The following is a 111511-nucleotide window of genomic DNA, read 5'->3' as shown; positions in this document are numbered from 1 at the left end:
ATCCTCCCACCTCAGCCTCCAGTGTAGCTGGGACCACAAGTGCATGCCACTATGCCCAGCTAATTTCTTTTTTTTTTTTTTTTTTTTTTTTTTTTGTAGAGACAAGGTCTCACTATGTTGCCCTGGCTTGTCTTGAACTTCTGGGCTAAAGTGATTCTTCCGCCCCAGCCTCCCCAGGTGCTGGGATTACAGGCTTGAAACCACCACACCTGGCCCCTTGTATAGAATTTTTAAAAGCAGAAACACCTAGAAATTCTTCTTTTTGTGACAAAAGGCCCATATTCTTCCATTACATTTTCCCTATTATAATCATATCCAGCCACAATTCTTGATCCTTCTGATATTGTTTAAAAGATATTATTATTCACCAGAGCATAACCATTTCCCTTAATGAATTATAATTCAGAAGGAGCATAGATCACATTTATTTAAACTTTTAGCTGTATCCTACTGAACATAATTTATTTTTGTGGTTTTATGTCATAAATCATATGGAACTACTTATCATTCCTAAATTAATTTTAATGGAACAACGAGACAAGTGTGTTTTAAGTGTATATTGAAAATCACTTTTATTCTCCTCTGTACCCTTACTGCTTATCAGAATATCTTCCATAGATACCGATTTGTAATAGATTATAAATATTTTACATGTCGTTTAAAATGTCCCCACAGCTAGACAAAGTGAAATTCTGTTTCCTGACCAGCATTCCCCATCTTACTCTCTAAAGGTAACCACTGCTACACTGATTTATTTATTTTAAGATACCAAATTGCAATCACAAAATAACACTGATGTGCTAGTTGTGTTCTTCACATAACAAGGAGCACACTTTAAAAAATCATTTTCGTTAAGCTATTATTTAAAGTAAAATTCACTGTCTTTAATGTACAGTTCTTCAAGTCTTGAAAAGTGCATACAGTTGTGCAAGTATTACCACAATCAAGCTGTACAACAGTTGCATCACTCCAAAAAGGGGCATCTTGTGCCCCTTTGCAGTCAGCCTGTTCTCCACACCCCAACCCTGGCAATGAACTATTTGTTTTCTGACCCTACAATTTTGATAGCTGTAGATTTTCATTTTGCATTTTCATTTTAATTCTGTTCTATGTATTTTTTATTTCCCTTGAGGCTTCCTCTTTGACTCATGAATTAACTAGATATGCGTTTAATTTCCAAGTTCTTGGCAACTTTTCTGTTGTCTTTTGTTATTAATTTCTAGTTTTATTCACTATCGTGAGATAACACATTCTATTCGGTTTCAATTTGTTAAAGTTGGTTTTATGATCTAAGATGTAGTCTGTCTTGCTTAGTGTTTCATGTGCACTTGGAAAGAGTGTGTGTTCTGCTGTTTTGGGGTGGAGTGTTCAGTAAATGTTAATTAGATGCAGTTGGTTGATGGTGTTGTTCAGTTCATCTATAACTTTACTGAGTTTTGGTTTACCAATTCTATCTATTACTGAGAGAAGAGTGTTGAAGACCCCCCATTACAATTTATCTATTTCTCTTTCAGTTCCATCAGTTTTTGCTTCATGTATTTTGAGGCTGTGTGTGTGTGTGTGTGTGTGTGTGTGTGTGTGTGTATGCATATCTATATATATGCACTTAGAATTGTTATATATTCTTGCTTAATTGGCCTTTTTTATCCCTAGTAATTTTGTTTATTTTCAAGTCTACTTTGTTTGATAATATAGATGCACCAGCTTCTTTTTGACCAATGTTTGCATGGTATTTCTTCAATCATTCTATTACTTTTAAACTATCGATATCATTTATATTTGAAGTGAGTTTCTTGTAGACAGTGTATAGTTGGGCTGTTTTTATTTTTGTTGTTTTAAAAAAATCCATTCTGATAACCTCATCTGTGTTTATACCATTAACATTTAATGTAATTATTGATATGTTTCCATTTAGGTCTACTACTTTATATCCCCTCTGATTTTCATTACCTTGTTTCCTCTTTCTTGGATTCCTTTGGTTTATTTGAACACTTTTTAGTACACCATTTCAATTTTTCTCTGGTGATTTTGAATGTAGCTCTTTGCATAACATTTTTGTGGTCACTCTATAAATTAAAATCTACCTACTTAACTTTTTACAGCCTATTTAGAATTATTGTTTTACCACTTCAATTAATATATAGAAACCTCACCTTAAAAGGTCCCCTTACCATCCCTGCTTTATGCTATAGTTTCCTTATATATTATATCTATGTTGAAACATACATAAATATCTATTATATATAAATTATTTAGAACCCCACCAGTCAATATTATATTTTGCTGTGGTTTTCCAACATTTTTCATGCTTTTGGAAACCTATTCAGCTATATATTCATATTTACTTCCTCCTTAGAATTCCTTAGAGTCCCAAATTGGGGCAGAAATTAGCAAGAATGAGAAATTTGCCATTCAGTGTTTAAAAATTGTCAATAATATTATAATTTAAAAGCAATATAAGTCATTAATAGAAATTTAAGCAGTATCCTGGGCAGCATCAAATGCCAGTGCCCACAAAGATTAGATAGAGCATTCAGAGCCCTGGCAATTTCAGGACACAATGGGAAAAGCTTTAGAATAATTCAAGGTTCCACTACTGAGCAGGCATTTAAAGCAGTTTCCCTGAAGTACTTAACCTGCCCTTTCTATACCCTGATCTGAATTATATAATTAAATAGGTAACTTGAATAAGTGTTAAGATTAAATAATATATATATATTTTATAATTTATAAAATTTAGAGTACCACTTATTTACATTACTTTTGTAAACATTAATTTTCTACTATCAAGATCATTTTTCTTAGAGAAAATATCAGTTTTTCTGACTGAGCACTTTCTGTCTACCACCTTAAAAACCAGTCAATTCAAAAAATCACCATATCCTGGTCTCTTAGCTCCAAGGGCAGGATTTCATTTATATTATCATCATCATCACCACCACCACCACCATCAACCCCCAAAAGAGGTTGCTGAATGTGTATCCATGAGGAAGTATAAAATAATCAGTCCCTAAGTTCCTGTAGCCAATGGTCTACATAAAAGGGTGTTACGTATGTGAAGTGTTTGTCAATGTTCTTTCATTATTACTTCCCCCTAACTACAGGAGACTTTTCAAACATTTTTTTCCTAATCACCCCCTCTCAACTTCAGAAGGTGAGATTTTTAATACCACAGATGTAGTGTATATCTGTTTATGTACTGTAGTCCTTTGGAGGGTGAAAGATTATTGTAATATCTATGAAAACCCTACCCCCAAAATCTAATTTTTGGCCCCTTGGGCATAATGCCACATATATTGAGAATGCATGGTATATTGTGATTAGGACAAAATTTGGGACCCTATTCCTCCTCCATCCACCTCTTGGTCCATACTAGAAAATATATCATGACCAGATGCTCAGCCACAATAGACCATCCACAGAGCTGCCTCAAGTGTTGATATGGAGCAGTGCTCAGGTCCCTACTCCTGGAGGAGACTGTAGACCTCTAACCTCATCCCTGTCTGGAAGAAGTTTCCCTTCCTTACTCTCACTGTATCTTCAGAGGTCCTCTCTTCCCTACCAAGTGAAAAACAGCCCAATCATTTCTATAAATTTAAGTTTTCATAAAGGATGGAAGAAACACGAATTTCGAATAGCTTCTGCTTCCATCTCTGCCATAAACTTCCCTTGAGGCAAGGGGAAGGGGCACTCCCTGATGCAAGGAGGATAAACACAAGGAGAATAGAGATTAACCACCTCAACAGTACGTGTCCTGATATATTTGCTAAAGCTATGCAATTAGCCAGTAAAGGGACTCAGGCTGCCAGGTTCTATCTCTGGCTCTGGCAGAGGCCTGATGAGAAACCTCTTTGCCATCTAGCTCTGTGGTTAGGAGCATATGCTTTGGAGTCACAGACATCCATGAAGAGAGGATACTGACACCTCACTAGCAAGGCTGTCATGAGATTAAATCCAGACACTAACGTGAAGAACCTGAAGCTGGATCCTCTAAACACTCTGCTCCATAAATATCTGTCTTTCCTCCCTGGAACAGGGAACTCATGTGGCTCCTGAACTGCCCCCTCAGCCAGGACTCCTTAACTAGATTGCAGGTCAGAATCCCAGTGGTATCCTTTTCTAAACCCTCTGTTGAATGTCACTTGTTGGTGGCAACAGGACTTCTGTATCAAAAGACATTCAAGTTATTAATCCATAATAATATGGGCCTCAGAAAATTGATATGCCCATTTTATACCAACACCGTATGTGATTGTTTCCCCTTCATACCATCAGCACCAGGTATTTTCTTTATTGCCAATGTAATCTGCTCATTTTTTCCAGATCTGCCCCATTGCATGAGTCATCCCAAAGGGTCGTTAAGCTTATAGATTAACAATCTCCTCCCCTAGAGCTGCCAGATTTAACAAATAAGCATACATCCAGGACAGCCAATTATATTTGAATTTCAGACAAACAAAACAATATTGCATCAGACTAAAAATTATTTGTTGTTTATCCAAAATTCAAATTTAACTGGCTTATAATAAATTCAATCTGGCAACCATACACATGGAGGACTCTGTGAAGTAGAACCAAAGGGCTCCAGTCAACAGCCCCCACTGAGCTCCCAGCACACACCTGTGCCAGTTATCATTCATATGAGTTAGCACTCTCAGATATCCCAGCCAAGTGTAGCCTCCATGACCACAGCCCAGGTGACAGACACCACATGGAGCAAAAAACAACCAGCAGAGCTCAGTCAACACACAGAATCCTGAGAGATAAAAAGCAGCTATTGTTTTGGGGTGTTTTGTTAAGCAGAAATGGATATTCAAAACATATCATTTGAGTGTACTCTTTCTATCATTGGATAATATAGGTATTCCCTTATTCTAGAAGCCTTAGTAGGACTTTGTTATAATTTTTAGATATAGTCTGTCTGTGGGTTAATATGTGAGTATAAACTTCTGAACATTCCACCAATTCCTTCTTGAAGGGATTTCCAAGATAAATTTTTCTGATGTATGATTTTCATTCTACTCTTGGAATTTAGAGATTAATTCCAATCCTTTTCCATAAGGTGAGCCTCCACTATAATCATGCTTGTTAAGGGAGTAAGAAAGTGTTGTTATGAATGGCTCTACAGGCCACATGGAAAACCACATCCTCAGAAGTTTGCTTGGTGAGTATACAATCAGAACAGAGAGGTATTTATTCACCTTGAGAAGTGTTCCTCAAAGAAGGTGTCCTGGAATATTTTCTCCTGCTATAGAGATAACCTTTAGCAAGGAAGTCACTTTCCTTGAGCACACAAAGACAGGACTCCTTCAGCAGATAGCAGATGGAATGTGCATTTTAGTTCTTGACGTTTGTGGCTGTCTCAGCGTAGCCCTGCTGGGTGGATAAGTCTGTCCAATTCTGTAGTTCATTAATAGGAAGCCCACATGCCAGCACATCTAAGACACATTCTCCAATCTCACCTTTATAGGGAATAAAGTTGATGTACTATTCTCCTTATGCTTTTGCCATAACTCTTAGTTGGTTTAGAGCTCAAACTTGGAGTGGGAGTTATTTTGGAGGCCACTTAAAGACCCAAGCATTTTGGAGCAAGATCATAGAAACAGTTGGGAAGCCAGTGAGACCCAGAAAATGGAAGAAGAGCTTTGAGCCTATTGGAATACCCACTCCTGAGGACAGAGCAGAACACATTTTCAAAAAGTTAGTACATAATATTGTACATGTTTATGGGGTACATGTGATATTTTGTTACATGCATAGAATGTGTAATTATCAAGTCAGGATATTTAGGGTATCCATCACCTCGAGTATTTATCATTTCTATATGTTGGGAACATTTCAAGTCCTTTCTTCTAGCTATGTTGAAATATATAATACATTATTGTTAACTATAGTCACGCTTCTCTGCTATAGAACATTAGAACTTATTACTTTCGTACCAAGAGTTTTAAAGGGAAAGGGCCTTGGCTGTGCAACCCATGGTTCTCCTTCTCAACTTGCTAATCAGGTAACTGATTCCTGTGACAGAGAAGGAGTGAGTGTGCAGAGAGGATGGAATTGCTTTTGTCATGGATGCCGCACCACATGGATGAAAATATCAGAAATGGAGGGTAAGAATCCCCCAGGATAACTCAATATCGATGGTCCCTAACTTATGATGGTTCAACTTACGATTTTTCCCTTATAATAGGTTTAGTGATGTATTAAATGCATTTTTGAATTATGATATTTTCAATCTAAAGATAGGATTGTCAGGACATAGCCCCATCCTACGTTGAAGAGCATCTGTATATGATTCCATTGAATAAGTTTCTGCTTACTAAGTAAGTATAAGATTCTTGTCCTGATTCCTTGAAATAACTCTGAGATTCCTTAAATGACATATTTTGGTGTCTCTAGGTCATTCAGTTGCATGATTATAGGCAGTCTCTTAGTTTTCTGCCACAGATGACTGCTTAGCATGATATGTGAGTTGTACATGTTCCCCCTCAGAGGGCTGTCTCATCACCAAGAGCTTTAGGATAGCGCCCTGGGTCTCTGTGTACTGATCATACTCCTCTACTGTCACTTTTAAGCAAATAAAATTCCTGACAACAGAGTCATGCTTTGTTTCCACAACCTGCAAAATTCTTCCAATTGCCTGGGTCCCAGCCTAGTTCCTCTAATTATTACTATTAAGTTTTCTCAGGTGGTGGCCTGAAGAGTGAAGGTGTTTCACTTCCAGGGAAAGGTGAAGGCTTGAAGGGGAGGGTCGTGCAGAAGCATTTTCGGTGTGGAGGACAAGCCTGTGCATCGCGGTTACCATAGTAACCTGATGTCATTTTGGCGACTGTGACAACCATGACGACTTTTTAATGGATACTGACTTGGCCTGGTGAGGAGAGCAGGGTTTCGTCTTCAGGTGTTTAGACTCAACTGTGGCTGTGGGTACTCTGCGATGTGGAGAGAGGAAGAGATCCCATATCCAAGTTTCCTTGTTCCCGCTTTAGGACAAGTTGCCCTCGCTGTCTGATGAGGCAGGGAGAAGTAGGACTCTTTTGGCCCCAATGAATGTGGTGTCCTACTCCAGGGGTGTCCCGGAGCTACTTTCCAAGTAAAGGCAAGGTGCCAAAAAATGAGACAGGTAAATACTCTTTCTGAGCCTAGGGTCTTCCTCTGTGAAATGGGGATAAAAATGCTCACCCACAGGATTGCTGGAACCTTCAGTGATACAGGTGCAAGCCGGTAGGTAGCCCTGTGGTTACTGCAGGAGGGTGAATGTCTGTATGAATTCAGGCCTCTTATTCCTTTTCAAATTTGTTGTTGGGAGATAGATGGGAAAAGGAGAAGAAAAAGGCCCTGGTGAGAAACCCATTGTATCTCTGGTTGTTATGATCACTACCCAATTGTATCATTGTCATTGGTCACTGACTCAGTGCCTAGCTTAATGCCTGGCACATAGTTACTCTAAGAAAGCACAGTGATTGCTGGATTCTCTCTGTCCCTGTGCAGCTCTTCATCAGGTGACTGAGCTCATATCAAGTGTCTGAAGAAGGTAGGTTTTGAGGATCTGGGTCATGATGATTGCTGAAGCTTCTATTCCAGATTTGAAGGGCAGCAGTACTAAGGAGACCCCCAACACTTCCTTCCCTGGTGGGATATGACACCTGGCTCAAGTGAGCTCATAGATCTGGGCAGAAGCATGTTGTGGAATAGCCCTGTGAGGTGTATAAAATAGCCTACAAGCAGAGAAACTCCTTTCATCTCATCATTGGAGAAGAGGTTTAGCAGGTGGAATTTCCTTCCATCAGCAGTTATGTGCTTTGTGGTAGCTTTTGAGGCCCATGTTAAAGATGCCTTTCATTGTCACAAAGCAATGAATAGTTCATTTGGGGAAGCAACTTGATGTTTAACATGTATTTGCAATAAATTTACATATATTTTTCTGTCTATATAAATAATCATCAGTGATTCCTATGTATCTCTCAAATGGATATGGAAATATGCAGTCGTTAGGTCTTTCTAGCATTTTGAGATTGTAATATAAATTATATAAATTATTTCCTGGTGACCATGGTATTTTTCCATCCTATAATAATTTTTTAAGCCAGAGATTTTGCAAGTGTTAGTTAAAATGTCAGTTGCTATACCTTAATAGTTTCAGAAATAAGAATTACCCCAGAATTCGCTCTATTATAATGATACTAAGACATGTTCCCTAAAATAAACAGTTACTCTTAAGTATCATCATCATTATTTTCTTAGAATGTAATATTTTTATTTTTGTACTTCAAAAAGAAATGAACATCCACTTTTCCAAAAATATTTAAACATTGCAAGTGATTATTATGGTTATATGTAGTGCAGAACGATTGGATCAGACATAGTAAGGATCCATTAATATGATAAGAGTGTAGTAGTGGGAATCTTTTGGCTCATTAATTTAATTGCATCAAAAACATTATTATACAAATGTATTTCAAATACTTTCTTTGAGCCACATTGACATACAATATACCGTACATGTTTAAAATATATAGTTTAATAAGTTTTAACATATGTATGCTCTGGTGAATCCAATATTATAGTCAAGATAATGAACATATTCATCACCTCAAAAAGCTTCCTTATGCCCCTTTGTAATCCTCTCCATCTATCTGTCTCTAGCTTCCCTCTCCATGCCAACCTGTCCCATTCCCGGACAATCACTGGTCTCCTCTTACCATAGATTAGTTTTTGTTTCTTGCCCTTTTAAGTAAATGGAATCATAGGATGCTTATTCTCTTTTTTCTGACCTAATTCATTTGTTAACCCCCCAAAAAAGAGACTGAGGCAAGTGTCCCAATCACTAGAGGTTTATTGAGCCAAAGTTTGAGGACATGCCTGGGAAAATTGCAAGTCACAGGAGCATCCCTGACTTGTACTTTACAAAGAGGGTTTTGGGAACTCAGTATTTAAGGGCAGAGAGCAAGAGGGAAAAAGGGAGGGAAGGTAGGCAGTGAGGCAAATGGTTACATTCTTCTGAGGTGCTAATTAGCACTCAGTAAATCTGAGTTTTACATAATATAAGATTTGAAAAGAGAGAGGAAAGAGTCAATTATATATTCATTTCAGAGTAGGTGGAAGAGTGATTGATCTTGTCTTTGTTCTGGGAAGGTAAGCTTGTAATTGACACTGTCAGTGTAAGATTTAACAGAACTCAGTTTTAGGAGTTAAACTTTGGTTGCAGACCTAAGGTTACGATTGGCATGTGTTGGTTTTATAGGGGGATATGTATCCTGAAAGATTTAGGGGCTAGCAAGGAATCTCCTTGTGAGCAACATTTGAGGAAGGTCATCTGGGAAGGTATAATGCTTTTTGCTGTTGTGGGAATCTGGTTTATGTATTATGCTATGACACAGGGTTGTGAAATTGCAGCTATCTGGGGACAAAGGTTGGTAATGTTGCACAATTCATTTCCCAGGCTTAACTTTTCCCTTGGCGTGATGAATTTGGGGATCCTGAAGTTTCATGTTATTTTACATATTTGACCTAATTATTTTTAGATTTATCCATATTGTTGTATGTATGAATAGTTCCAAATTTGTTCATTTATGCTTTGGATGTTGCTATTTGTGTCATATCTAAGAAATCTTCACTTAAGCTAAGATCGCAACAATTTTCTGTTATGTTTTCTTCTTGAAAATTTATAGTTCTGGCTTTTAAGTTTAAATCTTTTAAGATCCACTTTGAGTTTTTTTATGATGTGATATATAGATAAAAGTTTATTTTTGTTATCTACCTGTTCCAGCACAAGTTGTTGAAAGGTTGATCTTTTCTGCACTGAATTGTCTGCATTGTTGTCAAAAATCAGTTGTCCTTATATTGGTGGGTCTATTTCTGGACTCTATACTTTGTTCCTTTGATATACATTTCTTCCTTGAAGGCAATAATGCACTGTTTTGGTTAATGTAAGTTTTTAATGAAACATAAATTAGGTAGTGTTTGTCCTCCAACTTTGTTATTTTACAAAGTTGTTTTTCATAGTTTAGGGTCATTTGCATTTCCACATGATTTCTGGAATAAGTTTATTGATTTCTTCTTAAAAATATATGCTAACATTTCTATTGGAGTTGCATAGAATCTATACATCAGTTTGAGGAGAGTAGATATCTTGACAATACTGAGGGTTCTGACTCATGATGATGACATTTCTCTTCATTTATTTAGGTCTTCTTTAACTTCTCTCAGCAATGTTTTGTGGTGTTCAATGTACAGGCCTTGCACACATGTGGACAGATTATCCTCATGTATTTCATACTTTTTGATGCTATTATAAATGGCAGTATTTCTTTCTTTAGGCTAGAGTGCAGTGATATGATCACAACTCACTATAGCTTCGGGCTTCTGGGCTCAAGTGATCCACCCGTCTCAGCCTACCGAGCAGGTGGGACCACAAGTGCGTGCCACCATGCCTGGCTAATTAAAAAATTAAAAAAATTTTTTTAATAGAGGTAGGGTCTTGCTTTGTTGCCCAGGCTGGTCCCAAACTCCTGGTCCCAAACTATCCTCCCACCTTGGCCTCCCAAAGTGCTGAGATTACAGGCATGAACCACCATGCCTGGCCTAATGGCAGTATTTTCAATTGCAATTTCAATGTATTATATTTTTACTGAATCGTCAGAAGCTGAGTGTTTAACAGTAGCTGCTGGGGAACCTTTTTGATTGAAAGCACAGGCTACTCTAGGGTAGAAAAGATGCTTAATACTTAATGTCTGTATTAGTCAAGGTTCTACAGAGAAACAGAACCAATAAGATATCTATATATCCATATATCTTTATATAAATATATAAATATTTTATATATATATATATATATATATATATATATATATATATATATATATATATAGATATTTATTTTAAGGAACTGGCGTCTGTGATTCTGGACGCTAGGTGAGTCCAAAATTTGATGGGGGAGGCCAGCAGGCTTCAGACTCAGGAAAGAGTTGAAGTTAAAGTCCAAAGGCAGTGTACTGATAAACTAGGAAGAGCCAATATTACAGATGAAATCTGAAGAGTGAGCTGGCAGAATTCCCTCTTCTTTGGAGGATATCAGCTTTTTATTCTATTTAGGACTCCGGCTGACTGGATGAGACCCACCCACACTGGGGAGGGCAATCTGCTTTACTTAGTCTGCCAATTTAAATGTAAATTTCATCCAAAAACACCCTCACGGAAACATCCAAAATAACGTTTGACCAAATATCTGGGCACTGTGACCCAGCCAAGTTGACACATAAAATTAGTCATCACAACATACATTTGCCAGTATTTCCACTATCAGCTTTTATAAGTCATTGGTAATGTACTGAAACCAGGGAGAAAAATGTCACTAAGACATTTTTCTAAAGGTCATCTCCAGAGAAATGAATTACTAAAATAAAATAGTTTTGTAGCTCTTGACTCTCTGTGTGTGGGTAGATTTTAATTGTGGAGTTTTCTTTTTATACTTCCAAACAAATCTACCTTGATGAATTCTTGGATTCTTGGGCGATGAGAAAAAGAGGGAGAGAGCATGTATGTATGTGGGTATCTAGGTATGTATGAAGGTGTATATTGCTGAAGCTGCCAGGAATGTTTATTGTGAGAAAAAATTGAGGTTAATTACTGTGCATCATGTCAGTCCTATTCAATTCTTAGCACATGTTAGGAATAAGATCGAGGAGGTGGTTGGTTTTTTGTTTTGTTTTGTTTTTTCCTCCCAGCTTTCCTTGGCTAGCATGGTTACCATGGTGACTCAGTGATTGCTATGGGTTTTGGTGCAGAATGAAAATCTATTTATGATTCTTCCTTGAATCATTTACTACTGTGATAGTTGTCAGGGTTGCTTTTATAATTCTGTCACTTTGTTTAGATTTATTAATTGACATTTGACTGTTGGATAGAGCTATGTGTATATGTGTGTGTGTGTGTGTATATATATGTGTGTGTGTATATATATATGTGTGTGTGTATATATATATATATATATATATTTTTTTTTTTTTTTTTGAGACAGAGTTTCGCTCTTGTCGCCCAGGCTGGAGTGCAATGGCGCGATATTGGCTCACTGCAACCTCCGCCTCCTGGGTTCAAATTATTCTCCTGCCTCAGCCTCCTGAGTAGCTGGGATTACAGGCACCCGCCACCATGCCCAGTGAATTTTTGTATGTTTAGTAGAGATGGAGTTTCCCCATGTTGGCCAGGCTGGTCTCGAACTCCTGACCGCAGGTGATCCACCTGTCTCTGCTTCCCAAAGTGCTGGGATTACAGGTGTGAACCACCGTACCCAGCTATTTATTTATATTACTGTGATTCATAGATTCCTGGTTTGCTCAAAGATATAGCATTTGTTATTATCAATATTTATTTGATGCTCAAATTATTCCAGAATTGGCCAGTGGAAGCCCCTCAAGTTGACCTCAGTCCATTTGACGCCTTCCTAGAATTCCTGGAGCATGCATTTTGCTCTCTGAGCCTATCTCCTCGTAGGTAAAAAGGACGTAAGCTTATCTCCCCATAGGTAAAAAGGATGCCAACCTCAGAGCATTGCTCTGATGATCTGAAGAGTGAAAGTCTACAAATTACAACCTACCACATGTGTAGCATCTAGTAGGCCTTAAACAAATTTTGGCTGTCCATTCCCACTTGCCTTCATTCTGTCATTGTAATGCTACTGACATTAACATAGTAGCACAGTGGCTCATGCCTGTAATCCCAGCACTTTGGGAAGCTGATGTGGGCAGATCACTTGAGGTCACGAGTTCGAGACCAGCCTGGCCAACATGATGAAACTCCATCTCTACTAAAAATACAACAACAACAACAACAACAACAAAACCCAATTAACCAGACATGGTGGTGCACTCCTGTAATCCAAGCTACTTGGAAGGCTGAGGTGGGAAGATTGCTTGAACCTGGGAGGCAGGGCTTACAGTGAGCCAGTATCATGCCACTACACTCCAGCCTAGTTGACAGAGTGAGACTCTGTCTCAAAAACAAAAACAAAAACATAATAGCATGATTACCAGAGAGAATATTTGGAAATGTAACACCAAGCAGTGATAATATTATTAAACTTTAGTTTTTAAAAAATATTTCATTAACAAAGATTCTATATATTTAAGTTGTACAGTGTGATGATTTGACACACCTATACATTATGTAATGATTATCACAATCAAATTATAACATATCTATCACCACTCATGCTTTATTCTAGATTCCCAGAACTTGTTCATCTTAAAACTGAAAATTTATGCCCTTTGATTAACACCTTCCCATTTCCCTGACTTTCTAGCCTCTGCAACCACTGCTCTATTCAGCATCTATGAGTTTGACCTTTTAAGATTTTACATATGAGTGAGATCATGCAATATTTTTCTTTCTGTGTCTGACTTATTTCACTGCTAATGTCTTCTAGGTTCATTCATGTTGTTACAAATGGCAGTATTTCCTTCTTGTTTATGGCTGAATAATAGATATATATTATTATATTATATATTATATATTTGATATATATATATATATACACACACACACCACATTTTTAATATTCATTCATTCACCGATAAACAGTCAGGTTTATTCCATATTTTGGCTATTTTGAGTAATGCTGTAATGAACATGGGAATGCAGATACTCCTTCAAGATACTGATTTCATTTCCTTTGAATATATACCTTGAAATGGGATTGCTGTATTGTATGGTAGTTCAATTTTTAATTTTTTGAAGAATCTCCATACTGTTTTCCATAATGGCTGTACCAAGTTACTTTCCCAGCAACAGTGTACAAAAGTTCCCTTTTCTTTACATACTTGGTAACACTTGTTACCTCTTGTCTTTTTGATAATAGCCATCCCTTCAGCTGTGAGGTGATATCTCATTGTGATTTTGATTTGTATTTCTTTATGATTAGTGATATTGTGCACCTTTTCATACACTATACCTGTTGGCCATTTTTATATCTTCTTTGGAAAATACCAATTCAGGTCCTTTGCTATTTTTTATTGAGTTGTTTGGGTTTTTTTCCTATTGCATGGTGTGAGTTCCTTTCATGTTTTGGGTATTAACTCTTTATCAGTTATGTGGTTTGCAGATATTGTCTCTCATCCCATAGGTTGTCTTTTCATTTTGTTGTCTCCTTTGCCATGCAGAAATTTTTTAGTTTGATGTAATTCTACTTGTTTATTTTTGCTTTAGTTGCCTATGCTTTTAGAGTCATATAAAAAAAAATTGCCAATACCCATGTCAAGGACCCATGTCTGTTTTCCCTATGTCATCTTCTGGGAGGTTCACGGATTCAGAGTTTATGTTTAAGTCTTTAATGCATTTGAATTAATTTTTGAATATGGTGTAAAACAATGGTCCAATTTCATTTTTTTTTTTTTTGCATGTGGATATTCAATTTTCCCAACGCTATTTATTGAAGACACATTCCTTTTGTCATTGTGTATTCTTGGTGCCCTTGTCAAAGATCAGTTGACTCTGTATGTGTGAACTTATTTCTCGGCTCTACTCTGTTCTTTTAGTCTATGTGACTGTTTGTATTATGCCAGTACCATGCTGTTTTGATTACTATATCTTTGTAATATACTTTGCAATCAGGGGAATGTGATGCTTCCTGCTTTGTTCTTCTTTCTCAAGGTTGCTTTGGCTATTCAGGGTCTTTTGTGGTTTCTTATAAATTTTAGGATTATATTTTCTTTTCCTATGAAAAATGTCATGGGATTTTTGATAGGGATTGCATCACCTCCTTGCTTAAATTTATCCAATGTGAAATAGATCTTTCACCTCCTTGGTTAAATTTAATCCTAAGTATTTTATTCTTTCTGATTCTATTGTAAATGGGATTGACCTCTTTTTCACATAGTTTGTTGTTAGAGTGTAGAAACACAACTGATTTTTGTATGTTCATCCACAGTTTTACTAAATTCGTTCATCAATTCCAACAGTTTTTGGTGGAGTCTTTAGGGTTTTATTTGTAGAAGATCATGTCATGTGCAACAGATACTTTAACTTATTCCTTTCTGATTTAGATGCTTTTCATTTCATTCTCTTGCCTAACTTCTGGCTAGGACGTCCAGTGTTAAGTTGAATAGAAGTGGTGAGAGTGGGCATCCTTACCTTGTTACTGATCTTAGAGGAAGCTTTCAGCTTTTCACCATTGAATATAATGTTAGCTCTGGTCTTGTCATATATGGGTTTTGTGTGTCTATGTTGAGGCTCATTTCTTATATACCTAATTTGTTGAGAGTTTTTATCCTGAAAGGATGTTGAATTTTGCTGAATGCCTTTTATTCATCTGTTGGGATGAACATATGGTTTTTGTTGTTCATTCCATTAATGTCATTTATAGATTTGGATACATTGAGCCACCCTTGCATCCCAGGTATGAATCCCTAGTGATCGTGTTGAATGATCTTTTTAATGTGCTATTTAATTTGGTTTGCCAGTATTTTGTTGAGGATATTTGCATCTATGTTCATCAAGAATATTGGCCTGCAATTTTCTTTTCTTGTAGTGTCCTTGTCTGGCTTTGTTACTAGAGTAGTACTGGCCTTGTAAAATGAATTTGGAAGTGTTCCCTCCTCTTTAATTTTTGGGAAGAGTTTGAGAAGAATTGGTATTAGTTCTTTAAAAGTTTGGTAAAAATTAGCAGTGAACCATCAGGTCCTGGGCCGTTCTTTGATGGGATACTTTTATTACTGATTCAATCCCCTTGTTGGTCAGTTCATATTTTCATGTTTTCTACTTTTTCATAGTTTAGTCTTGGTAGGATGTATGCATCTAGGAATTTATCCACTTCTTCTAGGTTACCCAATTTGTTGCCATATAGCTGTTCACTTCTCTTCACACTGTTCTTCTCTTTTGAGGTAGTCTCTTATCAACCTTTGTATTTCTGTGATGTCAGTTGTAATATCTCCTCTTTCATTTCTGATATGTGTATATATATATATATATATATATATTTTTTTTTTTTTTTTTTTTTTTTGAGACAGAGTCTTGCTCTGTACCCAGGCTGAAGTGCAATGGCATGATCTCAGCTCACTGCAATCTCCACCTCCCGGGTTCAAGTGATTCTCATGCCTCAGCCTCTCAAGTAGCCTCTGAAGGGATTACAGGCATGCACCATCACGCCCAGCTAATTTTTATATTTTTTGTGGAAACGGGGTTTCGCCATGTTGACCAGGCTGATCTTGAACTCGTGGCCTCAAGCTATATGCCCGCCTCAGCCTCCCTAAGTTCTGGGTTTACAGGCATGAGCCACCACACCGGGCCTACTTCTGATTTTATTTATCTGAGTCATCTGTCTTTTTTACTTTGTTAGTCTTGTTAAAGTTTTGTTGAATTTTTAAAAATCTTTTCATAAAATCCACTCTACTGTGGATTTTTCTATTGTTTTTCTCATCTCTATTTCAGTTATTTCTGATCTGGTCTTTATTATTTCATTCCCTCTACTAACTTTGGGCTTAGTTTGTTTTTATTTTTCTAGTTCCTTGATGTATAACATTAGGTGGTTTATTTGGAATCTTCTTCTCTTTTGATGTAGACATTAATTACTATAAACTTCTCCCTTAGAACTGATTTTGCCACAACTCATGAGTTTTGGTATGTTTCCATTTTGGTGTATTTCCATTTCTATTTGTCTCAAGGTATTTAAAAATTTCCCTTTTAATTTATTTACTGACTCATTGGTTGTTTAGGACAATGTTGTTTAATTTCCATATTTTTATAAAATTTCTGAAATTCCTTCTACTATTGATTTCTAGTTTTATACTATTGTGGTAAAAAAAAATACACTTGATATTATTTTAATGTTGAATTTGTTAGGACTTCTTTTGTTGCCTAACATATGATCTATCCTCCAGAATATGTGCTTGAGAAGAATGTATATTCTGCTGAGGCACAAAGCACAGATATACATGGAAGGACTATGGCTCTGGTATCTGGTGCAGTAATGTACCTGATATCTGGGGTGCTGGCACCCCTGATGCTGTGTTATGGCAATATGTAAGGTGAAAATGCTCGTAAAGTAGCTAGAGGGCCAAGAATGGGAGCACAGATGCACACAAAGTTAGAGAGACTCTGTCGTTAGGGGAAGGTCTAGTTCTCTGTGGCATCTGAGCTGGCACCTTGAGTTGGGTCATGCATAGTGAGGACTTGGTTCTCGAGCCTGGAGTGTGGACTAGCTCATTATGTCAATGGCTGTGGTGTCTGAGTCATCAGTGGGCCCAGTGTAGCCACAGAGCCTGGGTCTGGAGTGTGATCACTCGCAAAGAGGTTATGGCTCTACATTAAGGAATGCTCAGGGTTGGAAGAGGTGGTGGCTCCTTTCCTGAAGCAGCTCAACGGGGTGGCTACTTCTTGTGGAGAAGGAGAGGTATGCAGCTGTGTCTCCCTCTCTGGATTTCCCTAGTAGGAATGGCTGCGGGTTACCTCAGTGGCAAGGGATACTGGTGTCCTCTGTGGAGCACTCCTCTGGGTACCATGACGGTTCCCTGTGCATGACTGACATGCCACCTTTCTTCTTTGCTCATAGCTGTCTCCTGGTGTCTCAGGTATGCTGTTCTCACCAGAAATCCTTTCTCTGTGGGTAGTCTCCTTTTTTTTCTCCATTGTGCTGCTGCAGAATTTTTATTGGACCATTGAGCCCTTTCTGGTCTATTTTGGTTTGTGAATAGATGTTTGTATTTGTTTTTGTTGGGGGATGAAGGCTGATACCTCCTACTCCACCATCTTGGTCAGTTTTTTTTTTTTAAATTTTTGAGACTTTTCTTTAGAGTTCCTCCTAAAGTAAAATATGATATTCTTTTGTTGCATGATTTTATCTACAGATGCCTACTTCATGGAAAAGAAGGAAAAAATAATTATGAGAACAAATACATGTTCACATCTCATCAGTGGGACCTGCCATATATGCCTACTTGTTATGTGTATCTTCTTTCAGACTTGCTCAAACAGACACACTGTGTTCTGCGGTGGACAGGTCTATGCAAACCTACCCCCAAAGTCCAAGGAAGCTGAGAGGCCAAAGAAAGAGGCTGATAAATCCAGTTTCTTAGAAAGAAACATTTAATAGGGACTAACAAACAGAAGCTATTGGAAAATCCAAATCCAGGGCTTACTTACCATAAGGAAAGGGCATACATGATTCAGAAGAAATCTGTAGGAAAATTGAAGTACAATAACATCAAGATTGTTTTGACCTAAGGGCAAGAATTATGGTAAGTATGTGCTCTTACACAAGGAACAATAGATAAACTGGAAATTTTTTGAGGCTTTCCTGGAACTGAGGTTAATCAGAAGTAAATATGGCAGATTAGCATCCAAGATAGAGTAACTTTAGCCTCCACATACTTATTTTCTCAGTTTATATGCTGTAGGGAGCACTAACAGAACCTTCAGATACTATTTGCTGTCACTTTTTAAATCTAAGGTGTCCAAAGTCTTAGAGTTTCCCAGGTGCCATCTAGCCCCAAGTAATGAACATGAAACAGCTTTCCATTTGTCCATACTTAATTTTCCATGTTTCATTTACATTATTACTCATTACATTGTTATACTTGTACATCTGGAACCTAATCTGGAAAATCTTGGTGCGAAAAGGCAGTGATTTCTGGAATTTAGTTTTCATGTGTCCACACTACTACAAAAATCCCTTGGTTGGTTTAGAGATGCATCCCATTTAGAACCTGACCTGATTTTGTGTTATAAGTGCTGGGCATGTGTATCTTTTCCATTCCTTTTATTATTTTTAATTGCACAAGGAAGGTACTTTAAGAGTGTTTTAATGTGCACATATTGATTGTTCCTGGGCCCTGGGCTGAGTGAGACTCTGACTCAACTTATACCCCGAACCCACTGTGTCAGGATTCTTCCCCTCCAGAGACTGTGGTGCTGAGCCCTGGGTGGTTTCATGCAGTCTCTCCCCCTTTCCATCCCTTGTGGAAGTCACTGCTCGGCCAACTAGGTAGCTAAACAGAGGAGCCTACTTTCAATTTAAGGGGATGCATTTGGGAGAATACAGAGAGAGACATTGTGCTCATGCATTTTGCATTGCTATAAAGGAATAATACCTAAGGTGAGGTAATTCATAATGAAAAGAGGTTTATTTGGCTCAGAGTTCTGCAGACTGTACAAGAAACATGGTGCCAGCATCTGTTTCTGGAAGCTTTTACTCATGGTAGAAGGCAAGGGGAGGTGGCATGTCACACGGCAAGAGACGAAACAATAGAGAAAAGAGGAGGTGCCAGGCTCTTTTTAACAATCAGATCTTATGGTAACGAATGGAGCCAAAACTTACTCATTACCACAAGGATAGCACCAAGCCATTCATGAGGGATCTGCCCACATGACCTAAACACCTCCCGCCAGGCCCCACCCTCAACATTGGAGATCACATTTCAACTTGAGATTTGGAGGAGACAGATATTCAAACTGTATCACGCGTGTTATGAAACTACTTTCATTTCATTTCATTTTCATTTCATGACCTTCACTGAAATCCTAGGAAGAAGAGACATTGCCTGACAGCAGAATGTAAGGTTCATTTGAGAGGCATGCTTGTCCTTTCCCTGGGCATCTGTAATTTCGCTGAAGCCACTCAGTTGGAGCTGTAATTTCCCTGATGCTGCTCAGCTTTTCCTGAAGCTATCATGTGGATAGATTAATATATTAGTTTTGTGACAACCATATTACCTAGTTCCTTTGGCTCAGGGATGTTCCCCATTCTGATGCTAAGCCATTTTCCTGTGGGAAGGACTGGAGATTTTGGTTTTTTTTGGATTATTTTTCTCACTTCCAAACCCAACATGCTTTTGTTGGAAAATGCACAAAAGGAAAAATATCATTAGAAACCCTAAAAATTCTATTATTCATGAATAAGAACTGTTAACTTTTGAATATTGCTATGGTTTGAATGTCCCTTCCAAAACTCATATTAAAATTTTATTGACATTATAACAGTGTTGAGAGGTGGGGCCTTTAAGAGGTGATTAGGTTATGATAGCTCTGCCCTCATGAATGATTTAATGCCGTTATTGTGATAGTAAGCTTCTAATAAAAGAATGACTTCAGCCCGATTTTCTCTGTCTTCTGCACTCACTTCTGCTTCCCACACTTCTGTCATGGGATGACCCTTGCCAGATGCCAGCACTATGCTGTTGGACTTGCCAGCCTTCAGAACAGCGAGAAATAAATTTCTTTTCTTTATAAATTATCCAGTCTCTGGTATTCTGTTATAGCATCAGAAAATGGACTAAGAGAAATAAACATTTTTCCAGAAGTTTTACTATGCAAATGTAACTATACTTAAAACAAAAATCAGATAATATCCTACTTATAGCTTTATAAACTGCCTTTTTATGAAAAACATCATATTTCGAAGGTCAATCTATATCAATCAATATAAATCCACATAATAACAAAAATGGCCATAGAAGCAGTAATGGTCTATTCAGGTATAATAATAATAATAATAGCTAATGTTTATTGTGATTTCCTCAATGCCTGATACTGTTGCAAGTGCTAAACATATACTTAATCATTTAATCCTCACCATATTATATGATGAGGCACTGTTGTTGTCTGACTTTAAACATAAGGGAACTGAGGCATAGTGAGGATAGGGCTAGCAAGTGCTGAGACTTCAATTTGAACACAGGCTGTGTGGCTCCCAAGCCCTTACATCTAATCAGTATATGCCACTGCCTCTCATATGAGAACACCAACCGTATTATTTATCAGAATAAAGCAAAATATATGAAATTAAGATACTACATTTTTCCCCATTTGACTAAGCAGAGATTTAAAATATTGAAAAAAATGAATGTGATTTGGAATTTGGGGAAATGTGTCCTGGAATACTGTGGAAGGGGCTGACCAGCATCTTGTCTCCCTTCCTGTTTCTCAAAGACGTTCCTATTCTGAAGCGAGGGGCTTTGCTGTAGGTGGAGCAGAGAATGGTTATGTTTCCCAGTGATTTTATTCTTTTGCATATTTATAAGACCAATAGGTGTTTATTACAGTTAAAAAAGTGAAAACATAGGACATAAAATAAAATAACCATTCCTCAAACATAACACCTAAAAATAAGACCTGCTAATGTTTTCATCCGCATTATTTTCTTAGAAGTTTTCTCATGTAGGAATTTATACACTTATGCATGTATGGACGCATTTATATATTTATATGAAAAAGACAAGATCTCATTTTAGTTTTTTAACCTGCCTATGTCAATATAGTGGGTTGGATAATATCCTCCAATAATATATGTCCAAGCCTTAGCCCTTAGTACCTGTGAATGTAATATTATTTGGAAATAGAGTCATTGCAAATATAATTTAGGATCTCAAGATGAGATGATTCTGGATTTAGTGTGGGCCCTAAATCTAATGACTGGTGTCCTTGTAACAGAGAGGATGGGGAGATTTGACATACACAGGAAAGAAGGTCATGTGAAGAAGGAGGCAGAGATTGGAGTTATGCTGCCATAAGCCAGGGAAAGCTATGAGTCACCAGAAGCTGGAAGAGGCAAGAAAAAAATTGTCTTCCCAAGCCTTCATGGGGAGTGTGACCCTGTCAAAACCTTGATATCAGGCTTCTGGTCTCCAAAACTGTAAGAAAATAAATTTCTGCTGTTTAAAGACACAAATTTTGTGGTAATTTGTTGTGGTAACCCTAGGAAACTAGTATACTCACTAACAACATATCTAAAATGTCATTAATTGTAAATAAACACCAGTCTATGTCTTATATTGATGTGGCTGTAAGGATAGTAATATCAGTGACACATTAAAGAAATTTTAAATTGACTAAAATTTCTTGTAACAAGTGATTTTTATATGTATTGAGTCATTCACTGCTCATAGCTCTCTTACGAGATAGATATTGTGGCTAATCTCTGTTTTATAGATGAAAAACTGAGGGACAGAGAGAGTGACTTTGCCCAAGACTACACAGTTAGGGAGTGGGTCAGCTTGGATTTGTGCCCAGTACATGTTGCTCCAGAGCCTGGAAGCTGTCACAAATTTGTTAAGTGAAAGCAGTCTGCACAAGTGAGCGTATTTTAGGAGGTCATTAAAAGTAATACTAAGTGTTTTAATACAGTTACACATTTACGCAAACATTGGACCTAGTGACAAAAGGTGGTTTGTGATCTTGGAGAGCCTGTTCATTGCAATCAAGGGACAGAAGCCATAGTAGGGGGATAAGGAGTCAACAAAGTGAACAATGTTAACAGAGACTGTAGAGAACTGTTTTTGGTACTTTGAATTTGAAGGAGGTAGGGAGAGACACAGAGAGAATGAATTAAATATCCTATTGCTGAATGAGTAATAAGGGGTTAAGGAGGGATATTTTAGAATCAATTCCTTTAAACTTAAGTACATTCAAAAGTTAATGTAAAGGAGCTCTCTAATCTCAGATGTAACCTTGAAGTTGTCCATATATTTATTTCCCTACTACCATCTCATTTCTATTATGGAGTTAATGAGACACCTCCATTGGAATACTATGGGCTTTGAGTGAAATACAGATTTAGTTATTAGTGATTAAAAGTGGGAAAACTGTGTGAAAGAAGTGCTCATAACTCTTGGACTTTTACCTCTCAGGGAGGCAGCAGGTGGCTGAAATTCTGGCGTGCTGTGACTGGATAATGCATGATCTGAGGACCCCTATACTGATGACTGTGGATGGGGCCACATTTTTTTCTACAAATATATTCATATACTGAGCAGTCAGGAGCAGCCCTTAGGCAAATACCACACCTTGCTTCTCTGGTGTGATTGATATCTGAGCTCACCAGGTGAGTTCAAAAACATGCCCATGTTCCCAGCATTGGGAACTGGGTCTGCTGAAAGGCCTGATGTTGGCCAGCTTTTATGAGATTATGAAGCACCCAAGAATGTAGAGAACGTTCTGTTTCTAAAACTTTGAACTCAAGGCATATCAGAGAGAGATTTGCCTTCCTTATATGGATGTCTGTGTTCTCATTAGGAGAGAAACAATGAAAAATAACTTTTCACAATGCCTGCCTTAGCCTTGAGGCTCAACCAGCCCCCATTTCTGTGTCTCAGCATTTAAAGGGCTATTGAAGTCCCACTCCATGCTATATATTCTCCACAGGTTTTCTCATTAACTCCTCAGGACAGCTCTGTAAGGATGGTATGGTCAGTCCCATTTCACAGATAATCAGGCTCAGACTCACAGAGTCTAAATCACCTAAAGTGGCAGGATTGGAATGAGGTTCCATCTCTCACCCTCCCTAGAGGACCCTGAGCAGCCTCCCTTTTAGAAGATGGGCTTCCAGGACTTGAGAAATGGTCAGAATCCATTGCCCTGCTATTCTGGACCCATGCATCCTCACTCCACAGCCCCTCTGGGTGATGAAGAAGACAGATGATATCCTGCCCCTTGTGCCGAGAGACCTGGTTGTTGGGCTGCAAGAATTGGCTGATTCCTGAAGTGGTGAGTGGGCTCAGTCAGAAGCTCAGGTGTTGGCTTTGGGACAGGTGAGCTGGACAGAAGGAAAGTAACATGCCCTGAACTACTGAAAGCAAATGCACTCTATATTTCATCTCCTTTAATCTTTTTGTTTTTGTCTGTTTCGGTAGAGACAGTGTCTCGCTATGTTGCCGAGGCTTGCCTTGAATTCCTGACCTCAAGTGATCCTCCCACGTCAGCCTTCCAAAGTGCTGGGATTACAGTCATGTACCACCTCACCTGGCCTCCTTTAATCTTAATTGCTATCCAAGGTACCCAGTATTCAGATGAGGGTGCTGCCGTTAGGGGAGTTTTTTCGAGGAGAAAACTTTATCTCCTGACCAGCCGCTAACTCTGGAATACTCTAAAGTTTTATCATTTTCTCTTGATGCCTCCAGGTCTCTGAATGCTCTAATCTCCCTCCTGGCTGACAGTACGGGCTCCTCAGGTATTTTCCAAAGTTTTTTCTTTTTAAATTATGACATGTATAATTTTTAAGTCTCATTATGGAAATTTAAAATGCTTTCCAAATGAAAAATAAAAACCCAGTAACAATTGTATTAAAACGAGGAAGGAAACACTTTTAAAACTACATCTCAGATATTGGGTTGGTGTCTGTGATTTGTGAAACATAGTTGTTAACAAACTGGCAACAATTTCAACAGATAATTCAAATAAGTATATACGTGAACAATAAATATTAAAAAACAGAGAAACCACAAGAACTAATGAGATGCAAATATTTTAAAATCCTGAGAATTTATAATAAGTGGAAACAACAAGATACAAAAGATGAGGACTGTGATTGCACATTTGGAACAGACAATGTGTGTGTGTGTTGGGGGGAGGGGTGAACGTGTTCATGTGCACCTCACAGGGACACATCTAGAGAGTATGCAGAATCCTGGGGACAGCAGACCCCTTGGAATCAAGGGGTGGGAGTTGGACCAGTGAGAGTGCAGATTAATTTCAATTTATGAATGTATTCATATATTGTTTGAAATTCAGTATTTGGGAATAAAATATTTTGATAAAGATTTGAACACACAAGAAATTTTTGAACTGATTGTCAAAGGTAATATGCACATATTTTCATTAATTTGAAAAAGAATTCATTGTGTTATATGGTGAAAGAAATAAAACATCTAATTGACTGTGTGTGTGTGTCCTCTAGCTCTATCACCCCATATACACACTCACAGATGTAGCATTATCTTTCATTCGGGTGGGCACTGTAACCAATCTGAGTTTTATATATCCTAAAACGTGATGAATACAAGGAGACTGCTATCATTAGGTCAATAATTCAAAAAAACCTCTGGTTGATATAGTGAAGCTAACTTCCAACCTCAATCCCTTTCTCTCCCCTGCTGAGCCTCTGGTCTGACTCTCAATGCTGCGATCCTGTCTTTGGCTACCAGGAGGCATCACAGCTATCTCCATGTCTTTTGTTCTTTTATTTTAGAAAAGGAGTACATTTTGCTAAGAGTAACAAATGTTATGAAGTGATTTGTTTACTATGACACCAGTTCTATTTGGAAAATTCACATATTAAAGCAGGTCCATTTGCTGTTGATTCCAAATCTACATCATGTTCATTCATTTATCTCTTCTCTCCACGATATAGGTTGAGGTGTCCATAAGGTGGATAGGTTCCTCCCAGAGAGCAGGGCATTCACTCTTCATTACTGCACCCCTGTACAGGCTTCCCAGGCCTTCTCCCAACCCCTCTCAGTCATCCTCTCTCCTGGACACTATGAACACAGCTGCCCAGGTCCTATATCAGTGACCCATCCACTCTCAGCCACCTCCTGCCTGCCCTGCACTGACCAATGACGACTGGTGACTGCCAAGATGCACTAGAGCTACCTGGTGTTTCATGGCATGGATTTCCTAGAGGATATGTTTTTACAGTCTTCTTTTTTACCCCTATCATTTTTTTTTTCTTCCCAGTATGGGGAAGTGGATTTGGGTCTGCTCAGAGGCATGACGTTGAACAGCTTTTATGAGATTAGAAAACACCCAAGAATGTAGAGAACATTCTGTCTCTAAAACTTTGAACTCGAGGCATATCAGAGAGAGATTTGCTTTCCTTATATGGATGTCTGTGTTCTCATTAGGAGAGAAACAATGAAAAATGACTTTTCACAATGCCTGCCTTAGCCCTGAGGCTCAGCCAGCCCCCACTTCTGTGTCTCAGCATTTAAAGGGCCATTGAAGTCCCACTCCATGCTATATATTCTCCATAGGTTTTCTCATTAACCCCTCAGGACAGCTCTGTAAGGATGGTATGGTCAGCCCCATTTCACAGAGGCTCACAGAGTCTAAGTCACCTCCCCAGGTAAGTGGCAGGATTGGAATGAGGTTCCATCCTTCACCCTCCCTAGAGGACCCTGGGCAGCTTCCCTTCTAGAAGATGGGCTTCCAGGACTTGACAAATGGCCAAATTCCACTCCCCTGCTATTGTGGCCCCACGGGTCCTCCACTCCACAGCCCCTCTGGGTGATGAAGATGACAGAGGAGGTGACATCTTGTCCTTTGTACCAAGAGACCTGGGTGTAGGGTCACACGAGTTGGCTGAGGTGGAGAGTGGGCTCAGGCAGAAGCTCAGGTGTTGGCCTTGGGACAGGAGAGCTGGAGGGAAGGAAAGTAATATGCACTAAACTACTGTAAGCCAATACACTTTATATTTTATCTCCTTTAATCTTTTTTCTTTCTTCTTTTTTTGGTAGAGACAAGGTCCTGCTATGTTGCCCAGGCTTGTCTTGAATTCCTGGCCTCAAGAGATCCTCCCTCCATGGCATCCCAAAGCACTGGGATTACAGGCATGAACCACCTCACCTGGCCTCCGTTAATCTTAACTGCTATCTGAGGTACCCATTATTATGACCATTATTCAGATCAGGGTGCTGCCTTTAGGGGAGTTTTTGTGAATCCAGGAGAAAACTTTGTTATCTCCTGACCAGCAGCTAACTCTGGAATACTCTAAAGATTTATCATTTTCTCTTGATGCCTCCAGGTCTCTGAATGCTCTAATCTCCCTCCAGGCTGATAGTACGTGCTCCCCAAGTGTTTTGCAATGTTTTTTCTTTTTCAGTTATGACATGTATAATTATTAAGTCCCATTATGGAAATTTAAAACATTTTCCAAATGAAAGATAAAAACCCAGTAACAATTGAATTAAAACAGGGGGGAAAACATTTTCAAACTACATCTCAGATGTTGGGTTGGTGTCTGTGATTTGTGAAATGTACTCATTAACAAAACAATTGGCAATGATTTCAACAGAAAATTCAAATAAGTATATACATGGACAATAAACATATTAAATATGCAAAAACCACAATAACTAATAAGATGCAAATATTTTAAAATCCTGATAAATGATAATAAGTGGAAATCACAAGATGAGGACTGTGATTGCACTTTTGGAGAAGACAATGTGTGTGTGTATGGGGGGGTGAACGTGTTTATGTGCATCTCACAGGGACATGTCTGAAGAATATGTGCCATCCTAGGGACAGCAGACCCTTTGGGGTCAGGGGGCAGGAGTCAGGTCTGTGAGAGATGCAGGATAAAATTCTTATTTTTGAGTGTAATTTTGCATATTTTTAAAAACTTTATATTAAAGAGAAGAGTATTTTGATAAAAACTTGAGCACAAAAAATCTTTATGGAGAGATCAACAAAAGAATTGTATATATGTATTCACTAATTTGTGAAAACAATGTATTTGATTTTATGGTGAAACAAAATAGATAAAAATTGAATTGACTGTATTTCTACGTGTGTGTGTGTGTTTGTGTCTGTTTCTCCTCCAGCTAAATTACTCCAAATACATGCTCACGGGTACAGTTTTACCTTCAATTTAGAGGTTGGTGGTCTAGCACTAATCTTGCTTTTAGATATACAGGAAAATGAAAGACACAGAGAGATTGCTACCATTAGGTGAATAATTCCAGAAAACTTTGGGTGATACTGAAGTCAAGGTCCCAACCTCCATCTGTCCTTCCCAGTTGATGAACCCCCTAGTCTGAAATTCTCAGAGCTGCAATCCTGACTCTGGCCGGAAGTGATATCTAACTCCATTATTATTTTCCTTTTTCTAATGAAAAAGAGTACATTTTTCAAAGAGTGTCAAATGTCTTGGGATGGTTTGTTTACTGTAAGTTTTCTTTGGAAAATTCACATGTATATTAAAAGCAGGTCCATTTGCTGTTGACCCTAAATCCACATGTCATTCATTGATTTATTTCTTCCTTTGTTAGTGCAGGTTGAGGCGTTCATACTGTAGAGGGGTCCCTCCCAGGGTGTAGGGTGTTCACTTTCCATTACCCCACACCTGTACAGGCTTCCCAGACCTCCTCTTAGGCATCCCCTCTCCGGGACGCTATGGACACAGCCGTCCAGACCCCATTCCAGTGCCCCCATTCTCTTCCACTCACCTCCCGCTGCCCTGGTTTGCGCTACACCAGCCTGCTAAGGACTGCCAAGGCTCGCTTGTCATACATGGTGTTTCATTGTATAGATGCCATGGAGTATATGTTTTTGCAGTGTTCTTTTACACCTATCAATTTTTTTCTGGAAGAATTAGAATCATTCTGTCCATAGGTTCACAGACTGGGTTTTAGTGGAGGGTATTTTATTTTTTTGCTCATTGCGTAAACGTTTGTAGAGGTTTGACGATGAAGGTACGTTGGTGCCCCCTCGTGACAGGAGTCTGAACTGCAGCTTTTACATCTGAGCAGGAAGATGGGAAGGAGCGGTTTAGCTCAAGCCCACTCTATGGAGTTTTCTGGAAGTCTGGATGGAAAATGGAGCAATTCCAGGCTAAAGGAATATTGATGGCCTCCAAACAAAGTGCAGCCTCTCACTATGCTGAAGAGAAGGCTTTATGTGGGAGCAAGGAAAAGATTATTTTTATTTGTATGCTTTGAGTCCTCTGAAAAAATAGCTGTAGATGGATATGAGCAAAAATGGATCCTGGCTACTGATGATCTTTGTAACCTGCCTTTGACTTTATTATGACAATTTTCCCATGAAAATACATGTCTACCATAACATTTTAAATTACTTTACAACATAATTTTAGTTTTGATTTTTGCCATCAACTGGATGTTTCATCATATGGATGGTACCACATTTATTTCACTTTGAGATAAAAATGTAGTTCCTTTACCATGTTTTATTATAAACAGTAGCAAACATAACATCCTTGCTCACATATATGCAAATATATTTGTAAGAGTTTCTTTATGAGATTCTCAAAATACTCTTTCATTATGAAATCATACTATAAAGTTATTATATTAACACAATACATGATAACATTATTACTCATATGTATTGACTAATACGGTATGTAAGTGTCTGCTCACACACTGGAAATAATGTTGATTATTGCTAACTGGTTAGGCAAGAAATCATCTCTCATCATTGTTTTCATTATCACTTATTTTTACTGCCTCCTAGAATTCCATCCTATGGATGTGACATAATCAATTTTCACAACCCTGTGTTATTCAGAGTGTCCTGATATTTCCTTTTATCTACACTGGCATGTTTTCAAGGTCTGTGCTCTGCTGGAGGGCACAGTTCCTGTGGCTGTTTGCACTGAGCTGAATACGTCCTCTTGGAACACAGCAAGCTGTCTTAGAAAAATTCTAGTATTGTGATAATAGAACCTGATTAGCACATGAGTGTGGGGGAGTGTGTGTGAATGTGTGCAAGTGTGTGTGTGCTGACAATCACACTTGCCTCTGCTTCCTTCTGCCTCTTTATGGCTTTGCATCCTGTTTGGTCTCCCTTTCTAAATTGAGGTCTAGCAGTGAAGAGAGGGTATTGTTAGGATGGCAGTCCTTATAACCAGACCTTTATCAGCATCCTTCACTACATCCTGAAGTTAAACTTCTAAAAAGGAAATTGTTGGTGCTTAGTGTATGCGCCTATGTAACCCTTTGATAAGTATTGTCGTGCTGACACCCAGAATGTTAGCGCCGTTTAGGCTCCCCAAAGTGCAACAACATGAAAAAGTTTGGAGAGGGGTGAGGAAAGTAATAATGCTGGCATCCTGTCACAGAGGGAAGGCCCGGGACCCTGTTGTGGTCCCACTCTCAAGCCATCACAACATTTGGAAGACATGAAAATGATCAGACCTGAATTAGACTTCAGGTAGCATGTAGGGTGGGGAAAAGGTCATTGGAGGAACACAGGACATAGAGTCAGGGCTGGGATACAGCTACAATTTTATGTACATTCGTGTTTATGTAAGACATGTGCATCAAGGCCTTTTTATGAAAAATTTTGGTCATTCCTGTGGTACAATAGAAGCCTTGGCCAATATTTGTTAAACAAATTTCTTGCAATATTATTTATAGACAATAGAATCCATTCATTTTAAGGTTGGCAATTTTTATTAAATGTATAGAGTTGTACAACCATCACCATAATTGAGTTTTAGAAATTGCAATTGCCCCCAAAACTCCCATTGTGCTTCAATGCAGTTAAACCTGCACCTATCCTCAGCTCTTGGAACCACAGTTATGCTTTGTGTGTCTGTGGATTTGTTCATCCTGGACATTCATATAAATGGAATCATGTAATATTTGATATTTTGCATCTGTCACTTAGCATGATGTTTTTAGGGTTCATGCATATTGTAGCATGTAGCAGAATTCATTCATTTTTTTAAAGGCTGAATAATATTCTATTCTAAGGATATACCACATTTTGTTTATCCATCTCTCTATTGATGGTCATTTAGATGATTTCTGCTTTTTGCCTGTTATGAGTGATGATGTTATATACATTTATGTACAAGTTTTTATGTAGACATAGGTTTTCATTTTTCTTGGCTATGTACCCAGGAGTAGGATTTCTGGGTCATATGGTAACTCTCTGTTTATTCATCTGAGGAACTGCCAGACGACTTTCATAACCCTAACAGTCTTGAGAAGTACAGGCTCAGTCTGTTGCTTCTCTTGTGATTTGACTGTGGTTACAGATTTTTAGAAGGAATACCACTAGTTCCGGTGCCCTTCTTGTCACATCGTATCCGGGAGTATACAATGCCTGCATGATGTCACTGGTGATGTTAATCTTCATCATTTGGTTAAGGATGGTGTTTGTCATGTTTCTCCAGTGTACAGAAACTATTTTTCATGTACCTAGAGAGCATAGGGAGAGAAGAAGGAAAACACACATTTCTAATTTCACTGTGAGTCAGTTCATTTCTATGTGGTGGAATGAGCACCCTGATGGGCCTGGGGGGAAGGGAAGAAAGTGGTTTTACCATCTCCATCCAACTGAGTCATGGACCCCATGAATGGAGTTTGGGGTACAGGGATGAAGTCATCACTCACCCCATTTCTTACTGTTTCATAGTTTTTCCTACCTCCTGTTTCCCCCTACCCTGTTGTGTATGACAGAAATGTGTTTCCTTTGCACTCCAGAGGGGCTTAATGGAAACCTCATACTATGTCTGCTGGACAGGACACCGGAGCAAGGATACTGGAGAGCTCTCTGCATCCTGGCACAAAATCCAAACCAGTAACTCTGGGACGTTCTTGACTCAGGGGTAAGTCACTTCTCCTGCTTGCCTCTCTTGGAGAGTGCATATTTCTGTTATGTAGGAGCTTCATTGCTGTGTGGTAGAGTGATGCTGAGGCACACAGAAGCAGGTAGAGATGGAGCACCTGGTGGGTGAGCCAACACCCAGGGCACGGGCTCCAGGACTTGTGCTGCTTGATCCACCCTTCTCATGGTCTGGGTCTTCCCATCTTTCGGTCCTCTCTCTGAGTAGCTTGGATTCCTGTTACATCTCATACTGTCACAAAGAGCAGGGGACAAATGGGGTGGGGAAGGGAGCAAATACAGAGAGAGGTAGAAGTGATCCCTGGAGGGCCTGCTGTTTTCTGTTCTCTTCCCTGTTCTTTCTTGTTTCACATGTTTCTTTATTTCACCCCACAGTTAATCTCAGAAACCTGGTAATCCATATGACCCCACAGCTATGCCTCATGGCCCAAAGGGTCAGATTTCATCTCCACAGTCGTCTTCCTCAACGTGAAGGGCTGTTGAGTGAGTACCCTTAGGGCACAATACTAGGGAAGTGTAAAATTATCATCTTCCAAATGGGAAGCTGCTGGTTCCATTGTTGGGGGTGGGGGGCAAGAGATGGAACCTCATTGCCATTCTGCCACTTATCTGGAAAGGGTCTTAGTCTCTGTGAGCCAGAGCTTGACCATCTGTGAGATGGGACTCACCATACTTTCTTCACACCACTCTCCTGATGGGTAAATGGAATAAACTATATATTTTTATACCACTATCTTAGTCTGTTTAGTATTGTTATAAAGGAATATCTGAGGCTGCATACCTTATAAAGAAAAAAACAAAACAAAACATAGTAAAATCGTTATGTGGCTAACAATTTTGATGGTTGGAAAGTTCAAGATTGGGCATCTGCTTCTGATGAGGGCCTCAGGAAGCCTCCACTCACAATGGAAGGCCAAGGGGAGCTGGCTTGTGCAGAGATCATATGGCGGGAGAGGGAAAAGAGATGAGAGGTGCTGGGCTCTTTTCAACAACCAGCTCTTGTGGGAACTAATAGAGCAAGCACTCACTCATCACAGCAAGGATTTACCTTTCATGAAGGATCTACCCCCATGACCCAAACACTTCCTGTTAGGCTCCACCTCCAACATTGGGGATCAAATTTCAACATGAGGTTTGGAGGAGACAAACATCCAAACCGCAGCAAACACTTACTGAATTTTTTTCTTCTAAAAATGTTGTTTCTGAGATGTCTCTAATAAGGTGACTTTGGGGCTGTTTTGATATTTTGGCCATGCTGCCATGACCATTCTTGCACACATGCCAGAGACTCTGCAGTGCAGACTTGAGAGGACAGCAGTTGATGGGGCCATGCTTGCTTCTCTCATACATGTTGCCGAGTGTATCTGCAAAGATACTCTGTACCGTTTTGTCCTCCTGCAGCAGTGTATAGGATTTTTATGACTCCACAATTTCAATTTAAACAGGACACAGCATAGATACAAACTCACTTATCAGGTTTTCTTATCAAATTCTAGAATTATTCCAGGACATATTCTGAGGCATAAAGTAGGACTGTTATGTTTGTGTTTAGAAATGCACATGTGAAATATGCCATTTATGTGGATATCGATGGAAAAAAATGAAAAGTATTTTAACATTATAGTGATAGGATATAAAAGTAGCAAATATTAATAAAGTTGGGAAATCCATTATTGCACAAATCTAGAGAAACAGGTGCTCTCATCTTGTAGTTGGTTGGGATATTCATTAGTAAAGAGATTTTAACTTTCAACTAGACAGTATATACTAAAAATAGTCATGCTCTTTGACAAAAAAAAAATCATTTGTGGAAACATATTCTCCAGATACAGCCTGCCAGGCTCATGTGTCCCTATTGCTGAGGGCTGAGCTGACCATTTCCCTAGCTGATTTGTTACCTTCAGCCCCAGTCCCATTCCCAACCCTGAGCGATCTATCCTTCCAACCAAACAGGAGAATCTGTCTCATGGCTGAATGCCCAGCCTTGATGAACCATATACAGAGCTTCTCCAAATTGACATGGAGCAATGCTCAGGTCCCTACTCCCGTCGGGACCTGTAGACCTCTGACCTCATCCCTGTGTTGGAGAAATCTCTCTTCTTCTCCCTTCTCTGTGTCCTCAGGACCCTTCCCCTCCCTGCCAAGTACAAGCAGTCCAATCCTTTCCTTAAGTTTAAGTTTTCACACAGGATGAAGCAAACACTGGCTTCAGACAGCTTCTGCTTCCAGCCCTGCTATAAACCTTCCTTGAGACAGGGGGAAACAGGCCCAAGCCTTTTTTTTTTTTTCTGGAAATGCAGGGAGGGTGATATGGTTTGGCTTTGTGTCCCCATCCAAGTCTCATCTTGAATTGTAATCCCCAGGTGTTGAGGGAGGAATGTGGTAGGAGGTGATTGGATCATGGGGGTGGTTCCCCCCATGGTGTTCTGATGATAGTGAGTGAGTTCTCACGTGATCTGATGGTTTTATAAGTGTTTGGCACTTTCCTCTTCACACACTCTCTTTTCTTGCCGCCTTGTGAAGAAGGTACTTGCTTCTCCTTAACATATCTCCATGATTGTAAGTTTCCTATGGCCCCCCGCACATCCGCCCAGCCATGTGTAACTGTGAGTTTTTTTTTTTTTTTTTTTTGAGACGGAGTCTCGCTCTGTCGCCCAGTCTGGAGTGCAGTGGCCAGATCTCAGCTCACTGCAAGCTCCGCCTCCCGGGTTCACGCCATTCTCCTGCCTCAGCCTCCCGAGTAGCTGGGACCACAGGCGCCGCCACCTCGCCCGGCTAATTTTTTTTGTGTGTTTTTAGTAGAGACGGGGTTTCGCCGTGTTAGCCAGGATGGTCTCGATCTCCTGACCTTGTGATCCGCCCGTCTCGGCCTCCCAAAGTGCTGGGATTACAGGCTTGAGCCACCGCGCCCGGCCAACTGTGAGTTAATTAAACCTTTTTCCTTTAAATTACCTAGTCTTAGGGAAGTTCTTCACAGCAGTGTGAAAACGGACTAATACAGAGGGTAAACACAAGGAGAACAGATATTAAACTCCTTAACAATATATGTCCTGATGCTAAAGATCTGCCACCAGCAACTCAAGGTGCCTAGATTGGCACGTTCTGGCAGTGGACCTGCTGAGCAACCTCTTTTCCATCCAGCTCTGTGGTTAGGAGCATGTGCTTTGTAGTCACAGACATCTGTGAAGAAGAAAGGATACTAGTACCTCACTAGCAGGGCTGTCATGAGATCGAATCCAGACACTAACATAAAGAACCTGGAGCTGGGCCCCTCTAAACACTCTGCTCCATAAGTAGAAGTTATCTTTCCTCTTTGGAGCAGAAATTCATATGTGAATTTCACCTGCCCCTGCGACGGCATGGGCCCCTTAACCAGCATGCACATCAGAGTCGCCTTGATGAGCCTTTTCTAAACCCTCAGTTGAAACCCCCTTGTTGGTAGAAATAGGACTTCTGTACAAAGGCCATTCAAGTCATTCGGCTGTAATAATATGGGCCTCAGAAAATGGATACCTCGATGTGGCACCAATAGTGTATATGAAAGTCTGTTTCTCCTTTATTTCACCAACGTAGGTATTATCAGCTTTTGTCTTTTTAAAAAAAATCTGATCTGCTCATTGTCGCACGACCTGCCCTGACTTATTGGGAAGGTCATCTCAGATGGTCATTAAACTTACATATTCAGAGGCTCTTCTCCTAAGGTTTCCAGATTTAGCAAATAAAAATACAAAATGCCCAGTTGTATTCAAATAAAAATTGTATGTCACATTCACAAAAACAGAACCAATGTAATGTGTATACACACACACACACACACACACACACACACACACGTATATGGTGAGAGAGAGAGACTAATTTTCAAGAATTGGCTCACATGACTATGGAGGATGAAAGTCCAAAATCTGCAGAGCCGGTTGGCAGACTGGAGACTAGAGAATATCCAATGTTGCAGTTCAAGTCTGAAGGCTATCTGCTAGTAGAATTTTTTCTTGCTTAGAAGAGGTAAGATTTTTGCTCTATTCAGGCCTCCATCTGATGGGATGAGGCCCACCCACATCATAGAGGGCAATCTGCTTTTCTCAAAGTCCACCAATTTAAATGTTGATCCCATCCAAAAACACCCTTGCAGGAACATGCAGAATAATGTTGAGATACTTGAACAATGTGGCCCAGCCAAGTTGACACATAAAGTCACCATCACATTTACACTAAAAAATTATTCATTGTTTATCTGGAATTCAAATTTGACTGAGTATATTCTGTTTTTTCTGACAGTCCTACTCATGGAGGACTCTGTGTTGAACCAAGGTGCTTCATGCAACAGCCCCAGCTGAGCTCCCAGCAGATGCCAGCACCATTCGCCATCCATGTGAGTGAGCTCTCTTGGATGTCCCAGGCAAGTGTAGCATGCTGATGACTATAGCCCCAGGTGACAGACACCACATAGAACAGAAAACACCCAGCAAAGCCCAGTCAATTCATAGAATCCTGAGAGATGATAAATAGCTATTGTTTGGGGACATTTTGTTAAGCACAAGTGGTTATCTAAAACCTTATGGTTTTGGTGACCTTTTCTTCATTTTCTGTGATCTGCTCTCAGATCACAGATCGTGAAGGCTCGGGGGGGCTTTGTTATAATTTTGACTATAGTCTGTGTTTTAGTTTATGTGTGGGTATATATTTCTGAACATACCATTAATTCCTTTTTGATGGGATTTTCAAGGGAGGTTTTCATAAAATATGCTTTTCTACCTATTCTTGCAATTTAGAACACAATTCCAATCTCTCTCTCTATAGGATAAGCCTCCGATGCAATCACTTGTGTTAAGAAATTTAGAGAATGTTGATATAAACTGTTCCCTGAGCCATATGGAAAGCTGTATCTTCTGCAGGTTGCTTGGTGAGTATACAAGGAGTACAAGGTGTATTTATTGACTTTGAGAAGTGTTTCTCTAAGAAGGTGTACTGAAAGATTTTCTCCTGCTACAGGGATAGCCCTTAAAAAGGAAGTCACTTTCCTTAGGTACACAGACAGGGCTCCTTCAGCAGACAGCAGATAGATATGCAATGCAGACCTTGTTTTCTGTGATGGTCCCAATGTATCACTGCATAAGTCTGTCCAATTCTGGGGTTTGTTCATAGGAAACCTATGTGCCAGCAAATCTATGTCACATTCTCCAGTATCTCCTTTATAAGGAATAAAGTCAATGTATTGTTCTTCTTATTCTTTTGTCATATTTCTCAGTTGGTGTACAACTCAGACTTGGAGCTGGAGGGCATTTTGGGGGCCCCTTAAAGATCCAAGCATTGCGAAGCAAGACTATAGGAATAGTTGGGGAGCAAGCGAGACACAGGAGAGTAGAGCTGTGGACCTATTGTAAGCCCCACCCCTGAGGGCAGAGCAGAACATATACTTGGTTAAGTGAAGGTTACAACCAAGAGTTTTAAAGGGAGAGGACCTGGGCTGTGCAACCTGTTTCTCCTTCCAAACTCACCAATTAGATGGGACATTCCTGTGATAGAGGAGTGAGTGTATCAAGAGGCCAGAAGTGTTTTGGGTATCGATGTCTCTCCACATAGAAGAAAATATTAAGAATGGTGGACAAGCAGTACCTAAGCTGGAGCGGGGTAGAGGCGGGCCAGCACCCACTTCTGACCTCCAGTGCCGCCAGCCTCAATATCAGACATGGCCCAGAACTTGAAGGACTTGGCAGGACGGCTGTCCGCCGGGCCCCGGGGCATGGGCACAGCACTGAAGCTGTTGCTGGGGACCAGCGCCATGGCCTACAGTGTCCGTGAATCCGTGTTCACTGTGGAAGGTGGGCACAGAGCCATCTTCTTCAATTGGATCAGTGGAGTGCAGCAGGACACTATCCTGGTCGAGGGCCTTCACTTCAGGATCCCCTGGTTCCAGTACCCCATTATCTATGACATTCAGGCCAGATCTCGAAAAATCTCCTTCCCTATAGGCTCCAAAGACCTACAGATGGTGAATATCTCCCTGCAAGTGCTGTCTCGACCCAATGCTCAGGAGCTTCCTAGCATGTACCAGCGCCTAGAGCTGAACTACGAGGAATGAGTGTTGCCGTCCATTGCCAACGAGATGCTCAAGAGTGTGGTGGCCAAGTTCAATGCCTCACAGCTGATCACCCAGCGGGCCCGGCTATCCCTGTTGATCCGCCGGGAGCTGACAGAGAGGGCCAAGGACTTCAGCCTTATCCTGGATGATGTGGCCATCACAGAGCTGAGCTGTAGCAGAGAGTACACAGCTGCTGTAGAAGCCAAACAAGTGGCCCAGCAGGAGGCCCAGCAGGCCCAATTCTTGGTAGAAAAAGCGAAGCAGGAACAGCGGCAGAAAATTGTGCAGGCCGAGGGTGAGGCCGAGGCTGCCAAGATGCTTGGAGAAGCACTGAGCAAGAACCCTGGCTACATCAAACTTCGTAAGATCCGAGCAGCCCAGAACATCTCCAAGACAATCGCCACATCACAGAATCATATTTATCTCACGGCTGACAACCTCGTGCTGAACCTACAGGATGAAAGTTTCACCAGAGGAAGTGATAGCCTCATCAAGGGTAAGAAATGAGCCTTGTCACCAAGAACTCCACCCCCAGAGGAAGTGGATCTGCTTCTCCAGTTTTTGAGGAGCCAGCCAGGGGTCCAGCACAGCCCTACCCCACCCCAGTATCATGCGATGGTCCCCCACACCGGTCCCCTGAACCCCTCTTGGATTAAGGAAGACTGAAGACCAGCCCGTTTTCTGGGGAATTACTTTCCTCCTCCCTGTGTTAACTGGGGCTGTTGGGACAGTGTGTGATTTCTCAGTGATTCCCTACAGTGTTGTTCCCTCCCTCAAGGCTGGGAGGAGATAACCACCAACCCAGGAATTCTCAATAAATTTTTATTACTTAAAAAAAAAAAAAAGAATGGTGGATAAGAATTCCCCAAAATGAGCCAATATATGTTTCAGTTGACTAGATTTCTGCCTACTAAATCATTACATTATTATACGCCTGCCACCTTGAAATAACTGAGATATCTTAAATGGCATTTCTTGGTGTTCCTACATCATTTACACACATGATTATAGACAGTCTCTTAGTCTTCTGCCACAGATAGCTAACTGCTTAGCATGTTGTGTAAGTTTTACACATCATCCTCAGAGGGTTAGCTCATCACCAGGAGCCCTAGGATACCTCCCTGCGTCTCTGTGTAGTGATGGTACTCAACTACTGTCACTTTTAAAGCAGGCAATATTCCTGCCGATGGGGAGATGCTTTGTTTCACCAAGTTGAGCAGAATTCCACAAATCGCCCTTGTCTGAGGCTAGTTCCTCTAATTAGTAAGCTTTCTCAGGAGGTGGCCTGAAGAGTGGAAGAGTGAAGTTTTTTTTTTGTTGTTTTTTGTTTTTTTTTTTGAGGAAGGCAAGGGGACAGAGGGCTGTGCAGAAGCATTTCTGATGTGGAGGACAAGCCTGAGCACCACGGTTGCCACAGAAACCAGAAGTCATTACTGTGACCTTGATGACTTTTTAATAGAAACCCCTGTGGGCTGGAGAGAATAGCAGGGTCCTGCCTTCAGGTGTTTGGAACTCAGTTGAGGGTGTGAGTGTCCCACAGTGGGAGCTGAAGTGCCTTGGGATGTGGGGAGATGAAGGAATCCCAGATCTAAGTCCCCTTACTCCCACTTTGAAACAAGTTGCTCTCACTGTTTTATGAGGGAGAGAGCTGGGACCCTTCTGGCCCCAGTGAGTGGGGTGTCCTGCTCCTGGTGTTCTGGAGCTACTTTCTATGTAAAGGTGGGACGTGGGAGGATGAGACAGGTAAGGACTCTCTGAGCCTAGCATCCCCTCTGTAAAATGGGGATAATTATGCTCACCCACAGTATTGCTGCAAGCTGCAGTGATAACACAGGTGCAAGCCCATAGCCCTGTGGTTACTGCACGATTAGGAATGCCTGTGTGAATTCAGGCCTCTTCTTAGTCCTTTACAGATTTGTTGTTAGGAGATAGATGAGGAAAGGAGAAGAAAAGGCCCTGGTGAGAAACCCATTGTATCTTCTGGTTGTAATGATCACTACCCAATTGTATCAGTGTCCCTGGTCACTGACCCAGTGCCTAGCATGGTTCCTGGCACACTGTTACTCTAAGAAAGCACAGGGATTGCTGGATTCTCTCTGTCCCTGTGCAGATCTTCATCAGGTTATTGAACTCATAACAGGTGTATGAAGGAGATGGGCTTTGAGGATCTGGGTCTTGATGGCTGCTGAAGCTTCTGCTTCAGATTTGAAGGGCAGCAGTCCTAAGGACACCCCGAAGACTTCCATCCCTGGTGGGATATGATGCCTGGCACAAGTGAGTTAATAGATCCTAACAAAAGCATGTTGTGGAATAGCTCTGTGAGGATTATAAAATAGTCTAAAAGTAGAGAAACTCCTTTGATCCCATCTTTGGAGAAGAGGTTTAGCAGGTGGAATTTCCTTCCATCAGCAGCTATGTGCTTTGTAGCTGCCCTTGAGGCCAATGTTAAAAATGCCTTTCGTTGTCACAAAGCAATGAATAATTCATTTGGGGAAGCAACTTGATGTTTAACATGTATTTGAAATAAATTTACATGTTTTCTGCCTGTATAAATAATCATCAGTGATTCCCATGTATCTCTCAGATGGGCGTTGAAATACACAGTAGGTCAGAAGGTCTTCCAAGCAACTGGAGATTGTAATATGCATTTTTCAGTGGTAACCACATTATTATCCATTCTATAATAAATTTTTTAAGAAGGCAGAAATGTACAAAGTATTAATTAAAACTGTCAAAATGTCAGATACAAAAGTTCCATATTTTGAAAAATAATAATTTCCATATAATTTGCTGTATTACAATGATACCCAGCCATGTCCCCTAAAATAACCAGCTAGGCCTAAATATTATTATCATTGTTTCCCAGGACATAAGATTTTCAGTTCTGTACTACTAGGACTCTCTATCCCTCCTATTGCCCTGCCCTCAGACAAACACAATACTTTGTCACTATAGATTAAGTTTTACATCCTAGACATTTATTTAAATGGAATCATAGAAATGATTTTCTGTTTGTGTTTGATTTTTGGTTTGGCTTCTTTCATTCACCAATTTAATTTTAGATGTATCCATTTTGTTGCACATATCAATAGTTCATTCATTTTCCTGCTGAATAGTATTCCAGTATATGGCTATATCGTAATTTTTTGTCCATTCACCTGTTGTTGGATATTTGAATTATTTCCAATTTGGATCTCTTGTAAACAAAGCTGTTATGAATATTTGTGAATAAGTCTTTCCATGGAAATAGGCTTTCTTTCTCATTAATAAACACTTAGGAGTGCAATGGCTGGATCATATGGTAGATGTAAGATTAACATTGTAAGAAACTGCCTGTTTCCAAGTGTTTATACTATTTTTCATTGTAGTTTTCATTTACATTTCCCTTACAGTGAGTGATGTTGAACATCATTTCATGTGCTTACATGACATTTGTATGTCTTCTTTAGTGGGATGTCTATTCAAATCTTTTGCCTGTTTCTTTACTGGTGTGCCTGTTTTCTTCTTACTAATATTTTCAACATATTCTGGATACAAGTCCCTTATTAGATATATAATTTTCAAACATTTTATCCCAGTCAGCAACTTACTTGTCATTTTTTTTCAACCATGTAGTTGGAAAGCTAAAGTTTTTAACTTTGAGAAAGTCCAATTTTTCAATTTCTTTGCTTATAGATTGTAGTTTTGGTGTCTCATCTATGAAATCTTCACCTGACCCATTGTCACAAAGATTTTCTCCTGTTTTTTTTTTTTTCCTGCTAGAAGTTTTATAGCTTCAAGTTTTATATCTAGATCTCAGGTCCATTTTGAATACACTTTTGTATACAGTGTGATATCTGGGTCACAGTTTATATTTGTACATGTCAATATTCACTTGTCCCAGCACCATTTGTTGAAACGACGATCCTTTCTCCACTGAATCACCATTGCATCTTTGTCAAAACTCAGTTGTCCATATACTTGTGGGTCTATATCTGGACTCTTTATTCTGTTCCTTTTACCTACTAATCCATCTTGATGCCAATAACACACTGTCTGGATTACTAAGGAGTGTTGAAATCATGTAGTGTTTGTCTTCTAATTTTGTTCTTTATCACAGTTGTACTTCATAGTTGATACGGTTTGGAACTGTGTCCCCACCCAAATTTCATGTCACATTGTAATCCCCAATGTTGGCTATGAGGCCTGGTGGGAGGCGATTGGGTCGTGGGGGTGGATTTCCCCCTTTGGTGGTGTTCTCATAATAGAATTCTCATAAGATCTGGTTGTTTAAAAGTGTGTAGCACCTTCCCTGCCATGTAAAACATCTGCTCCTGCTTTACCTTTCGCCATGAGTTAAGCTCCCTGAGACCTCTCCAGAAGCAGATGCCACTATGGTTCCTATACAGCCTGCAGAACTATGAGCCACGAAAACCCCTTTTTAAAAAAATAAATGACCCAGTTTCATGTGTTTGTTTTTAGCAATATGGGAACAGACTAATACAGTAGTCTAGGTCTTTTACGTGTCCATATGAATGTTAGAATCAGCCTGTCGGTTTCTTTAAAATATTTTTTTATAGGATTTCTACTTGAATTGCTCTGAATCTATAGATCAGTTTTGGAAGAATTGACATCCTAACAATACTGAATCTTCTCAGTATTGTTTGTGACCCATGAACATGGTATGTCCTCCACTTATTTAGGTCTTCTTTAATTCTCTCAGCAATGATGTGTGGTGTTCAGTGTACAGGCACTGCACATCTGTGGACAGATTATTCATAAATATTTAATACTTTTGATGATGCCATACATGGATTTATTTGTTAAACACAATTGCTAATTACTATATTTTCACAGTACTATCAGCAACCAAGTGTTTAACATCAGTGAGGGATTTTTTTGGTTGAAAGTACAGCTTACTCTAGGATGGAAAATGTATTTGATCCTTAATCTGTGTTTACCTGTATTTCCGTATCTGCTTTTACAAGTCATTGGCGATATATTGAAACTATGGAAGAAAATGTTCCAGAGATAATTCTACAGGTCATCTTCAGAAATCACACCAAAAGAACATAGTTTAGTAGCTTTCAACTTTATATGTGTGGTCAGAAATGATTTTGTTGCAATGTGTGGCTCAGGCTGGAGTGCAGTGGTGCAATCATAGCTCAGTGCAGCCTTGAACTCCCGGGCTCAAGCAATTCTCCCACCTCAGCCTCCTGAGTAACTCACTACAGGTGTGTGCCACCATGCTCAGCTAAACTTAAAAACATTTTTCAGAGGCAACATTTTGCTATGTTGTTCAGACTTCTCTCACACTCCTGACCTCAAGCAATCCTCTTACCTCAGCCATCTGAGTAGCTGGGATTATAGGCACAAGCCACCATGCCTGGCTAGATTTACTTCTTTACCCACCAGTAAATCAACCTCAATAAATTCCTGGGATTTGGAGTGGTGAGAGGGTGAGCAAGCATGTATGTATGTGAGTATGTATACATTTGTATGTCACTGAAGCTGTCAGGAATTTTTATTGTAAGGACTACTTGAGGTTAATTACTGTGCATCATGTCAATCCTATTTAGTTCCTGGTACATATTAGGAACAAGCTCGGGGTAGTGGTGTTTGTTTTTTCTCAGCTTTCCTTGACCAGAATGGTTACCATGGTGACTCAGTGACTGCTGTGTGATTTGGTGCAGACTGAGCATCCATTTAGGATTCTTGCCCAAATCTCTCATACCACATTGCCTGTCCATCAGATATAGTATTTGCTTTTCATCTTATATGTAGTTAATCGCTTTTCATCTTATGTGTAGTTAATCACTTTTCAAGGGCTCAGAAGCAAGTTGCTTCACTTATCTGAGGTTAAGCTACAGATAACATAAAAAGACACTAAGTACCTTGAAATAAAAGGAAATGAGTTGTTGATATTCCTCTCCTGCCCCAATCTCTATTGGGAGGTTAGAAGAGAAATTCTTGGAATCATACAGCATGTGCTCTTTTATGTCTCACTTCTTTCAGTCAACATAATGTATGTGAAATTAATATTTATTGTGGTCTGTATTATAGATTGCTTATTCTCATTGGTGTAAAGTATTATATTATTTGGATATTTCACACTATATTTATCTGTTATGGAGATTTGTGCATTTTCCAGTTTCTGACATGAATAATGGTGTTATGAATGTTCATGTTCATTCTTTTGGATGGACATATATTTTCTTTTTTAAAAAATCTTATTATCAATAATAATTGAACTATTTAATATCTGTCATCTTAAAATTATTATTCATAACACTTTTCACCTTGTAGCTATAGACAAATACATTCCCATTTTAACAGGTTAATGACATTATCTTTATAATATTATAGAAGCATGTGTTTGGAGAATACCAGAAGGAACATCCTGAAAACCAAGAACTCAAAATGCCTTTTTATCCCAAAGACATGTTTTAAAAATATATACCCATTCATCCATTTGTTTTCACAACTGAAGCTACAGAGAACTTTGAATATAATGATGTCCATCAGAGGCTTGTTCCTAACATATTTAAAATTTAGGTCAACCAAACTTCTCTGTGGAAACTGAGTTGAAATCCAAAATCTTACAATCCTAATTTCAAGCCACATTCATTTTAACTTAATTTTAACATGTTTTGCAAAATGTTCCAATATAAACTTAATAGTTCCTATACCATCAAACATGGATCCTGATGATTTTATTTTCTAGATTGGCTGATAGGCTGAATAATCTTCTGTAGGGTAAGAAGTGTCAACTGCATCAACCACATGGAGGTGGACTGGCTACAGAAGAAAGGTTTTCCAAATCAAATTCCAAGTATTTTTTTCTTTTTATATTACCAGTAGGAGAAATACCTAATGTAGATGACAGGTTAATGGGTGCAGCAAACCACCATGGCACGTGTATACCTATGTAACAAACCTGTACATTCTGCACATGTATCCCAGAACTTAAAAGTATAATAAAAAATTGTAAAAAAATTGGTGTTAGATTCAGAGGCTTGATTCAATTTAGATTTGTTTTGGTCAGAAGTACTTCATATGTGGTGGTGTTTATTCCTATAGTGTTACACAAGGGGCTCATTGTGTCTAAGTGTCTCTCCTCTTGTGATGTTAAGATTAATTATTTTAATTACTATGTTCAAGTATCGTTAAGCTGATCCATCCATTATAAAATTTCCCATCCCTTTTTCACCTCGATTTTTCTGCAGCCTCTAAGGATTGTTGCTTGGTTCTGTATCATTAAATGTCATAAAAGGATGATATTCTAATTCTATAATTTTTTCTACTTTATTAGCTGGAATTATTCTATTAACTAAACTTCCTTTCATAAACCATTAGGTTACACTGAGGGGTAGTATGTATAGAAAGTTTTGGATGAGTGCCTAATTCTTTTGCAATATTTCCACTTTTCAAAACAATGAGTTGTTTCCCTAGGGTTCTCCAAAGGCAAGCAATGAGTTGATATTGTTTGTTTTATTTTATTTTTCTTTTAGAGTGTCATCATGAGCTGTAGAAGTTTTTATATTTAATGTGTTTTAATCTATAGTAGTCATTATTTTATTTAATGTTCAAATTGCTTCATCTTTGTCCAGCGAGAGCCCCTTAAGCTTGGCTTCTGAGCCTTTTTGACATACTCTGGTATGATAGTTTGGTCCAGATTCATCTAGTAGAATGGCTACACAGACCTAGACTCAGCCATTTGTCTAAGATAACCTAGTTCCTTTCAGTGTGATGTGTTTTAAGTGGATTCAATACGGGTACTAGAGTTGCTCATTGCTACTGGGTCTATCATGTTTCTCACCTTTCCAGTGCATGGAGCCAGTGTATATATATTATATTTTTAAGAGAAAAGACATTATTGGCTTCCATCCTGGGCCGTTTTTCCTTCTCTTTATAGGTAATGATTTTTTAAATCAATTTTCATTAAAATTTTCCAATTTTTAAAATATAAGCAAATAGAATGTTTCTATTAGTTTTCTCCTATTTCATACATATAAGGTGGCATATTCTACACTGGTGGAGTCCAATAGAATTTCACAAAGGTGAAAATATTCTATGTCTAAACTGTCCAACATAGTAGCCACTAGATACCTGTGACTATTAAACACCTAAAATGTGGTAAGTGTGACTGTGGAAGTGAATTTAAAATTCCATTTAAATTTAGTTAACTTAAATAGCCATGAGTGGCCAGTGGCTATGGTATGGGACAACAGCAGCTCTACACATTTTTCTGCACTTTGCTTTATTCACTTAATGGTATATCCTGGAAATAACTACATAGCAGTAGAGAGAGGGAATCTTCCTTGCTTGTTTATACTGGCATCGAAATCTAGGATGTAGATGCACCTTAGATTATTCAATCAATCTTTTATTGGTGGACGTCTGTCTTATTTCTAGTCTTCTGCTGTTACAGTTTGTTCTGCCAAGAATGACCTTGTGCTTCTGCCTTTTTGTCTTTTCGAATTGTATCTTTGGGGTACATTCTCCAAAGAAAGATTGTTGGTTCCAAGAGAAAATAATTGTGCCCTATGAAATAGAAGATTTGAAACAGAGAGCATTTAGAAATATAGTAGCAATAAATGAATGCTGGTTTTATCTTATCATTCCTTTGATTCCATGTACTTTCTGCTCTCTTATTTTCTTTCTAGTGTGACATGGGTGAAGGAGTTCTTATTGAGCCATGGGAGGAAGAAATAGTACAGAAGAGCAAAGAATAATAATGAGTCAGCTAGACAGAAGACAGGAGTCATCAGATTTGTACCCCAGTTACTTGACCCATCAATTGACTGTGTTTTCTGGGGTGAGTCTCTTCCCTCTGCTGGCCTCTGTTCTAACACAGAAGGACATTCAGTATAGAAACAGTGATTAGTGAGAAGGACTGGGATTTGACCCTGGGAACCATTACTTGCTGGTTGCATGATCTATATCAACCAATTCATCTACTGTGTGCCCTGTAACCATTTATGTCTTTTATTATTATTCCTGTCACGCATACAAAGACTGAATGAAAAAGTGGGGATTACTTTGCCAGGTAGTACAATGTTCTCTGAGCGTATAATTTCATAAGTTTTGGACAGAGTGGTTGACATGCAGGTTAAAGAAGTTTAAAGAAAGCTCTGGAGTAGACCCAGGCATATAACATCATTTAAGATGCTACAAGTATGGCATTTCTAATCAAATGCATTGTTAAGGAATTGGGTCTGGGCCAGCTGTAAAGTGTTCATTAAAAAGCAAAGTTAGATTATATCTTATACCTTGTCATGTACGCAGAATGTTTCATCCACATGTTAGTACTTAAGAAAAAAAGCAAAACTGAAAATAACAACAAAAAACTCAGGATACTGTACTGTAATGTAATTATAATAGCTTTATGATTGCATTTGTAATGCATGTACAGTACATGTGCATATATCCATGTATAAAAAAATCATTAGAAAGATCTAGTACCATGTTAATTTTAATTATGATGGGATTGCTGGCTCTTGATATTTTTAACCTCTGCATTTGGCTCAATATTAAACATTTGCTAAGGTGAGAGTATGGATTGTACATATTCCATACCCCATGCTTGACTTACTATGGGAGTTACATCCTGATAAACTCATTGTAAGTTGAAAATAATTGTAGGTCAAAAATGGGCATTTGTAGACAAGATGGGATGTGAAAACACAAAACAATATTAAAAAATGCTGGCAACACTGTACACTGTAGAGTCTCAGTTGTTTATCCTCATGATTGCATGGCTGACTGGGAGCTGTAGCTCACTGCTGCTCCCTAACCAGCATCACAAGAGAGTATAATACTGCATTTTTCTAGCCCAGGAAAAGATCAAAATTTAAAACTTGAAGTATAGTTTCTATTGAATGTGTACCACTTTCACACTATCATAAAATTGAAAAATTATAAGTCAAAACATCAACAGGGAATATCTGTATTTATGATAAAAACTATATCCCCTAAAACATCTGCTACTTGTGAAATGTTTCAAATAGAAAACAGAGAGAACTATGAAATCAGTCCAGCTTAGGAAAAACTTTACTCCTCCCTAATTGTATCTCCTTCCTTCTCTGCTATAGATAATCAGCATCCAGAAAGCAATGATTATAATTCCCAAATGTGACTTTATCCTTTTATTCCATATGAAAGCTTCCCTAAACAAAACATAGTATTGTTTTGCATGTTTCACCACAAACACACATATACCTGATCCTTACACTCAAGATAGCATTATGACGTGTTCAAGGGGAGATCTTTGTCAAGATGCTGGCACGGTATTTGGTGCGTCATGGACAGTGCCAATGTTCGCTTCCTTCCCATCTCAACTCTTCTGATCTTTAACAGGGATGTTGTTTCATAATCTGGATAGCATCACTATATTTTAGTGAGTACTTGGGAATGTGAGGGAACCACACACACTCATCTATATTATGTAGGAAGTTAGATGCCATCTCTGTGCTATGCAATGTGATGAAGTTGGGATGAGGGAAGAATACTCACTCTTTTCTATTATATGATGCTATGGTAGTGAGTTACACTTAGTGAACCTTACCTTGCTCATCAATAAAACTAGCATATTGATATTTACCTCACAGGAGTGTTATAAGGAGAAATGAGCAAAACTAAAGAAACCATCTGATACATAATACTTCAATAAATATATATTTGGTCTCCCCTTGGTTTTCCCTTCCTCAAAAGACTTAAACATGAACCTCCTACAGAGACCATTTAAATTTGAAACATTGGGAAAGGAAACATACATACTTATATGTTATAGAACACCTTTGGTGACATTTTTTTGTGCATGAGATACCTGAGAATGGTGGAAGTTTGGGATCAAATAATCACTTTGTTACTTTTTATTTGATGTGTTCTTCTCTTCCTTTTTACCTTCCATTGTGACACTGGAATAGGAACCTTTGTTTGAACCCCAGAAAGGAGACAGTACAGAATAAAAAAGCATAAAGATGAGTATTCTGTACAACAGACTGAAATCAGGAGACCTGGGGACTGAATGCCAGATTTGACCTTGTCTAGAAGATACTTTCCCTGAGCTGAACACAGCACTTATTGAGAAAAAGATTGTATATCCCAATGGTTAGGGATGGTGACTTGAGAGTCAGAGCTTAGTTTGAACTTGGAATCATTTAATAACTCAATTCATGCTGTCTGGCAAATCTTGAATGTCTCAATATATTAGACTCACATGCAATGAATGTACATTATGATGCATGCATACAGAGAATAATGGGGTAATATACACATGCAATGAATGTACATTATGATGCATGCATACAGAGAATAATGGGGGTAATATACAAACACAATACCTTTTTTTAAGTTAATGAGTAGTAGGATTACTTGATTAATTATATATTTATTTCTGGACATAACTATATTTTTCACAACCTCTTAATTGATACAAATCATTTTTATAATCAGAACTAGTCATAGAAACATTTATGGTTCTGAAATATTTTAGACATAAAGAAACTTACAAAAAGAATATACTGTATATACTCACATTAAGAAATAAACCAAAAAGACCCCGCATTGCCAAGACAATCCTAAACCAAAAGAACAAAGCTGGAGGCATCACGCTACCTGACTTCAAACTATACTACAAGGCTGCAGTAACCAAAACAGCATGGTACTGGTACCAAAACAGAGATATAGACCAATGGAACAGAACAGAGCCCTCAGAAATAATACCATACATCTACAGCCATCCTATCTTTGACAAACCTGACAAAAACAAGAAATGGGGAAAGGATTTCCTATTTAATACGTGGTGCTGGGAAAATTGGCTAGCCATAAGTAGAAAGCTGAAACTGGATCCTTTCCTTACTCCTTATACGAAAATTAATGCAAGATGGATTAGAGACTTAAATGTTAGACCTAAAACCATAAAAACCCTAGAAGAAAACCTAGGTAATACCATTCAGGACATAGGCATGGGCAAGGACTTCATGTCTAAAACACCAAAAGCAATGGCAATAAAAGCCAAAATTGACAACTGGGATCTAATTGAACTAAAGAGCTTCTGCACAGCAAAAGAAACTACCATCAGAGTGAACAGGCAACCTACAGAATGGGAGAAAGTTTTTACAATCTACTCATCTGACAAAGGGCTAATATCCAGAACCTATAAAGAACTCAATCAAATTTACGAGAAAAAAACAAACAACCCCATCAAAATGTGGGCAAAGGATATGAATAGACACTTTTCAAAAGAAGACATTTGTGCAGCCAACAGACACATGAAAAAATGCTCATCATCACTCACCATCAGAGAAATTCAAATCAAAACCACAATGAGATACCATCTCACACCAGTTAGAATGGCAATCATTAAAAAATCAGGAAACAACAGGTGCTGGAGAGGATGTGGAGAAATAGGAACACTTTTACACTGTTGATGGGACTGTAAACTAGTTCAACCATTGTGGAAAAGAGTGTGGCAATTCCTCAAGGATCTAGAACTAGAAATACCATTTGAGCCAGCCATCCCATTACTGGGGATATACCCAAAGGATTATAAGTCATGCTGCTATAAAGACACATGCACACGTATGTTTATTGCGGCACTATTCACAATAGCAAAGACTTGGAATCAACCGAAATGTCCATCAGTGACAGACTGGATTAAGAAAATGTGGCACATATACACCATAGAATACTATGGAGACATAAGAAAGGATGAGTTCGTGTCCTTTGTAGGGACATGGATGCAGCTGGAAACCATCGTTCTCAGCAAACTATCACAAGAACAGAAAACCAAATACCTCATGTTCTCACTCATAGATGGGAATTGAACAATGAGATCACTTGGACACAGGAAGGGGAGCATCACACACTGGGTCCTATTGTGGGGAGGGGGTAGGGGGGAGGGATAGCATTAAGAGATATACCTAATGTAAATGATGAGTCAATGGGTGCAGCACACCAACATGGCACATGTATATATATGTAACAAACCTGCATGTTGTTCACATGTACCCTAGAACTTAAAGTATAATAATAGAAAAAAAAAGTTTTCAGTTCCAGTCTCTAAGACCAATGTATGGCATTTGAATAGGACATACAGATTTTTTTTTCATTCTTTTAAAGAGAATTAAAGAGAAAACAAGAAGATTGAGAAAAAAAAAAAAAAGAAATAAACCATTATATGTACAATCGAAATTCACTCAAAGTCTGGGCTGGGTGCAGTGGCTCACACCTGTAATCCTTGTACTCTGGGAGGTTGAGACGGGCGGATTGCTTGAGACCAGGAGTTTGAGACCAGCCTGGGCAACATGGTGAAACCACATCTCTATAAAAAAATACAAAAATTAGTTGAGCATGGTGGCGCAGGACTGTAGTCCCAGTTACTTGGGAGGCTGAGATGGGAGGATCACCTGAGCCAGGGAGGTCAAGGCTGTGCTGAGCCATAATTGTACCACTACACTCCAGCCTGGGTGACAGAGTAAGACCCTGTCTTTAAAAAAAAAGAAAAGAAAGAAAATCAAAGTTTCTTCTGCTTGCATTAGCCTCCTTCTTACAAAGGAGTAATCAGTAACAAGCATTTAGACTTTTCATTATTTATTCTTCGTTACATATGTATATATTTCTGCACGAAATATAGTGTGATTTTGTGTTTTATCTGTAGTTGTCTGGCTATCTGACGGAAAGGAGAAAGGAAGAAACATGAGAAGAACAAATACCCATTCATATCTCAACACTGTGACCTGCCATATATGCCTCTTTACATGTGTACTGTCTTTCAGAGCTACTAAACCAGACACACCCACTTTTCCAGTTTACGTGCTATAGAGAGCACTAACAGAATTGGTACATATCACTTTTCAGTGATTTAAAAAAATGTGATGTGTTTAAAGTCTTAAGAGTTTCCCAGGTGACAGCCAGCCCAAAACAATGTTACAGTGTATCTTTGTGGTTTTTTTTTTTGTTTTGTTTTTTTGTTTTTTTTCCTTGAGACAGGATCTCTTCAGCCTCCTTATGTTGTTCAGGCTGGAGTGCAGTGGTTATTAACAGGCACAATCACAGCACACTACAACCTAGAACTCCTGGGCTCAATTGTTCCTCTCACTTCAGCCTCCCAAGTAGCTGGGATTTGCAGTGTATCTTGAATGTGAAATATCTTCCCATTGTCCAGGCATAATTTCCCACTTTTATTCACGTGATTACACATCTATGTCTGTAAATCTGGAACTAATCTGGGCAATCTTGGTGAAAAAAAGTCAGTGATTTCCAGGAGTTGGTTTTTATGTGTCCAATCTACTATCCAAATCCCTTGGTTAGTTTAGGTATGCATCCCATTTAGAACTTGATATGATTTGGTATTACATGTGATTGGCATGTATATATTTTCCTTTCTGCTTAATATTTTTAATTGTATGAGCAAGGTACTTCATACGTGTGTTGATTACTCCTGGGGCCCAGGGCCGAGTGAGACTGTGACTCTACTTTTACCCTGAATCCTGCTGTGTTAGGATTCTCTCCTCTGGAAGCTGTGGTGCTGAGCCCTAGTGGTTTCATGCAGTCCCTCCCCTTTCCCTCCCCTGTGGCAGTCACTGCTTGGCCAACTAGGTGGGTAAAAAGAGGAGTCTGCTGTCAATTCAAGGGACTTTATTTGTGCTACTGCAGAAAGAAGCATGTTATGAAACCACTTTCATCTCATGACCTTCCCTAAAATCTTGAAAAGTAGAAATGTCATCTGGCTGTTGAATGTAAGGTTCATCTGAGAGACGTGCTTGCCCTTCCCCCGGGTGTCTATAATTTCTCTAAACCTGCCCAACTGAGGATGTCATGTAGATAGATTCATACTTTAATTCTAGGACCACCCTAGTACCTAATTGTCTTGGCTTAGACATGTTATCATTCCTAACGTTGAGCAACTTTCCTATGAAAAGGGCAGGGGTATTTTGTTTTTATTGTTTTTCTCGCTTCCAAAACCAAGACACCTTTCTTATAGATAAAAATGGAAAATACCTGAAAGGAATACAATCTTTAAAAAACCTTAAAATTTTATTATGCATGGATAAGCACTGTCAACATTTGAATGTTTTTTCAGAAATTATATTATGCAAATGTAACTATATATTTAAGAATAGAAATAAAATAGTATCCTACTTTTAGCTTTGTAAACTGCTTTTTAATGACATATATTGTGAAGGTCAACCCACACTAACAAAATCCACATTATAATAAAAAATGGCAGTAGAAACAGTACTAGTCAATCCGGGTATGAAATAATGATAGAAATGGTTAATATTTATTGTGATTTTTCTCAATTCCTGACACTGCTGTAATTCTAAACCCATACTTCATTTAATCCTCACCACCATTTATAAAGAGGAGCAGTTGTTTCCAACTTTAAACATCAGAGAACTGGGGTACAACAAGGGCAGGGCTAGCAAGTTGTGAGGCTGAGATTTGAACACAGGCTCTGTGGTTCCTGAGTAAATTTATCTAACCAGCATGTGCTACTCCTGCTTATTAGATCTCCAGCCTTACTGTTGATCAGGGCACAGCAAAACAAAACAAAACAAAACAAAAAAACAAACAAACAAAAGAAAAACTAACCAAAACTAAGGCTTTGTATTAGTTTCCTATGACTGCTGTACATAGTACCAAACACTTGTGGCTTAAAACAACAGAAATTTAGTCTCTCACAGTTCTGGATGCAACACTTTTGAAACACCCAAGAATGTCAATAACCTTCTGTCTACAAAACATGGAACTCAAGGAATATCAGTCTGAAGTCCAGGTGTCGATGGGGCCTTGCTCCTTTTGAGTCTATGAGAAGAATCTTTCCTTTTCTGTTCCTAGTATCTGGTGATGGCCATAGATCCTTGATATTGCTTGCTTGCAGGGACATCACTCCAGTCTCTTCCTCTGTCACTACATGTTGCTCTCCCTGTGTGTCTCTGTCTTTAGTGGCATTTTCATTATCTTATATGACCACAAGTCATATTGGATTAGAGCTCACCCTAATAGTCTTATCTTAACTTGATTACATCTGCAAAGACTCTTTTTTTATATTATTACTATACTTTAAGTTCTTGGGTACATGTACAGAACATGCAGATTTGTTACATATACACATGCCATGGTGGTTTGCTGCACCCATCAACCCATCATCTACATTAGGTATTTCTCCCAATGATATCCCTCCCCTAGCCCCTCCCCCCCCCGCCCCCGATAGGCCCTGGTGTGTGATGTTCCCCTCCCTGTGTCCATGTGTTCTCATTGTTCAGCTCCCACTTATGAATGAGAACATGCAGTGTTTGGTTTTCTGTTCTTGTGTTAGTTTGCTGAGAATGATGGTTTCCAGCTTTATCCATGTCCCTGCAAACGACATGAACTCATCCTTTATTTATTTATTTATTTATTTATTTATTTATTTATTTATTTTTGAGACGGAGTCTCGCTCTGTCACCCAGGCTGGAGTGCAGTGGTGCAATCTCAGCTCACTGCAAGCTCCACCTCCTGGGTTCATGCCATTCTCCTGCCTCAGCCTCCCAAGTAGCTGAGACTACAGGCGCCCACCACCACACCCGGCTAATTTTTTTTTTTGTATTTTTTTTAGTACAGACGGGGTTTCACTGTGTTAGCCAGGATAGTCTCGATCTCCTGACCTTGTGATCCACCCACTCAGCCTCCCAAAGTGCTGGGATTACAGGCATGAGCCACCGTGCCTGGCCAAACTCATCCTTTTTTATGGCTGCATAGTATTCCATAGTGTATATGTGCCACATTTTCTTTATCCAGACTATCACTGATGGGCATTTGGGTTGGTTCCAAGTCTTTGCTATTGTGGATAGTGCCGCAGTAAACATATGTGTGCATGTCAAAGACTCTATTTTTAAAATAAGGTCACATTCACAGGTATCTGGGGTTAGTACATCAATGTATCTTTTGGGGGAACAAAATGCAACCAAACAATAATACCTTGATTTTTCCCAGTGAACTAGGCAAAAATTAAAGTATTGATAATTATCAGTGTGAGTGGGAATTTGGGGAAAATATACCCTGTTATAATGTAGATGAGGTTCCCACAAAATCTTCTCTCCCTTTCTGAGTCTCAGGAACATTCCTCATTCTAAATATCAGTGTCTTTCCTGTGCTTAGGGCTGAGAATGCTTAAGTTTCACCACCATTTTATTATTTTGTAAAATTGTAAAAGCAGTAGCTATTTATTATAGTTAAAAATAGATAGCATAGGAGAGGAAATAAATAATATTAATCCCAAACAGAACACTCAAAGACAAGCCCTGGTAATGAGTTTATCTGTATAAATTCTTTTAGAAGTTTCCTTATTCAGGTATTTATATATTTAAGCAGAACTACATGCATTTATATATTTATTCATGAAAGATAAAGTTTCATTCTACTTACTTTCATCCTATTTACTTTTGCAACCTGCTTGTCTAACAAACAATATACATGAAAGGTTGTGAGTAAATATCAGGCTGCACCATAGGGATAACAGAGATACTAATGGCCCATAAAGATAGAGAAAAAGAAATAAAAATGGCTAAAATATGTTATGATCCGAGTGATTTTTAGGTATTGAGTCATTTGGTGCTTATAGTTCCCTCACAAAGTAGATACTGTGGCTAATCTCCATTTCATAGATGAAAAACTGAGGGACAGAGAGAATAAGGACTTTGCCTGAGACCACACAGTTAGGGAGTGGGACAATTGGATTTATGTCCAGTACATCATGCTCCGGAGTCTGAGAAACAGTGAAATCTCTGTTGTTAGGTGAAAGATGCAACTGCACAAGCAAGGATATTTTAGGAGCTCATTAAAAGGAGTATTTCGGCCAGGCATCCCAGCATTTTGGGAGGTTGAGGTGGGCGGATAAGGAGGTCAGGAGTTTGAGACCAGCCTGACCAACATGGTGAAACCCTGTCTCTGCTAAAAATACAAAAATTAGCCAGGCGTGGTGGCGCATCCCTGTAATCCCAGCTACTCAGGAGGCTGAGGCAGGAGAATCGCTTGAACCCAGGAAGGCAGTGAGCTGAGATTGTGCCACTGCATTCCAGCCTGGGCGACACAGCAAGACTCCATCTAAAAAAAAAAAAGAAAGAAATATTTCGTATGTTAATACATTTATACAAAAAAAACTGCTCATGATGAAAAAAACTGGTCATAATGAAAACAGGTGGAATGTGACCTTGGAGAGCATCTTCATTGCAATTCTGGGGACAGAAACCATAGTGCAATGGGATAAGGAGTCAGTGGGAAGTGAAGAATGTTAACAGAAAATGCGGAAAACTCTTTTTGGTTCTTGACTTTGAAGGGGAAAAGAGAGAAGAAGGGAAGGAAGGAGGGAAGGGAAGGAGGGAGGGAGAGGAAGAGGGGGATGGACAGGGAGAGGGAGAGGGGAGGAGAGGGGAGGGAAGGAAAGGGGAGAGGAGAAAGAATGGAGGGGATAGGGGAGAGGGGAGGGGAAAGAAGAGATAGACAGACAGAGAGAGAGAGAGAGAGAGATCCTGTGACTAATTGGGTGATGAGGGATCCAAAGAGATTTTTTAAAAACTTCAATTCCTTGAAATTTTGAGCAAGTTTAAAAGTTGATGTGAAGAAGCCGTCTCATCTCAGATTTAACCTATGAAGTTGCCCATATATTCATTTCCCTTCTTGCTCTCTTATTTCCAGTTTTGAGTTAATGAGATACCTCCAATGAACTAGTATGTTTTTCAAGCTCAATACATATTTAGTTATTACCTAATAACAGAATGGACAATTGTGTGTTACAGAAATGCTAGTAATTCCTGGATTTTTGTCTCTCAGGAAGGCAGTAAGTCGCTGAAATTTTGATGTGATGTGGCTGAATTATGCATGATCTGAGAACCCTGCACAGGTGACTGCAGGATATGTTCAGAATACTCATATCTATATCTATATATCTACACACACACACACACACACACACACACACACACACACACACACTAAGCAGTGCTGGAGCACTCATTAGACAATCACTGCCCCTTGTGTCCCTGATGAGATCTGTCATGGAGCTCACCAGGTGAGTTCACACACGCCTGTCTTACCACCATGGGGAAGTGGATTTGGGTCTCCTTACAGGCATGATATTGAACAGTATTTATGAATTATGAAACACTAAAGAATGTGGAGAGCATTCTGTTTCTAAAACTTTGAACTGAAGGCATATCCGAGAGATTCGCTTCTTTTATCTGGATGTCTGTGTTCTCGTCTGGAGAAGCAATGAGAAATGATTTTTCATAATGACTACCTAAGCCCTGAGGCTCACCCAGCCCCTACTGCTGTGTTCCAACATTTAAAGGACCATTGAAGTCCCACTTCATGTCATATTCTCTGGGAGGGTTGTCTTATTAACCCCTCATACAGCTCTGTAAGGATGGTATGATCAGTCCCATTTCACAGATGACCAACCTCAGGCTTTCAGAGCCTAAGTCACCTCCCCAGGTAAGTGGCAGGATTGGAATGAGGTTCCATCCTTCACCCTCCCTAGGGGACCCTGAGCACCTCCCTTTTAGAAGATGGGCTTCCAGGGCTTGAGAAATGGTCAGATTCCACTCCCCTGCTATTGTGGCCCCACAGGTCCTTACTCCATAACTCCTCTGGGTGATGAGGAAGACAGAGGAGGTGAAATCCTGCGCTTTGTGCCAAGAGACCTGGGTGTAGACCTAGTGTGTAAAAACCCCACTAAGGGCTGTATTAAAAACAAGGGAGAAAACATTTGTAAACTACATCTCAGATATTGGGTTAGTATCCCTGATTTGTGAAACATACTTGGTAACAAAACAATTGGCAATGATTTCAACAGAAAATTCAAATAAGTATATACATAAACAATAAACATTTAAAAAATACAAAAACCTGTAGACCTGAGTGTGCACTATTCTACGGACAACAGACCCCTTGGGGTCAAGGGGTGGGAGTTGGGCCAGTGAGAGGTGCACTTTAAATTTGATTTTTGGTGAGTGGGCTCAGGCAGAAGCTCAGGTGTTGGCCTTGGGACAGGCAAGCTGGAGAGAAGGAAAGTAACATGCCCTGAACTACTGTAAGCAAATGCACTTTGTATTTCATCTGCTTTTACCCTAACAACATTTAACCAGTCATTCTGATAATTATTCAAATCAGGAAACTAAGCTTAAGGAGAGTTTATGTAATTCAGAGAGAAAACTTTTTAATCTCCTGATCAGCAGCTAACTTTGGAATTACTTAAGGTTTTTTTTTCGGTTGTTATTTTCATTTTGTCTTGATGCCTCCAGAACTCTGAGTGCTCTAATCTCCTTCAACGCTGGCAGTATCTGCTCCACAGGTGGTTTTTAATGTTTTTTTCTTTTAAAATATGACCTCTATAATGTTTAGGTCCCATTAATAAAATTTAAAACACTTTCCAAAGGAAAAAAAAACACTAAAGACTGTATTAAAACAAAGGAGAAAACATTTGTAAACTACATCTCAGATACTGGGTTAGTAGCCATGATTTGTGAAACATACTTGGTAACAAAACAATTGGCAATGATTTCAACAGAAAATTTAAATAAGTATATACATGAATAATAAACATTTAAAAATACAAAAACCTGCAGCCATAAAAGGAATGAGATTATGTCCTTTGCAGGAACATGGATGAAGCTGGAAGCCATCATCCTCAGCAAACTAACACAGGAACAGGAAACCAAACACCACATGTTCTCACTCATAAGTGGGAGCTGAACACTGAGAACACATGGACAGAGAGAGGAACATCACACACCAGGGCTTGTTGGGGGTGGGGGTAAGGGGAGGGAACTTAGAGGACGGGTCAATAGGTGCAGCAAACCACCGTGGCACACGTATATCTATGTAACAAACCTGCACGTTCTGCACATGTACCCCATTTTTTTAGAAGAAATAAAATAAATACAAAAACCACAAGAACTAACAAGACAGAAATGATTTTAAATCCTGAGAATTTATAATGACAAGATGCAAAAAATGAGGACTATGATTGTACTTTTGGAGAAGACTGTGTGTGAAGGTGAATGTGTTGATGTGCACCTCACCTACAGGGGCACTTCTGGAGAATGTGCACTATTCTAGGGACAACAGACCCCTTGGGGTCAAGGGGTGGGAGTTGGGCCAGTGAGAGGTGCAGTTTAAATTGGATTTGTGAATATACTCTTATATAGTTTTTGAAGTTTCATATTTGAGAATAAAAGTATTTTAGTGAATATTTGAATGCACAGTTTTTAAAAATTTAACTGGCAAGTAAAGAATTGGCAATGATCTATTCATTTGTCGTAAAATATGTTGGATTATGTTTTAATTAGATCTGTTTGGATTTAAATTTTATGCCCCAAGGACTTAAAACATATATATATATATTTAAAAAGCATGTCAGTTTTTAAAACCTTTGTTGAAAAGGACAAAGTTCAAACATTTTATTACAAACTAAGATTAAAATATAAAGCTATTATAATTAATAATGAACACTGGAAACTCAGAAGGGGGAGGTGGGAGTAAGGGAGGGAAAGGAGTAAGGGATGAAGAATCACCTACTGGGTACAATGTAAACTATTTTGGGTGAAGGGTACACTGAAAGTCCAGACTTCACCACTGTACAATTGATCCTTATAACCAAAACCACTTGTACTCCTGAAGCTATTCAAAGAAAAACAATTAAAAATTGAGATCTAAAAAAACAAGCTATTATAATTAAGAGAATGTAGAATTGGTGTAAGGATAGAAAAAAAACAGGCCAATGGACTTAATAGAGTCAAGAAATAGACCCAATCCATATGTGGTCATTTTCACTTATGACACAGGTGACAGTGCAGTGAAGGGAGAAGGATGATATTTTAAGTATGCTAGCTGAATTAGATACGTACAAAAATTGATTTCAGGTAGATTGTCAGTCTAAATGCAAAAGTAAAAGAATAACCTATAACAATGTAGGAAAATATTTTTATGTAGTTGGGGTGGCAAATATTTCTTAATCACTAGACAAAAAACTGTTAATCCCAAAGGAAAAAATAATAATAAACTGAGCTACATTATAATTAAAGACTCTGTCTTCCAAAACATACTCTTAAGAAAGAAAATATTGAAATACAGAGTGAAAGATTTTATATATACAGTGATTTGATTTTTCGGAAACAAGGAGAAAAGTAGAAAATGAGCAAAAGAAGTAAACAGGCACTTTACAATATAAGAATCCCATACAACAACTGCATGTATAAAAAGGTGCTTAACGTTTTTAGTTTTTAGGACAATGCAAATTAAACTTGTCATGAGATACTACAGTAACCCCATGAACTGAAAAAAAAAGAATAAGGGGCAAGTAGAACCATTATGTACTATTACTGAAAGTAAATTGGTGAAAATACTTTGGGAAATCATTTGGCAATATCCACTAAAGCTAACTATATGCATACCTATGAGCCAGCAATTCCAATCTTTGACATACTCAACAGAATCGTGTACATATATCCACTAAAGACAGCCACAAATCTGTATGTAGTAGTACTATAATATTAGTCAAACTGTGGGCAGAACCCAAATATCATTCAACAGATAACTTGTAGTATTCATAAAATGAAATACTCTACCACAATTAGAATGCTCATTTTAATGTTGCCATATGCAAAATCATGGATATATCTCACAAGGATAATATTAAGCAAAAGAAAGCAGAAACAAAAAAGTATAATTTCAGGTATATAAAATATGAAAAGTTCATAAACAGGCAAATCTCTAGTGTTAGAAGTTAGTGTAGTTTACTTTTGGGGGAATAATGACTTGTAAGGTCATAAAGGAAGCTCCTGAAGTGAAGATAATGTTCTATTTCTTTCCCTTTTTTACTAATAAATTCTGCTTTTATTATTAAAAGGAGCTCTTGTAAGCATAAGTGTCTCTTCAATGGTATAAAATTTCCCCTTCTTTAAGATTAAATATAAAACATTAATTAAAATATTCAAGGCAATAAAGTTAAATTCTAATGCCTGGCTGGGTGCAGTGGCTCACACCTGGAATCCCAGCACTTTGGGAGGCTGAGGTGGGTGGATCACATGAGGCCAGGAGTTCAAGACCAGCCTGGCCAACATGGTGAAACCCCATCTCTACTAAAAATACAGTAATTAGCCGGGTGTGGTGGCACATGCCTATAATCCCAGGTACTCAGTACGCTGAGGCACGAGAATCGCTTGAACCTGGGAGGTGGAGGTTGCAGTGAGCTGAGATTGCACCACTGCACTCTAGCCTGGACGTCACAGCGAGACTCTGTCCAAAAAAAAAAACAAAAAAAGAAAAAGAAAAAAATTCTGATGCCTTTCTGTAGTCAATGAAATGGACCTGAAAGAAAGAGCCATAGTGAATTTTAAAAATGTACCCAAACTTTGAAAAAATGTTGCTGTTTTCCAAAAAATAAGTTAGTTGAGATGTTTCTTCATTATAGGAGGCAGAATGTTCTTCTCTTTTAAATTTCAGTTTTTGTTTTAGATCCAGGGGGTACACGTGCAGGTTTGTTACATAGGTATATTGTGGGATGCTAAGGTTTGGGATATGAATGATCTCATCACCTAGGTAGTGAGCATAGTACCCAATAGTTTTTCAACCCTTGCCCCACCTCTCCCCCCTCCTCCAGTAGTCCCCAGGGCTTGTTGTTGCTATCTTTATGTCCATGAGTCCCCAATGTTTAGTTTCCACTTATAAGTGAGAACATGTGGTATTTGGTTTTCTGTTCCTGTGTTAATTCACTTAGGACAATGGCCTCCAGATGCATCTATGTTGCTACAAGTGACATGATTTTTGTTTTTATGGCTGTGATAAAATACTTTTGAACAGATTGTCAAAGGTACTGTGTATATGTTTATTAATTTGAAAAAGCATTCATTGTATTCTATTTTATGGTAAAAACGGAAAATAAAAGAATTTAATCGACAGGGTATTTGCGTGTGTGTGTGTGTGTGTGTGTGTGCGCACATTTGTGTGTGTGTCTAGGTCTAGCTGTATCACTTCAAATACACACTCACAGATGCAGTTTTATCTTTAATTCAGACAGGGGCTGGAACCAATCTCAGTTTCATATATGCCAGAACATGACTGATACACGGAGATTGCTATCGTTAGGTGAATAATTCCAGAAAACTCTGGCTGAGATCTTTGTAGCTCACCTCCAACATCCCTCTCCCTTTCCCTGGGCCCCTTGTCTGAGACTTTCAAAGCTGTGATCCAGGTTCTGGCCATCAGGAGGCATCACAGCTATCTCCATTTTTTTTTTTTTTTTAAATGAGGACATATTGCAAAGAGTGACAAACTATGATGCCAGTTCTGTTTGAAAAATATATGTGTATTAAAGCTGGTCCATTGGCTGTGGACTCCAAATCTACATGGCATTCACTGATTTATCTCTTCCCTCCTCAGTATACGTTGTCCCGTGCACACTATAGAGAGGTCCCTCACAGAGAGTGGGGCATTTAGCCTCCATTGCCCCTGTATAGGCTTCCCAGACCTCCACCCATTCCTTTTCAGTCCTCCCTTCTCTAGGATCCTATGGACACAGTTGCCCAGACCCTGCTCCTGTGACCTCTATCCTCTCTGTCACCTTTCTTCAGCCCTGTAAGTGCTACTTGGTGTTTCATGCCCTGGAGCATATGTTTTTATAGTCTTGTTTTACATCTATCATTTTTTTCTTTCTAACATGGGAAGTGGATTTGGGTCTGCTCAGAGGCATGATGTTGAACAGCTTTTATTAGATTATGAAACATCCAAGAATGTAGAGAACATTCTGTCTCTAAAACTTTGAACTCAAGGCATATCAGAGAGAGATTTGCTTTCTTTATATGGATGTCTGTGTTCTCATTAGTAGAAACAGTGAAAAATGACTTTTCACAATGCCTTCTTAGCCCAGAGGCTCAGCCAGCCCCCACTTCTGTGTCTCAGCATTTAAAGGGCCATTGAATCCCACTTCATGCCATATACTCTCAACAGGTTTTCTCATTTGCTCCTTGGGACAGCTCTGTAAGGATGATACAGTCAGTTCTATCTCACAGATAATCAAGCTCAGGCTTTCACAGCCTAAGTCACCTTCCCAGGTAAGTGGCAGGATTGGAATGAGGTTTCATCCCTCACCCTCCCTAAACGACCCCAAGCACCCCCTTTTAGAAGATGGGCTTCCAGGGCTTGAGAAATGGTCAGATTCCACTCCCCTGCTATTGTGGCCCCACGGGTCCCCCACTCCACAACCCCTCTGGGTGATGAGGAAGACAGAGGAGGTGAAATCCTGCACTTTATGCCAAGAGACTGGGTATAGGACCGCATGAGTTGGCTGATCCCTTAAGTAGTGAGTGGGCTCAGGCAGAAGCTTAGGTGTTGGCCTTGTGACGGGTGAGCTGAAGAGAAGGAAAGTAACCTGCACTGAACTACTTTAAGCAAATACATTCTATATTTCATCTCCTTTATCCTAATGGCTGTTCAAGGTACCAATAATTATGATCATTATTCCAATCAGGGTGCTGTCTTTAAGGGAGTTTATATAAATCAGGGAGACAACTTTATTATCTCCTTATTGTCAGCTAACTCTGGAATTAATCTAAAGGCTTTTTTTTCTCTATTTGCCCTGAAGCCCACAGAGAAATAGAAATGTTTTTCTTATCCTTTATTCACATGTTTGTTCTGTATTGATGAGTATTTAGAATGTTTCTCATTTTTTCCTTTTTAAAAAGATTTCAGCAATGCTATTTCAAATAACCACTTACCTGGCTATTTTGGACATGTGAACATTTTTTCCTCCATTACATGTGTAAACATCTATCCCTTGGGGCTTGATTTCAATAATTTAAACTTCCTTATATGTGTCTGAGCATTCTCATTTCTTTAACCATCTTTGTACCTGTTGTTACAATATTTAAATGTATTTATAACTGATAAGTGTCTTTCCATTTCCTTGATGTATTTGGTCCCTCATCCCGCCCCCATACCCAGACACACACAGAACCACTTTTCACCTTTTCGTTTTTCAAATTTTTAAAAAATTCTTTTTCGCTTTTTTTTCTACATTTAAATTTTGTCAGATGATAGGTGATAAAAGGATATTTAGATGGTTTCATTTGCATTCCTTAATGTATTAGTGAGCTAGAATGCTTTTTCTTGTGATTACTGGCCATTTGTGTTTCTTCACCTGTGAACCATTTACATATTTTGTCAGTTTTGTTGTTTTGTTATAGGAGCTGTACATGTGTTAAACCTAAAACCCTTCACTGATGGATGCATGTGTTATTTCAACACATCTTTCTTGGGTGAATATTATTTATGAGACACTCTAGCAAAATCTATGTCCTAGATGTCTCTTCTGAGATCTTGGCTCTTATATTTATGGGAGATGTCCACCTGCAGCAAGAAAAGTATTAGTGCCCATGCAAACATGCGTGGCTTGTCAAGGATCACATGCACAGACAGTTCACACTTACTCCTAAACCCTGCATGGCCACAGAGTAAAAAGGATGTGTGGTGCATTATATGAGGAGAGCCCTGGCTCAGGATTGTGATTTCTGTGATCTCTATAATAATGGCAATATTTTTTTTAATTACATAACATTTCTGAGTTTGCCTTTTCTGATTTGTAAAATGGAAACAATCATAGCTAACAAAGACAGCTATTCTGAAAGCAAAAGAACAAAATATTTTAAGTGTCATACACAGTGTAGGGTACCTACGGTACTCAACACATCTTAGTCCCTTTCCTATCCCATACCCGTCCTTCCTTTAAAGGAGATTCCTTTGACATAATCCAAAAGGCACGGTTCCATAATGATCATATGAAAATTTTAAGGGAAATGTATAGGTTTCCATGATTAATTAACTGCTGTGTCACTACTCTGTGCTGGGTAAGGAAAAGGAAAACAATCACTGAACCAGTTTCCTGGGTTTGTAAAAGAAATCCATCAAAGCCACCACCTCATTTCGCTTTATTTCATAGACTTCCCCATCTCATTTTTTATGTTCTATGTTAATTTCTCAAGAAAAACAGGCCCGGCACCGCCTCTGCGTGCAACCCTGTGGGCCTGGCTCAGGCGGGAGTGCGGGGCCAGCAACATGAGCACCCTGGACAGCCCCGACCAGGCCTATGACTTCCTGCTGAAGTTCCTGCTGGTGGGCGACAGCGACGTAGGCAAGAGTGAGATCCTGGAGAGCCTGCAGGATGGCGCAGCCGAGTCCCCATACAGTCACCTGAGGGGGATCGACTACAAGACGACCACCATCCTGCTGGATGGCCAGCGGGTGAAGCTGAAGCTCTGGGATACGTCGGGGCAGGGAAGATTTTGTACCATATTCCGCTCCTACTCTCGTGGTGCACAAGGAGTGATCCTGGTCTACGACATTGCAAACCGCTGGTCTTTCGAGGGTATGGATCGATGGATTAAGAAGATCGATGAGCATGCCCCTGGTGTCCCTAAAATCCTGGTGGGGAATCGCCTACATTTGGCATTCAAGAGGCAGGTGCCCAGGGAGCAGGCCCAAGCCTACGCTGAGCGCCTGGGCGTGACCTTCTTTGAGGTCAGCCCTCTGTGCAATTTCAACATCATAGAGTCTTTCACGGAGCTGGCCAGGATCGTGCTGCTGCGGCACAGGATGAATTGTTTCGGGAGGCCGAGCAAGGTACTGAGCTTGCAAGACCTCTGCTGCCGCACCATCGTGTCCTGCACACCCGTATACCTGGTGGACAAGCTCCCGCTCCCCAATGCCTTAAGAAGCCACCTCAAGTCCTTCTCCATGGCTAAGGGCCTGAATGCCAGGATGATGCGAGGCCTCTCCTACTCCCTCACCACCAGCTCCACCCACAAAAGGAGCAGCCTCTGCAAAGTGGAGATCGTCTGCCCACCCCAGAGCCCACCCAAAAACTGCACCAGAAACAGCTGCAAAATTTCTTAAGGAAGGCACCAAAAGGAAACAAGCTGGAATCGCTCCAGGAAGAACTCTGGTTACACCTGGAAGACAGAAGTCGGAAGTCGCATTCTAGATTCAAGAAATTAGTTTTCAGTTTCTCAAGGGAATCATGCTGCTTGGGAATAGTGTGATGCCTTCTGTCAATAAAAACACATTACGCAGTTTGACTTTGAATTTCTATGTGGATGTGCATGAAGCTTTCTTTTTAGACGTGTGTTTATAAACGGGAAATTAGTACTCTGCTCAACTCTTGGTAACATGAAATTTTGAATGTTACTTATATCATAATCACACTGCAACTTTTTCCTTAAAATTACTGCCTTTGTAAGAATGGTGATATGGCAGTGATGAGTATAAATTCAAGTAAATTTGAGAATCAATGATAGTGAGATAATTTAGTCATTGATATTACAAGAGGGGGCTTTTTGTAAACCTCCTTTTAAAGTCAAAGCACCAATTTATAAAACACTGCAGATGCATACAGAGATTGTATATAACAGATCTGTCCAGTTTGTGCATGAAATGGATTTGATAAAGTTTTTGCTATGTTATTTTACTACATTTGAGGATTAATTCGTGATTTATATGTATGTTTTTCTATAAATCTACTTTTTTTGTACAAGATGTTCTACAAGATATGAAGCTAAGGGAGGAAAACGCCAAAGATATCTCTAGTTATGTTGAACATAGCCAACATGGTTTCAATGGATCCGTAAGAAAAAACCATTTCAGTAAGGAATGAAGTAAGTACTTATTTGAGAAAATGTTTCTTAACAATAAAAAGGTATATATTTTTCTCTTTTGGTAAAATGAAAAGAAAAAGAAAAATATACATAATGTAACCCCGCAGGATGAGGCTTTGCAGAAAAACATTGCAATAGAACATGGCAGGGCAGGCCCATTATAAGACTTTAGGTGAGTCATTTCCCCTGTACTGGCCAGTTTTGGTTAACAAATCTCAGATCAATATAGAGGTTAATGAGATCACATCTGGGAAAGCACTTGTGAGACCTTAGATGGGAAGGAAGAAGAACTGATTTCCACGTAGTTACTTTCCAATTTACATTGTGAATATTATTATAATCTATATTGGATGAACTGAGTAAATATAAGTCCTTGCACTCTTGTAACTGAATGACCATTTACTTGTGCATTGTCATAGGGTGATTATAACATAAAGTACTGCAGAAGGGCAGTATCTCTGGCCTCAGGAAGCCTTGGGGACTCACCCTTCCTGAACGCTGGCACTTTTCTGTCTCATGAGTTTCCCACAACATTCCTGGGAGGTAGAGGATATAATTTCTACACCATCCTGTAGCTGAAGAAACAGTGATGTTTGCAGGTTAAGCAGCCTGGCTGGGGAGCATCCTGCCACTAAGTGGAAAAGCAGAGACCTGCACCCTATACACCCCCAGGCAGACTGTGATGCTGAGCTGCACATCACACCATAACCAAGTAAATCTTGCTTTCCTGCTGACCCGGGTCACTAATGAAATCTGTATCTTCAGCTCTGAAGCCAGTCTGCCAGTTCTGTCTCTCTTCTGAAAGACAGAGAACCTTGTCAGACCTAAATTTCCTACTCTGTAGACAAGGGAGTGCATCTGGGCCAGTACTTTAGAAACTGGAGTCTCCAGACAGTTCTGATGTCAAGAAGAATATGCACTCTCAGAGGGACAGAGGTCATGCTGAGGGTGAATACTTGAAGGAGCAGGCCCTAAACACATGCAGATCGGGGATGCATACAGTCTTTAATAGAAATTACCAAATCAACCTGGAAAGAGGTTGTACTAAGTGACATCCCCACCACCAATATGAAACAGGGTAGACTTCCCTGCATGCCTACCTTACTAGAATCCTGAATGGTTTCTTTTTATACTTAGATGATATGACAGGTGGAAATTCTTTCATTGTCATTATATTTAATTTGGTGTTCAGATAACTTAAAAAATTCCCTAGTATACAAAATGCTCTGATAATCATCATTGCATTATATTTTTATTGCAAACTGGTCCATTTTCATATATAGCCTAAAAACAATGAGCAACAGGCACATTAGCCTGCAAGTTCTCCTAGAGCTACTGGTGGCATTATGGTTCCAGGGTGTGTTTGTGGCCTCTGGGGGATACTGATGGCAGTGTGTTTGTCTAGAAGATTAAGAACATCTCTCTGTGATATTAGTTGAATTCAGTATTAGAGAAGAGCTGGAGTCTTTTTAAATGACACAAGAGCTGGACCACAACATGCTTCTGAGCAGGCTGTAATACTGTCCCTGTGATGGAAAGCAAGTCTTTCTGTGATCTCACCTGCTCAAGTCAGGGTGGATCCCTCCAGGATGTAAGGTATGGCAGTCGGCCTAAATCTGCTTCTGAACACTGAAGCTGAGTGCTCCTATCTTCCTGACATCAGTTACAGAGACTGGAGAAGCTGTATCTTCTCAGACACCAAAACCATGGGTTCAGTCACCTGTGTGAGGAGCTCGGTGCTAGAAGATAAAATACCAGTACCTGTTTGACACATCGTGCATCTATCCATTCATCTGTCCATCCATTCATCCGTCTGTCCATCCATCCATCCATCCATCCATCCATCCATCCATCCATCCCCATAGTTAACAGGCATTAAGGTCAAATGACACCATCCTTCTGGTTAAGCTTTAGACTTCCCCAGAATAGAAACAAGGAAGTAAGGGGGTTGTGGTGAACTCAGTTTCTAGACCTAAGAAGAGATGGCTCCTTCTCATTAATATTTCCATCCTGAGAGAGCCTCTTACCATTGATAATTTCAAAATATAATTTAAAAACCCTGGACCCCTCTCTACAACCCTAGTTACTGTTCTCTTTACATATATTCTCCCATTGCAACCAAAGTTCTATGAAGAATTCTCAATACTCAACTCATCCCTTTATACCTCCCTCCACCTCAGTCCTCATTCCTCATCTAATGGTGCTTTGTTACCGCACCCCTCCACTGAAATGAACCCCATCAAAACCAACAGCCACGCCTTTGTCCCATTTATAGATCAAGACTGTTGAAATGAACATCTATCTGGAGACAAAGCTTCACCTGCAATGCCAAAATTCAGTTGCTTTTGTATAGACAAAGATTTTATGGCAATGCTATATTTACCTAAAAGCTAGCATTGTAAAATAGCTTCCATAGAGTCAGTCAGATAATGTGAAGGCTGTGCTACAGGAACTGTGCTATCAATTGAAGTACAACATTTCCCCAACATATCCCATAATATTGCTTCAATAAAAGGAATGTTGCAAATAGATTTACTGCATGTTAGCAATATTTTTATGATCACTTAAATTCTGTTTATTGTTTTATTTCTTTCTGAAGGAATTACTAAGTATACAATGTAATCACCTGAAATTAAAATGTTGTTTCAAAATTTGTCATGGTTAAATATATTGCCTAAAAGCATTGTCTGATTGTTTAATATGCCATAATTAGGTAATATAACGGTGGTGAAATATAATGGTAGAGAGAGGGAACTCCTGCAATCTCCTGATTAGGTCAGAATTCTACTGCACCACACAAATCATAATGCTGGAATTCCTTTTGGAATGTTTCCATTTGGTAAACTATCCCAACTATATGATAAGTGTACATAATTCCATACTGATATAAATAAGTGTTTCAATTGAAAAAGAAATGGATCAGAGAAGACAAATTGTCTCAATCAAATAATTCTAAATAATATATATATGGCTACCCCACAGTTCATGAGGTGAAGTTTAATTCTGTCCTCTACCTCCTAAGAACAGGGCTTAGTGACTTACTTCTACAGAGAAGAGTATAGGAATGTGAAATAGTTACCACACACTGGAGAAATTTGGCAAACAGTACCTTAACCAAGTGATGAAGGTTAACATCACCATTGATATCATATGGGTAGCATGTAAACCCATATATGGTGTGATAAAAAGGGCAATTCATCTCTGTGGTATTCCTTCTGAAAACCCACAACCTCAGTCTAATAATGAGAAAAACAAGTTAAGCCTGTACTTATGAAATCAGGCTTATGAAAATACTCTGGCCATACCTCAAATGGTTAACAGGGAATTACCATATGACACAGCAATTCCACCCCTAGGTACATAGCCAAAAGAAATATGTCTACATAAAAACTCGTACCTGAATGTATACAGGATCATCATTCAAAATAGCTAAAGAGTGGAAAGAACCCAAATGCTCATCAATTGATACATGGATAAAATGGGGTATATTCAGCAATAAATATGGATGAGGTATTGATATACGCTGCAACACAGATTCTGAAAACATTATGTAAAGTGAAAGAAGCCAGATGCAAAAGACCCAATTTTTTTTATTTTATTTATGTAAAATGTCAAAAACAGGCAAATCCATGGAGAAACAAAGCATATCTGTGATTGCCTAGGGTTGGGGGTGGGCACAGGGTTAACTGCATTCAAGCAGGATGGGTAATCTTAGGATGATGAAAACATCTGAAACTCAACTATGAAGTCCCAGCTACAGCAATCAGACAAGAGAAAGAAACAAAGGGCATCCAAATTGGAAAAGAAGTCAAATTATCCTTGTTTGCAGATGACATGATCTTATATTTGGAAAAACCTAGACTCCATCAAAAAACGATTAGAACTCATAAACAAATTCAGTATAGTTGCAGGATACAAAATCAACATACAAAAATCAGTAGCGTTTCTATAGGCCAGTCAACAGTGAACAATCTAAAAAATAAATTTAAAAGTAATCCCATTTACAATAGCCATAAATAAAATTAAATACACAGGAATTAACCAAAGAAGTGAAAGACCTCTGTAATGAAAACTATAAAACACTGATGACAGAAATTAAAGATGACACCAAAAAATGGAAAAGTATTTCATGTTCATTGATTGGAAGAATCAATATTGTTAAAATGTCCATTCTACTCAAAGCAATCTACAGATTCAATACAATCCCTATCAAAATACCAATGACATTCTCCACAGAAACAGAAAAAAAAATCCTAAAATTCATATAAAATCACAAAAGACCCAGAATACCCAAAGCTATCTTCAGCAAAACGAACAAAACTGGAGGAATCACAATACCTGACTTCAAATTATGCGACAGAGCTATATCACCAAAACAGCATGGTACTGGCATAAAAACAGACACACAGACCAGTAGAATAGAATAAAGAACCCAGAAACAAATCCACACACCTACAGTGAACCCATTTTCAACAAAGAACCTACACTGAGGAAAAGACAGTCTCTTCAATAAGTGGTGCTGGGAAATCTGGAAATCCATATGCAGAAGAATGAAAATAGACCTTCTACTTCTTGCCATATACAAAAATTAATATTGGTTAAAGGCATAAATCTAAGACCTCAAACTATGTAACTACAAGACTTTGGGGAAACTCTCCAGGACATTGGTCTGGGCAAGGATTTCTAGAGTAATACCCCAATACAGGCAACCAAAGCAAAAATGGACAAATGGGATCACATCAAGTTAAAAAGCTTTTGCACAGCAAAGGAAACAATCAACAAAGTGAAGAGACAACCCACAGAATGGGAGAAAATATTTGCAGACTACCCATTTGACAAGAGATTAATAACCAGAATGTATAAGGAGCTCAAATAACTCTATAGCAAAAAATAACTAAACTGATTAAAAGGTGGGAAAAAGATTTGAATAGACATTTCTCAAAAGAAGACATACAAATGGCAAACAGGCATATGAAAAGGTGCTCAACTTCATTGATCATCAGAGAAATGCCAATCCAAACTACAACAAAATATCATCTCACCCCAGTTAAAATCGCTTATATGCAAAAGACAGGCAATAACAAATGCTGGCAAGGATGTGGAGAAAAGGGAACCCTTGTACACTGTTGGTAGGAATGTAAGTTAGTAAAACCACTATGTAGAACAGTTTGAAAGTTCCTCAAAAAAACTAAAAATTGAACTTCCATATGACCCGCAATCCACTGCTGGGTATATACCCAAAAGAAAGGAAATCAGTATATTGAAGACACATCTGCACTCTCATGTTTGTTGCCGCGCTATTCACTTTAGCTAACATTTGGAAGCAACCTAAGTGTCCATCAAGAGGTGAATGGATAAAGAAAATGTGGTACATATACACAGTGGAGTACTAGTCAGCCATCAAGAAGAAAGTGATTCAGTCATTTGCAAAAATATGGATGGGACTGGAAGCCATTATGTTAAGTAAAATAAGCCAGGCACAGAAAGACAAACATTGCATGTTCTCACTTATTTCTGGGAGATAAAAATGAACGCAATTGAACTCATGGAGATAGAGAATAGAAGGATGGTTACTAGAGGCTGGGAAGGGTGGTGGCAGGCTGGCGGGGAGGTGGGTATGGTTAATGAGTACAAAAAAATTGGAAAGAATGAGTAAGACCTAGTACTTGGTAGCACAACAGGGGGACAATAGTCAATAATAATTTAAGTGTGCGTTTCAAAATAACTAAAAAAGTATAATTGCATTGTTTGTAACACAAAGGATAAATGCTTGAGGGGATGGATACCTAATTTTTAATGATGTGGTTATTACACATTCCCTACCTGTACCAAAATATCTCATGTATCCTCCAAAATATATATGCCTATTATGTACCCACAAAAATCAAAAATAAAAGATTTTTAAACCCTCAATTATGAAGATCATTGCACAACTCTATATACATTTACTAAAAATCACAAAATTCTATCTTCAAATACATGCATTTTATTGTCCATAAACTATACTACAAGAAAGCTGTTTAAAAATATGATATTGCCCTGGTCTTCTGTTGTACCACAGTAGTGACCAAACTTTTTCATACAAAGGCCATGATGCACATGTTTTATATAAACATGAATGCATGTAAAACGGTAGCTGTATCCCAGCCCTGGTGACTGCTTGTCATATGTTCCTCCAAGGATTTTCCCCTCCTAACACCATCCCACATGTTACTTCAGGTTTTACTTGCGTGTAAAATTTGATTTTCATCTGATCACTTCCACATGTTCCAACTGTGGCAGTGCCTTGAGAGTGGATCCACAACAAAGTGTAGGGCATTTACTGTCTAACAGGATGTCATTACTATTACTTTCTTCACTCCCCTGTGTGTTTTCTTGCATGACTTCACTTAGGGAGTCTAAATAGCACTACCTTTATGGGTGTCAGTGTGGCAATATTTATCAAAAACCTACATATGTACACACTGTTTGCACCAACAATTAACCATGTACAAGTTTATCTTCAGAATGTAGGGAAGGATGTGGATAAGGATATGGTAAAAATAACTGCCATTCTGACAATTCCCTTCCTTTACTTCTGGGCCCTGTGAAGCCTGAAAGAACCAGTCCTTCAAGATGAATCCTGGGTGTTTAACCGGGCCTAAATTCAAATTAGAGCCAAGTGGCCATTTGCTGACTAAAGGTCACACATTACTTCGAGTTTCCAGAAAACCTGCAAGTCTGCTTAACTTTGGGACTTTCATAGCTGCCTGTTCCTTTTTATGGTGCTTAAACCAACCAATAAGCTTTCACCTATGTCAACCAATCGGAACTAAGCAAGTTGGAATCCTTCATTTGCATAAGTTGATCTGAGTGGGACCCTGGGTGGGAATTTTCTTCATAAAAGACAAACCTGGCCGGGCACGGTGGCTCACGCCTGTAATCCCAGCACTTTGGGAGGCCAAGGCGGGCGGATCACGAGGTCAGGAGCTCGAGACCATCCTGGCTAACACGGTGAAACCCCGTCTCTACTAAAAATACAAAAAAAATTAGCCAGGCGTTGTGGAGGGCGCCTGTAGTCCCAGCTACTTAGGAGGCTGAGGCAGGAGAATGGCGTGAACCCGGGAGGCAGAGCTTGCAGTGAGCGGAGATCGAGCCACTGCACTCTAGCCTGGGTGAAAGAGTGAGACTCCGTCTCAGAAAAAAAAAAAAAAAAAAAAGACAAACTTTCCCTTTGTTCTCTGGAACACACCTTCATTTTATACTGAAGGCTACATCTCCCCGATTTGCAAACTATTCACTGGAATAAAGTCTCTTTCCTCTAAATTCCTTTTCAGAGAACTTTTGTTCTCAACCTGAATTTAGGAAGGGAGACCAAATGAGATGCAAAGTCATGAAGGAAAAGAAGGAAGCAGAGGAAAATGTGGTTGTCAGCACACACACAATCACGCCAGCACATACACAATCGCGCGCACACACATTTATACATGGACCAGGTTCTTTTTATCACAATACTAGTATTCTTCTATGACAGTTTGGTGGGTTCCAAGAGGACACATTTGGCTCACCAGTCCAAACAGCCACAGGAACTGTGCCTGGAACTGTGCCCTTCAGCGGAGCACAGACTTTGAAAAGATGCCATCGACACAGTGTTGACAATAGGGAGTATCAGAACACTCTGAATAACATGGAGTTCTGAAAATTATGTTACATCCACAGGATGAAATTCTAGGTAGGCAATAAAATGAGTTATAATGAAGACAATGATGAGAGGTAATTTTCTGCCTATCAGATTAGCTACCATGCCCACTATTTCAATGTATGTAGAAACAGGCACTTTCATACTGTGATGTTAGTGTTACTGAGCAATGGGCTTGCTCACCAATGCACACAGAAGCCAATACTACGGCACTAGCACTTGAGGAAAGAAAAAGCTTTATTGCAACACTCAAATCTGTTTCCTCGAGCTGGGGTCTGGAGGCAGAGAGTAACTATGAGGGACATAGGGAAATGCAACGACACATGATCTGATTGGATCATGCAAAGAAGTGGTGCCAAGTCCTTGGCTTTTAAGTTTATACTGGGAAAAAACCAGGGAACCTCTCATTTCTCATTTTGGTCCTCATTTCTCAATCTGAATACTTAGGTTCCACATGTGGTTGACATTTTCTGTTCTGGCCAGCTCCAGGTTCACCAATCAGGCATACGTGGTTCATTTGGGCATGCTCAGGTTATATGACTTGCAACCTGGGTATCCACTGCATCTAAAAAACAACTCATCACTTTGTTACAAAGTCAAAGCATATTGAACGGTTCTGTGGTTACATTAGGAATGTAAATTAGTAGTAGTATTTTGAACCATTATGTTAAAATAAAATGTTCTAATTTCCAGGGTTTTGAAAGGACTCTTCAGGAGCTTATAAAGAAATGCTTTAAAAGATATTTGCATATATAAAGGCTGGTGTTAAGTATACTATTGTCTGTAATAGAAACTATATTAAAAGGAATTAAATTTTCACCACTAGAGTACTGGGAAAATAAAGTTTAGGGCATCATATGATGAAACACCAACTCCATACAAAAAATTGAAATTGAATTTGAAAGATGGTTATAATAAGGGCAAACACAGGTTACAAAAGTCCTAAGTAGTACGGCCGAGTGCAGTGGCTTACGTCTGTAATCCCAGCACTTTGGAAGACAGAAGTGGGCGGTTCCCTTGAGCTCAGGAGTTCGAGACCAGCTTGGGTAACATGGTGAAATACCATCTCTACAAAAAATACAAAAATTAGTCAGGGGTGGTGGCTCACACCTATAGTCCCAGCTACTTGGGAGCCTGTGGCTGGAGGATTGCTTGAGCCTGGGAGGCAGAGGTTGCAGTGAGCTGCGATTGCACCACTGCACTCCAGCCTGGGTGACAGGAGAAAAACCCCACAAAAGTCATAAGTAGTTCTGTATCTATTTTTGCTTGTATAGGTCTATTGCTATATATCTATAGGTCTGAAAGCATAAAAATGAAAATGATTTTTTAAATTCCTCTCAAATATAGCTTTCTCTTTAGCATAGTAAGAGGCTGGACTTTCTGTTTGGCCATCAGTATCCCTGAACACTGGATATACCTCCTTTTCCACCCAGACTTACGGAAAGCTCTGTGGGGTGGGCTTGGGCCACAGCCCCTTCCTCCCACTTTCCTGCTCCCGGATGTTCAAGCTGCAGTTTAGGCTTCTGTCACGAGGGGGCACTAACGTAGCACCATTATCAGACTGCAAAGCAATATATACAATGAGCAAAAAGAAATACGATACCTCCCTTAAAACACAGCTTGTGAAACTATGTTCAGAATTATTCTGTCTGAAAAAACTGACAGTTGCAAAACAAGACTAAATAAATATACTCTGGGGCATCCATACGATGAAACACCAGGTAGCTCTAGCACACATTGGGAGCCACCGGCCGGCATAGGACAGCACAGGGGCAGGCGTAAGGTGACTGAGAAATGATGAGGGAGGTGGAACTGAGTCTGGGTGGCTGTGTCCACAGTGTCCCAGAGAGGGTATGACTAAGAGTGGGTGGGAGAGGGTCTGGGAAGCCTGTACAGGAGTCGGGTAATGGAGGGCGAACTGCCTGCTCTCTGGGAGGGAGGGACCCCTCTATAGTGTGGAAACCTCAACCTACCCTGAGGAAGGAAAAGATAAATCAGTGAATGCGATATAGATTCTTGGGTCACCATAATGCAACTGCTTTAAAATATATATTATATATACACAATATATAATAAATATAAATAAAATAAAAATTCATAAATATATTTTGTATAAATCCATAAATATATTTTATATAAATAAATTAAATAAATAAAAATATATGAATTTTTGCACACAGAATTATGATCATGGTAAACAAACCATTTTAAGTCCTTCGTTACTCTTTACAAAATGTACTCCTTTTTATTAAAAAAAAGATGGATGCCTTCTGGTGGCCAGAAACAGGATTGCATCTCTGTCAGACAAGGGCCTCGGTAAGAGGGAAAGAGGGATGATGGAGTTTGGGAACTTGGCTCCAAGAAGCTGGAGTTTTCCGGAATTATTCAGCTCATGGTAGCTGTCTCTCTGTATCCACTATTTTCTGGGATATCTAAAACTGATACTGGTTCCATCCCCTGTCTGAATTGAAGGTAAATCTGCACCTATGTTTATTTGGGTGATAGAGCAAAAGACACACACACACACACACACACACACATACACACACAGACATTATCAATTCCATTTTTATCTACTTTGTCTAAAACAACGAATGTACTTTCAAATTAATGAAATACATTACAATTACTTTTGCCAATCTATTCAAAAGTATTTATTGAAATGCTTTTTTCCCTAAATACTAAATTTCAAACAATATATAAAAGTATATTTATAAATTGAAATGACTCTGCATCTACCCTCTGACCCAAAGGGTCTGTTGTCAACAGAATGGTGCATACTCTCCAGATGTGTCCCTGTAGGTGAGGTACACACAAACATGTTCACTCACACACAATCTGTTCCAAAAGTGAATCACAGTACTAATTTTTTTTGCAACTTGTTTCTTCCACATAATATTCTTTTGAAGATTTATATTTGCATCTTATTAGTACTTTCAGTTTTGACAAATTTTAACATGTTTATTGTTCATGTATATTTTAATGAGAATGTTCTGTTGAAAATAGTTGCCAGTCATTTTGTTACAGAATGTGGTTCACAAATCATAGATACTAACCCAGTATCTGAGGTGTAGTTTGCAAATGTTTTCTCCCTTATGTTAAAAAATGCTTAGCCTTATTTTTATTGAGAAAGTGTTTTAAATGTCAATAATGTGACAAAAAATATACAGGTCATAATTTAAAAAGAAAAAATGTTGAACAACACCATGAGGAGAAGACGCTATCAGCCTGCAGGGAGATTACAATATTCAGAGCCCTGGAGATATCAAGAGAAAATGATACAACTTTGGAGTATTCCAGAGTTAGCTAATGATCACAGGACAACTAGGTTGTTTCCCTGACTTACATAAACTCCCCTAAAGACAGCACACTGATCTGAATAATGGTCAGAATGATGAGTATTTTAAATGGTTATTAGGATTAAAGGAGATGAGCTGTAAATTGCATTTGCTTACAGTAGTTCAGTGCATGTTACTTTCCTTCTCTCCAGCTTACCTGTCCGAAGGCCAATACCTGAGCTTCTGCCTGAGCCCACTCACCACTTCAAGGATTAGCCAACTCATGTGGCCCTACACACAGATCTCATGGCACAAAGTGCAGGATTTCACCTCTTCTGTCTTCCTTATCACCCAGAGGAGTTGTGGAGTGAGGACCTGTGGGGCCACAATATCAGGGGGGAATCTGACCATTTCTCAAGCCCTGGAAGTCCGTCTTCTAAAATGGAAGTTGCTCAGGGTTCTCTAGGGAGGGTGAGGGATGGAATCTCATTCCAACCTTGCCACTTACCTGGAGAGGTGACCTAGACTCTGTGAGCCTGAACTTAGTCATCTGTGAAATGGGACTGACCATACCATCTTTACAGAGCTGTCCTGAGGGGTAAATGAGAAAACCTCTTGAGAATATATAGCATGGAGTGGGACTTCAATGGCCCTTTAAATGCTGAGACATAGAAGTGGGGGCTGGCTGAGCCTCAGGGCTAAGGCAGGCATTGTAAAAAGTCATTTTTCATTGTTTCTCTCCTAATGAGAACACAGACATCCATATAAGGAAAGCAAATCTCTCTGATATGATTCGAATTCAAAGTTTTAGAAACAGAATGTTCTCTACATTCTTGGGTGTTTCATAAAATCTGGTCAACATCATGCCTCTGAGCAGAACCCAATCCAGTTCCCAATGCTGGGAAGACAGGTGTGTCTTTGAACTTACCTGATGAGCTCTGTGATAGGTCTGGCCAGGAATGCAAGGTTTGGTGTTTGCCTAGTGGCTGCTCCTGGCTTACTTGGTATTTTAGTATATTTATAGAAAAATTCTGTACTCATCCTACAGTCAGCTGTGCAGGAGTCCTCAGATCATGCATGATCCAGCCACATCACACCAGGATTTCAGCCACCTGCTGCCTCCCTTGAAGGACAAAAAGCCAAGAGTTACTAGCATTTCTTTCATACAATGTCCATTCTTTCATTTACTAACAAGTAAATATATATTGAGCTCAAAACCCCTATTAGTTCATTGGAAGGGTCTCGTGTTCTCCAAAGTGGAAATAAGAATGTAAGAAGGGAAATAAATATATGGACAACTTCGAGGGATAAACCTGAGATAAGACAGCTTCTTCACATTAATTTGAAAACTTGCTGAAGTTTCATGGAATTGAAGATTTTTTAAAGTCTCTCATTAAACCCTTCATTCCTATCCAGTCACAGAATCTTTCTCTCTATAAATGTATCTGTCTGTATCTCTAGGTCTCTGTCTTCCCTTTCAAATTCAAAGTACTGAAAGAATTTTCTGCATTCTCTGTTAACATTCTTCACTTCCCATGGTCCTTATCCCATCGCACTGTGATGTCTGTTTCCAGGATTGCAACAAACATGATCTCACCAAGGTTAAAATTCACCTTTTGGTCACTAGGTTCAGTTGTTTTTTGTTTTTTTTTTTTTGTTTTTTTTTTTTTTTTGTGTGTGTGTGTGTGTGTGTGTAAATATATTATCATAATTAGTATTCCTTTTTAAAAGTAATCTCCTAAAACATGCATGCTTGTACAGACTACTTCTTCCACCTATCAACAGAGCTTTCACAGTTTCCCAGGCTCTGGAGCATGATGTACTGGACACAAATATAAGCTGTCTCACTCCCTAACTGTACAGTCTCAGACAGAGTCCATATTCTCTCTGTCATCAGTTTTTCATCTATAAAACAGAGATTAGCCACAGTTTCTACCTTGTAAGGGTGCTGTGAAAATTTGATGACTCAATACATAAATGCATATGGTATATAAGAAATGTAGTCATTTCTCTTTATATATTTTATTGGCATTAGTATCACTGTAGTCATAAAAATAGGATATAAAGTTTATTCACAAGGAATGCCGTTTGTGGTTTGTTAGTGAGTGTATAAATTTTCTAGGACTGCCATATCAAATTACATAAATTTATTATTTCAGAGTTCAAAAGTACAAAACCAAGGTCTAGACAGGGCCAACTCTTTCTGAAGACTCAGGGGAGAATCCTTCCTTTCCTCTTCCATCTTTTGGTGGTTCCTGCTTTATAGTTCCAATCTCTTCCTCCATCTTTACATGGCCTTTCTCCCTGTCTGTGTCAAATATGCCTCTCCTTTCTTTTATAATGATGCTGGCAATTGGATGATCATATCTTTAGGTCTTTAGCTTGATTAGATTTGCAAAGATTCTATTTCCAAATAAGGTATAGTAGGTGTTAGAATTAGGACATATTTTTGAGGAGACACAATTCAACCCATTACAGTGAGGCAAGCAAGTTACAAAACTAAATGTAAGATGAAGTATCTTTTGTATGTAAATATATAAATGCACCCATACTTACATATGTACATATATATTTACCTGCAAAAGAAAACTTCTGGAAGAATATAATGTAGGTGAAATCACTACAAGGGCTTATCTTGGGGTGGCAGGATTTGGGGTATTATTTTTTTCTTTTTTTTTCTTTTTTGAGATGGAGTTTCGCTCTTGTCACCCAGGCTGAAGTGCAGTGGCGTGATCTCGGCTCCCTGCAACGTCACCCTCCCGGGTTCAAGCGATTCTCCTGCCTCAGCCTCCTCAGTAGCTGGGATTATAGGTGCCTGCCACCATACCCAGCTAATTGTTTTGTATTTTTAGTAGAGACGGGGTTTTACCATGTTGGTCAGGCTGGTCTCGAACTCCTGATCTTAGGTGATCTGCCGTCATTGGCCTCCCAAAGTGCTGGGATTACAGGCGTGAGCCACCATGCCCAGCTATTTTTTCTTTTCTATATCTTCTATTTTTACCTATAATAAGCACTATTCCTCTTACAATTACACAAATATTAAAATGTCTGGAAAACATAACCATTCTGTGTTCCCAACCACAAGAAAACTATTTACTTCAGAACAGGAGTATCCCTAAGGCAGGAAGGGAGACAAGGTATTTCCACAGTATTACTGAACATATTTTTTCCAAATTCAACACTACACAGAATACTATCAATATTTAATTGTCGGCTGGGCACGGTGGCTCACGCCTGTAATCCCAGCACTTTGGGAGGCAGAAGTGGGTGGATTACCTGAGGTCAGGAGTTCGAGACCAGCCTGACCAACATGGTGAAACCCCGTGTCCACTAAAAATACAAAATTAGCTGGGCGTGGTGGTGCATGCCTGTAATCCCAGCTACTTGGCAGGCTGAGGCAGGAGAATTGCTTGAATCTAGGAGGCGGAGGTTGCAGTGAGCCAAGATTGCGCCATTGCACTCCAGCCTGGGCAATAAGAGTAAAACTTGGTCTATTAATTAATTAATTAATTAATTAAAGGTCTGCCTACTTAATTGAGAAAAAACAGGAAACCTTAATTTGTTTAGTTGTGCTGCTATGCCCTGATCTTATTGGATGAAAGGCAGCTGCTCATACTGGTTAGATATAGGGGCTTGAGAGCCACACAGCCAATGTTCAAATCTAAGTCTCGACACTTGCTAGCCCTGCCTTCACTGTGCCTCAGTTCCCTTATGTTTAAAGGCAGGCAACAATAGCTCCTCCTTACAGATGATGCTGAGGATTAAATAACTATAGGTTTAGCTCTTACAACAGTGTCAGGAACTGAGGATGTCAATAATAAATATTAACCTTTTAAAAAATCAGTGTTAACGTATTGCCATTTATATTATTATGTGAATTTTTATTGATTGGCATAGATTGCCATTCATATTACGATGTCTGTTAAAAAAAAAAAGCCATTTGCACAGCTGTAAGTAGGATATCATCTCACGGCATTCCTAAATATGCATCGTTATATTTGCATAATAGAATTTATGAAAAAAATATATAGTCACGCACCACATAACAACATTTCAAATGATGAAGGACCACATATTCAACAGCAGTCCAAGATTACAATGGAGCTGAAAAATTCTTGTTGCATGTAAATTCTTGTTGTAACTGTCGTAGTTCAATGCATTCCTCACGTGTTTGTGGTGATGCCCATGTACACAAACCTACTGTGCTGCCAGTTCTATAAAACTATAGCACATACAATTGTGTACAATACATAATACTTGATAATGATAATAAATGACTATGTTGCTGGTTTATGTGTTTATTATACTACACATTTTATCATTATGTTAGAGCATACTCTTCTACATATTAAAAAAGTTAACTGTAAAACAGCCTAGGCAGGTCCTTCAGGAGGTATTCAAGAAGAAGGCATTGCTATCATAGGAGATGACAGCCCCATGCATGTTACTTTGCTCCCAAAGACCTTCTGGTGAGACAAGATGTGGAGATGGAAGACAGTGATATTGATGATCCTGACCCTGTGTAGGCCTAGGTTCATGTGTGTGTTTGTGTCTTAGTTTCTAACAAAAAAAGTTTTAAAAAATTAATAGCAAAAAGCATATAGAATAAAGATATAAAGAAAGCAAATGGCCAGGCATGGTCGCTCATGCCTGTAATCCCAGAACAGGCCGAGGTGGGAGGATCCATTGAGCCCAGGAATTTGAGACCAGCTTGGGCAATATAAGGAGCCCTGGTCTCTACATACATACATACATACATACATACATACATACATAAGTACACAAACAAACAAACAAACTAGCTGAGTGTGGTGGTGCATGCCTGTATTTCCAGATACTGAGGAGGCTGAGGCAGGAGGATCGCTTGAGCCTGGGGGGTAGAGCCTGTTGTGAGCCAAGATCAGGCCACTGCACTTCAGTCTGGGCGACAGAGCAAGAAAGTGTCTCAACAAAAAAAAGGAGGCCGGGCGCCGTGGCTCAAGCCTGTAATCCCAGCACTTTGGGAGGCCGAGGCGGGCGGATCACGAAGTCAGGAGATTGAGACTATCCTGGCTAACACGGTGAAACCCCGTCTCTACTAAAAATACAAAAAAAAAAAAAAAAAAAAAAAAATTAGCTGGGCGTAGTGGCGGGTGCCTGTAGTCCCAGCTACTCGGGAGGCTGAGGCAGGAGAATTGCTTGAATCTGGGAGACGGAGGTTGCAGTGAGCCAAGATCACACCACTGCACTCCAGCCTGGGCAACAGAGCTGGACTCCGTCTCAAAAAAAAAAAAAAAAGGAAAGAAAATATTTTTTATAGCTCTACAATGTGTTTGTGTTTTAAGCAAAGTGTTATTACCAAAGAGCAAAAAGTTAAAAAAAAATTAAAAAATTATAAAGTAAAAAGGTTACTGTAAACGTAGTATTGAATTTATTATTAAATTTAGTGTAGCCTAAGTATACAGTGTTTATAGAGTCTATGGGAGTGTACAGTAACATCCTAGACTTTCACTTTCATTCACTACTCACTCACTCACCCAGAGCAACTTCCAGTCCTGCAAGCCTCATTCACGGTAAGTGCCCTATATAGGTGTGCCATTTTGTATCTTTCTTTTCTTTTCTTTTCTATTTCTATTTATTTATTTTTTTTGGAGACAGGGTCTCACTGTGTCCCCCAGGCTGGAGTGTGGTGACATGATCTGGGCTTACTGCAACCTCCGCCTCCCAAGCTCAAATGACTCTCGTGCCTCAGCCTCCCAAATAGCCAGGATTACAGGCGCCTGCCACCATGCCCAGCTAGTTTTTGTACTTTTAGTGAAGACAGTGTTTCCCCGTGTTGGCCAGGCTGGTCTCGAACTCCTGGCCTCATGTGATCCGCCTGCCTCGGGCTCCCAAAGTGCTGGGACTACAGGTGTCAGCCACTGCACCTGGCCCCATTTTATACCATAATTTTACTGATCATTATTGCTTAGATATGTTTAGATACACAAATACTGACCATTCAGTACAGTAACATGCTGTACAGGTTTGTAGCCTAGGAGCAACAGGCTGTACCATCTAGCCTAAGTATGTAGAAGGCTAGGTTTGTGTAACTGCACTCTATGATATTAGCACATTGAAACCATTTAACGACACATTTCTCAAAATGTATCCCCATCATTAAGTGACACATGACTATATATATATTCAACTGTTAACAGTGCTTCTACATAAGTAGTAGACTTTTATTAGTTTTCAATATTTTTTTTTTTTTGCTTTCCTCACTTTTCCATTTTTATCTACAACAAAAGTGTCTTGGTTTTGGAAGTTAAAATGATAATCAGAAAAAATAAATATAACCAGCCCTACCCCATAAGATGGTTCAGCTTTGGAACAGGAAATACCTCTAAGCCAAGGGAATTAAGTAGTAGGGTGGTCCCAGAACTAATGTATGAATCTACCCACATGATAGCCCCAGTTGGGCAGCTTCAGAAAAATTACAGACACCTAGGAGAAGGGAAAACATGTCTCTCAAATGAAGCTTACATTTAGCAGTCAGATGACATCTCCACTGCCCAGGATTTCAGTGAAGGTCACAAGATGAAAGTAGTTTCACAGCATGCTTCTCTCTGCACTCTCCCAAAGAAAGCCCCTTGAATTGATAGTACGCTCCTCTGTTTACCCACCTAGTTAGCCAAGCAGTGACTGCCACAGGGGTGGGAAAGAGGGAGGGACTGCATGAAACCATCCAGGGTTCAGCACCACAGCTCCAGAGAGGAAGGATCCTAACACAGCTGGGTTTGGAGTAAAAGTTGAGTCACAGTCTCACTCAGCAAAGAACTGCAGGAACAATCAGCACATGTGAATTAAAACTTTTGAAATACCTTCCCTGTGCAATTAAAAATAGTAGAAGAAAAGGAAGGAAAATATACACAGGTCCAACAATTGTAAAACAAAATCAGATCAAGTTCTAAATAAGATTCATCTCCAAGCCAATAAGGGATTTGGGTGGTAGACTGTACTATCTTTTACCAGCATAGCCAAGATTAGGTTCTGGATTAGGCCTTGAAGGGTTACAGTGAGCATGAAAGACAGATAATTTGGCCCAGACAAATGGGAAGTTGTTTCAATATTAGGATACACTGAGACATTGTTTTAGGCCAGTTAGCTCCAGAGAAACTCTAAGACTTTGAATACGCTGGGAAAAAGCATTTGAAAATAGTAGCTACAGCTTGTTTGTGCTCCCTATAGCATATAGTCTGAGAAAATGGGCATGTCTGTTTTAATGTCTGCAAGAGTACCCATGACAAGGAGGCCATGCAGCTCCTACTGTTGAGATGTGATTATGTGTTTGTTCTCCTCACGTTTCTTCCTTTTTTTTTTCCCTTTTTTCCCATGAGGTAGCCAGGCATCTATAGAAAAAACCATGCTACAAAACAATACAATTCTCACTTACAGATACATGCATATGTAATAAAAGTATAGGGCAATGTCTTTAAAATCTATAATGTGAATTCTGTGTTACCTCTGAGAAAGAAGGAGGCTTGCAATCAGAGAAGTCTTCAAAGTGAGTTTCAACTGCATATGTAATATTACGTATGTCAACATGAGAACAGGGACGTCTCTTACATTCTATAATTTTTGTATTTCTGAAATATTTCATAACAACTGTTTCAATGAAGCTTGCTTCTGACTTTAAAAAAGAACCATACTAATTTAGAAATTGTTGAAAACATAGTTAAGAGATAAAGAATTAAGTACCAACCCACCACTCATTAATTTTGAAGAATGTATCCTTTTTTTCTGCAGTTCCTCCCGTTTTATTCTCTATGCAGTCATATTTAATGTATGAGTTTCATTTATCTGGAGACTCAACATTTCCTAAACATCGTAAAACCAGTAATTAAATGTGCCCCAATTTTCTCCTCACTTTACTGATGCCAACGCTCACGTCCTTAACCATTAGGTATACAGTCTTTTTCTGTGTAAGGACAGAGACCAACACAGGGGAAGTGACTCCCCACGGTCCTGTACACAAGGACAGATCTGGTATTGGGGGCCAAGGTCTCCTGATTTCAGCCCATTGCATAGCAGACCCATCTTCACATTCTGTCATTCTGTGCTGTCTCCTTTCTGGCCCTCAATGGGAACTTGCTATTTCAGAATCCAAATAGAAATTTAAAAAGAAGAGAAGAACACAACAAATAAAAAGTAATGAGGCTATAATTTGCTTCCTTATTTCCACCATCCTCAGTATCTCATCCTAGAAAGAAACAGCACCAAAGCTTATACATCATATAAATATGTATGCATTTCTTTTTCTGATGGTTCAAATCCATTGATCTCTTTGAGATGTTGATGTTTAAGTCATCTCTTGTGGGAGGGAGAACATAAGGGAGATTATGCATATATTTGTTGAAGTATTAAGTACCATGTGCTTTATTTAGGTTTGCTCATTCCTCCTCATGGCTCTCTGAAGTAAATGTCATTATGCCCATTTTATAGGTTAGCAAGGTCAGATTCAATAAGGGTAACTCACTGCTAGAGGGTCCTATTCATCTATCAAGAGGCAAGAATGGGGTATTACACAAAATATTCGTTTATATATATTATTTCCCAAAGTTATCAGATTATATGTATGTTTCAGCAATTTTTCTTTCTCACTCAGCATGGTAGCCTAGGATATTAGTTTTCAGTCCTTTAGTTATTGTAATTTGGCATATTTTTGAAAGTTTAATGGGTATACATATTGTTTTTTAGTGTGAATTATCTGTTAATATCATTTAACCATTTCTCTATTCATTAGTAAGACTTCATTCCATATCAAGGATATAGTATAGTTAAGGATTTAATATAAAAGTAACCACTGAAACAAAACAATAACCATGCTAATTACTAAATAAATAGGAAGAAGAAATCAAACACATGACCTAGTGAAAGGCTATATAATTTCCTTATATTTATAAACAATACTACAGAACTGAACTTAAATGACCAAAGACTTTGATCATATTATGGGAAGCCAATTCTCCCTGACAATCACACAGGCAGGCCTGCATGACAGTCACACAGACAGGCCGGCATAGCACCCCAGTTACACAGACAAATTTCCACAGTGCTGCCTTAACATTGAGCAAATAGTTAAACCTAGGGAAACTGTTGCCCAGACATCAAAGCTAGAAATGAAACATACAGTCAGTAGGAGCCTTGTGTGGGCTTCTCCCTTGCTGGAGCAAGCCAAAATAACAGAAACAGTTTTACAATAGGACCCACCTCAGGTCGACAAAATCTGAGAGAAGTCAAGGTAACAGAGGCAGCTGTTTGAACAGATTCATTGGAGAGTCTAAGGCAGCTCTCTGGACCAAGCTGTAAAGGAGATAAGATAGAAATAATCACTCTGGTACAACAGTAGACAGTCCTTGAAGCTACTGGGGCCCTTTTAATCAGACTTAGCAAGCATTTTTTTTGCCTCTGACCTTCTAGTTGAAACAAAATTGGTTACCAGTAGACTTAGGCGAATGCTGTACTGCACGTAGTAGGCACATAACCCCAACCTATATAAGCCCTAAGAAAATTTAACACTTTGAGTTGGTCTGGTGGAATTATCTCTGGCTTTCTCCCTGTATCCAGTTACAGTAGTAAATCCCCTTCTTTCCTAGTTTGTCTGCTTCTTGTTATCGGGCCTCGAGAAAATGTAGCCAGACCTGGCTTGATTCCAGGAACAATAACAATAAAGGTAAATGGACTTAACTCACCTATTAAAGAAAAAGTATTTGCAAATTTCCTATCGAAGCAAAATCCAAGATTATGCTTTTTCATGAGATATACCTTAAACAAATGAATTCAGGTAGGTTAACAGTTTAAAAACAAGTAAATATATACCAAGCAATTGCCCATAACAAGAAAACAGGAGTTATAATCTTGATATTTGAGAGAGTAGAATTGAGACCAAAATGGATTTAAAGAGATAAAAAGGCACAGTTGATAATGCTAAAGGCTACAATTCACAAGGAAAATGTGAGATACTAATACTTATGTACCAAAGCACACAATACTTTCCTGAATTCAAAAATGTTCAAGTGGAGAAAAAAATTAGTAATTATAGAGAAGACCTAAACAACCAACTCCCAAGAGTAGAGCTTATAAATAGACACAGTGAACTCTGAAGCCTGATATTAGGCAATACACATGCTTTTCAAATGAACATAGAACATTCATGAAAACGGACTCTATCTGAGGCTGTTAACAAAATCTTGGGCCCAACGAGAATAGAGGAAAATTGCAGAATTTGATGAGGATAATGATGAAAGCAACATATTAAAATCTAGCTAGAGTAGCTGTCAGAAGATATTATAAAGCATTAAATATCTACATGAATAAAAAAGAAAATTAAATATTCAATTTTAAAATCCTGATTTAAAAACCCACAAAGTAAATAAAAGAATGTAGATGGAAAAAAAATAGTTAAGGGTAAAAGTAGAAATGAATGGGCTAAGAAATAACATCCTTGTTAAAGATGAAAGTGTTGGGATGGGTAAAAAGCAAATACTGGCATTGTGGATGATGCACCAAATACCACACTTGGATCTTGAGGAAGGTCTCCCCATAAACTCCTCATAATGCTCCCTTGAATGTAAGGATTAGGGGTGTGTGTGTGTGTGTGTGTGTGTGTGTGTGTGTGTGCATGAAGGCAGTGAAAACATGCAAAACAATGCTACATTTTGTTTAGGGAGTTCTCATATGGAGGAAAAGAAAAAAGTAGTATAGGGGAATTATAATTATCTCACTGTGGATATGATTATCTCTAGGGAAGAAAGAAAGGGACACAATCAGGGAGGAGTAAACTTAACCTGGACTAATTTTATAGCTCTCTATACATTTCATCTAAAATATTTCATAAGTAGCAGAGGTCGAAGGGATTAGTTTTTAATCATAAATATAATCCATACTCAGCCAATGTTTAATATTGAGCCAAGTGCAGAGGTTAAAAATATCAATACCCAGTAACTCTATCATAACTGAAATTAAGATTGTGTTATGTCATTCTGGTGGTTATTTTTTCATGCGTATATACACATGTACTGTACATTATATATACAATTCATGTAACCACTATAACCATATGTGCAGTTTAGTGTCCTGTGTTTTTTATATTTTTTGCTTTTATCTTAAATACTTACACATTTATGAAGTGTTCTAATTAAATGACAAGGTATAAGATCTAACATCTTACTCTATCCAGTTGACACAGCCCCAATTCTTGAACAATGCATTGGAATTGAAATGCCATACCTGCAGCATATTAAATAATGTTATACGCCTGGGTCTACTCAAGAGCTTTCTATAGACTTCCTTTAATTTGCATGCTATCCAACAGTTATAAAATTATAGGTTTGAGGAACATTGTAATACCAGGCAGTATAATCTCCACTCCTATTATCCAGCCTTTGGATAGGTGATACAAATAGTAATAATAATAAATGATAATATAAGATGAAAACAATTATAGGACATATGGTAGATAAGTTACTGGCTCTAAATTACACAAACAACAGTTAATGGTTCCCAGGGTCAAATCCAAGTTTTTATAATCCCAAAGCCCACACCCCAGTCCACTGTTTCTTCTTAAAAATATTAGTATTAATATTTTATAAGTACATAAACATACATACACATACAGTTTTTACATGAAGAGGTTTTTTTCTGGACAGATACACAATAACTCCAAAATAGTGGTGCCACTAAGAAGGGCAGTTTGGAGTCTGGAGAGAGATAGAGGTTACTTTGTATATAGAAGACTTTATAGGTAAATAATTATCAAATATTTGGAGAAATTTCCTCTGGTAAAGGAAAGCATTGGCTAAAAGAATATCCTTTGACATTAGACGGCCTTGTATTTGTTTGGTTTTGTCACTTACTACATCTTAAGCAATTACTTACACCCTCTAAGCCTCAGTTTCCTTTCAATAAAAAAGATTAAAATGGTAGACACATATGGAGAAAGTATCAATTAAGATAAAACATGTAACGTAACACAGGGCCAGACACAGAGTAATAATTTAATCAATGCCATATATTATTTGTATTTCTAATAGTAGCAATAGCTCAAGATGGTTGGATGTATAGTATTTTTGGCTTCCAATGAGAGCTATTGTCAAGACAGTCTTGCAACGGCTGCCATTCTACATGAGAGCCTCTTATTCATGGTGCCATGACAAGCTAATGTGTCACAATCATTGTGTGTATTATAAGTAACTTGTTACTTGTAATAGTTGACTGAAGCTTGAGGATTGTTTATGTTATAGCTGAATCAGTGTTGTACCTATAAAAACTCTCTCACTCTCTTGAATTATGAAATAATTTTCTGAGTGGGAGAGAAAGGGGTGGAGTTATTCATAGCTATACAGCTGAGAATTGTGGACAACACTGGGTGTTGCAGTGGGAGTGTGCCATGTATGGGAAAACCACATCATCACAATATATAGTCCTTTGCTCTGGAGGGCAACTAATTTAAAGTCAGTAAACATGAAGTTTCAGATGATTTAAGGGTTCCCTATCCACTGTTTCTATATTGAGTGTCTTTCTGTGTTAGGACTTAGACCAAGAAAGGGAAAGGACTCACTGAATGTCCTATGGTCAGTTGTAGGTCTGGCAACAGGGATACAGGTTTGATGACTCCCATCTTCTGTCTATCTGACCGATTTTATTATTTGCTCTTATGTAGTGTTTCTTCTTCCTGGGGCTCCATAAGAAATTCCTTTACCCGTGTCACACTAGAAAGAAAATAAGAGAGCAGAAAGTATGTGGAATAAGAGAAATGATGAGATAGGACCAACATTCACTTCTTGCTGCTACATTTCCAGATGCTCTCTGTTTAAAATCTATTTCACAGGGCACAGGTATTTTCTGTTGGAACCAACAATCTCTCTTCTAAGAATGTAACCCAAAGATTCAATTCAAAAAGACAAAAAGGCAGAAGCACAAGGTTCATTCTTGGCAGAACAAATTGTAACAGCAGAAGACCCAGAATGTGACAGATGTCCACCAATAAGGGACTGATCGAATAACCTCAGATACATCTACCTCCTAGAGTACAATGCAGATATAACAAGCAATGAGAACTCCCACTCTATTATGTAGTGATCTCCAAAATATATACTGTTAAGGGAATAAAAAGCAAAGGAAAAAATATGTAAAGCTGCTGCTGCCCAATATGGTAGGCACTAGCCACTGATGGCTATTTCTTCCTGAGGTACAAAACACATTCATTCCGGCTCAGTAGCCCCTAAAATCTTAATTCATTCTAGCATCAACTCAAAAGTCCAAGGTCCAGAGTCTCATCTAAATCAGTTATGGGTGAGACTCAAAACCCAATTCATCCTAGGGCAAATTCCTTCCAGCTGTGAGCATGTGAATCAAAACAAGCTGTCAACTCCCAAAAACACAACAGTGACACAGGTGTAGGTAAACATTCCCATTCTAAAAGGGAGACACAGGCAAAAAGAAAGGAGTAACAGGCCTCAAGCATAGTCCAAAACCCAACAGGGCCAACAACATTCTTTTTTTTTTTTTTTTTTTTTTTTTTTTTTTTTTTTTTACAGAGTTTCCCATTCTGTCACCCAGGCTGGAGTGCAATAGCATGATCTTGGCTTACTACAACCTCTGCCTCTAGGGTTCAAGCAGTCCTCCTTCCTCAGCCTCCCGAGTAGCTGAGACCACAGACGTGCATCACCATGCTCAGCTAATTTTTGTATGTTTTGTAGAAAACATACAAAATATATACAATATGGTTTCACCATATTGCCCCGGCTAGTCTCAAACTCCTGAGCTCAAGCAGTCCACCCAACTTGGCCTCCCAAAGTGCTGGGATTACAGACGTGAGCCACTGTGCAAGGCCCATTAAGTCTTAAAGCTAGAGAATCATTCTCTTTTGACTCCATGTCCTGAATACTGGGCTCACTGGGATGGGAACTGGGCCCTCAAAGACACAGGCAGTCCTGCCTCTATGGATTTGCTAAACTCACTCTACTCAGCAGCTCTCACAAATTGGAGTCTCATGCCTGCAGCTTTCCAAGGCTGGAGTTGCATGCTGGTAACTCTATAGTTCTGGGGTCTCTGAGATGGCCATACTCGACACCTCACTAGGTATTGCCTTAGTAGGGGCTCCTTGTGGTAACTCTATCCCTGTGCAAGTCTCTGCCTGGATCTCCAGGCGGTCTGAGACATCCTTTCAAATCTAGGAGGAGAAAGCCATGCCCACACAGCTCTTGCACTCTTCAGAATTAGCACCATATGGATACCACTAGTGTTTACAGCTTGTGTCTTCTGAAGCTGCAGATTGAGTCACACCTGCAGCCACTTAAGCCACAGCAACTGGGGTGGCTGAGGAGCACTGTCCTGAAATGTGGGAAGAAGAGACCCAAGTGTCTCTTTGCAGCAAGCCCATGTAAGGCATTCTGGGCTTGTCCCCCTGTAGCTCAGGGTCTGTGATGAGAGGGGCAGCCTCAAAGATCTCTGAAATACTTTGGGGGACTTTTTCTCATTGTCTTGATTAATAGCATCTGTCCGTCTTCCATTCACGTTAGTAACCTCTTTAACAAATAGTTGCTTGGCCACACCCTTAGTATTCTCTCCTGAACACACTTTTCATTCTACATGGCCAGGCTGTAAATTTTTCTAACTTTTTTTTTTGCTCTGCTTCTCTTTTAATTACAAATTCATACTTTGAGTCACTTATTTCTTCTCACATCTCACTGTATGTGGTTAAAAGTAGCTGTGTAACAGCTTGAATGCTTTGATGCTTAGAGATTTCTTCCACCAGATACCCTACTTCATCACTCTTAAGTTCTGCATTCCATAAAGCCCTAGAATATGGACAAAATTCAGCCAAGGTCTTTGCTGCTTTATAACAGGATGGCCTTTACACCAGTTTCCTACATTGTTCCTCACTTCTTTTCTTTCTTTCTTTTTTTTTTTTTTTTTTTTTTTTTTTTTTGAGACGGAGTCTTGCTCTGTCACCCAGGCTGGAGTGCAGTGGCCGGATCTCAGCTCACTGCAAGCTCCGCCTCCCGGGTTTGTGCCATTCTCCTGTCTCAGCCTCCCGAGTAGCTGGGACTACAGGCGCCCACCACCTCACCCGGCTATTTTTTTGTATTTTTTAGTAGAGACGGGGTTTCACTGTGTTAGCCAGGATGGTCTCGATCTCCTGACCTCGTGATCCGCCCGTCTCAGCCTCCCAAAGTGCTGGGATTACAGGCTTGAGCCACCGCGCCCGGCCTCTTTTTTTTTTTTTTTTTTTAAATGGAGTTTGTTGCCCAGGCTGGAGTGCAATGGCGCAATCTTGGCTCACTGCAACATCCACCTCCTGGATTCAAGCAATTCTCCTGCCTCAGCCTTCCAAGTATCTGGGATTACAGATGCCTGCCACTATGCCTGGCTAATTTTTTAAATTTTTAGTAGAGACAGGGTTTCACCATGTTGGCCAGGCTGGTCTCGAACTCCTGACCTCAGGTGATCCAGCCACCTCGGCCTCCCAAAGTGCTGGGATTACAGGCATGAGCCACTGTGCCCGGCCTGTTCCTCATTTCTGTCTGAGACTTTATCACAATGGCCTTTACTATCCGTATTTCTACCAACATTCTGGTCACAACCCCTTGAACTACTTTAAGGCTTAAATACTATCTAAGAAGATTCAGACTTTTCCTACAGCTCTCCTCTTCTGAGCTCTCACCAGAATTGCCATTATAGCTACATTTATGGCAGTCTAGGCTTTTTCTAGCCTGTTCATTCAAATTCTTCCAGCCTCTACCCATCATTACCTAGTTCCAAAGCTCTTTCCACATTTTCAGGTATTTGTTATAGCCATAAACCATGTCTCAGTACCAATTTTCTGTTAGTCCATTTTCTGCTGCTATAACAGAATAGTACAGACTTGGTAATTTATAAAGAAATAAAATATATTTCTTGCAGTTCTGGAGACTGGGAAGTCCAAAAACATGGCTTCAGCATCTGGCAAGGGCCTTCATGCTACAGCATAACTTGGCAGAAGGGCAAGTGAGCACATGAGACAGAAAGAGGAAGTAGGACTGAACTAATTCTTTTATCAGGAGCCCATTCTCATGATAACTAACCCACTCCCACAATAACAGCATTAATCCACTCATAAGGGTGGATCCCTTATGGGCTAATCACTGCTTAAAGTCACCTCTTATTAATACTGTTACAATGGCTATTACATTTCAATTGGAGGGGACATTCAAAGCATAGCACCCAGCAACCTCTTCTGTATATGATGCCCCATCAAGGGTTAGGGACTGGTAATTGTACAATCCCCACGCCTGTTCACTCAACAACCCCTCTTGGTGATGATGATGAGGATGATGATGGTGGAAGTGAAATCCTCTGCCTGGGGCCAAGAGACCTTGGTATGTGGATCATGTGAATTGACTGGCATTTAAGGTGGCAGACAGACAGGCTTATTCAGAATAACAGGTGCTTCCTCTGGGACAAAGATCTAGAGGGTAGGAAACTAATGTTGACAAAACTAATTATAAAGAAGATGTACTCTAAGTTGTATCTCCTTTAATCTTAACATTTATTCAAGTAACCTATTATTAAATACATAGTTTAGATCAAGTTATAGGAAATTAAGAGAGGTTGTATAAACCAGAGATACTGCTTTGGTTATTGTCTCCTCAGGAGTGGAGTCTGGAATTTCACTAAAGCTTTTCATGTGTTCTGAAGCCTCCAGGAATCCAAATGCTCTAATCTCCCTGGACAATAATAATTAATGCTGCCCTGGTCATTGCTTAATTTATTTATATAATGATCTGTATATTAAATCATAATATTGAAAAATTTAAAACACTGTGTATGACAAAATAAATCATTAAAGCTTGTCTCAGTAGGCTAAAGTAAATATGCACAAATTACATAGAGCTAATTCTCATAATATATAAAGCATTCCCAGTAGCCAATATGGAGAGATGGTCTGATGATGTTGTGGTAGGCACCCTCTAAGATTGTCCCCTATGATCCTCATTTTCCTTGTGTATTCACTCCCTGTGTTACCTGTCCCATTGTGTGGGCTAGAGTTAGTGACTTGCTCCTAAAAATTAAAATATGTGAGAAGGGATGAGATGTCACTTCTGAGATCAAGTGACAAAAAGCTGTGTTGTGCTTGCTAGGCACATTCTTATAGATGCACTAAGGAGAGCCAGTTGCCATGATGTGAGCTAACCATGTGACAATCGATGTCTCTGCCCAAGAACCATTGAGGCCCTGAGGGCTGCTAACAGTCATATAAATGAGCTTGGAATTGGATTCTCCCTCCATTGAGCCTTGAGATGGCTGTAGTCCCTACCTAGACCTTGATTGCAGCCTTGTGAGAGACTCTGAGCCAGAACCTAAACTGTGCCGTGATTCCTAACCCATAGAAATGGTGTGTATTAATATGTTTGTTGCTTTAAGCAGCAAAATTTGGAGGTAATTGGTTATGCAAGATAGCTAATAAAGATATAAACAGAATTCATGTAAACAGCAATATACATGTCCAAGAAACATTTAAAAACACATTCGCTAATGAAATGCAAATAAAAACCTGGATAGATGCTGTTTTTCTGAAAAAAAGGCAAGCTGCAGAGCCATATAGGTGATGGGAGCTTACAAATCCCATAGAAGGCCAGGATGCCTGACCTAAGAGAGTAACGGGGACTCACCTTTCTTGAATGCTGGTGCATTTTTATTTCATGTATTTCCACAACATTACCAGGAGGTAGAGGTAATGACCTCTATGTGATTTTATAGCTAGAGAAGCAAAAATGTTTGTAGGTTAAGTAGTCTGGCTGGGGAGTGTTGGGAGAAAGGCTTATAGGGTGCCTGTATAAACTGGCCATAAAAATATGGACAATAAGTTGTGGAAAACCACAAGAGGCCTCTGAGGAGGAAAGCCTTCTTATCGCCATTATGTTCCCATGCTCTGAGCGAGACTTGCTCTCTTATCTATAAACACTGTGTTCAAGGAGAAAGACACTCCTTTGAAGCATTGGAATACGGCCAGATGTGCAGGCTTCTAGTTAAACCCGCTCCCACTCGCTACTCTCCCATAAGTTAAAGATACACTGTTTGAGCCCAAAGAAGATTCATTTGCTATAGATTACGTGCATGATGCATTGCCTCCCTTTCACCGTTTCGCCCTGAACATCTGCTTCTTAGATATAAGTGACTGTACTCAATAAATAGTGTGGAGACCAGAGCTTGGCACCTTTTGCAGCCTCCATTTTGCAATTGGTCTCTTGGTCCCCACTCTTTATGCATTCTTAACCTATCTCTTCTCATTCCTTCGTCGCCGCCAGACTTTGGGTACCCTACGGGTGGTGTTGAGGCTGGTCCCCAACAGGGGAGCATTCTACAGTAAGTAGAAAAGTAGAGACCAGCACCCCGTAAGGCCCCATGCAGACTCTATGATGCTGAGCTGCATATCACACGATAACCAAGTAAATCTTGCTTTCCTGCTGACCTGGGTCACTACTGAAATCTGTATCTTCACCGCTGAAGCCAGGCTGCTAGTTCTGCCTCTCTTTCTGATCAGAGAATCTTGTTGTACATCAATTTCCTGCTCTGTAAAGATAAGGGAATGTGTCTGGGTCAGTGCTTTCAAAAGTAGAGCTCCCAGACAACCTACCTCATGAGGAATATGCATTCTCTAATAGAGGAGCAGGTGTCACACTAAGGATGAATACTTGAAGGGACAGGCTCCAAATACATACAGATTGGGGATGCATAGACTTAAAAGATATTGCCAAATCAACCTGGAAAGAGGTTGTACTAAGTGATATCCCCTCCCCCAATATGAGACAGAGTAGACATACCCACATGCACACCTCACTGAAATCCTCGACAGTTTTTTAAAATACTTTGACAACATGACGGTGGAAATTCTCTCATTGTCATCATATTAAACTGGATACTAAGGTAATTTTTAAATAATTCCCTATTAAACAAATACTCTGTTAATCATCATTATTGCTATTTTTTTAATGCAAAAGGGTCCAGTTACATATGCAGCCTAACAGACAATGAGCAACAAGCACATGAGCCTGCAGGTTCTCCTAGGGCTACTGCTGGCATTAAGGCTCCAGGGTGTATATGTGTGTGTGTGTGTGTGTGTGTGTGTGTGTGTGTGTGTGTGTGTGTGTATTTGTGTGGTCTCTGGTGGCTCCTAATGACACTGCATTTGCCTAGAAGATTAAGAATGTCTCTCTGGGATATTGGTTGAGTTCAAGTTTAGAGAGGAGCTGGATCTACACGTTCTGGAGTCTTTCTGAATGACACAAGAGCTGGACCACAACTTACTTCTGAGTAGGCTGTAATCCTCTCCTCATGATGGAAAACAAGCCTGAGACCTCACCTGCTCAGGTCAGGGGGGATCCCTCCAGCATGTAAGGTGTGGTAGTCAGCCTAAATCTACTTCTGAACACTGTAGCTGGGTGCTCCCATCTTGCTGCCATCAGTTGTAGGGACCTGGGAAGCTGCATCCTCTCAGCCACCTAACTCCATGGGTTCAGTCATCTGCATAAAAGCTCTGTGCTAGGAGATAAAAATTTGTGAATTATCAGCACATGTTTGACACATTGTGCATCCACCCATTCAGTCATTCCTCAGTTAACAGTTACTAGGCATTAAGACCAAACTCTATACCATCCCTTTGGTTAAGTTTTAGGCTTCCCCAGAAGAGAAACAAGAAAGTGAAGTGTGGAAAGGAGGGTGTGGTAAATTCAGATGGCTCTTTCCACTAACAGATTAATCATAGAGACTCATCACTGATGATTGTAAAACATAATTCAGTGCCATGGAGCCATTTCTACATCTTTAGTTGATGTTCTCTTTACATATATTCTCCCATTTGCAATCAATATTCTATGAAGAATTCTCAATACTCAGCTCACTTCCCTCTGCACTTCCCTACACCTCAGTCTTCATTTCTTATCTAATGGGGCTTACCTCCCCCATCCTTCCACTGAACTTGAACTCTCCCAAGTCTACAGCCACCTCTTTGTCACATTTATAGATCAAGAGTGTTGAAATAAATGTTCAAATGGAGATAAATGGGTATCTCCCAAGGAGGAAAAGGTTTCCCTCCCTCAAGACAGAATTCATTTCCTTGTGTCTATAGACAAAGATAGTATGCAATGCTATCAGTTACCTAAAAGCTAGAGTTGTATAACAGCGTTCAAAGTCAGATAACCAGAAGGCTGAGCTGTAGATGACATGCTTTCAAATGAAGCACACATTTTACCTGACATAGCTTATACTTTTGATTCATTGATAGGGAGTTCATAAATAGGTTTACTTTATGTTAGCAGTAATTTTTATGGCTACTTCAATAATCTTGCCTTATCTGTTTTTTATTTCTTTCTCAAGGGGTACCAAGTAGGCAATGAAATAATGTGAAATTATAATGCTGTTCCAAACTTTGCCATGATTAAAAATATTGTCTAAAAGCACTAATATATCACAATTAGAAAATATAGTGATGAAATATAATTGCGGTGATAGGGAGCTCTTTTGCAGTTTCCTGATAGTTAAGTCAAAATTCTTTTAGTGTACCACTGAAATAATGATGCTGGAATTTTTTTGGGATATATCTATTAAGTAAAATATTTCCACTTTAAAATAAGTATGCATAAATCCATACTGATATAAGTAAATGTTTGGTGAATTAATAAAGAAAAGCGTGTGAGAAGACAAACTGTCTTTATGGAATGATTCCAAATAGTATTTGTAGCTATTAACCCTCCAAGAGGTGGAGCTTAATTCTATTTCAACCCCTGAATATAGGTCACACTTAGTGACTCACTTCTCAGGAACAGAGTACATGAATTGAAAAAGTTACCGTACACTGGAAAACTTGGCAAACACTGCTTTAACTACATGATGAAAGTTAACATCACCAGTGAGGTCACATCATCATGTAAACCCAAATATTACGTGATAAGAAGGGCACTTCAACTCTGTAGTATTCTTTCTCAAATTCCATAATGCCGGTCTAATCATGAGAAAAAGACAACAGATTAAGGCTGTACTCCTCAAGACTATCAGGGTCAATAAAATATTCTGAGAGTTCCTCATATTGTCAAGCAGAAAATTGCCATATAACCCAGCAACTTTACTCCCAGGTACATACTCAAGAGAAACGGAAACCTATGTCTACATAAAAACTTGCACAAAAAAATATATGTAGCATCATAATTCATAATGGCCAAGAACTGGAAACAACTCAAGTGTTCACCAATTGACTGGATAAACAAAATGTGGTATATCAATAAAAAGGAATAAAGTGCTGGTACATGCTACAAAATAGATAAACCTTAAAAATATTATGTAAAGTGAAAGAAGTCAGACACGAAAGACAAAATATTACATGATTCCACTTCTATGAGATATCCAGAACAGGTAAATCCACAGAAACAAAAAGCGTATCTGTGATTCCTGGAGCTGGGGGTGAGAGCAGAGATTAACTGCCTTCAAGTGTGATGGGACATTTTAGAGTGATGGAAACCTCCAAAACTCAACTACGGTGATGATTGCACAACTTTTGTTTACTGAAAATCATCGAGTTGTATCCTTAAAAGTGTGAATTTTATTGTCTGTAATTACATTGCAAGAAAGCCTGGGCTTCTGTTGTACCTCAGTAATGACCAAACTTTTTCCTACAAAGGCCTTGATGTCCATGTTTTCTATACCCATGAATGTATATAAAACTGTAGCTGTATCCCAGCCCTGCTGACTGTGTCCTAAGTAACTCTCTATCAATGACAGTCTCTCCCTGCCCCTCCGCCACCGCCCCCCATGCTGACTCGGGCTTCGCTTGTGTGAAAAATTCGATTTGCACCTGATCACTTCCACATCTTCTAACTGTAGCAGAAACTTGAGACTGGGTCCACAACAGTGTCCAGGGCCTCCACTCTAACATGACATCAGCATTATTATTTTTTACTCCTCTTTGGATTTTCTCCTGTGACTCCACCTGAGGAATCAAAATGGCATTACCTCTCTGGGTGTCAGTATGGCAATACTTATCAAAGGGCTACATACGTGCACACTTTTTGTGCCAATAACTTACCTTGTAGAAATTTATCTTCAGGACATTGTGAAGGATGCTGATAAGCATCTGGTTATAAGGACTGTCATTCTGAAAATTCTTTTCCTTTATTTCTGGGCCTGAATTTAGGAAGAAAGACCAACCAGATACACCAAATTATGAAGGGGCAGAAGGTAGCAGAGGGAAATGCTGTGCACACACACAAGCAGTGACAAATACACACACGTACAGCAACCAGGTTCTGTTATTACAATACTAGAATTCCTCCAAGACAGTTGGTAGGGCTCTGAGAAGACCCATCTGGCTCACCAGTGTAAACAGCTACAGGAACTGTGCCCTTCAGCCATGCATAGACTCTGAAAAGATGTCTTCCACACAGTGTAGATAACAGGGAATCTGAATAACACAGGTTTGAGAAAACTGATATCATATCCATAGGATGGAATTCTAGAATTCAGCAAAACAAGTTTTAATGAAGATAACGATGAGAGGTTATTTGTTGCCCATACGATTAGCAGTGATTCACATTATTTCTAATGTGTGAAGACACAAGGTCCTTACATACTGTTATGTAAGGAATATAAGTTAGAAATAGTATTTGGATTTCATTATGTTAACATAAAATTTTACAGTTTCCAGGGTTTTGAAAGACCACTTCCAGGAACTTTTTTTTTGACAGAAATACTTACAAATATATTTGCATATATATGAGGAGGATATTAAGTATACTATTGTTTGTAACAGGAAAAAATGTTAAAGCAACTACATTTTTATGACTAGGACACTAATTAAAAGAATTTTGGGGCACCCACATGATGAACCACCTGGTTGATAAAAAAAGAGACTACAATTATTTTTGGAAAGAAACTTAAAACATTATTATGGAAACACATGTGTATGCAAAGATGACCACAATGAGGGCAAATGTGGGTCACAAAGATCATTTAGTGGCCAAGATGCATTTTTGCTTATATAGGTCTATAGCTACTTATCCAGAGGTTTGAAAGCATAAACATAGAAGTGATCATTTTGTGCTTTCACATAGCACATGAAGAGGCTACACTTTCTGTCTGGTGGCCGTCAGTACCCCTGTACAGTGGGAATGCCCCTTTTTCTACCCACACTTCCGGAAAACTGCAGGGTGTGCATGGGCCACAGCACCTCCCTCCCACCTTCCTGCTCAGCGATGTTCAAGCTGCTGCAGTTCAGGCTTCTGTCATGAGGGGGCATCACTGTACCACTATTATCAAACTTCTCTACAAAGCAAGGAGCAGAAAAATACGGTAGCCTCCCCTAAAACCCAGTCTATGAAAAGAACTGCAGAATGATTCTAAATCTGTCTGGAAAAAAAACAACCCTGACAGGTGTAAAACAGTGTAAAAACATACTGTGGGACATCCATAGGATGAAACACCACGTAGGTCTGATGTACCTGGGCTGTTGCTGGGAGGCAGGATTGGGGGAGCCCAGGGCAGCAGGAAGTGACTGAGAGGATGAGGCACTGGAGTGGGGTCTGGGCAGCTGTGTCCATAATGTCCTGGAGAGGGGGTCAGTGGGAAAGGGTGGAAGAAGGTCTGAGAAGCCTGTACAGGGTTGGAGTGATGGGTGGTGAACACCCTGCTCTCCAGGAGGGACCCCCCCTACAGTGTGGACATCTCAACCTACACTAATGAAGGAAAAGATAAATTACTGAATGCGCTGTAGATTTGGAATCAACAGCAAATTGGCCTGCTTTAGTATACAAATGGGTATTCCGAACTACTGGTATCACAGTAAAGAAAAGTTTCATAACATTACTTACTCTGCAAAACTTACGCCTTTTCATTAAGAAAGAGCAAGGAATGTGGAGATAGCTGTAATGCCTCTTGGTGGCCAGAGTCAGGATTGCAACTCTGAGTGTAGACCAGGGGACTCAGCAGCGGGCAGGGAGGGATGCAAGTTGGGAGCTTGATTAATGGGATCAGACATGGTTTTCTGGAACTTTTCACTTACGTCCAGCTATCCTTCTGTATCCATCATTTTTTCTGGAATATTAACAGAAGCACTTTTTGTGGGATATCTAAATCTGAGATCAGAAGCCAGTCCTGGTCTGAACTGAAGATAATACTGCAACTGTGAGCTGTACTTGAGGTGGTGGAGCTAGACTAGCTAGAAACACACACACACACACACACACACACACACACACACACACACACACACCACGCACATGCACACGCACAGCTACTACAGGTCTTACCTTCCCTACCTCCAAACACATCCTGCCAAGGTCCATTTCTCCCTCTGCACATGGCTGCAGCACTGATACCATCAGCTTGCTCCTCCCTAGACTTCTGCAATATTTTCTAATGGTTATCTCCACACACTATCTTCTCCCTCTCCAGTCCATTCTTTGCACAGTGACCAGAGTCACTTTCTAAAAACATGAGTCAGATGATATTGTTCCCATTCTCTAACCCTCCACACTCACAATACAATCCAAACTCCTTACAGTGGCTTAAACAATATGGCTTCTATCTGCCCTTTCAACTTCATCTCACCAGTCTGTGCATTGTCTGCCAGGCTCTAGGCACTTGAGCTTTTCCCTGCTCTTGGAACACACGGTGCCCATGCACACTGTGTACACACTGGCAGAAAGTCAGTCTGTGCCTAGCTTCTTTTTGTCATCCAGGACTCAGCTCAAATGTCACTTCCTGAAAAGGAGCTTCACTTACAACCCCATCTATAATTATCTTTATCTTGGTCACTTTCTACTCTACATGTGTTTAAAACACAAATCCCCATATGAAACTACCCTGCTGATTGATTTGTTTACCTGCTTATTACCAGTTTTCTCAAACTAGAATGATGTGTCCGGGGACCATGTTTGTCTTCTTCTCTGTGCTGTTTCCCCAGTGCTTAGATCAATGCTTCACACATAAATCACTGAATGAAAATTACTGAATTGAAGGAACTGGTACCTATTTCACAAAACAGAAATGACACAGATATTAAAAGCAAAGTAGTAGGAGCAACCAATGATGAAATTAGACATGAAAGGATTCAAATTTTTCATAGACCTTGTTGCAAATCCACAGCAGTGCTTTTCAAACATGGGTGAGTACTACAATCAATTGGAAAAATTTCTCAAAATATAGATACCTCCTACCACACCTTCCTGTTTTTCATTCAGCTGACTTATGGTAGACCCAAATATCTACTATTTTAACAGGCAATCCATGATGATTTTGATGAAGTAGTCCATGAACCATACTTGGCAAAATTCTGATGAAAACACCTCACATTACTGTGCCATTAATTTAATGCCCACCATGGAGAACTCTAGGACATCTGGATTGTCTCTGTTAAGGTAATTACTCAAAAGTGACTAGTCCTTCCCTCCCACCTAAGATCACAGATTGCTTTCCCATATGAGTTCATTGTTAATCTCCAGAGTATTCTTGTGTGGTCAGCAAGATTGGGAATTACTATCCTGTTGAATAAATGAGGCTGGTGGAAGGGAAGTGACTCACCCACAACCTCAGAGCATGACTTTGAGCATTTGAAGAGAAAAAGTCTGAAGATAACAACCCATATCGTGTTGCATCTAGTAGGTCTTCAACAAATGTAAGTTCCCCACTCCAACTTTGCCTCCTTCATTCTGTCAGTGCGATGCCGCTGACATTAAAATTCACGTCATGAATACCAAAGAGAATACTTGGAAATGTGACAGAAAGCAGGGATAAGTTTAGACTTTTCTAAACGCCAACTCATAGTTTTGAAAGGAATATCAGAATTGTAAAACAACACAACTATCATCAAAACAAGTGACTCAGGCAAAAATCATAAATGGATACTCGCTCTACGCTAAATCCCATGAGAGTCACAGAGTCACCATGGTAACCAGGCTAGCCAAGGAACACTGGGAAAAAACAAACAACCCCCTATATCTTGTTACTAACATGTGCTAGGAAATGAATAGCGCTGACGTAATACATGGTAATTAGTCTCAACACCTCATCATACACATTCCTGGCAGCTTCAGCAACATACAAATTGATACATTCACAAATACTCATATGGATGCATGCCCTCTCCCCAATGCTCTCTCACCATCCAAGATCCCAGGAATTTTTTAAGGTGGGTTTACTGGGGACAAAAAAATACAACCTTACATTTTAACATATTCAAATATAGCAGAAACATAAAGTTGAAAGCTACTAACCTATATTATTTTAGTGATTGATTTTTCTGGAGATTACCTGTAGAACTGTTGGGGGTACGTTTTTATCCCTAGTTTCAGTGTATTGCCAATGATTTCTAAAAGCTAATATAGAAATACATGTACATGCACATTAAGCATCAAATATCTTTTCCATCCTAGAGCAGCCTGTGCTTTTTACCGGGATTCTTCAATAGTCATTATTAAAAATCTGGTTGCTGGTGGTTCCATGAAAATGTAATAACTAAGAATTCTATTTAAGAAATAATGCCATTGACAGCAGCATCAACAAGTATGAAATATTTTTGAATTATCTGCTCATAGATATGGAACATTTGTACATTGAATACTACAAAACATTGCTGAGAGAAGGAAGACCCAAAGAAGTAGAGGACATACTGTGTTCATGAGTCAGAAGACTCAGTATTGTTAAGACGTTTATTCCCCACAAACTAATATGCAGATTCAGTGCAATCCGAATAAATATTCTATATATTTTTCAAAGAAATTAGCAAGTGGATGTTAAAATCATATACAAATACAAAACACCTAAACTGTGAAAAACAACTGTAAAAAAGAACAAAGGTATAGGACAAACACTACCTAATTTCAAAACTCATTATAAACCTACAGTAATCAAGACAGTGTGCTATTACCATTGAAGGGGAAAAGTAGATCAAAAGGACAGGATAAGGAATCCAGAAGTAAACCCATGAACACACGGACAACTGATTTTTTGACAATGATGTAAAGACTATTCAGTGAAAAATAGTCTTTTCAACAAATGGTTCTGTAATAAGTAGATATCCATATACACAAAAATAAACTGTAATCCATATATCACAACATACAAAATCAATTCAAACTGAATCTGAGACCTAACTATAAAATCCAAATGTATAAACTCCTACAAGAAAAGACAGGAGTAAATCCTTGTGACTGTGAATAGGTAAACCTTTTTTAGATAGGATATCAATAAAAACACCTTAACCCTAAATAAATTATAAATGGCACTTCCTCAAAGTTAAAAATTTCTGCTCTTCCAAAAGACACTGTTGAGAGAATGGAAAAATAAACCAATGACTGGGAAAAAGTATTTGAAAAATCGTATAACTGACAAAGAATTTATATCCAGAATATATAAAATCATTTAAAAGTAAGAAGTAAACAGACACTCCAATAAATAAATGGGAAAATAATAGAAACAGAAACTTTACCAAAGAATATATACAAATGGCAAGTAATCACACGAAAAGATGTTTAACAATAATAGTTGTTAAGAAAATGTAGGCCAGGCGCAGTGGCTCATATTAGCCTGTAATCCCAGCACTTTGGGAGGCTGAGGCAGGCAGATCATGAGGTCAGGAGTTTGAGACTAGCCTGGCCAACATGGTGAAACCCTGCCTCTACTAAAAATACAAAAATTAGCCAGGTGCAGTGGTGGGCGCCTGTAATCCCAACTATTCAGGTGGCTGAGGTAGGAGAATTGCTTGAACCCAGGAGGTGGAGGTTGCAGTGAGCTGAGATTGTGCCACTGCACTCCAGCCTGGGTGACAGAGCAAGACTCTGTCTTGAAAAAAAAAAGGTAAATTAAAACTCTAATGAGATATTACTATGCACCCGTGAGAATGGCTAAAGTGAAAAAGACTGACCATACCAAGCTTTGGCAAGGTTGTGGAGAATGGAATTCTCATATACTGCTGATGGGAATGAATAAGGAATGGTACTACCACTTTGGAAAACAGTTTGGCAGTTTCTTACAATTTTAATCTCACATCTACCATATGATCCAGACATTGAACTCCTAGTGTTTACCCTAGAGAAAGAAAGCATGTGTACATATAAAGACATTTACACAAATGGTTATGGCAGCTTTATTTAGAAGAACCCCAAACTGAAAACTGCCTACTGTCCATGAAAAAGTAAACGGATAAAACAAATTGTGGTATACCCATATACTACTTAGCAATTTTATAAAGGAATTATTCAATCATGCAACAATGAGGATAAATCAAAAAGTTAAACCCCATCTCTACTAAAAATAGAAAAATTAGTCAGGCGTTGTGGTGGGCACCTGTAATCCCAGCCACTCAGTGAGGCACGAGAATTGCTTGAACCTGGGAGGTGGAGATTGTAGTAAGCCACGATCGTACCACTGCACTCCAGCCCAGACGACAGTGAGACTCCATCTCACAAAAAAAAAAAAAAAAAGAAAAAAAAAAGAAAAACGGTCATCACTCAAGGATGCCCACTTTCACCACTTCTATTCAACATAGTACTGGAAATCCTAGCCAGAGCAATCAGACAAGAGAGGGGAGGAAATCAAACTGTTGCTATTCATCAACGATATGATCATATACCTAAAAAATCCAAAAGACTTACCCAAAAGACTCCTAGATCTGATACACGAATTCAGTAAAGTCTCAGGTTACAAAGTCAATGTAAACAAATCAGTAGCACTGCTATACACCAATGACCAAGCTGAGAATCAAGAACTCAATCCTTTTTACAACAGCTGCAAAAAAATAAAAATAAAAAAATAAACCTAGGAATATACTTAACCAAGGAGGTGAAAGATCTTTATGAGGAAAACTACAAAACACTGCTGAAAGAAATCATCGATGACACAAACAAATGGAAACACATCCCATCCTCATGGATGGGAAGAATCAATATTGTGAAATGACCATACTGCCCAAAGCAATCTACAGATTCAATGCAATTCCCATTTTCCATCAAAATATCATCATTTTTCACAGAACTAGAAAAAATCCTAAAATTCATATGCAACTGTAAAACAGCCCATATAGGCTGGGTACAGTGGCTCATGCCTGTAATCCCACCACGTTGGGAGGCCAAGGTGGGTGGATCACCTGAGGTCAGGAGTTCGAGACCAGCCTGGCCAACATGGTGAAACCCCATCTCTACTAAAATACAAAAATTAACTGGGCCTGGTGGTGGGCACCTGTAATCCCGGCTACTTGGGAGGCTGAGGCAGGAGAATTACTTGAAACTGGGAGGCGGAGATTGTGCTGAGTGGAGATTTTGCCATTGCACTCCTGCCTGGGCAACAAAGTGAGACTCCATCTCAAAAAAACAAAAAAACAAAACAAACAAACAAACAAAAAACCTGCCCAGCCCACATAGTCAAAATAATTCTAAGCAGAAAGAACAAATCTGGAAGCATCACATTACCAGACGTCAAATTATACTACAAGGCTATAGCTACCAAAACAGCATGGCACTGGTATAAAAATAGGCACTTAAACCAATGGAAAAGAATGGAGAACCCAGAAATAAAGCCAAATACTTATAGCAAACTGATCTTTGACAAAGCATACTAAAACATAAATTGAGGAAAGGACCCCCTATTCAATAAATGGTGCTGGGAAAACTGGCTAGCCACATGAAGAAGAATGAAACTGGATCCCCGTCTCTCACATTATACAAAAGTCAACTTAAGATGCATCAAACACTTAAATCTAAGACCTGAAGCCATAAAAATTCTGGAAGATAACATCAGACAAACTCCTGTGGACATTGGCTTAGGCAAAGAATTTGTAACTAAGACCCCAAAAGCAAATGCAACAAAAACAAAAATAAATAAATGGGACCTAATCAAAAAGCTTCTGCACAGCTAAAAAAAAAAATATTCAGCAGAGTAAACAGACAACCCACAGAGTGGGAGAAAATACTTTCAAACTATGCATCCAACAAAGGACTGGTATCCAGAATATACAAGAAACTCAAATCAGCAAGAAAAAAGAAATAATCCCATCAAAAAGTAGGCAAAGGACATGAATAGACATTTCTCAAAAGAAGATATACAAACAGCCAACAAAAATAATGAAAAAATGCTCAATATCACTAATCATCAGGGAAATGCAAATTAAAACCACTATGAGATACCACCTTATGCCTGCAAGAATGTCCATAATTAAAAAGTCAAAAAACAATCGATGTTGGCATGGATGTGGTGAAAACGGAGCACTTTTACATTGCTGCTGGGAATGTAAATTAGTACAACCACTATTGAAAACAGTACGGAGATTCCTTAAGGAACTAAAAGTAGATTTACCATTCGATCTAGCAATCCCACTACTACATACCCAAAGGAAAAGAAGTAATTACATGAAAAAAACACATGCACATGCACGTCTATAGCAGCACAATTCGCAATTACAAGGATATAGAACCCAACCAAAGTGCTCATCAACCAAAGAGTGGATAAAGAAAATGTGGCATATATATACACCACAGAATACTATTCAGCCATAAAAAGGAATGAAATAATGTCTTTTGCAACAACTTGGATGGAACTGGAGGCCATTATTCTAAGGGAAATAACTCAGGAATGGAAAACCAAATACCATATGTTCTCACTTATAAGTGGGAGCTAAGCTATGAGGATGCAAAAATCACTCTATAGAGTGATATAATGGACTGTGGGGACTTGGGGAGGGGGATATTGTGAGGGTAGTGAGGGATAAAAGACAATATATTGGGTACAGTATATACTGCTGAGATGACAGGTGCACCAAAATCTCAGAATTCACCAATAAATAACTCATCCATGTAACCAAAAAACACCTGTTCCACAAAAACTATTGAAATTTTAAAAAATTAAAAAAGAAAAAAAGATAAAAAGTGTCACGGTTGCCATAATGATGGTAGGTTTCTATGGCAACCAGCATGCTTAGGCTGGTCCTGCATACCAGAAATGCCTCCACACACCCCTCCCCTCTGGCTCTTGCCTTCCCCTGAAAGCAAAACACCTTCAGTCTTCAGGCCACCACCTGAGAAATATTAAGAATTAGAGGAACTAACCTCATACAAGGGTGATTTGTGGAATTCTGCCCAGTTTGGGAAACAAAGCATCTCCCCATTGTCAGGAGTTTTGCTTGCTTTAAAAGTGACAGTAGGGAAGTAACATCACTACACAGAGACCGAGGGAGGTATCTTAAGGCTCTTTGAGATGAACTGGCCCTCTGAGGGTGATGTGTAAAACACATACCATGAAGCAATTAGCTGTCCGTGGCAGAAAACTAAGAGACCATCCATAATCATGTGACTGAATAACCTAGGAAGATTTAAAAAAAAAAAAAAAAAAAAAGTCATGTAAGGAATCTCAAAGTTATTTCAGGGAAGCAGGGCTAGAATATTATACTTATTTAGCTGGCAGAAACTCATTCAATTGCATCATATATTGGGATACCCTGGGAAATTTTTATCCTCTGTTCCTGGTATTTTCTCCCATACGGAGGCACATCCATAACAAAAACAGTTCTAGCTTCTCTATACGCTCTCTCTGCACTCACTCCTTCTCTATGGCAAAAATCACTTATGTGATTAGTACTTCAAAGGAGAACCAGGGGTTGCACAGCCCAGGCTCTCTCCCTTCAAAATTCTTGGTAGTAATAAGCAATTAACCAGCATATGTTCTGCTATGTCCCTGGGGGTTTGGGGGATAGGTCTAACAACAGGCCTGCAGCTCTTCTCCTCTTTCCTCTTTTTGCTGGCTCCCCAACTATTACTATGGTCTTACTCCAAAATGCTTGGGACTTAAAGGGGTTCCCCAAATATACCCCCTCTACAAGTCTGAGCTCTAAGCCAACTAAAAAATATGCCAAACCGATAAAGAAAGCAATACATTGACTCTATTCTTTATAAAGGTGAAATTGGAAAAGGTACCTTAGATCTGCCGAAAAGACATTTCTTCTTAATGAACCCCAGAGTTGGACAGACTTATCCACTAAGTGGTGCTGTGTGGGGACAGTCATGAAAGTCAAACACTGCAGTGTACATCCTGTTTGCTATCTGGTAGAGTCCTGTCTATGTGTGCCGAAGGAAAGTAGCTTCCTTGCAAGGCTATCCCTATAGCAGATGAAATAGTTTCAGGACACTTTTTTGAGAAACACTTCTCAAAGTGAATAAATACCCCTTGTTCTGATTAAATACTCACCTAGCAACCTAGTAAGAATATGGCTTTTCATGTGGCTCATGGAGCCATTCGTAGCAGCAGCCTCTCAATTCTTTAACTCTGTGTAACTGCAGTGAAGCCTCATTTCATGGAGGGGAATTAAAAGTAGGTTCCACATTCCAAGAGTAGGGTGAAATCATATATCAAGAAAATTCCCTTGAAAATCCATTTGAGATGCAATTGAGGAAATTTTCAGAAACTGATACCTATACATAAACCCACATGCAGACTATGGCCAAAATTATAACAAAGTCCTACCAAGTCTTCATGGATAATAGAGTCCCTATATTATCCAATGATAACAGAAAAGGAGGAAGAGTACACCCAAACCACAGATATCCATTTCTGCTTAATAAAACATCCTAAACATTAGCCATTTATTATCTCTCAAGATTCTGAGTATTGACAGGGCTCATTTGGGTGTTTTTCTGTTCTATATGGTGTCTGCCACCCGGGGCTGCCTCTCCCTGTGCTGTCACCTTAATCATCTGGAGGCTTCACTTGTTTGGTACATCCAAAAGAGATCACTTGCATGGATGATGACTGGTGCTGGCATCTGCTGAGAGCTCACCTGGGGCTGTTGACCAGACCAGAGCACCTTGGTCCTACCCTGTATTGCAACCCCATGTATAGGATATGAAATACAAAAGACTCATTAACTTTGAAATCCAGAAAAAATAACTAGTACTTTTTAGTATATGTGGCACATAATATAATTTTGTTTTTTTGAAATTCAAACTTAAATGGGCATCTTGTGTTTTCATTTGCTAAATCTGACCATCCTATGGGATGAGCCTCTGAATTTGTAAGTTAAAAACCATATGAGATAATACTTCCAATGGGGCAGAACTGGGGAAAATGGGATGATCAGATGAAAAACTAACACAAAATCTGGGAATAAAACAAATGCAAAACCCTGGAAATAACAATAAAAGCTAGTCGGAGGAGTAAAGAGGAAATGGGCACTCACATACACTGTTGGCATCAAATGGACATATCTGGTTCTAAGGCCATATTATTATGATTTAATGACTTGAATGGCCTTTGTACAGAAGTCCTATTACCACCACCAAGAGAGTTTCAGCTGAGGGTTTACAAAAGGCTCATCAATGTGACTCTGATTTGCATCCTGATTAGGGGCCCTGGCTGAGACAGGAGGTCAAGTTGCCACATAAGTTCCCTGTTCTAGGGAAGAAACACAGCTTCTACTTATGGAGCAGGTTGTTCAGAGGGTCCTAGCTCCAGGTTCTTCATGTCAGCATCTGGATTTAATCTCATGACAGCCCTGCTAGTGAGGTATCAATATCCTCTCTTCATGGATGTATGTGACTACAAAACAGATACTGCTAACCACAGAGCTAGATAGTAAAGTGGTTGCTCACCAGACCCACTGCCAGAGCCAGGAACAGAACCTACCAGCCTAGGTACCTTGAATTGCTGGTGAGAGATCTTTAGCAAATTTATCAGGATACGTGCTGCTGTGAGGTTTATCTGTTCTCCCTGTGTTTACCCTTTCTGCAGGAGGAAGCCAGCCTTTGTGCCCCCTCCCCTTGTCTGAAGGGAGGTTTATGGCAGGGCCAGAGGCAGAAGCAAAGGCCCCTCACCTGCCTGTGCCTTTGAGGACACAGAAAGGGGACAGGCGGGAGACTTCTTCAGGCAGGGATGAGATTGGATTCTACAAGTCCCTCCAGGAGTAGAGATCTGAGCACTGTTCCATATCAATGCTTGAAGTATCTCCATGGATGGTTTATTGTGGTTAGGAGTACGTGTTTTGTAGCACCTTGTCATGGTAGATTTTCTAGTTTGAACCAAGAGGTAGAAGAACATGAGTACTGCTCTATATCAGTGCTTGAGGTGGATCCAGCCATGAGACAGATTTTCTTGTTTGGATGGAAGAATGGATGAAGCAGGGTCAGGGGCGGGGGCCTGAAGGCAACAAGCCAGCTAGGAAAATGCCCAGTCTGAAGTAGCTGGGACATGTAAGCGATGATGGCTATGGCCTCTTCAGTCTGTATCTGGATAAGTTGCCATAGCAACATTGCTTTGTCAAAGAGCATGAACATTAAAAGCTAGCCTGATTAAATTTTAAAATCTTTTATACTAATGTCTCCCAACAAAATACGGGATGAAAGTACATGTTTTACTAGATCTGTGCAAAGAATGTATTTCACAACATTATTACTTTTCATTTTTCCTTATTTCTTTATGAATGGCATATGCCTTAGTTCGTTTGCACTGCTGTAACAAAATACCTGAGACTAGGTAATTCATAATGAACAGAAATGTATTGGGTCACAGTTCTGGAGGCCGGGGAGTTCAAGATCAAGATGCCAGCATCTTGTGAGGGCTTTCTTGCTGTGTCATCACAAGGTAGAAGGCAAGAGGGCAAGTGAGAGAGTGAAAGGGGGCCAAACTTGCCCTTGTATAAACTTGCCCTTGGCCCTGTGATAAGAAATCCACTCTTGTGATGATGGCATTAATCCAT

At 39.3% G+C, this 111511-nt stretch overlaps 1 protein-coding gene and 1 pseudogene across 19 annotated transcripts; both read left to right on the top strand.

The window, feature by feature from the left end:
- The first annotated feature begins 23109 nt into the window (after positions 1–23109).
- On the top strand, positions 23110–102194 carry LOC102122298 (ras-related protein Rab-40A-like). 19 transcript variants are annotated; one of them, XR_012430025.1, is made up of 11 exons: positions 23110–23513; positions 23616–23756; positions 23883–23932; positions 25734–25825; positions 26217–26357; positions 30936–31060; positions 31453–31560; positions 35356–35476; positions 35878–35980; positions 45805–45956; positions 102057–102194. XR_012430025.1 is itself a non-coding variant. In XM_074029579.1 (11 exons), exon 11 carries the CDS (start codon positions 64235–64237, stop codon positions 65069–65071), a length of 837 nt encoding a protein of 278 aa, XP_073885680.1. In that variant the 5' UTR covers positions 23110–23469; positions 23616–23756; positions 23883–23932; positions 25734–25825; positions 26217–26357; positions 30936–31060; positions 31453–31560; positions 35356–35449; positions 35878–35980; positions 45805–45956; positions 64162–64234; the 3' UTR covers positions 65072–68497. The 19 variants fall into 19 exon arrangements, 14 of the variants coding, with proteins under 14 accessions (XP_073885680.1, XP_073885678.1, XP_073885676.1 ...); XM_074029579.1 differs by lacking the exon at positions 102057–102194 and adding an exon at positions 64162–68497 and having other exon boundaries at positions 23110–23469; positions 35356–35449; XM_074029577.1 differs by lacking the exon at positions 102057–102194 and adding an exon at positions 64162–68497 and having other exon boundaries at positions 35356–35449.
- On the top strand, positions 36767–37159 carry LOC141409420 (prohibitin-2 pseudogene; annotated as a pseudogene).
- Positions 102195–111511: the final 9317 nt, after the last annotated feature.

This window comes from Macaca fascicularis, chromosome X, assembly GCF_037993035.2.
Source record: "Macaca fascicularis isolate 582-1 chromosome X, T2T-MFA8v1.1".
Classification (NCBI taxonomy): Eukaryota; Metazoa; Chordata; class Mammalia; order Primates; family Cercopithecidae; genus Macaca; species Macaca fascicularis.
Note: the sequence above shows the minus strand (reverse complement) of the source record. Positions and strands in the feature narration are given on the sequence as shown.

What these genes read in the sequence shown, in the direction of transcription:
- LOC102122298 (XM_074029579.1), top strand. Translation starts at nt 64,235, where the DNA reads ATGAGCACCCTGGACAGCCCCGACCAGGCCTATGACTTCCTGCTGAAG.